This window comes from Zingiber officinale, chromosome 2A (assembly GCF_018446385.1).
Source record: "Zingiber officinale cultivar Zhangliang chromosome 2A, Zo_v1.1, whole genome shotgun sequence".
Lineage (NCBI taxonomy): Eukaryota > Viridiplantae > Streptophyta > Magnoliopsida > Zingiberales > Zingiberaceae > Zingiber > Zingiber officinale.
Genome location: NC_055988.1, coordinates 105,471,054 through 105,608,839, shown reverse-complemented (window position 1 = coordinate 105,608,839; position 137,786 = coordinate 105,471,054). Strand labels below are relative to the sequence as shown.

The following is a 137,786-nucleotide window of genomic DNA, read 5'->3' as shown; positions in this document are numbered from 1 at the left end:
CGTTCGCTCGGTGCTTGGCGTTGCTTGTTTCTTCAAGAATATGCAGCGGAAATACAAAGAAACAATCACACAACGCTAACACGGTTGGTTTACTTGGTATCCACCTCACAAGAGGTGACTAATCCAAGGATCCACACCAAGACACACACCCTCCACTAAATAAAACTCTCCTTTATGGTAACTACCAAGGGCGGAGAAGCCCTACAAGACTCAATACAAGAAGAGAGGGAAAGGATACAAGAAATACAAGCTTACAAGCTTACAATGAGTATAAACCCTAACCCTAGCTTCTCTTCTTGGCTTTGATCCGCCTCTTGACTTGGAAACCTTCCAGATCCTTGATCAGCGATCCAGGCTTTGTGAGTCTTGTGGAGGTGGCGAAATCAGGTGAATCGGAGAAGAGATGCGAGAAGGAAATGAGCGCTGCGACCTTTATCGGCGCCGGTCGGATCCGTCGATTGGATTGCTCGATCGATCGGGAGGCTTGGATCGATCACGGATCGATCCAGAGCGCCTCTGCTGGAAAAATGCGGATCGATCCACGGATCGATCCAGCGCTTAGCGTGGCGACGGTCCCAATCGATCCAGCGATCGATTGGGACCTCTGAATCGATCCATGGATCGGAGGTTCTGTTCATAGGGACTCACCGGATCGATCGGCGGATCGATCGAACCTCTGGATCGGACCGATCAGATTCGGACCGATCGATCGATCGAACTGTTGGATCGAACATCGCTACAGGATCGGCGGATCAATCCACGGATCAATCCAACCTGCTAGATCAATCCACGGATCAATCCAACACTGCTAGATCAATCCACGGATCAATCGAACCTTGGTTTTATCCAAACCAAGTCTAAAGCCCCTAAACCAACATCTAGTCAACCATGTTGTTGGTACATAAGACCTAGCATCCGGTCACCCCGACCGGCTAGGACTCTCTCACCAAGTGTCGGTCAATCCCTTTGACCCACTTGGACTTTTCTCTTCTTGCCAAGTATCCGGTCCTCGACCTACTTGGACTTTTCTTTCTCGTGACAAGTATCCGGTTAATCCCTTTGACCTACTTGGACTCTCACCAAATGTCTGGTCAACCTTGACCCATTTGGATTTCTCTTACCTAGCTTCACTCACGGGACTTTCCCAATTACCTAGCTCACTCACTAGGTCTTTCACGCTTCACTCACGGGACTTTCCAATTGCTAGCTTCTCCTGGGTCTTTCACCGGCTTCACTCACGGGACTTTCCCATTGCCTAGCTTCACTCACTAGGTCTTTCACCGCTTCACTCACTAGGTTTTCCTCCTGCCAGCTTCACTCACTAGGACTTCCCAATTGCCTAGCTTCACTCACTAGGTCTTTCACGGCTGCACTCACCGGATTTTCCTCCCGCCTAGCTTCACTCACTAGGACTTCCAGTCAAGTATCCGGTCATCCTTGACCTGCTTGACTCTTCTTCAATCAACCTTGCATTGTCAAACATCGAAACCCAAACCAAGACTCAAGCTTGGTCAACCGGTCGACCTTGACTGGGGATGTTGCAATCTCCCCTTTTGATGTTTGACAATACCAACACTATCACTGATACCACATGTAAGTTAGGCTAATCCCATAGCCTAAACCCTCTCATGCAACTAGGTAATGAATACATAAGTTAAGCCTTCATTCTCCCAAGAGGGCAACCTCCTTCTAGCGTAACTTACTCCCTTTCATTCTCCCCTATTGGCACATCAAACCATGCCTCGATTTTGGGCACTCTTCACAAATGCCCGTTGTTGAAAACTCTCCCCAAGAAGGTTGCTCATCGTTGTTCAACTTCACTCGTTGTGACCAACACGATAATGAAGGTCCCATACCCTTCATTAACCTTAACCCTACATTCTCCCCCATGTAGGCAAATGCCCATCCTCGAGCATTATCCACTGAAGTCACTTGCAATGAGGATATCCACTCCCATTAAAGTTCAAACGCTCACCTTGAGAGTGTTCTTAACGGAAGGTTGACCACCTTCCAGGTTCATGAAAATAATTTTCATGTCTTTAAAGAGTCTCCCCCTAAAGACATAGTGGTAACTTCTATTCAACAATGACTTGGAATCTCTAAACCTTTAGGAAACCCAAATTTAGAAGTTTTGAGGTTCAATACTCAAAATTTGAAACAAACCTCAACCTAAACTTCAATGAAGCCTTCCTTAACCAATCCATCCTTGTTTTCACATGAAAACACCCTTTATGTATACAAATGTATTTTAGGGGTTTGGAATGGTTACCTAGACTCAAAGAGGTTCAAAGATGTGAAATCAAGCCTTCCGCCAAAATCAGCAACTTGGATCGATTGAGTTGGGTTCAATCGATTGAACCTTTGAATCGATCCGATCGATTCGGACTACTGGATCGATCCGGAGCACGCTCGCGGGAGACTTTCTTCGAATCGATCCACGGATCGATTCGGGACTCCATCGATCCATGGATCGTCGAGACTCGATAGTTGCTGAACTTCATTCAACTTCGAAACCCTAGAAAATTCTACAAAATCCAAAAATCATGAAATTTCGTGTAGACATTATTTAGGGCATACTTAATCATGGAAAAATAGCTTTCTATGAAAATACATCATATTTTCAAAGATTGACACAAACTTGAAAACTTGCAAAAACTTTAGTGTTTTTCTTCAAGTTTGTGTCTAACTATTCAATGGTGATTACTATCAAAAGATAGCCTTCACCAAGGTTTTCCAAAAACATTTTTAAAACATTTTCAAAACCAATATCCCATCATGTTCCTTGGGCATAATGCACATGACTTGTACATTAGCTTTCCCAATGATGGGAAAACACATAACTATGTGTTTTGATGAACCTAAAACTCAAAAGAATGCACTAAATCAACATCTTGAGTTTTGTTCATCTTCCTAACATCTCACTTGTATCTAATGTACACTAAAACACGGACAAGTCACCTTATAGTCCTTGTGAGATGTGGGATTTTGATTTTTCCCTAATCTAGGGATCATGCATATCTATCTAGGCATTCTAGAGATATTAGACATCCACCTAGGATGTCACTTGTCAATAATTGTTGTTAAATGTCATTCGTCCTTAATTACAAGGAATTAAACTTAATGCATGATTATGTTATGGCATACATCAAAAGAAAATAATTTTCAAAAGAAAATATCCTATTACTACATGATGTATGAATGTCATGACATGGTATTTTTGGAGTTTTCATAATAAAACAATGAATTCAAAAATAGACATGATGTCATGGCATATGATGGGCAAACAATCATGGCAATGTTTAGCATAAATAAAATATACCTAGATTACCTATCTAAATATCCTTAATCACTTAGCTAAACTCAAAATATACCACTTGTTTTAACTTAAAACGATACCACTTGTTTTAATTTAAAACATTAAACCTAGATTGCCCTAACTACTTCAAAGAAATGCCAAAACCTAAATTGACATTTCTTATTTCTCTTGATTTGTTTATGCCACTTAATAATTAAACATATCCTCAAATGTTGGCATATTTCATTTTTCCACAAGAGTAGCACTAAGAAAATACCAAAGTCCCAACTTGGTATTTCTTATATTTTTCTAATTTGTGCCTTTTTAAGATAAAATCAAAATTTCCACCAATAGACACATGTTACTCTTTCAAGAAGTAATCAATAGGTCCATTTCATTTTCAAAGGTTAACTAAAACCTTGAAAATGCTCCTTGAGTGTCAATTTCCTCAAAGTTGGGTTAACTACCCTTCTAATCGGAGTTGACACTCTCTAACCCATCTATGGGGTAGAGAAGATGCTCCTAGGAACCCAACACCTATTGGTGCTCCTTGGATGCTCTAGGTACTCACTAGGGATAACTTCCCTAGATACCTTCCTAGTGACCTTGTTGGGCTTCTTAGAAGCCTTGGTCACAGTTTCTAGGTCAACTCTAGGGATAACCTCCCTTGTGACCTTGTTTGTGACTTTCTTAGACTTCTTAGAAGTCTTAGTCACTTTGGTTGCAAAGATACTTCTAGGGATATCTTCCCTTGTATCTTTGACTTGACCTCTAGACTTAGGGTTTGTTCCATAGCTATATGGAACCCTATGATAACTAGGCACATCCTTTTTAGCTTTGGGTTTGTATCCCAAACCTCTATAGCCATTGGATGACCTTTGTGCTCCTAGCCCTAGGTATTGCTCATTTTGCCCTTTAAGGATATTCTCCATCCTTTTTAGGGTCTTTTCTAGTTTGTCAAGTCTTGACCTCAAGACTTGATTTTCTATCATTAAATCCTTAGGTTTTGGTCCATGAGCATTTTTGATCTTGGACATGTGTCTATTTTCCTTAGTGTTCCCGCCCAAGTGTCTATCTACCTTCCTAACCTTAGGTTGGGTAGTTTTGGCATGTAGGGCCACATGTTTTTCCTTAAAGCCCTCATGCTTTCTATTCTTATGGTAAATTGCATTAAAATGATAAAAGTTAGAACTATCATGCTTTTCACCATAATGTAAGGGGGTAGGCTCAATAAAAGATACCTTCTTCTTTACCTTGGAGGTTCCCCCTTGACTAGTGCCTCCTTGAGCCTTGACCACCTTCTTCCCCTTGGGGCATTGACTTCGGTAATGCCCCTTTTGATTGCAAGAGAAACATATAATATGCTCCTTGCTCTTCTTTGTGTTGGGGATGATCTCCTTGGGCTTCGCCTTGCCCTTTTGTGCCACTTTGTCCTTCTTCTTGGCCAATTTAGGACACTTGCTCTTGTAGTGTCCATTTTCCCTACACTCAAAACATATTATATGATTTTTATTTTTAATTGAAACATTTATACCTTTGTGTGTAGGGGTGACATCTTTTCCTTTGGATCCGGAGGTAGAAGCTTCCTCTTGATCGGACCTTGATTCCCCTCCATTTGATTTTTCTTGACTTGTGGAGGTAGAAGCTTCTTCCTCCCCTTCTTCTCTTGACCCGGATGTAGAAGCTTCTCCTTCTTCTTGATCCGGTGTCACCAAGAATTGCTCCCCCTCAATCCTAGAGGTGGAGGCTTCATCATCTTGAATATGAAACAAGGAGTATGCTCCCTCCTTGTTCCCTTCGTTGCATTCCCTTGAGGATGAAGCTTCTTGGATTTCTTCTTCTTCGGAGGTTGAGCATCTCTCAACCTCGGAGCCCTCCTCTTGGTCTTGCTCCAAAGAGTCACCCTCTCTGGATACTTCTTGCTCTTGTACAGTGGAGGGGATCTCTTCATGAAGCTTGGCCAATTTGCTCCATAATTCCTTTGCATCTTCAAATTCTCCAATTTTGCAAAGGATGGTGCTTGGCAATAAATTTACCAAAAGCTTGGTCACTTTATCATTTGCCTCGCACCTTTGGACTTGCTCTTGGCTCCACTTGCTCCTCTTGAGAACTTTGCCCTTTGAATTTCTTGGAGCCTCGAAGCCTTCCATTAGAGCAAACCATTGCTCTATCTCCATCATAAGAAAATTTTCAATTCTTGATTTCCAAGAATCAAAACTCGTGGAAGTGTATGGTGGAGCCACCCTTGTGTCAAATCCAAGTCCATCGAATTGCATCTTGAAGTTGAGCTTTTGATATCTTTGACTTTGAATTTGCTTCAACTTCTTCACCCTTTAGCTTTTCTTGTTATGCTTGACCCTTCCGATGATTCCTGAAAGAGCCTGTCTCGATACCACTTGTTAGGACCAAAGTAGCTAGAGGGGTGAATAGCTCGTCGCGTTAAGCTCGGTGCTTGGCGTTGCTTGTTTCTTCAGAATACGCAATGGAAATACAAAGAAACAATCACACAACGCTAACACGGTTGGTTTGCTTGGTATCCACCTCACAAGAGGTGACTAATCCACACCAACACACACACCCTCCACTAAATAAAACTCTCCTTTATGGTAACTACCAGGGCGGAGAAGCCCTACAAGACTCAATACAAGAAGAGAGGGAAAGGATACAAGACAAGCTTACAAGCTTACAATGAGTATAAACCCTAACCCTAGCTTCTCTTCTTGGCTTTGATCGCCTCTTGACTTGGAAAACTTCCAAGATCCTTCAAGACTGGCGATCAGAGCTTTGGTAGTGGTGAGGGGAATGGAGTGAATCGGAGAAGAGATGCGAAGGAAACGTCCGTCTGCGGCCTTTATCGACGCCAACGGTCGGATCCGATCGATTGATTGCTCCCAATCGATCGGAGGCTGGATCGATCCACGGATCGATCCGAGTGCCTCATGCTGCGGAAAAATGCGGATCGATCCACGGATCGATCCAGCGCTATCGCAGCGGCGGCGTCCCAATCGATCCAGCGATCGATTGGGACCTCTCGATCACGGATCGATCCGGAGGGTTCTGCTCATGGGGACTCACCGGATCGATCGGCGGATCGATCCAACTTCTGGATCGATCCACGGATCGATCCAGATCTCTGATCGATCCACGGATCAATCCAAACCGCTGGATCAATCCACGGATCAATCCAAACCTGGATCAATCCACGGATCAATCCAAACCTGGTTTTGTCCAAACCCAAGTCTAAAGCCCCTAAACCAACATCTAGTCAACCATGACTTGTTGGTACATAAGACCTAGCATTCGGTCAACCCTTGACCAGCTAGGACTCTCTCACCAAGTGTCCGGGTCAATCCTTTGACCCACTTGGACTTTTCTCTTCTTGCGAATATCCGTCGGTCCTCGACCTACTTGGACTTTCTTTCTCGTGACAAGTATCGGTCAATCCCTTTGACCTACTTGGACTCTCACCAAATGTCCGGTCAACCTCGACCCATTTGGATTTCTCTTGCCTAGCTTCACTCACCGGACTTTCCCAATTGCCTAGCTTCACTCACTAGGTCTTTCACCGCTTCACTCACGGGACTTTCCCAATTGCCTAGCTTCCTCACTAGGTCTTCACGGCTTCACTCACGGGACTTTCCCAATTGCCTAGCTTCACTCACTAGGTCTTTCACCGCTTCACTCAGGGTTTTCCTCCCGCCTAGCTTCACTCACTGGGTCTTTCACCGTCACTCACCAGGATTTTCCTCCTGCCTAGCTTCACTCACTAGGACTTCCCAGTCAAGTATCCGGTCATCCTTGACCTACTTGACTCTTCTTCAATCAACCTTGCATTGTCAAACATCGAAACCCAAACCAAGACTCAAGCTTGGTCAACCAGGTCAACCTTGACCTAAGGGATGTTGCACCAACACACTGTTCCTGGGCCCTCCTTTCGCCGAGTAGGTGGGCATGCCCGATTGGCCCGTTGTCACTCGCTCGACCAACTTTAGTAATCTGACGATTTCATGCCTTGACTTTGACATTCACGTTAGCTGTTTTTTCCACCTTTGACCAATCAATCAAGGGTTTATAGTCGCCGCTCGACTTTACTCAAATTTAGAGCCACTACTCAGTTATGGTAAATACTATAGCTGCTTACTACCATGAGTTTAGAGTCGTCGCTCAGCTATGAGATGAAATGATTAATCTCCGATGAGCTGCTTTATGACTATACCTTTGCTCAACAACTTCTCAATCCGCACAATCCACTCGGGATGCTCATGGGCAACACTTTACGATTTTTCAACTTCCCGTCGCTTCCTTTGGCGAGTGAGTGCCTTGTAATTGTCGTTAACGTCATCCCGATTTCTTGAAGACGGTGCAAATCTTCAATCATTAATGCCGAGCGCGCCGCCCATGCCCTTTAATTAAACCTCATTAATGCTCCTCATTATAGAGCACCACGTGTCCAATTTTCTTCCGTCGCATGTTTAATGTGATAGGCAAATATCTATTGATGTGACGGGTACCTTTTCGAATTCAACTGCAAGATTGAGGCTTCATTTTCTGAATCCCTCGATCAGACAGCCCAGAGCGGTCGTCCTCAGGAGTTTTTAAGCCCTTAACTCCTTTTTGTTTTCGATACTCCGCGGTGTCTTTGTTCTCACGCTCGTCTCCTGTTGATTTTCATCTCCTCTGCTTCTTGTCGTCGATCCTCTTCCTTAGTAAGATTGTATTCCCTCCGTAGGGGATCAGTGGCCGGCTAGAAGGGGGTTGATAGACGATACCCCCAAATAATCACTTCCTACGTATTTATTAGTTGCGCAAGCGGAAATACAATAATACAAACACAAATACGAAAGCTAAATACTAAAAGAAAGAACGCAAACAAACCGACACGCCAATTTACCTAGTTTGGAGATAAGGCTCCTACTCCACGGTTGTCCATAAGGTGGATGATCCCTATCCGTCGGTGGATTACTTCCCGGAAAACCTCTGGCTAGCTCACGTAGCTCCTTGTGGGTGGAGAAACCTCACCACAACTCTCACAAGAACTCTTTACAAGCTAGGGCACTGGTAGACTACTAATAGAGGTTAACCACCTATATTTCGTCAACTATAACCAAGCTCTCAAGCCTTGGTTATATAGACCGCGGGTTGGAAAACTCCGCCTACCAATCAACTACCAAAACCATCAGTCGACTGCCCTCTGTGGAGATTCGATCATTACATCCCAACGGCTCGATACCAGTCGATTGGTAAAAGTACCAGTCGACTGCTCCACATTGGTCTAGCGAACAGAAGTGATCCGGCGGTAAGAATGGAGGACCCACTTCCTGAAGGGTCCCAGCCTGAGGACGGATGGAGGGCTGACTAAGCGGGTAATGACCGCGTCAAGCAGTTGAGCAGGTCCGAGCGGAGCCAGAGATAACCCAGCCATAGGCTTGGGTTTCCGACGCCAAGGCGGGAGGACTGAATGGCCGAGCGGGTGTCTGCCCGGCTGGAACCGAAGGGCCGAGCGGGTGGTCCGTTCGGCCAGGATAAGGGCGAGGATACAAAGGTTAGCCGAGCGGCCTATTCGTTCGGCTCAGGATATGGGATGTCAGCAAAGGCAAGTCTGATGATTATGCCATACAAAAGATTTCATGATAAAGGATCTTGCCGTCACATCATGGAGATGTTGATACAGTAGCGGTATGACCTTATGGATGTCCTTCTGACAGACTCATACTTGGGCATGGTTGAAAGCAGGTGATTGCTTTGATTGGTGCGCCCAGGCTCCCTCGAGAGGTCTATATAAGGTCTCCATTTCTTCACCGGAGGTAGGAGAGTCTTCATCCTGCAGCCACTTTCTTCATCTATTCCCTCGCCTGACTTGATCGTCGGAGGGTCGTCGCCGGGACACCCCGCTGGCTGACTTCACACCGTGACGCTCACCCAAGAGGATCTAGACATGCTCGTACAGGCTCGAGCGCAAAAGATAGTCGAGCAGCAACAACAAAAGGCACTGGCCGATTGGCAAGCGCAGCAAGCAACCTCAGCGGCAGGAGGCCGAGCGGCACAAGAGGATCGCCCAGAGCAAATTTCTATCTAGGGTCAAAATAGACTGCCGCCCGGCACGCATGGAGAGGCACCACCCGCTCTGATACCGTTCCACTGGGCTCTGTTCCAGACGCCCTCGGAGATCGCACAAGTGAATCAGGAGCGAGGATCCTCTTCAGACGAAGCGCCCGTTCGGGATGAACGGAAAGGCAAGGTGCCCCGAGCCGAAGCGTCTCCCTAGCGGATCAACCACTAGTTTGCTGACGCAATATTACAAGACCCTTTGCCGAGGCACTATGCTTCACTAACGATCGGGGAATACAACGGATCGACTGACCCCGATGATCATCTGGGAAAGTTCGACAATGCCGCCACACTGCATCAATATACAGATGGGGTGAAGTATCGAGTCTTCCTCACCACACTCTCTAGCTCGGCACAACGCTGGTTTAGAAGGCTACCAGACGAATCAATACAAAGCTTCAAGGATTTTCGAACAGCCTTCCTACACCATTTCGTGAGCAATAGGCGCTACCAAAAGACGAGCGTCAGTTTATTTTCCTTGAAGCAAGGACCAAGAGAAGCGCTCCGAGCATACATCCAGCGCTTCAACCAAGTAGCGATGGATATTCCAACTACCACATCGGAGACCATGATGAATGCCTTCACACAAGGGCCAGTGGATGGGGACTTCTTCCCCGCTCATCCGAAAGCCGCCCGGGATTACGATCACATGCTACAACAGCCAACGAATACATAAATGTGGAAGAAGCCTGGCCCAAAAGGAAAGCCACCAGTCGCACCTATTCACCGACCGAACGACGGCCACCGAGCAGGCAGCAATCCGATCCCCACGCCAGATCACACGTACAAGAGGTGGCCGCTCCAGAGAAGAGATGGACCCTATGTTCTGCTCCTTCCAGGACGGATACGCACAACCACGGATTGTCGAAATCTTCCTTCGTGGCTAATCCGTTCCGGGAATGCTGACGCGGTCTCCTCCCATCGACGAAGACAAAGGACCCATGAAGCCGATCGGACCCGGCAGAGGCGACATCAACAGAGCCAGATCGGCACGATCTCCAAGACAGGAGAATCGCGGGCGTCGGAGAATCGGGCCGTCCACTCGGGAAGAGGAAAACAGAGCAATACTTCGAGATCAACGTTATTGTTGGTGGGCCGGAGGAGACTCAACCGAGGCGAAAGGCGGGCGTCCGCGACTCGGATCCACCTTGATCGGTTCTGCCAAGAGCGGGCAAGTGGACCGAAATCACTCGGGCCCGGGGACTTAGAAGGAGTCAAGTGCCCCACGGCCTTGCTCATTAAAGCGGTAATAGCAAATTATACTATTCACGTATTTGTTGACACGAGGGAGTTGATCAACATCATGTTCAAGAAGGCGTTTGACCGTGTAAATTGATCGAGTGCTTCCCATGACAACCCCTCTCTGGGTTTCTTGCAGTAGATTGGTAGGTCAAGGATCCGGTGGCTACCTCGGGGAGAGGGCCAGCTCGGAGGACCATGATAATAAATTTCGTGGTGGTCGACTCTCCCTCGTCCTACAACGTCATTTGGGACGGCGGCGTCGGCGGTCGGCGGTCGCCAACCTTCCACCAGAAGATGAAGTTCCCCGTCGAAGACAAGGTGGGAGAAGTACGGGGAGATCAGTTAGCAGTTCGGCGATGCTACATCGAGATGGTCCGAGCAGAATCCAACTCCGCTCGGAAGGCGCCTCGAATCGAGGTAAATGCCATCACTAAAAAGCCACCCTCTTTAATTTATGAAGAAAAAGAGGAAGTGCAGATTCACCCGACCCGATCGGAGGCCACGACTTTTGTCGCCTCTGATCTGGAGGAGAAGCAGAAGGAGGAGCTGATCCAATGCCTCCGACGAAATCATGATGTATTCGTCTGGTTGACACATGAGTTGTCCGGAATTTCGCCGAGCATAATGCAGCATGAGTTGCATGTCCGACCGGACGCTCGGCCGATAAAGCAGAGAAAAAGAGATTTCAGTGCCGAGCAGAACTCCATCATCCGGGCGGAGGTCGAGAAGCTTCTGGAAGCCGGCCACATACGAGAAGTACAATTTTCGAGTTGGTTGGCTAACGTAGTATTAGTCTCCAAGCCGGGCGGCAAGTGGAGAGTCTGCATTGATTTTCGGGACTTGAACAAAGCATGCCCCCAAGGACTTTTATCTTCTGCCCTGGATAGATCAGCTGGTGGACTCTACGGCCGGCTGCGAATTGATTTGTATGCTCGACGCCTACCAAGGCTATCACCAGGTGCCGCTCGCCCGGGAAGATCAAGAAAAAGTAAGTTTCGTAACGGCCGACGGCACATATTGCTATAATGTGATGCCGTTCGGATTGAAGAATGCCGGGGCCACCTATCAACGCTTGATGAACAAAGTGTTCAGGGAGCAGATCGGGCGGAATCTGGAAGTTTATGTGGACGACATTCTTATCAAATCCGCCCGAGCGGCCGATCTCTTCAAGGACATGGAAGAAACCTTCCGAACGCTACGCAAATATGGAGTCAAGCTAAATCCCCAGAAGTGCCTGTTCAGAGCAAAAGGAGGGCGTTTCTTAGGGTATATAGTGACCGAGCGGGGAATTGAAGCTAATCCCAGCAAGGTGAAAGCTCTACAAGACATGCCGCCTCCAAGAAATACAAGGAAAGTGCAGCGTTTGACCAGTCGGATAACCACATTGTCCCGATTCATCTCCAAGCTGGGAGCCTCCCTTTCTTCAAATTTTGCATGACATTAAATTTTAAGCATCTGCCGAGCATTCGAAGAATTGAAGACATATCTTAATTCTGCCTATACTAGCCAAGCCGATCGGGGTGAGTCACTTTATGTTTATCTGTCTTTGAGCATCTTTGGGCTCGGCACTTATAAGGTCCGTGCGAGGCAGTAGGTGTATTTTCCGAGCCACATTTTAAAGATGTCGAATCTCGCTACCTGGGCTCAGAAGTTGGCCTTTGCTTTGGTTCTAGCCGCTCGGCGCCTGTATTTCTTGGCTCACACCATCATTGTCGGACGAACAGTCCACTAGGAAAATCTTGTTGAATCCGGAGGCGTCGGACGGCTCATCAAGTGGACGAGAACTAAGTGAATTCGACATCCAATACCAGCCGCCTCGGTGATCAAAGCGCAATCCTTGGCTGATTTTGTGACCGAAGTGCAAAGGTCAAAGCCGGAAGCTATGTGGAAAATATATGTGGATGGGTCTTCCACTCGGCTCGGAAGTGGGATTGGAATATTGCTGCTATCACCCCAAGAAGAAAAGATGCACCTATCCGTCCGGCTGGACTACAAAGCCACCAACAATGAAGCAGAGTATGAGGCCCTCATAGCCGGATTGCAGGCAGCACGGCATGTGGGAGCCGGTCGGGTGACTCTCTATTCGGATTCACAGTTGGCCGCTCAGCAACTTTCTGGCACCTTTGAGATCAACAGCGTTCGGCTTAAACTCTACGTTGAGGCCTTTGAAAAACTTAAAGCTACTTTCCGAGAGGTTCTTATTCAGAAGATTCCCCGAACGGAGAACCAGGCAGCCGATGAGTTTTATAACGCCGGTCGCCATTCAGCAACCAATTGAAAAAGTACTGCTGGTGGCGCACGTCGACCGGATGGAAAGCCTTACATTTCCAAGCGATTGGTGGACACCCATCATAGAATTCCTCCGCTCGGGCGCCGCACCATCCAATGCGTATGAAGCCCGGTTGCTAAGAAGGAGGGTCGGTCGGTTCGCACTCATCGGCGATCAGCTTTACAAGAAAGCTTTCTCGCGCCCGTTATTGAAATGCGTGAGCTCAGAGGACTCGGTTTACATCCTCCAGGAAGTGCATCAAGGATCATGCGGGGGACATCCGGGCGGACGCTCGTTAGCCAAGAAAATCCTCCTGGCCGGGTATTTTTGGCCAACTTTGCAAGCAGACGCCGCTCGGACAGTATCTACATGCCTTTCGTACCAGAAATATCACAACGTCTCCCATCGACCGGCCGAAGAAATAAAGGCATCCACCATTTCATGCTCGTTCGATCAATGGGGAATGGATATTATCGGTCCATTTCCGATGGCGATCGGGCAGAGGAAATTTTTGCTAGTGGTCGTCGACTATTTTTCCAAGTGGGTGGAAGCCGAACCGCTGGCAAGGATCACCGAACAGATGGTCAAAAAATTCATCTGGCAACACATCATCTGTATGTTCGGTATCCCTCGCCGATTGGTTTCCGACAATGGGCGGCAATTCACAGGGAAGGTGCTAGAAGATTAGTGCAAAAGCTACGGCATCGAGCAACACTTCACGTCTGTGGCTTACCCCCAAAGCAACGGTCAAGCCGAAGTAGCCAATCGGGAAATTCTCCGTATTCTGCGCGCTCGGCTCGACCACTTGGGAGGAAGTTGGCCGGATGAAGTGCCGGGCGTTTTATGGGCCATCCGAACGACTCCTAAGGAAGGAACGGACGTCACACCTTTTCATCTAGTGTACGGCGGCGGTTATTTCGGTTGAAGTCGGCGTCGAGTCCGTCCGGGTCGATGTTACGATGAAGGCAAGCGGAGGAACATGGGTGGATTTAGTTGATGAGGCGGGCGAGGCATCCGTTCGGTGATGGCGTCGTCAGCGGATGAAGCAAAACTACAACCGGCGCGTCATTCCCAGATCATTCCAGGTCGGCGATCTTGTCTGGAAGAAAGTCAAGCCGGTCGGCGACGTCGGCAAGCTTGAAGCTCCGTGGGCATGCCCCTTCAAAATCATCGAAAAGCTCCGCTCGGGCGCGTATTATTTGGAGGATGAGGACGGTCGGCAGCTAGATAGGCCGTGGAGCGCAAACCATCTCCAGCCTTACCGGGTGGGGTGAAAGGTGTGCCAATGTAAATCATCCTGTGTATTTTTTTCGACTGAATACTTGAAATGAAAAATCAAGAGAACAAATATATGGCATCGTCAACGAAAAAACGAAGGCCCCGAGCCGCTCGGCCGGAGGTAAATTATTCATGCAAAATGCTCAAAAAAGCGAAGGCCCTCGAGCCGATCGGCCAGGAGGTGTATATATTTACTCGTTAGCGAATGACCCGTGCTGTTCGGCCGGGCATAAATATTGTTCTAGCGCGGGATATGATACGAAGGCCAAGGTCGCTCGACCTGGTAAGGAGTTAGCCTTGAAAGGCCGATGAGTCCCGTCGTTAAAGATCGAGAGTCGCGCCGACCGGCTATAAATATCCGCGCCGTCTAGCCCAGACGTTAAACCGTAGAGACGAGCCGGCGTCTATAAACTCTCTGAGCGGAAGACCGTCTAGCCCAGACGTTAAACCATAGAGACGAGCCGACGTCTATAAACTCTCCGAGCGGAAGACCGTCTAGCCCAGACGTTAAACCGTGAGGCAGGCGTCTATAAACTCTCCGGCCGGAAGACCGTCGTTAAATGTTGAGAGACGAGCAGGCGTCTATAAACTCTCCGAGCGGAAGACCGTCTAGCCAGACGTTAAACCGTAGAGGCGAGGCGTCTATAAACTCTCCGGCGGAAGACCGTCTAGCCAGACGTTAAACCGCGAGGCGTCTATAAACTCTCGGCGGAAGACTGTTTAGCCGGATGTTAAAGTAGAGGCACGGCATCTATAAACTCTCCGGCGGAGACCGTCTAGCCCGGATGTTAAGCAGTAGAGGCAGGCGTCTACGAACTCTCGGCGGAAGACCGTCTAGCCGGACGTTAAACCGTAGAGGCAGTCGGCATCATAAACTCTCGGCGGAAGACCGTCTAGCCCGGACGTTAAACCGTAGAGACGAGCAGCGTCTATAAACTCTCCGAGCGGAAGACCGTCTAGCCCAGACGTTAAACCGTAGAGGCAGGCGTCTATAAACTCTCGGCGGAAGGCATCTAGCCCAGACGTTAAACCGTGAGGCAAGGCGTTATAAACTCTCGGCGGAAGACCGTCTAGCCCGGACGTTAAACCGTGAGGCGGCGTCTATAAACTCTCCGCGGAAGACCGTCTAGCCAGACGTTAAACCGTAGAGACGCGTCGAACTCTCTGAGCGGAAGACCGTCTAGCCTGGATGTTAAACCGTAGAGACGAGCCGAATGAATCTCCGAGCGGAAGACCGTCTAGCCCGGACGTTAAACCGTAGAGACGCGCCGACCTCCAGCGGAAGACCGTCTAGCCCAGACGTTAAACCGTAGAGACGAGCCGGCGTATAAACTCTCCGAGCGGAAGACCGTCTAGCCCAGACGTTAAGCCGTAGAGACGCGCCGATAAACTCTCCGGCGGAAGACCGTCTAGCCCGTTAAAGCGAGAGACGAGGCGGCGTCTATAAACTCTCCGCGGAAGACCGTCTAGCCAGACGTTAAACCGTGAGAGACGAACCGACGTCTATAAATCCCGGCGGAAGGCAAGCGAGCTCGTCGTTAAAGATTGAGAGCCGGCCTATAAATATCCGCAAGCGAGCTCCGTCGTTAAAATCGAGAGCCGTCCGCCGACCGGAATAGCGTCGAGCTCCGGCGTTAAAGATCGAGAGCCACGATCGCGGTGAGCTTACTGGACGAAACTAAGGACGCCAAATAACGAGCGTTCGCAAGTACTAGATTGATTAAGTCCGATCGGCCATCAGTTTGCCAATACTTCGCATTCACTGAATGCAAACAGCATAGCCAAGCGCTAAACGATTTCGAGGAAAACAAGTCAACTGATTAACCTGATCGGTCATCTAGTGGGGAGCACGTGGAGCTTAACTGACTCTACGAATAAGCACCAAACAGACAAAAGAAGGGCAATGGAGGGCAAACAAAAATACAAGCAAAGGAACACAACTATGTCGAACGGCGCGTACAAAAATTTTACATCCGCAAAGCGGATGAAATACAGAAAGTACTTGGAAGAACTCGCCTCACTCCGGATCTTCAAAGTTAAAGAAACCGTCCGGGATGTCGTCTATCATGGTCGCGGATCAAGGCGAATGTGCATTTCACGGAGGTGGCCACCCTTCTTCAAGTACGCCATGGTGACCTTGACCGCCTCGGCGAAAGTTGAGAGCGTTGCCACCGAACTTTTAGCGAACCGCTCCGGCGGAGGTATTCTTGGCGCCTTGCTGCTGGCGACTCGGCTCCCCCCTCCTTGTACTTTCGGCGCGCTCGGGTGGCAATTAGTGAATCTTGGAGAACTTTTGGTCCACCTCCGCTTTAGTGCTGAGCGCTCATCCCGTTCGGCGGCTAGTTGGGCTTCAGCTTCTTAGATTGTCGAGCTCTGGACTTCACTTTCATCTTGTCCAGAGCTCAAAAGGTCTTTTGGCAGCTCACGTCTCCGTCACGCTTCTTCACCAAGTCTTCAAGTCGGGCCACCTCTGTAGCCAGTCGGCGGACTTCTTCTGCTCGACCTCGAGGGCTTGTTTCTCCCGCTCGTCCGATGGACCCCGAGACTTGGAGTTTTCCATGAGATCCTCCACTCGGCTAGCCAGATGGCTAGTGGCGATTTGCTCGACCCAATGCTGTAATGGAAACAATAAAATCGGGAACAAACAAAGAAGCAGGCACAAGAAGAAAATGAACCTACAGGTGGCTCGCGTGTGGTTATCGAGTCAGCTTGGGCCTCATGAGGGCCACCCGAATCTGGGCGTCCTCAAAAAGTTTGGCGAGCGGACCCGACAAGGTTATCTCATGAACGAGGCTTGATGGCCGATCGGAAGACAATAAATATTCCTCCGATGGGAATCGAAGGGTAGTCTTGAGGGTCGGGTGGCCGGCCGGCACCTCCTCAGCCGCCGTCGCCTGGCCCGAGGACTCGCCCAACCGTCGTAAGCGACGACGAGTCCGAGGAGGAGAGCCAGAGGGCTGTGCGGTGGGCGAGGCCACGAGGTCCCGATCTGCGACGGCGTGCGATCCGGCGACTCGATCGGCGCCTGTGGTTCGCCCTCTTGGGTCGGCGGAAGGTGGGGTCTCTTCGACGTTCCGCGAACTTCGATGGTGAATCCCACTGGGGACTCCCTACCGGTGAGCGGAGAAGCAGGATCCGCCTCAACCTCCGTTGAGGCGGATTGGGTAACCATTGTGATGCGTCCCCTCTCCTCTTAGGAGGCGGTGGGATTAGACCCGCTCGGCGAGTTCTTTTTGTAGCCGCCTCAATTTCCACGGCTTTCAATTTCGGATGATCAGTAGCCTTGGAGCGCCATGACTTCAGTAGTGTAGTAGAAAAATTAAAATATTAAGACAAAAAAGGGAGTAAAGAGTCCTTACCCATGCGGTAGGGAAGATTGGCCATGGGATAATCTAAAATGTACAACACCTTGAGAAGCAATGGTCGATTTTGTGGGACAACCACGTATGAAGGTAGATTGGATTATACAATTTGCGAAACTCTTTGGGTCAAGACATGATCGCCATTTGGTTGGAATCTTGGCTCGAAGCCGTATATAGAAGAAGAACTCCTTCCAGTGCTTGTTGGAGGTCGGCATATTATCAAAAAATTTGAAGCCTATTCTACTTTGGAAAATAAAAGTGCCCAACTCGGATTGTTTGGGGTAGAAGAAGAAGTGGAATATTTTGGGGTCGAGTGGGATACTAAGCAGCCTAAAGAGGACGACCACCCCACTCAGTAGCCTAAAGGAATTCGGCACAAGTTGGCCGAGCGGGATGCGGAAATAATTACAAACTTCCAAAATAAACGGATGGGTAGGAAATCTAAGGTCGCCCTGGAATTGGTCCAGAAAAAAACAAATGGTACCGATCGGCGGGTTATGGGGCCGGTCGGTCGGGTCGGCTACAACTATTTCATGGTCGTCCGGGATCCCGTACGTCTGAACAAGACGCCGAGCGACCTCCTCGTCAAATTTACTCTCCATGGTCATATACCAGGGACCATGAACATCAACAGCGGGTACGGAAGTGCTCGTCATGACTAAAGTACCAAGAAAAAGAAAGAAGGAAGCCGAAAGAAACTCGGAAACAGAGGACAGATAAAGGTTCGCAAGCAAGGGGACGAAAGGAGTTCCCTGCGAAAGGGAAAGGCCGAACGAAAGGAAGGGGAAGCTTACTGAGGGAAGATGAACGGAGAGGATCACCAGAAAGCCGAAAACCACCCAGAGGCAAGAACTAGGACAGCTGGAACGATGCAGCCGTGGGCACCTTCGACGGAGGACGCGCAATTAAACAGAGAATGCAGCGTAAGGCTTTATGTGAACGAGGCTGGTCACCTCGTCCGTCGGATGCAGTCATGAGAGACGAGGTCATCATCTAACCGTCATTTCAAAACAATCGGCGTCCCATCGTACGATCATCACCGCCACGCGAGAAGAGCCACGTGGCGCTCGTCACCGCGCAATTAATGCGCCCATACCACGCATGCTTCGACTTAATGAAAAGGATTGCGTGATTTTCGAGAAGATTTAGACAAGCAAACATCCACGTTGAACGCCAAGACAGCCGAGCGGCTGAATTTGGCATAAAGGTCGAACGGCTCAAGGGATATTATAAGCAATGGTCGACCGCTCGCTCGGACACATAGTCCAGTCGGTCGGACTCGCCTCCTTCGACTAGACTTGAAGGGAGGCAAGTGATCCGTGATGAAATGGGGACCCACTCACGAAGGGTCCCACTGAGGACGGATGGAGGGCGACTAGCGGGTAATGGCGCGTCAGCGATTAAGCGGTCCGGCGGGCGAGATAACCCAACCATAGGCTTGGGTTTCCGACGCCAAGGATGCCCGGCTGGAACCAAAGGGGCGAGCGGGTGGTCCGTTCGGCCGAGATAAGGGCGAGGATACAGAAGTCGAGCGGCCTATTCGTTCGGCTCGGGATATGGGATGTCGGTAGAAGTCATGATTATGCCGTACACAAGATTTCACGATAAAGGATCTTGCCGTCACATCATGGAGAGGTTGATACAGTAGCGGTATGGCCTTATGGATGCCCTTCTGACAGACCCATACCTGGGCATGGTCGAAAGCAGGTGATTGCTTTGATTGGCGCACCCAGGCTCTCTCGAGAGGTCTATATAAGGTCTCCATTTCTTCACCGGAGGTAGGAGAGTCTTCATCCTGCAGCCACTTTCTTCATCTATTCCCTCGCCTGACTTGATCATCGGAGGGCCGTCGCCGGGACACCCCCCCGGCTCGGTTTTGTTGCAGGTTGGCCGGAGCACTCGAGGATCCAACAGAGAGCGCCACATCCCCAGCGTTCGTTGACCCCTGGTTCGGACAGGATCAAGAAGCATTATATTCGCTCCCAGGTGACTGCTAGTCGACTACACCAGTTGACTGATGAAAACACCAATCGACTGATGAAAACACCAGTCAACTGCTATAGTACTGATATAGTATTGTTACAGTGCTGCTATAGTAACTGCTATAGTAAAACCCTAAATTTAGGATTTTACCTTTAGTACAATCTCTCATACACTCGTACCCTCACGACTTACTTGACCCCTTCATTGCAGCCTTGACCTTTAGCCTTCAAGCCTACTTCCTTTGGCTCTCATCCCTTGGATGCATCCAAGTCCGCGACTCGTCCCCAATATCATCCTTCGTATATGTTGGTTGCTACTCGGAAAACCTAGAGGTTCCACTGTACAAAAATTTTGTACAAAGGTCTGATCCTTTTCCTAGCTACCATGTGTTCTTTTAAATTAAATTTTGGATCGCCTGCGGAACTTAATACGTTTGATCCAAAACTTAATCTATTCGTTCTTTTAGGTTTTGACTTGGATCTCCTGCGGAACTTAACACGTTCGACCCAAGTCACCTTAAGTTATTAATTCCATTAAGTATTAATTTTCATAATCGGTTCCCAGTACTGACGTGGCGAGGCACATGGCCTTCTTGGATATGGGAGCAACCACCACCGACTAGACAAAACCTTTTATAGAAAGCTAATATTTAATTTCCTAAAATAACTTTAGGTTAACCGAAAAGAACAATCAAATCACAAGGAAAAGAAAAACAAAAGAACACTATATCGAAAACAAATTCGAAACTCTAGAATCATATGCCTCTTGTATTTAGTATTATTTCCAAAAATAACTAGTATGATGCGGAAAGAAAAATTACTAGTTATACCTTTAAGAAAAACCTCTTGATCTTCTACCGTATTCCTCTTCTAACCTCGGACGTTGTGTGGGCAACGATCTTCCGAGATGAGAAACCACCAACCACCTTCTTCTCCTCCTAGCTAGGTTCGGCCACAAAAGAAAAAGCTTCACCAAGGAAGAAAATCAAAACACTAACCAAGCTCCAAGAGATGCTCGCTTCCTCTCCTTCTTCTTCTTCTTCTCCAAGTAGTATCCGGCCACCACAAGAGCTCCAAGGAAAGAGAAGGGTTCGGCCACCACAAGAAGAAGAGAGGGAAAGGATGGCCGGCCACACCAAGGAACCAAAAGAGGGAGAGAAAATAATAGAGGTTATCTCTTATGAAGGCACCCTCACCCCTTCTTTTATATTCCTTGGCCTAGGCAAATTAGGAAATTTAATTACAATAAAATTTCCTTAATTCCCTTGACAAGATTTAATTGAGAAAAATAAAATAATATTTCTCCAATTAATCTCTAATGGCCGGCCACATCAAGAGGAAATAAATTAGACAAGTTTTAATCAACAAATTAAAACTTCCTAATTTGTTTCCGGAAATTTTAAAAATAAAATTTCTCTTTAAAAATCTCTTCATGGTTGATAAAAGGAAATTTCTATAATTTTAATTTTATCAACATGTGGATAATTTTAAAGAGAAAATAAAATATCTCACCAATCTACAAATAAGGAAAGAGATTTAATCTCTTTCTTTAATCTTTTGTAGATCTTTTACAAGAGAGATATTTTAATTTTAATTCTCTTTAAAAAATTATTTCTTCCACATAATAAAAATTAAAATTAAAATCCCTTTTTAATTTAATTTGGCCCCCACTAGCTTGGGTTCAGCTAGGGCGGCCACCCAATTTTACCGGCCCTAGCTTGGTTCCCAAGCTAGCTTGGCCACTATCGTGGGTATGCGGTGGGTATAAATCTATATACTAGAGGCTACGATAGGGATGAGAGGAGGAATTGGTTTGGTCTCCGATGAATTTAAGCATCCCGTGTTCGCCGAACACATAACTTAATTTCATCAATAATAATTCATTCCACTAAAGAACTATTATTGAACTCGCACCAATCCCAAATTACATTTTGGGCTCCTTCTTATGAGTGTGTTAGTCTCCTGTGTTTAAGATAACAATGCCACTAATTAAGTAAGTTCTTGACAACTCACTTAATTAATATCTAGCTCAAGAGTAGTACCACTCAACTTTATCGTCATGTCGGACTATGTCCACCGCAGGTTTAACATGACAATCCTTATGAGCTCCTCTTGGGGACATTCTCAACCTAGATCACTAGGACACAGTTTCCTTCTATAATCAACAACACACACTATAAGTGATATCATTTCCCAACTTATCGGGCTTATTGATTCATCGAACTAAATCTCACCCATTGATAAATTAAAGAAATAAATATCAAATATATGTGCTTGTTATTATATTAGGATTAAGAGTACACACTTCCATAATAACTGAGGTATTTGTTTTTTTATAAAGTCAGTATAAAAGAAACGACCTCTAATGGTCCTACTCAATACACTCCAAGTGTACTAGTGTAATTATATAGTTAAGATAAACTAATACCTAATTACACTACGACCTTCCAATGGTTTGTTCCTTTCCATTATGGTCGTGAGCTACTGTTTATAATTTATAAGGTACTGATAACATGATCCTCTGTGTGTGACACCACACACCATGTTATCTACAATATAAATTAATTGAACAACTTCATTTATCATAAATGAAGACATTTGACCAATGTGATTCTTATTTCTAGATAAATATTTATACCAAAAGCTAGGCTTTTAGTATACACTCTAACAGTATATGCCTCCAAGTCGCTTCCCTCGGCCCGTGTCCTTGTTGCTTTGTCCATGGTCCCTTGGATGCTCCATCCTTTATCGGACCTGAAGCCATCAAGCTGAGTCATATGTGTATCCTGGAATCCTGCACACTCACATACACATATCAAATAATAAGGGTGAACTTAACTTAAACTCTTTGCCCAAACACCAAAACACATGGTCGCACATACCAATGGATTGCTCCAACACCCTCTCCCGTCTCGATCTTTGATTTTCATCGCTTCTCTATGGCATGTTCCTCTCCTCCTCCTCCACCCGTCATCGAACTGTGGTACACTTTCATGAAATCCGACTTCAATGGCCACCAAATCACTCATATGCAAATGACTTATAGCATCCCTGATGACTACCAAATAGCCATCCCCATTGTGTATGTGCGCCCACACAAGCTACTGGACGACTTCCTTACCTTTTTCAAAGACCAATTTTGGTCGATTTATGATTCCCAATCCACCCATTCTTTTCTGCAGTTTGTAGATATTTCCATATTCCTTTGTATCAATTAGTGTCGAACTCCTTTAGGCTTTTGTCGCTTATATGACATCCCGCTCGTCCCCCGCATTTTCCATTACTTTTACTATCCCAAGCTCTCTGAGGCAGAAACTTTCTTATACAAGCCCGAGTGAGCTTTGTATTCTTTAATAAAATGTTCTCTTCCAACAAACATTGGAAGGAGCATTACTTTTTTGTTCTCCTTCCTAAACGGTCATCATTCCCAATAGGCTGGCAAATGGAGCTGATGAAGCCTCCCGTATTACACAAATATCATTAGGAGTCGACCTACCTTAAGGTGCCCGCTCATCTGGCTAGTCAGAAGTACCACATACATAAGTTGATGCACGAAGGCGATCTATATATTTTTGGACTGTCCCCCCCCCCCTCTCCTCACGGCTACCCAACTCATTAGGTAAACTTTTTCTCTCTATATCGCCTTAGAATCTAACTGATTTCACTTTCATTTTTACAGCTGAAGTCATGTTGAAGTCCTTACTGAGCAGTAAGAGTAAGCTCTCTAATGCCGAGATCAATGCTCGCGGTGCGACCGAGCTGGAAGACCGCGGACTTTTGCCAATTGACAACTCGGCTGATTAGACTTGTAAGGCGAGCCGAGCGGTAGGGAGCAATGCCGCCGCTACCACTGGGAGCTTCCTCCCATGCGACCCACCATGGTCCCGATGGCCACATTGTCTAAGTCGATGTTGACCAAGTTAGCAGGCTCTAGCGAGCCGCTAGTTCAGCGCCAGAGGAAGAAGAGACTCCGCTTGAAGGGTACCTCCTACTCGAGAGCCTCAACAACGATACCTACAGAAGTGCCTACTTCTCGACCCCCATCCGAGCAGAATGAGAGTTTGTCTTCTTCCATCCCCAAGAGGATGGTTACTTTGCCGATGTCGCCTTCTTCCTATTAGACTCCATTAGTGCTCGAGTTGTCGGCCGACAGGATTCTAGAATAGCCGATTTCCTTCCTCCTACTGTCGGTCGATTTGGCGACCTCAATTTCCATGATCCGCCCCTCAAAGTCCAAATCCAAGGGTCAGGCGACTTCGGAGCCCTCCGATCTGATCGGTCGTAGACACATGTCAGCTTTAATCCACCTGTCCACTGACGCTTGGCCCTCTCCAAGCGATGATATGCCCCGATCGCCCGAGCACATGATTCGCATCCAAGGTCCTCTGGCCCAGACCTAGGCGGATGCCAAGGGCAGGGTGATGACCATCCTGCTCGAGGAGTTGGCTGGCATCTTCACTCAAAAATCCACAATGGTAAGTTACGTTCCTCAAAAAATTCTATTTGCCTTTACTACGTTGTTCCGATTCTTTCTTTTTACAGTTCTGGGTGGAGAGTTTGATTATGCGTCAAAGGTTAACCTTCCTCGAGCATGAAAATAAGCAACTGCGGGCCTCGATCTAATCAACAAGTGCATCCCGAGCTATTGTTGAAGTGCTCACCGATGAGGTTGCTCAGTTGAAGGAGGATTTAGAAAAGTCTTCCCAATAGTTGGTTGGCTCTGAGCTGGTACTGTCGATAGAAAAGAGTAAGAGTCAGGAGCAAGCCCAACAGTTCGAGTGGCTCAACAAGCAAGCCCGAGATTTTGACTTTAAGGTCAAATCAGAGAACACTCGGAAACTTCACGCCATAGAGGACCTGGAGAAGAAAAATCTGGAGGCTCGGGCCTTGGACAAGAAGCTTAAGGAGACTGAGACAACTTTATTCGAAGAACAATCAAGCCGATCAGCAGAGCAACAGAAAATCACCCATCAAGACACCGAGCTGAAGTCTCCGAAGGCCGAGCTAAAGGCATCCAAGGCTCAGCTGGCTAAGTTTCAAGAGGACAAGCCCGCTTGGCTAGAGGATTTCTGAGTTAAATATCTCCGCTCGGAAGGCTTCAACCAAATCTTCTCCGATTGATCCGATCGATCCGATCGACAGGCGTTTGAACGACCTCTGCGCTAATCCAAAAAGAGTAGTGAGGAAGACTTGGCACTTCACTCCATCAGTGTATTGATAGAGTGTGGTCATGTTGTCGAACTTGATTAGATCATCCTCTGGGTCGGTTGTCTCATTGTACTCCTCGATCGTTAATGACATGTAATGTCGTGGTATTGTGTTGTCCAGGATCCCCTGAGAAAACTATCTATTTATCCATTTGGGGGAGTCATCGAACCTAGGTGATTTACCCTTCCATTCATCCCGAATAGGTGCATCGTCCGAGGAGGATTCTTGTGCTTTATATCTCCTCAGTCTTGTTCCTCTAAAGGGGTGTGGAACAATGTTCGGTGAAAGGGGATCAACACATTTGGTGCATCTCCAAATGTACCAGTTGACTTGTTGTTTAGCCTATAATTAGTGGTGTTTTCTGCTCGGCCTTTATGGCCGGCCTACTGGCCTGTTGCTGACGTCGCAGGTTCATTTACTTAGCGATCAGCTATCGCCTACTGCTGCCGCTCCAACATCTTGGCCGCTCGTGCTTGTATCAACATGTCCAATTCTTCTTACATCAATGTCACAGTCGTAAGTCGTCTAGCATCCTCAATCTTCAAGTCTCGGATACAAGTTAAGTTCCCACATACGACGTCAATATGGTCCTATCCAAAAGCGGTGAAAACAGCTAGCTGGGGATGTGGCTCTGTAGTTGAACATGTGAAGACTTTGCTCTGCTCTACAAAAATCAAGAACATCAGTGTCAGGCCGAGGAAGGGATCCCTGGTGTTGACCCTCTAATACTCAAGTCAGTCTCCGACAATAGTGGAGAACAAAGACAATTGTAGCAGTAATAAGAGCGTAATCACTAATAACGCATACCTCCTCCGGCGAATAGACCCCCCTTTATATAGTGACATTGTTGCATACGTGCACTCTTCTTAAGACGCGTGCACATTTTCCCATTTTCTTATGAACAGATAAGCCAGAAATGTATCTCTAACATCATTACTTAACAAGACGTGTAAATCACTGATGTGACAGTGTAAACTTCTATCGTACAATTTGCCAACTAACTATGCCCTGCTATCAACGACACCAACTTCCAGAAGGATACGATGAGCTAAGCAAGGGGTCCCACTGCTAACCGAGCGAGCGAGCCGCTCGGCCAGGATTCCCCGTCTAGTTGCTCGAGGTTGTTCTTCTCCACGGTTGTTCGGCTTAGTAGGTTGTTCCTCATATGGTCATACATGCGGTCCGGTCGGACTAGCCCTTATAGGGTCGTCACAATTGCGAACAACTATCCTTCTCTTTAGTCGCTTGGATATTGGGGCGCTACCTATCACCCGTCCGGACGAGCAATCTGGTTGGACGAACCTCCGGGCAACACACTTTTCCTAGGCCCTCCTTTCGCTGAGTAGGCAAACATGCCCGATTGGCCCGTTGTCACCCGCTCGACTAACTTTAGTGACCTGGCGATTCCATACCTTGACTTTGACATCTACGTCAACTATTTTTTCCACCTTTGACTCACCCTTGGCGAGCTCCTTTTACCACCACATCAATGATTATTGAGAATGAGGGAGATGCAGTAGTCAATTGGTCAGACGATGAAGGAGATCCTCCATCATAAATATTTCAAGGCTCCAACCAAGAATTCCAAGAATACATCTGGAGAAATTACGAGCTACATGATAATCAACTACATCATCAACTTCGAGTCAACTTAGTTGAGTATATCTGGGAACGTTGCAATTGTAATCAGTGAAAAAATAATTTATTAATTGTGATATATGTATTGTAATATTTATGTATTTTTTTAAATTATTAATGTTATTTCATATTAGTAATTTATAAAATTTTAATTATATAAAATGTAAATATGAAGGAGAGATAATGAAATATATATAATGAAAAGTGTAGAACCATGAAGTTGTTGAGAGATTTTTTTATAGTTGAGAGACGTGTGAGAGTTTTTATTTTGACGTGACGTTAATATGACAACGAAGGAGCTCTCTGAGAGCTCCAATCATTATAGATGCCAACACCAAATTTTAATAAAAATAAAGACCATAGTTGGATCCTTTATTGGGGCACGAGTCAACACTGATTTTTTTTTAAAAAAATTGTGTTTGGGCGGTCTCGGTTCATAGTACTCATGTGTGAAAAAAAAACTAAAAGTTTGTATTTACAAACAGATTACTTATTTAAACGTTGAAACAATCTTACAAGGACGGTGAATACCGTAGAGATCGACTGTTGACTTATTAGAGCATCCACACCAATTTTTCTATCCAAAATATATAATTTAGGGTAAAAAAGTGATTTTATTAAATTTGGATATTTATTTTTCAATACACCATATATCAGTTTATTTATTTCTCCTCTATCCTCTATAATATTTAGGAAATGGAATTCATTCCATAAATTTAGAAAAGTACTATTCATAACTGCATAATTTAGGAAATGGATATGATAACTGATACAAATTTTTTTTTAACTATCTTATCTAAAATTTAGAATAAAATATTTTAATAGAGTATTTAACGTAAATGTTCTTATTATGAATATTTTTATATGTATTTGATGGAAAAATTAAGGGATTGTAGACGCCTCAAGATTAATCAGGTAAAATTTAGACTCCTAAATTATACAAAAATATAAGACAGCGTCAAATGAATAATAATAATAATTTATAATTCACATACTTACTATTTTTGCAATAGTATCCCTTATTTTATGAATAACGAACCTGACATTCCATTTTGATTTTTTATTAAAAAAGTCTTATTTCATATACACTTACTCAACTACCTTCCGTTATAATGTTTACTTTTGACAGACACATTTCTCGTCTAAATCTTGAAATTGTTGGAACCCATTATACCAACTACGGTTTAATAGCTCTCATAATATGAAAAAAAATTTAATAAAAATTTTAAAAATTAAAATTCTTTAGAACTAAAAAAAAAAGATTTAAACGACATTTTTTTTAGCTTGAAATCATGTCGTTATGGATTTCACATAACTGATTGTAGATCTTTGAATAAGCATAGATTTAATATATTGTGTGTATCATGATTCAATCTGAATTAAAAAATATGACTTTTTAAATTTTATAGTTTAACATTCACGTCGCAATGACTATGGTTTCAAAGTTGTTGTGAATATTAAACCTTAAATTTTGAGAGGTAATAATTTGTTACTATGATTAAACCATGAAACATATAATATATAAAATTGATGTTCGTTAGAATATCTACAACTAGTAAATCCTTTTCGGAGATTGAATAATTTAAGTCTTAAATTTTTTCACATTATAACAACTATAAAATCATAACTACTTAATATAATAGTTATGAGATAGAGTTATAATAATTACACTACAACTATAACAATTGTGACCATTCTAAATTATAACAATGACACATTTATAGCAACTACAGTGTCGAAGCTGCTACAATCCCGAATCACATTTTAGAAGAGAAATACGTGTGCAAAAAGTATGCATGCGCCAGGAATGAACAATATACAAAATGATACTTTAGTATTTTACAATTGGAATATTTTATTAGAGCATCCATGACCACAATGAGTAGGTCATATTTCTCCCAAATATTTGTGGCCCCCATTTTCACATCATTTTTCAAATATCTTATTATTCAAATATCTCAAATTTCACAATGAAATATTTTCCACTTCCACGCCATTTTGGTGGGTCACACCAGATTTAATTAAATTTTAAAAAAATAAAAAAATAGTGGCAACCCACCACTTTGGTGGGCCTAGAGGAAATTATTGGGCATAAATTTATGCTCGAAAATCTGTACTCGATGATTTTCAATCATTCTTCAAATATCCCCCACAATGGAGGATATTTAAGAGAGGGAGATATTTGAAGAAGAAAAATGATATGCTCAAGGAAAAAATCTCAATGAAATGTTTAAAGATAAACACATAAAATGATGATGACCCGTAAAAAGTGAAATGATGAGCCATGAATTTATTAGTCTATCTTTGAATATTTTATTAAGATTTTTCCTTAAACGTATCATAACTCTTTAAACAAATATACTCTCCAAATATCTTCTATATGTTATTATATAAAAAAAAATCCACTTCTTTGATAATTCAGTAAAAAAAAGAAATCCCGTTGACTTTCAACCATACTTTATTTATCAAATAAAATTGAAATAATTTATACACCACTTAGAAGTGGATTTCTAAGATATTCACTTTAATTCTTACCCAATCTGTTTATATTACTCTGAGTTATATATATATATATATATTTTGACCTAAAGAAAATATTCTTTTACAAATTATTAAAATAAAACCTTATTTATAATTCTTTTATCTTGAATATGTCTTAGAATTACTTCCTACAGAATAGTTTCTAAATGGATAAAAGGACTTCCTATATTAATTTTCTACCAAAATACTTTCTTCACTAAAACATCAATATTTAATATAAAATTAAAATATTTGCTGGAAATGCGTCATGTGAATTGTTGAACAAAATTAAAATAATTTAAAATATAAACTCTATTTCAAATATTTTAAATTGTGATAAAAGTTTAAAATAATTTTTATTTTCTAAAAATAAGTAAATTGTCAATCAGCCTAAAAACTAGTCGAGCTTGATTTATAATAATAATAATAATAATGCTTATTATTAATATTTTTTAAAAAATATAGCCAACACGTAGAACTACTTTATACAAATCCGTTTTAAAATGAAGTAAAACAAGATATTTAAATACAAAATTATAAATAGAACGTTGTTATAATAATTTTATACTAATGTAATACTCTAATTGTTGTTTCTATGCTGATTAAAAAAAATTGAGAAGGATAAAAAAAATGACCCTTTCTAATGTTGTTTATCCATCTTAATTTTCTTTTTTCACTTAAATAATATGTTTTAAAATGTTTTTCTCACCTTTCTCCTAAATATTGTTTATTTGTTTTCTTCCCCTAGTAAACAGTCGAATATTACAGAAATAATAATTAAACAAAAGTGAAACTCTGCCTTTCTTTCCCGGATATCGGACAATAAACAAATTAAGCCGACTTAAATTTTAAGATGTTTAAATTTGTTTTATAAGATAATTGAGTCAAATTAAGTCAAACTTAAAGTAAACTAAGTATTTAAAATGATTATTGAAGTTTGACTTAGATTATTTTTAAAGAGCTTGGTTTGAGTTTAATTCGTTTAGATGTTATCAAATTTTTAATTTAACCTTGATTTGAGTTTAGTTTGTTTAAATGTATCGAGCTCTAAATTCAAACGAGTTTGATTTTTTTAAACTTTTATTCGTTTGATTGGTTATTGAGTTTGATAATTCAAATTTATTTATTTATTTAATTATTTTTATTTAATATTTTTATAAGAGTTTTATTAATGAACATGATTCATGAATGTTATTTACAAAGTTGTTCGCAAATCTTAATGAGTTGAATACATATTTGTTCAAGTTTGTTTGTCTAATTTAACGAGTTATTTAAGTTTATTTATTTAATCAATCATATATGTATTGAATGAATATAAATAAATTTTTACTAAGTCGAATACCAAATTTATTTACTAATATACAATTCATTTACAATCTTAATGAGATACATCTTATTCACTTTTTAACAACTCTCATACACTATTCTTTCCTCTACAAACATTAATAGGATGATTCCTATCTTCCTTTATTTTTTTGATAATTCTTATTATCAGATTAATTTTAGAGAAGGTCAATTTGGTTCCATAAAAATAATCATAGTAAATTGAGAAGTGTAAATAGATCCTGACACAAGGAATCATAAGTTTTTGAAATTACTCAAGTGTAATATTTTTTAGATGAAATTTGAACCCCCATTGATTAAGAACAATGCTAAAATTGTAAAATGAATCAAACATTTATCAACCAATTTAGCATTCGGCTTAATAAGATATTATATAAACTCAATTTGAATAACCCAACAAAAATGGTAAAAGTTTGTCCCTCAATCAAATTATTACCAACATGATAAATAAATATATATATATTTTTAAAATAAACAAATAAACTTATGTATTATTAAACTTAATAACAAATCAAATAAGTTTGAAATGGTAAACATTTTAAATAATCAATCTGAATGAATCGAATATAAACTCTTAGAAAAAAAGAAGTCAAATCAAATTTAAACCATCATTTTAAAATAATTTAATTCATTTTAAGTTGGACTTAGTTCAATTATTTTATTAAATAAATTTAAACACCATCAAACTAGCATAAAACTCGGCTGGTTGATTACTTTAAACTAGGGAAACATATTCAGATTTTGGAATATGATTTTCGTAATTTATATTACAAAATATAACACCACAGAGTAACATTAGATTTTACATATAGTTTTGATAATTTTAAAATATAATTCCCCACAGCGTCGGGCAGCGAGGGAGTGAGAGCAGATTTTGACGGTTTTGAGTAAAATTACCTGCAAAACTAGCTGTCCAGCGTTGACTATCGACTGGGAGCGACTATAATTTACGGATATATAAGAAAAAAAAAACATAAAAATACTAATGGTGCCTGCTGAGGCTCTACTTCGATCGTTCCTCTCTTCCTCTTCCTCCATCCAAATCGACTCTCTCAACGCCGGCGACCGGCCTAATTTCGCCGACGATTGTTTCCTTCTTTAACTTACCTCGATTTTGCCTGATCCCTAATTTGTTGTGCGTTTCTCCCCTTCTTTGGGTAATGGAAATGCCCGGGAGGCGATCGAGCTACTCCCTCCTCGGCCAGAACCCTGATGAGGCTCTGCCTCCCTTGTTCGATACTCCTCCCTCCGACAAGGCCCGCGCCGCTCGCTTTGAGTGGCCGATCAACGCCTCGTCCGTGGCGGCGCCGCCCCCGCTGCAGCGGCAGTCCAGCGGGAGCAGCTACGGGGGGAGCTCCTTCTCGGGAGACTACTACCTTCCCGCTACGATCTCTTCCTCGAACGTCGATTCGGAAGGATTTAATCCCTTGGCGGGAGGAGAGGGGCGGGGGCAGGACGGCGCCGCTGCCGGTCTGTCGTCGTCGTCGGCCAAGAGCTGGGCGCAGCAGGCTGAGGAGACGTACCAGCTCCAGCTAGCTCTGGCGCTTCGGCTCTGCTCCGAGGCGGCCTGCGCGGAGGACCCTAATTTCTTGGACGCCGCAGATCAGATGGTGCTGCCGGAACGTGCTGCTCCTACTTCCTTGTCCCATCGGTTCTGGGTTCGGAGACAGTTTCATCCTCTCTGTTATCTGTTTAATTTTAAATTTTTGCTGCTATTAATCTTATTTTGTTAATGCCAAATTATCATTTTCTCAAAGTTATTTCTTTATCTTTGCTAAAACGAACAACACAGTTTTTCACTTGTGATTGGAACAAGCAGCGTAATTAGATTGGAAATGTTTTGATGTTTAGACAGCCCGTTTATGTTGGGTACTGTTTCTAACATTTCATGGTTACTTACAACATCTCTGCTATGCTAGCACAATGTGTTGCAAAGCAAAAGAAAGCTGCAGGGACAAATCTACATTTGTATTATTTTTATTGGATAAAGCGGTAAAAGGGCCATCCTTTCATGGCACCAATAGTACAAACTTTGTTTTTACTTGAAAAGAAAAATATGAAATAAAAATTCTGATAAACATGTCATATGTTTATGCTCATGAACTTATAATCCGAGGGGAAATTGAAGGGCCCTTATAAGGGGATGCACTATCGTGATGTTAAGATTGAATAGTTGAAGCCGGAGTAAATGTTACAATAAAGGAGGACTTATAAATTGATAGGGAAGCTGTTGCGTTTTCATTTGAATGATGTTCATGAGCATGAGGTTGATTTAATTACACTAGATGAATCATTAATCATATGTTTCCTCCTTTGCAGAACAACGATCCTAAGTTGCTCTTCTAATTTCAGCCTTTTACAGTTTAGAAACTGTAGCCAAGTTATTTTGGTTTCAAAAAGTGTCCTTGAGATGCCATAGATTTTCAAAGTTGAATCCTCCTTTGATTGAGGACCAATTTTCTGACCTACAGTCTTTGAATTAGCTTTGTCTGCCCTCTCTCTACCCTAAATACTTTTCCATGAAATCTCTATGTGCTCAACTAGGTTTGTGCTTGAGTGTCCAACACTTCATCCTTGAAATCTATAAAGATGCAATTGCTTAATCTTCTGCCAATGCAGGTGCAGAGACTAAAATACTGAGAAAAGAGCTGAGATAGTGGGTTATGTGAGGCATTGCTTTCAGTAGTTGTTGGATAAAAGTGTTGCCACCACTTCAACACCTGGAGATGTCTCCTTGGATCCATGCACCAAGTATGGCAGGAGAGGCAACAATGTTGGCATTGGTATATGAGGCTTTAAAGGAGCATGAGGGAAGGCGCTCACTATTAGTTTGCTGAGAGCACAACATTAGAGTTTTCCTTCTCCCTATCGTCTATTATAGGGATTATAAAGGAAAAGAGGTACAAAGGTGAAGATGATGAGTGGTATCCGAATTCCTAAGTAGTGAAGGTATGAATGATTTGATTCCATGATCTGAGAAATGAGATAGAGATTGTAAACAAATAGAAGAAGAGTGAAATAGTTCTCAACACCTCATCCTCTACTCTAGATTATCTTTTTAAATTAATAATGAATCTTATAGTTAAGTCCTTCATAGAATATAAATTACAGTCAAGTTCTTCTTTATTGAAATATAATGCTGCTTGGTAGGCTCATGAGCTTTGGACAATGGTAAAGTTGTTACCTTGTGACTTGGAGGTCATGGGTTAGAGTCGCGGAAACAACCTCTTACAATGTAGGATAAGACTATGTATAATAGATCCCATATGGTCCAACTTTTCTCCAGGATCCCTCATTGGCGGGAGTTTTATGCACCAGATTGTCCTTTTTATTTTTATAGTAGGCTCATGCATTGTCAACACCCATATAGCTTTCAAGTGTATGATTGAATTGGATTATTATTATTTTGTTACACCAATCTAAACCTATCTACTTCATCGCTATCAACATATCGTGTTAGTCCTACTATGAGGCCTTAACTACATGTATCTTTTCCTTCTATTGACACTATATTACTAGAATGTTTCAAATTTTTTAATTCACTCTTTTCATTAATTAGAATTTCGTTTAGTCTCCTATTCTCACACTTTAATTGATTCAACTTGTCTAATTATAAAATTGTCATTTCTTTAATATGCTCATATCATCTAAACTTACATTCTCTCATTTTATCATTGATAGTTATATCTAATTGCACCCTAACAACAATAATTTTTTTTATCTTCTTTAGTAATTATATTCATTTTTAACATTCTCTGCCTCATGCTGCATTTTCTTTGTATTTGTTAATTTCTATCAATTCTACACTCTAGCCTATAAGTATGATGGGTTGTACCATAAATCTATAAATCTTTCCTTATATCTTTAGGGCAACATGACAACTACATGAAACTCTAAAACCCTCTTAACCATTTAACTTATTGACATATCATAGTCCAGAATTTATTCCAGCTATCAAACTTGTCTTGTGTATAGTATCTGGTCTCTTCCTTAACGCTTGATAGAGAACATGTAACGATTGTTCAATGGTCATTTTAACCAACAAAATCTGAAAGTCAAAATCACGGTCCTATAACATTTCCAAGCATTGAATGGGGGATCATACTGCACTATTACATCCCGATCTTGTTTTAGACCATCTTAACCCCCCCTAAGATTCAATCCTATCCACTTACAAAAACTTGATCTGAATGTTATAGCTAGGTTCTATTTCACAGTTTTTTACCCCTCCATTGTGACTGATGTGATCATAGCGAATACAATTCTAATGTTGAAAATTATCCATCCATTGATGGTATGCTGTCTAGCACAATCACTAGTTTGTTGCTTTGTTTCTTTGTTTTCTTTGATGACCAAACTAATCAAAACTAACTAATACAACAACAACAATAACAAAGCCTTTTCCCACTAGGTGGGGTCGGCTGTATGAATCCTTTTACGCCATTGAGCTCTATCTCCTATTACATCATCTATATTTAAATAAATTTTATCTTGTTTTATTGTTACTAACCAAGTCTTTTTTGGTCTTCCTCTTCCTCGTTTGATATGCATGTTTATCATAGTTTCACATCGCCTAATTGGAGCATTTATTGGTCGTCTAAGTACATGTCCGTACCATCTTAAACGTGTCTCTCGGAGTTTTTCCTTAATAGATGCAACTCTGACTTTCTCTCTAATGCTCTCATTTCTTATTTTGTCCATCTTCGTATGTCCACACATCCACCTTAACATCCTCATCTCTGCAACTCTCATCTTCTGCTCATGTGCTCGAGTCATACATTCAACTCCATATAACATAGAAGGTCTAACTGCGGTTTTATAGAACTTACCTTTAAGTTGAAGAGGTACTTTACGGTCACATAAAACACTCGGCGCCGGTGCTTTATAAACATAGGGCTCGGTCAACCTTAGCCGCCCGATCCAGGTCATCGGGATCGAAGTCGACATCCGACCGTTGAATTCAAACCACCGCCTGTCCATCGGAGCTGATACCCTTGCCGTATGATGACGGCGGTGGCGCCACGTGGCAACAGGTTAAAGGGCGACATTTAATGAACGCCATTACGCAGGCATGGGCGCATGCTCGACCTTAATAGCAGGGATTTACACGAATTCCGAGGAGATCCTGAAGACGTCAACATTAATCGCCCTCGGGTTGGCAAGGTAATCAGCGGCAAGCAAAACTTTCCAAGGCCCAGCAGGTAGTCTGCCGAGCGGTTGCCTGGCACCATCACAATGCCCGAACAGAGAAGCACCCACCTCAGTGGCCGAGCGACCGCTACACCGCTAGACTAGTAGTCCAGTCAGTCGGACTTTTAGCCTCCTTCGACTAGACTTGAGGGGGAGGCACGTGATCCGGTGGTGAAGGAGGGGGCCCGACCGTACAGTGGTCAACGACACGTGGAAGTTAAAGTCAAGATGAGCAGACCAATGTTTTGGCCGAGCGGGGAGGTCACCTCGCCGATCGGCCTTAATAGCGCCCAGGCCGACGCGAAGACAACTCGATCACAGGTCGGGTTTCCGATGCTCAGGGGGTTTCGTATAAAAGAGGCGTTGCGCCGACTGGCAAGTCCGCTCGGCCGAGCTACTGAACGACTAAGGCTGCATGCCCGTCCGAGTATGCGATCGAGCGGCTCACCCGCTCTGCCTAGTAATAGACGAGAGAGAAGAGGACAAAATAGACAGCTGGCGACATCCTTCTCGAGACATGCGCCGCCGACAGACAGCATGGTCGGCGACCAGACCGGACAGAAGATCGTACGATGGAAGTTTCCACGTCATGACACGTCCATTTTGAGGTATGCTTTGAGGAGCGTGCACGCCTCGGGAAGCGTGCACGCGCCCCCTCGGGATCCTATATAAGGACCCCCAGACTTCGACGGAGGTATGCGCGATTATTCACTATAGCTACAGTTTCGTTACTCTGCTTCCACTTTATTTCACTGGTGCCTGACTTGAGCGTCGGAGGGTCATCGCCGGGACCCCCTTCCTAGCTCGGCTTTGTTGCAGGTTCGCCGGAGGTCCACGTCATCTTAGAAGTCATCTGAAGACAGCAGCGAGCGCCACGTCCCCAGCGCCCGCCGACTCGACTCTCGGACAGGATCACATCCCAATCTTGTTTTAGACCATCTTAACCCCCCCTAAGATTCAATCCTATCCACTTACAAAAACTTGATCTGAATGTTATAGCTAGGTTCTATTTCATAGTTTTTTACCCCTCTATTGTGACTGATGTGATCATAGCGAATACAATTCTAATGTTGAAAATTATCCATCCATTGATGGTATGCTGTCTAACACAATCACTAGTTTGTTGCTTTGTTTCCATGTTTGCTTTGATGATCAAACAAATCAAAACTAACTAATACAACAACAACAACAACAACAAAGTCTTTTCCCACTAGGTGGGGTCGGCTGTATGAATCATTTTACGCTATTGAGCTCTATCTCCTATTATATCATCTATATTTAAATAAATTTTATCTTGTTTTATTGTTGCTAATCAAGTCTTTTTTGGTCTTCCTCTTCCTCGTTTGATATGCATGTTTATTATAGTTTCACATCGCCTAATTGGAGCATTTATTGGTCGTCTAAGTACATGCCCGTACCATCTTAAACGTGTCTCTCGGAGTTTTTCCTCAATAGATGCAACTCCGACTTTCTCTCTAATGCTCTCATTTCTTATTTTGTCCATCTTCGTATGTCCACACATCCACCTTAACATCTTCATCTCTGCAACTCTCATCTTCTGCTCATGTGCTCGAGTCATACATTCAACTCCATATAACATAGAAGGTCTAACTACGGTTTTATAGAACTTACCTTTAAGTTGAAGAGGTACTTTACGGTCACATAAAACACTTAACGCTCCCCTCCATTTCACCCATCTTGCTTGTATTCTATGTAAGACATCTCTCTCAATCCCTCCATCATTTTGTAAAAATGATCCTAAATATTTAAATCTCTCGGTTCCGGGCAACTCGTCCTCTCCTATCTTAACAATTGTTTCATTACTTCTAATATTACTAAACTTAAATTCCATATATTCTGTCTTTAATCTACTAAGCTTAAAACATTTCCCTTCTAGTGTTTCCCTCCCAGATTCTAGTTTAACATTTACTCCTTCACGTGTCTCATCTACCAAAATAATATCATCTACAAACAACATGCACCACGGTACTGTGTCTTGAATGTACGCAGTGAGTTCGTCCATAATTAGTGTAAAAGGATAGGGACTTGGAGCTGATCCTTGATGTAACCCTATCTTTATTGGAAATGCTTCAGTTGCTCCGCATGAAGTCTTTACTCTGCATCCTCATACATATCCTTAGTTAGTTCAATATATGTTACGCTAACATCTCTCTTTTTTAAAATTCTCCATATAATTTCTCTTGGACTCTATCATAAGATTTTTCTAAGTCAATGAATACCATGTGTAGATCTTGTTTTTGCTCCTGATATTTTTCAATTAATTGTCTAAGAAGATGTATAACTTCTTGAACCCAAATTGATTTTCTGTCACTGTGGTCTCCTTCCTTAATTTTTTTTCTATTATTTTTTCCCAAAGTTTCATAGTATGACTCATTAGTTTAATACCCCTATAGTTTGTACAATTTTGTACGTCTCCCTTGTTCTTATATAAGAGAACTAGAGTACTTATCCTCCATTGATCAGACATTTTTTTCGTTTTCAATACCATGTTAAATAATTTTGTAAGTCATTCAATACCTTGTTTCCCTAAGCACTTCCATACCTCTATCGGAATATCATCTGGTCCAACGGCTTTTCCATTGTGCATCTCATTTAAAGTTTGTTTTATTTCTGAAGTTTGAATTCTATGATAAAAATTAAAATTTCTATGCTCATTTGACCTAATTAAATTATCTAAGTTAAGTTGGTCACCTAAACATTCATTAAAAAGTTGATGAAAATACCTCTTCCACCGCTCTTTTATTTCTCCATCGTTTACTAATACCCTATTACATTCATCTTTAATATATTTTATTTGGCTAAGATCTCTTGTTTTCCTTTCTCTCACTTTAGCTATTCTATAAATGTCTCTTTCCCCTTCTTTTGTATCCAATTTTTGATATAACCGTTCAAAAATTTCATTTTTTGCTTCACTCACTACTTTCTTAGCTTCTTTCTTGGCTATTGTATATTTTTTAAAGTTTTCCTCGTTCTTACAAATATATAATTCCTTATAAGCTATTCGTTTTTCCTTCACTTTCTCTTGTACTTTCTCATTCCACCACCAAAATTCTTTACTTAGTTGTGCATGCCCCTTTGACTCACCGAGTACACTCTTAGCTACTATTTTCAACTTTGATACCATCTTATCTCATGTTATATTAAAGTCATCGTATATTTCACCTAATGCTTGTACTTCTACCTTCTCCTTAAATATATTTTGTTTCCCATCCTTTAACTTCCACCATTTAATTCTAGGAATTGAATATATTTTCTTTCTATTGATACTATATTTGAGGCGTATATCCAACACTACTACCCTATGTTAGGTAGTTAAGCTTTCTCCAGGGATGACTTTGCAATCTTTACAAATCTTTCTATCCTTCTTCCTAACCATAAGAAAGTCAATTTGCGATTTATTATTCCCACTGTTGAATGTGACTAAGTGTTTTTCTCTTTTCTTAAAAAACGTATTAGCTAATATAAGGTCATATGCTATCGCAAAATCTAATATGATTTTCCCTTCCTCATTCCTTGTTCCAAACCCATAACTCCCATGTACTCTCTCATATTCCTCATTTTTCACTCCGACATGCCCATTTAGATCATCTCCTATTAAAATCATTTCATTTAGTAGAATATTTTGTAATATTTTATCTAAGTCCTCCCAAAACCTTGATTTGGTAGCTTCATCTAATTCTACTTGTGGTGCATATACGCTAATTATATTCATAGTTTCTTTTGCCACTATTATCTTAAGGGCTATAATTCTATTCCCTTTTCTAACTACTCCTACAACTTCATCCTTTAACAAACTATCTACAATAATATCCACTCCATTTCTTGCTTTACTCTTTCCAGTGTACCATAACTTAAAACCCAAGTTCTCTATCATCTTTGCCTTCTCGCCTGTCCATTTTGTCTCTTGTACACACAAAATACTAATTTTTCTCCTAATTATCATATCTACCACCTCCATTGATTTACCAGTGAGAGTTCCTATGTTTCATGTTCCAAATCTTAGATTATTAATTTTCTTATCATATTTGTTCTTATCCAACCTATGGTGTGAGAACTCTTGCCTATTTAACACTACATCCAAGTTCTCATGGAGATGCAGCGGTCTTTGTTGAGACGTTACAGTCGGACCCTGTAACGTGAACTCTTGCATATTTATCACTACACCCGAGTTCTGGAGATGTAGCGGTCCTTGTCGAGACGTTACAGTCGGACCCTGCAACGCGTTCCTTCCGGGGAACAACCTAGCATTAGCACAATAGTTTAATGGATTCATTCATTGAATATTTGCCATAGTTTGATGCTGGCTGGCAACCTAACGCAACCCTCCTCCTTTATCCGGGCTTGGGACCGGCCATGACCGGTCGTCATGAGCGGAGTTATTAAAACTAACTAATAAAATGCGAAAATCAACGTAGAAGAGTGAACTAATATATGTAATTGTTCAATTGCAGGAATTCCTCCGAAAGAAAGCTTAACCCAGTAGCTTTCATGCATCAAGCCCTGAAACATAGAGATTGAAAGAGTTGCTATGGAGAAGATAAAGAGCTTGAGGGAGAATAGAGATGGCTAGGAAGGGTTTTTATAGTGACATAAAGGGTTTTTCAAGTTGAAATACAACTAAACTACCTAAGCATATAACATTGTCTTTTCTCTTTCCCTTGAACTTTGAGTGAAAAGATGAGCAATATATTTTCAAAAAAAATCAAATCTTTAATTATGTCTTTGTTTTTTTTTCACATGAAATCTTAGTAAAACGTATGGAAGTTGTCACTCTGACTCATCTAAGATCGTGGTTCTGCATTTGCCAATACATTGCAGATTTGCTTTTATTCCTTTTTATGAAATTGTGTCCTCACATGTTTTAATCTTTAAACCTTTCTTTCTTTTATTTATTGTACTTGGCCATTATGTTTCTAATGGAAGCATTGATTTTGTACATGTTGATATTTGGCAAAAATAAACAACAGTCATTTACTCCAACAGGTAAATGGATGTTTGTCTTACCATGATAAGATTCCAGATGGATTTTACCTAATTCAGGGAATGGATCCATTTGTGTGGACCCTATGTACAGATGTGGAAGAAGAGAACCGAATTCCATCAATTGAGTCATTGAAGACTGTTCACCCCAATGACTCATCCATTGAAGTAGTTCTTATAGATAGACAGCACGATCCAGACCTAAGGCATTTGGAAACAATTGTAACTGGCCTTTCATGTAGTTGTGCTACAGCAAAAGATGTGGTGGAGCAGCTAGCAAAGCTTGTTTGCACTCGAATGGGGTAAATCTTTGGAGACTAAGTCTATTGATTAAGTGTGTGGTTTTATTTCTTTAGTAATTAATTATCCATTTGCATCACAAGGGGTATTGCTTTTAATGGAGAAGATGCTCTTCTACATTGCTGGAAGGAGTGTGGTGAGACTATCAAGGCTAGTTCATGCTCTATTGTACTTCCAATGGGAAAACTATCGTTTGGTCTTTGCAGGCATCGAGCATTGCTTTTTAAGGTGATTTTAGTGTACATGTTTGCTCTAATTTTACTTAATGAGTCATTCTAATTGATGATTTTAATTCTGTTGCCACTCTAAGCTAAATTTTCCAGCCAAGAATGTTTAGAAGTATGCTATCTTAATGAGTGCTATTTGCTTTATTAGCTTTTTCATGCGTTTGTTTGTTTCATGCTCATGTGTCTTGACTAATTAGTAGTATGAGAATTCATCTTAAGTTTTAAAAGGCGTCAAGATTTTTGCAGAGCATTACTGGATAAAATTTAACTCAGTCTTAGGAGAATTATCCCTTATTTCCTTTTATGAAAAGGATTCTCAATCCCGCATCTAAGGATATTCTATGGTTTTATTAAAATTTCACTTTTCTATATGTGAAATTTTGTCTTCTCTGTGTGATATTGTTCCTAGTGCATCATGATTCTTAGGAGTCAGGATGTATCTAATTTAGATTTTTGCTTGTTCTGTTCCCACAGATGTTGGCAGACACAATTAATTTGCCTTGCCGGGTTGCCAAGGGATGCAAATATTGCAAAACAGATGATGCTTCTTCTTGTTTGGTGCGCTTTGGTCTTGAAAGGTAAAGATTGCAATCCAAATTCGTATTCTGATCATGCAATAATGCTTTAGAGTGCCTTGCACGGATATAGGTTAGAGCACTGTGATTTCTTAATGAAAGGGATCATATTGAGAATAAAAAATTTACAATATATCATTTAATACAATCTAATGCAGTTTTGGATAGTGAAGAGTGATTCTTGTTGTCTCCTGTGGTGGTGATTAATATGGCTTATGTTGCGTAAAAATAATATCATGTGTTGAGACGTTATATAGATTTAACACCTTGCTGTAGGCTTGAACTTGTATGGTGATAGACTACAGGCACTATAGAACAAACTAAAATAAACATGTACTGAGCACTATATTTAGTACCAGGACAAAGGACTGGTAAGATCCACTTGTATCTGACTACTGATTTGAGATTTCAAGACCTGATGCTTCTATTACATCATTGAGTTTTGAAGAATTGAAATTCACTTATTAATTCTCACGCTGAATAATCCTCGTAGCTTTATGCTACTATTGTTTCGCTGAACGAGGGACAAAGAGAGGTTAAAATACTGTGTTTCAATGTGTCTTCTATATTTTACTTGAACTTTTCTCTTGAGATTACTAATCAAAAGGCCACATATCTATCAAACTATAATCAATATCTTTTGAATCAAGGCTTGATATTATTGTCCTAGTCCAGTCCATATAATTTGTGAGATCATTTGAAATTAATGGAGTCCCTGGATAACCATTGTGGTGGTTTTGAAGAAGAAAGGAATGTCTAGTAATTAATTTGAAGTGATAAAAAATATAAATGATAATTTTGTTTTAGCCGTAGGTTTACATCAACGGTAGTTTAGGTCTATGTTTATCTTTTTGACATTAGTATTAGATGAAGTAACCAATCATATTCATCATAAACCTCCTTGGTGTTATATTCTTTGTAGACAATATTGTATTAAGTGATGAAAGTGTAACTAGATTTGATTCAAAGTTTGAATTGTGTTAAAAAGAGTTGGAAATTAAAAGTCTTAAGATGAGCAAGAACAAATTAAGTATGATAAATCTTGTTTTAGTAACAAGAAAGAATTGATAGATTGTTAAGATGGATCACATGGTATTCTACAAGAAATTTTACGTTTCTCAGATTTGCTATTCAATAATAGAATATTTATGAGTATATGTTGAATAGGACAAAAATGAACAGTTGGAACAAAGAGATATTTGGAGCTTGTGTAATTCTTGTATGCTGCTCAGGCTTAAATGAAAATTTTGAGTATAACCTGCAATACTTTATGGATCAAAGTAGTGCGTTGAGATCTTAGGAAACAACATGTACAAAAAGTTAATATGATAAATATGAAAAATGCTAAGATAAAAAAAAGGAAAGAGAGGTGACTGGCCCGACCCCACGGAAATTTTCCACCGGCCACATCCAAACAGCCAACGTTCTTAGATTTGTTGTCCCATTGGAAGAAAATTCCTGCAGTGTGCTGCAGTTAAGATTTGAATCTTAGATGTTTGGTCAACGGCTTGGAAGGCATAACTGCTACACCATAGCCCAGGGGCATGAAAAATGCTAAGATGCAGGTTTATAAAAGATACTAATTTTTAAAGAAATTAGGCGTTTTAATAAATGATAAAGGAGAAAAAATAGGTTAAGATAATATAGATGTCTTCAAAGATGGATTGCTAAATTCCACAACTAGAATAGTTGAACTTATTAGAAAGGAAGGAACTTATTAGAGTGAAGGAGTTAGGAGTAAAGAGAGACTAAAATAAAATATTAGTCAATGCAATAAAAAAATAATATAGTCAATTTGAATATTATATTGCCTTGTATGGAGATTAAATAAATGGATAAAAATCATGTAGGACAAACACAACTTGATGATCATTTATGTTAAGGGTTAAGGTTAATTACCTCTAATAATCCCTTATCGCTATATATATATATATATATAAAATTCAATCATAATATACCGTTTTAATTCTTGCAGTATTGGTTATTCACACATGGATCCCCAATACTCAGCTAGCTTAAAGATGTCATGCAAGCGTTGCTTGTTTTGATCTACTTGAACTTACAACCTTTTAAGAGCATAATAAATCCCACTAGCTGATTGAAGTAAGACAAAAGATTGGTCAATTTCTTTGAATTGCTCCTCTATTATAGAACGATAATCTTTGTGTTTTGTCCTCTTGTAGAATAGCATGCCAAAAGTTATATGCATGGTAGCTTAATCGTCATAATACAACTTTGTTAGCTTTTTAGAGATATGTCCTAACTTGCTCACCAATTACTTAACCCAGATAAGCTCACATGTAGCTAAAGTCATAATCCTAGCTTCATCTTTGTACTCTTTGGCTACGTCAACTACTTCATGTTCTTCTAGAAAATTAGATTACTTCCCATGTGGTTGTAGTAACACTGTGGATCTCCTGTTTGTAGGAGAATCTATCTAGTTTGAAGGTGACTTTACTTTTAATATAGGAGATCTTTGCTCAAAGCATTTTTTAGGTACAAAAGAATTCTTAAAGATGTGGCCATAATATGAAGTATCAAGGAATTGACTGATTGTGCTCGCTACAAATGAGGTCTAGTGTTATAACCATGAGGTGATTTAGTTTCCCAACAAGTATTTTGTATCTTCTTGAATCAATTAATGACTCTTCCTGTGCTAACATTAGTTTGACATTTAGATCCCTAGAAGTATCAGCTAACTTAGTCCCTAGTATTCCATTCTTGAAGCATTTTCATTTGGAGATTTAAATCTCTCCACCCTAGGTGAGTCATCTCTATACCAAGAAAGTATAAGTCATGCTAATCGATCTTGGTATGATATTGAAAGCATTTGTTTAGGATTTTATATGAGAGCATCCGGCCATCTCGGTCCATGTGTTCCAACACTTGGGCTTCAATTGAGAAGATCACTAACAAATTGTAATTGGCATAACGGTAGTAGACTATAATCAATTTGTATTGTAAAAATTCAGAGGAGCCATGGGACTGTATGTTGCTAAATGGACTAGTGTACCTTGTTCTGACTGTTATTTCTGATCCCTATTTCTATACTTCATGTTAATGTAATCAGTGTTTGTGTTTATACTTCTCTTTGAGGTAGTTATATCCAACTTTCCACAATCTTCTTTGCTATGGTATCATTGTTTGTAATACTTATACATGAGATAGCACACTGCATTCATGCTGCACAATTGTTTTGGGGACATCTGTATTCTTTAAGTCTGTGGTATTTAGGGCTATTGTTTATTATCATTAGATTAATTGAATACTACATTATTTTACCAGGGAATACTTAGTTGATCTGATTAAGAACCCAGGAAATTTATGTGAACCTGAGAAGAAGAGAAAATCTCTCTATGTTATATTAATATGTTTACATGTAGGTATTTATATACATAAGGAGAGAAAAGAAAAATCAATCTCAATCCCTACCATTAAGGGAATACAATCAAGATCAATCTCAATCCCAATAATTAAGGGAATCCAAATCAATCATAATCCCTACAATCAAGGAAATTTTCGGAAGTATTCAACACACTCTCTTAAGCTGGAGAATATAGATCATATGCACCAAGTTTATTACATATGTAGTCAATTCGGGATCTCTCAGTCTTAGTGAATATATTTGCTAGTTGATCATGTGAATTGACAAAGCTAGTAGATATTTCTTCAGATATGACTTTCTCTCTGACAAAGCGACAATCAACCTCAATATGCTTTGTCCTCTCATGAAAAATTGGGTTCGAGGAGATATGCATGGCGACCTGGTTGTCACATAAGTGATACTTGTGTAACCTCTCCAAACCTTAGTTCCTGAAACAACTGTTTTAGCCATATAAGCTCTTGACTGGCTATGGCCATAGCTCGATATTCTGCCTCCGCAGTGAATCTTGCCACAACATTCTGCTTTTTGCTTTTCCAAGAAACAAGGTTATCTTCGATAAATATACAAAACCCAGAAGTGAATCTTCTATCAGTGGGAGATCCTGCCCAATCTGCATCAAAATATCTTACAACTCGAGTATGTCCTTTGTGTTCATACAAAAGACGCTTTCCTGGTGTACCTCTGATATATCGAATAATGCGAGTTATAACATCCCAATGTTCTTTTCATGGAGAGTTGAGAAACTGACTTACTACACTTACTGTAAATGAGATATCCGGACGAGTAACAGTAATGTACCTTTGTTTTCCTACTAATCATCTGTACCGTTCAGGATCTGGAAGAGGCTCCCTTGATTTGGCAGGAGCTTGACATTAGGATCCATACGGTTGTTGACTGTCTTTAAGTTTAACATTCCCGTTTCTTCCATAATATCCATTACATACTTCCTTTGGGATATGATGATCCCATCTTTAGACTGTGCTACTTCTATCCCTAAGAAATATTTGAGTTTGCCGAGATCCTTTGTCTGGAAATGTTAGAAAGGATGCTGTTTTACTTGTGAAATCCTGAGATGATCACTACCTATGATGACAATATCATCAACATAAACAACTAAGTAGATGCAACCAGTAGATGAGTGGCGATAAAAGACAGAATGGTCAGCCTCGCTCCGAGTCATGACAAACTGTTGAATTACAGTACTACATCTACCGAACCATGCCCTGAGTGACTGCTTGAGGCCGTGTAAAGATTTCCGCATGCGACATACAAGACCAGAAAATCCCCCTGAGCAACAAAACACGGAGGTTGCTCTATGTAGAACTCCTTGAGCAGGTCACCATGTAAGAATACATTTTTGATGTCCAACTGATAAAGAGGCCAATGCCAAATCATAACAATGGACAGGAAAAGGCGCACATAAGACATCTTGGCAACCGGAGAAAAAATGTCCCCATAATTCAAGCCGAAGATATGAGTATAGCCTTTAGCGATAAGGTGAGCCTTAAGCCGGTCAACTCTGCCATCGGGACCAACTTTCATCGTATACACCCATCGACAACCAACAACTGACTTCCCAGGTGGTAGAGGAACGAGGTCCCAAGTCCCACTGCGCTGTAAGGCACACATTTCATCGAGCATAGCCCGTTTCCATCCTAGATGGGTAAAGACATCACTTGCAGTCTTTGGAAGAGAGACATATGACAAGGAAGAAAGACAAGAAAAGTAGGGAGGAGAAAGACGATAATAACTCAAGAAAATATAATGAGGAGAAGGATTCCGAGTGGAACACATACCTTTCCAGAATGCAATGGGAATATCATACTCAGGGGACGGGACCGGAGGAAGAGGCGAAGGACTCGACTCTAAAGATGTGTCTATAGCAATGTCAGTGATGGGCGGCAAAGCAGGGCGAGGACGACGCCGATAAACCTATAAAGGAGGAAATGAGACTGGAGGTGATAGAGACGCCCTCGGAGGATAAAAGACAATCATGGTACAGGCGGAGAAGGAGAGAACTCGGATGGAGATGCGTGAAGCCCAAAAAAGGGAACCGAATCAAAGAACGTGACATCAACAAAGATAAAGCACCGATAGAGAGTAGGAGAATAACATTTATACTGTTTCTGAGATCGGGGGTATCCAAGGAAGACACTTATGAGACCGGGGAGAGAGTTTCTCAATGCCAGGATCAAGAGCATGAGCAAAACCTATAGGACCAAAGACCCTAGGTGGTAAAGGATGAAGAGACTGATGAGGATAAATTACATTATGAGGTATTTTACTCTGGAGAGTTGAGGAAGACATGCGATTGATGAGATAACACGCGGTAAGTATAGCGTCGTCCCAAAACTGATGAGGAACGTGAGAGTGGAGAAGAAGAGTCCGGGTGGTTTCGAGGAGATGACGATTCTTACATTTTGCAACCCCATTCTGTTGAGAGGTATGAGGGCAAGACGTGCGATGCAACACACCGTGAGATGTCAAGAAGGTATGAAACTGAGTAGATAGATACTCGCGTGCATTATCACTTTGTAAAGTTCGAAGAGAAATACCAAATTGAGTTTTGATTTCATGGAAAAAAGATTGAAAAATAGGAAACAATTCTGAACGATCCTTCATCAGATATAACCAAGTACAACGTGAAAATCGTCTATAAAAGTAACAAAATATCGTGATCCCAATGTAGAAGAAATATGACTCGGACTCCAAACATCAGAATGAACCAAAGCAAAAGGTGACGTAGCTCGACTCACATACGAGGAGAAAAAGAACTGCGAACATGCTTTCCTAATTGACATGACTAACAAGACAAGGACTTTAAGTGAGAAAGACTAGGATGTAATTGTTTCAACTTATCCAGCCCTGAATGTCTCAATTGAGCATGAATAAGAAGTGGAGATGTCGCCGCTGAACCAACAAGAGAGGGTTGTTGAAGCCTGTATAGGCCACGAGACTCACATTCGAAGTTAATCATCCTCTCCGTACTCCGGTCTTGTAAGTAAACAAAAGTTTTAGTAAAAGAGATGACACAATCAAAGACCCGAGTAAGTTGGCTTATGGACAAAGACTCTAAGTGAGAAAGACTAGGATGTAATTGTTTCAACTTATCCGGCCCTGAATGTCTCAACTGAGCATGAATAAGAAGTTGGCTTATGGACAATAAATTAAAGGGAGCTCCGGGGACATAAAGAACATTATGGATAGAAAGAGAGAGGGAAGGATGAACAATACCAACACCCTGGGGCTGAATTTGGGAACCATTGGCCATGGTGACAAATGGCAAATAATCGGAAGTAGAGAGAGAAGAAAAAGGGATTTATTACTAGTGATATGATTGGTGGCCCCAGAGTCAAGAACCCAAGGACTTGAAGAGCGAGATATGCCAACAAAGGAATTACCAACGTGTGTGACAACAACAGTGGAATCTAAAGCTTGACGATCCTCATACCATTTCAAAAAGTCATCATAGGAAGACGGTGGGGTCAGATCCGGTGGCAATTGTGTAGCGGAAGCTGAAGCAGTGACAGAACTCTGAACGATTTGAGCAGCGCGAGGAGGTCGACCATGGAGACTCCAACACTTATCAATCGTGTGCCCTAGTCGGTGGCAGTGATCACACTAAGGACGTCCTCTGGCACCCTTACGAGGTGGAGGTCTGTTGTTGTTTCAAGAGACCAAAGATGACGAGTCAACAGGAATGGAGGAGGCAACGTTAAGACTTTGGCAGGGACACGGAGGAGAGTTGCCCAGATATTGTTCATGGTAGCTTTTGTGGGACTGCCCCGGATCTGATCGCGAACATGAGAATAATCTGTGGGTGAACCATATAAAGCCAGAGACATAAATTTTTTTTCCAATTTTTAAGCTCCGCAACAGGAGTGGCCGCAGGTGGAAGTAGTTCATTGAAGTCACAAAGAAAACTAGAAACTGAACCTAGATAGGTTGACATTGAATCCTTAACCTAACGGGCATTGAGGATGGTCATGAGATTTTCACAAACCTGATAGAGTCGTCGAGAGGTGTTTGTAAAGAGTTATTGAGCCTGTGTCCAAACAGAGTTACAGGTTTTGAGGTTTTGTGAGTGCGGAAGACATCCCTAAGAGATGGATGGATGGTGGCTCGGATAATGCAACACAACCAGGCGCCAACCTTTTTCCATAGAAGACGATTGGCGACTTGGACATCCTCTTCGGTGTGAGTGAGATGTGTCTCATAACCCTGTCCAACAAGCCAAAGCTTAATGTGAGAGACCCAAGAAGAGTAGTTCTTACCATCCAACTGCTTAGAAGAGAGTGGTGCAGTGATGTGGTTGGTAAAGATTGAAATATCCGGCTTTGGAGTGCCGGAGAAAGCCATTGATCAGCTCGGTGAAAGAGGGCACACTGCGAAGAAAGGCTCAAGCGATGCAAGAAGATAGGTGAGGACGGTGGAACTGCAGGAAGAATAATCCCTGCCGTCGCCAAACTGTTTATCTCCCGAGCCTCTCTCTGTCGCCGGATTGCAGGAGAGGACGAAGGACGGTGTGCTCACGATGTAGGAAAACGCTGGCGTCAGTTCGCGAAGAGGAGAGGAGGGCGGCAGCGTCGGGTAGTTGTCGAAGAGGGGCTGCGATATGCCTGCGAAGAGGCGTGCGCGATGTTGCGGCGAAAGGATCTCGACGACGCAGAAAAAAAAACAGGGTTTGCCTTTCAACCTCGCGCTGATACCATGTGGAGAAGAGAAAATCTCTCTATGTTATATTAATATGTTTATATGTACATATTTATATACATAAGGAGAGAAAAGAAAAATCAATCTCAATCCCTACGGTAAAGGGAGTATAATCAAGATCAATCTCAATCCCAATAATCAAGGGAATCCAAATCAATCATAATCCCTACAATCAAGAGAATCTTCGGAAGTATTCAATAATCACTAACAAATTGTAATTGGCATAACGGTAGTAGACTATAATCAATTTGTATTGTAAAAAATTAGAGGAGCAATGGGACTGTATGTTGCTAAATGGACTAGTGTACCTTGTTCTGACTGTTATTTCTGATCCCTCTTTCTGTACTTCATGTTAATGTAATCGGTGTTTGTGTTTATACTTCTCTTTGACGTAGTTATATCCAACTTTCCACAATCTTCTTTGCTGTGGTATATTGTTTGTAATACTAATACATGAGATATCACACTGCATTCATGCTGCACAATTGTTTTGGGGACATCTGTATTCTTTAAGCCTGTGGTATTTAGGGCTATTGTTTATTATCATTAGATTAATTGAATACTACATTATTTTACCAGGGAATACTTAGTTGATCTGATTAAGAACCCAGGAAATTTATGTGAACCTGATTCCTTGCTGAATGGACCCTATTCTGTTTCAATTGCTTCACCTTTGCGCCCTCCAAAAGTCAAATCATCTGAGATAAATGTGAACTTCCGAACCTTGGCCAAACAATATTTTCAGGACTGTCAATCACTGAATCTTATCTTCAAAGATGCTTCAGCAGGTAACTCTTACAAATAATACACATTTATACTTCTGATATTGGTTCATTTTGTTTGTATTGGGGTACTAATTTCCTGTCCTGGATCTAATGGCATGATCATCACACAAGCCTTGTTAATAGTATGGGAATCAGATTTCGATACTGCATCTCTTGGAAATTCTTCAACTCAAGAATTTGAGATTTTTATGATGATTGGGAGTTGCAAGTATAATATTAAACCTTCTCCAAGATTATCTTTATTTCTTCACATGATGAGTCTTAATTTCTCTTTTTTTTCATTTTCATTTTCAAGAAAAATTTCTTGCCAAGAATTTCCATTCATGCAAGGTCCATCAGGTCAATAATCATAAATATATTGTTGATGTAATTGCATCACTATGCACCCTCTCAAGTTACACTTTACTCCTTTTATTGCATCATTGGATGCAGCATCCAAGTCACCATTATTTGACACCCAATTTTTATGTTATGTGGTTCACTATTGCTCTATAGTTGCTATACTGCTAGAAACTTGACTAGGACTCAAGCAAGTTCTAGACTAAGTTTATTTACAAGTAACAAAGATGGCCACATTGATCTGCTTAATATACCTCAAATTCAACAGAATTAATTGCTAAATTTGAATGTCAAATTTTGAAAAGTACTATTGCATCAATATCTTAAGCTACAAATGCAATGGTTGGTTTTGTTTTCCCCTACTTTTATTATTTTAATTGTATACTTATTCATATCGTCTAGATTATATGCTTAATATCCAGCTCTGATAAACATCACTTTTGTGCTGCTTGTCTCTGAAGGACAATTTTTTCTTAACCCTTAAATTCTTCTGATGCAATAGCACAATCGACTTCAACTAATTATGCATGTCCAATTATCAAAGGTACTTCTATTGCTGAAGGAGATGCTATTGATCCATCCTCCTCTAAGCCATCTGATGGTGGAACTGAGTCACTTCAGCCTTGTATCCAAAAGGTTACTTGGCCAGATGGTAATATTGTCAATGCAAATAAAATGTTCAATCCTCTGAGGAATGCAAGAAACCCAGATCTTGTTGAACGAGAATTGGGACCAATGAAGCTTACAGCACAAGATGGGTGTGGCAACACTGCTCCATGTGAGCCAAATGCAGATATGAAGGATTTTAAATTGACGGAGGATTCTAAACATATTGGAAACAGACCTAGCAATGATATAAGACTTGCTGAAGATGATTTAAATATTCCATGGCGTGAACTGATCCTGAAGGAGAGAATTGGAGCAGGTAAATATTATGAGATTATATATTTCATAATTCAGATAATATTTGTTTATGGCAGTCCAGATGCATCATTAATCTATATGGGGTTCGTAAATTACTTGGTTTCTTATTTTTCCAGGTTCATTTGGAACAGTTCATCGTGCTGAATGGCATGGTTCAGTATGTTTTATTTCTCATCCCTCTTATTTCTGTAACTGTTGGACATATTAGGTACAAATAACTCTTATATTTTTACCTTGTCTAGTTTCCCAGATCATAGTTTTGTAATTATTTTGACTCTATAAGCACCCAGATTGTAGTCCTATTTGATAATGATACATCAATTTTTTATTTTAACTAGGTATTAGAGTTTATCCTATTACAATGACCTTCCCAATAAGGCTACCTCTTGTCTTTGTTGAAAAGCAAAGGGATTTCTTTCCTCCTAAGGTCTAGTCGACATCGCTTCCCTCCCTCCTCTAAAATACCTTCCTCCCCTTCCAAACTAGGTCAAGATCTAGTCCTTGTCGAATATGTCCATACTGATAGATACGATCCCAGATAGACTTATTCAAATAACCCCTTGAAAATATTATCCTTTAGAATATGATATTAGATTTGATATTAATTTAGGTAAGGTCATTAGATTTATTATTATTTATCTTTTTAAAATATTAGATAGGTTATTAGACTTTTTCTCTTGAAAAGGTATCCTTGCGTGCTTATATAAAGAGACATTATGTAACCTTTAGAGAGAAGCAATGAAGTTATTTAATTAAACAATCAACTACTTTGGTTATTGGAGGTTGATCCACTCGAAGTGATCATCCCATCCCTTTCCTTTCATCCTTTTTTCTATTTCCCTACGAGATAGGACGCGGGTTCCTATCAACTTAGTATTAGAGCAAGGTTAATTTCATATTATGACAAATTGGAGATCCAATGAAGATGAATTCCCTTGTTGGCCAAGAAGAGATTCTACCAGATTTATTTCTAAAGCAGAAAGATATTTTCTTTTACACGACACATCAAATGATTCGAAGGTGGAGATAGTTTCTTTACATCTGGATGGAAAGGCTTTCCAATGGTATCATGGCATGGATCTGCAACATGGAAGGAGTTTGTAGATGGTCTTCTCACTTGGTTCACATCTCAAGAGTATGATAATGCAGATGAGTTATAAAAAATTCAACATATCACAACGGTAGTAGATATCATAGTTGCTTTCTTCGACTCTTTAACCAAACTCATGATTGGTTAGAACGAAAATTATTGAATACTTTTATCGAAGGACTTCATCTTAACATCCAAAAAGAGGTGAAGATTTACTATCCTCACACTATAAAGGCTGCATTGTCCTTTGCACGGTTGCAAGAAGAGAAAATCAATGAGGAAGCGCGGAGAAATAATAAATGGCACCGAAGTCATCAATGTACACAAAAGAGAATATTGATGGATGAACAAGTAGAAGATTCAAAGGAAAAAGATGATATCATTGAAGAAAGTGCCGATGAAATACAAGATGTCACATAGAATCAATTCATGCCTTAAGGTTACAACCTCCACAAACAATAAGGGTAAAAGGATTCACTAAACAACAAGAAGATAGTTGCATAGATAATTTACATGAGGAGCTAAACCTTGCAACACCCATAATTGAAGTCATTGCACTTACACCAATGTCTACTTCCATCATTCAAGTGAACAAAGAAATAATGCCTTGTCATATTAAGCTCATGGCCGAATCCTCCTTATAAAGGATGTTTAGGGTGCCTCTAATCTCAACCAAGGTGCGTACAACCTCAATTTCGATCAGATGCATAACCGTCACATTTTATCTTCTTAAAGGCGCCTTCAACCTCATATAAGGCGTCTCCAGTTCCATGCGAGGCGCCTCCAATCTACTTTGAGGTGCCTCCAAACTTCATCCGTGAGAGTTATTTGCATGGAGGTGCCTTCAACCATCCAAGGCGCCTCCAGTCAGCTCCGAGGCGCTTTGAGCACTATTCATCTGATGCTAACTATTACACTTTGCTTCTGCAAGACACATTAATCCAAATAACAAACGGGAACCTGCAAAATAGAGTTAGCATATTAAAAATAATATAATATTATTAATTAGATCATGTCTTACCAAGAGCAAAATCTACTCTTGGTGTCAACTTAGACATCCAAAATGGATTTAAGTTGGATCAGCGCCTACAACCTCATTGGAGCTCGCTCTCACTGGATCTCTCTCCTCAAGTGCTTACTTCACTTAGCATTTGTAGACTTAATTGGCTCTGATCTCATTGACCCATTTGAACTTCACCAGGTCTTCTTGCCAGATGCCCCATCTGAACTTTAGTCAGTTGTGTTCCGCTGACCTAACTGGACTTCTTGCCAGATATCAACCTATCTGGACTTCGTACTAGTTATCAGGTCTTCCAGACCTAACTGGACTTCAGTCTGGTTTTAGGTCCCATCAAATTTTTTAGTCCTGCACACTTGGTACGTAAATTAGATTATACATAATCTAACTTTTAACTTTTGTCATACATCAAAATCTGAGTTTGATTATTAGTGCAAACTGCATCAACAAACTCAATGCAAGGCTAAGTAAAGAAAAAGAAAGTATTAGCATGATCATAAATTTTAGACGAAGACCCAAAGGAATTTTTCAGACTCAAGAAAAAAGCATAGAAGGTCATTTGTCTTCGTTAAAAGGAGATTTCAATTGGTGCATAATAAGACTGCGTTTGGTTAGGGGTAATGTAATGAAGCTTGTAATGTATATTACTACGTTTGGTGAAAGAATTGTATACTATACATGTAATATATGATTACAAGGATGATTACATTCTTTTGTTTGGTGTCTATTATTTTTTTATAATGAATATAATTCATATTATTATAAAATGACAAAAATATCCTGCGACTTTTGTTGGCGGCTGTCGGCGACCGGTGGCGGGCGGCGGTGGCAGTCGACGACAGTAGCTGACAGCTACAGTGACGTTGGCGGCTGGTTGGTGCAGGAAATGGACTAGGGGTATATTTGATATTTAAATTTTAGTTAAATATTGAGCTTGGAATGTAATTGGATTATATGTTATTGACCTTGTAATCTAGATTATAAAATTTTATTATCTTTTCTAATCCAGATTACATTATATTACATTACAACTTTAAAACTATGCTAAACAAAGAACGCTGATTACCCCTTACCAAACGTTGGCTAAGAAGCTATTTTATGCAAATCATTGAAAGAAAAAGAAGAAAAAGATCAACCTTGAGGACAAGGTTGTTTTGAAGGACGGTGAAATAATATAACAATAAGATCCCCATATAGACTTATTCAAATAACCCCAAAATATTATCCTTTGGAATATGATATTAATTTAGATAAGGTCATTAGATTTATTATTATTTATCTTTTTAAAATATTTGTTAGGTTATTAGACTTTTTCTCTTGAAAAGTATGCTTGGCCTATTTAAAGAGACGTTATGTAACTTTTAGAGAGAAACAATGAAGTTATTCAATTAAATAATCAGCTACTTTGGCTATTGGAGGTTGATCTCCTTAAAGTGATCATCCCATCCCTTTCCTTTCATCCTTTTCTCTATTTCCCTATGAGATAGGACACATGTTCCTATCACAGACACTCTCTCTTCCCCCTCCCTTACAAATTAAGTTCAATCATTAGACTTTTCTAGTAAATCCAAATTTATTTCTCTTTCATGTAAAACTAAATCTTAATCCTATGTGCATCATGATTTGAAATCTTGCATGTGCCGCGCGAAACAGTTGGAACATATTGCTCCAAAATGTTAATGAAACTGAATACTATTTGACCGAGACCGTCTCCTGTGCTATTATATTAATCATGTCGATGAGTATCTTTATATGCTAACACTCGACACCCCTTTACATGCTAAAACTCAGGTCGAGATCAACTGAGATAATGTTGTAAATTTCTTTTTTTAGTTTGTCTCTATACAAGATAATATTAAAATCATATCATTATAGATGGAAATGGAAGTTTGAACTTATGTATATAGATTTATGTTTTCTTCTTCATCTTCTTCCTTCTTCCACCTCCAATTTGCCACCAGTACCATATATTGGAACATTGTTGCAATATTGAAACAATATTGTTCTAGTAAAAAATTGAAACACCAACACGGATTGACATTTTGAACCTTGATCTGCATTCTATGCTTCTTAATAAATTACAAAGATTGTTTTTGTTATCTTCTCATCCATGATGACATCCTTCTCCACCAACCATCTTGACACCAATAGTGCTATAGGAACCAACTCAATGGTTTTAACTGTCTCCTTTGGGTTGAGACAATTGAAGTTCTTGTAGGCTCTTATGGAAAGGATAGCTATCACATGTCTCCACCACAAGAAGAGAAGAATGCGACCTTTTTAGTGTGATGGAGCATGGAATTTATTGTTTGTGCATGATTGCTCAACGGTATAGAACCAAAAATAGCCTCATCCATAATGTTTTTCTCTAAAGAGATATCAAATAATTTTCAGCATATGTACTCACATGATCAACATATCTTCTGCATATATCAGGAACAGGATAATATTTTTAATTTATAACAAGATGATTGTTCAGTAGAGGAGGAATAGTTCATTGCTTTCCAAGGCAAGTGGGATGAACTAACCATATATTATACTATTACTATTTCCGACACTAAGAATTTCAAATGGAAAAATTCCTATCTGGTCTTAGATGATTCCTTGAGTGCAATCTGCTCATAGTTATTAATCAATGCCACTATACCATCCTTGTTAAACTCCTTGGCTTGAGTCCTTCATGCAACCCTAGCACGCCCTACCATCCCTTCACCTAAAACTGTGGCTCATACTACTGGACGAGGTCATGAAGGTGGAGGACAAGGTCATGGACTCATTCAAGGTGCGAGGACCTTCCTTTGCTTCGTTTGGTAGGTTGGGTGTGTGGCTCCTCCTGTCTTTTGTGTGGGACCCCTTCTTCCTCTTTGTGATGCTTATTGGTTATGGAGCTGCAATGGTTTGACGAGACAATGTGCAAGATGTGGATTCTCTACTGGGAAAGTTCGCTAGCTTATCCTTGATGCCACAAAGTGACAGTCAAAAGCTACAGATAACTGTTCATACTCCTGGGTCCATTTGGGCGCAGGATTAGCACATGTTACTTGTGACTTCTACGGTGGTTCCTCATCAAGGTCGCAACCTCGTCAACATTGATGTATCGCTTCTATTCTTTGCCCAAAGGATTTTACATTCATTCATAGTTCCACTCATTGCTTGTTGCTCAGCTCGCTTTCATGACATCATGATCTCATCAATCCTTGCCCACCACTATATGTCGCCTGCCTCATTGAATATCAACATTGCCCTTTAGTTGCTGTTGTCAACCTCTTCCTTTGTAGCTTATCTCAAATTCATTTCTAATTGAGTAATGATGTTAGGCTAGGATATTGGTGATTGAATCATGTTTCTCATATAACAAATTAGATACTTTAAAAAATAAACAAAACTTTTTAGAATTTTGACATTTTCTTATTGATTAATGAGTCAATTGGCCATATTGTATTTCCAAGTGTTCTGAGCTTTATTTCATCTCATCTTCCTTTCTATATTTTGTCACTACTTTGTATTCACGCTAAACTTCTTAGTGTTTAGCTTATCGACCTCACCTAAATTATTATTTACCTATGTCAATGTAAGCCAATAGAAAAGTCTATGAAGTGTTATCAAGAAGCAATGCAATAATTTACCACTATATTAAAGAGGCCCAAAGAATTGCTTGCTTTGAAGAAGCATGAACATCATAATAATGAAACTTTCTTCAAGTTTGATCTGCCATTGATAGAATGTTCACTTTGATCCTTCACCTCTGTTGGAGGCAATTTAGTAATGTGGAATAACAAGAAACAAAGTGTGTAACACACTAATTATCAACATCAGGCTATTTTTTTACCAACTATTTAGGATCGGTTACATGAATATTATCGCTTCATTGATCTCTATGCAATGATATGTTGCTAATGATACAATCACTTAAATTATTTTTATTACAATGATTAATATTTTTGTTTGTCTCTCTCTAGATTTTACATCTTGTATTCTAAGATTCATAATATGATGCGGATCAAGCTCTTATTTGAAGATTCCTAGTTTATAAAAAAAAAATGATAATCCCAGTTAACCTCATTGACTATCTCTTGGAGTGACCGGCCCGGTCCCACGGAAGTTTCCCACCGGCCACCAGGGTAAATCGGAAAACACACGCGGCGGCCAGTCCAGAAGCCCAACATTTTTTGGTTACACCCTCCATTTGGAGGAAAAATTCCTACAAATACGCCGTAGCTGGGGTTCGAACCGCGGATGCTTGAGTGACAATCTGGATATCCTATCGCGACACCATGGCCCCGGGGACAAGATTCCTGGTTTATAAGCAATTACTGTATGTGCACTGAAATAATCAAATGACCATTTATATTACAATCAATCTAGTGTTTCATGAGCATGCTAACCACATTGAAGTAGACTATCACTTTATTGTAGATGTAGTTTTGTCAAAGATGATTAACACAGTACAGTTTCTCTCAAGACTAGATTGCCAGTATTTTTATTATACTGCGTAGTGCTACTCTTATGTTTTATGCAAAAAGTTCAAGACATCATAGATATTTATATATAAGCTTAGGGTGGTGTTAGAAATACTGAGCTTAGTCTCATGTTATTTTCACTATTTATTGATAGGTTTGGGCTCTATATAAATCAGAGTGTTGATCTCATTATTGAAAACCCTAATCTTTGTCTCGAGTCAAATAACCAATTGTGGACCTAGAAGCTGATCTTGGCATATAGTTAGCTACTTACGTTTTTTCTTTTTAATTCAATTTGTATAGACCATGCTACATTTAATACCTCTCTTACGTTTTTTCTTTTTAAACTGTTTTTTTTTAACCTGCAGGAAGTTGCTGTCAAGATTCTTATGGAACAAGATTTCCATCCTGGGCGCTTAAGGGAGTTCCTAAGAGAGGTATTTAAAATGAATAATTCAGCTGTAATTGCGTTGGATAATCTTGTGCTTTTTCTTAGTATCTTTCAAATCGATGTGTATAATTACTGATTCCTAGAAATTGGGTAAAAGGTGCCACTACTAACCAAATTAAACAATAGTTCTGTCATTTTGGTTATTTTTGGTCCATTGTACTGATATATACGTGCTCAACTGAAACATAATTTAGTTGGAAGAAGTCATCAGGTGATGATTTCTTCTATGGTAACACGCTTTGTGTGGAAATGAATTTTTTCACAAGTGCTCTCTTGGTTCTGTAGTTAGAATTGGGGTTGAAGATAGTCAGATCAAAGTATTTTGCACATGCATGTGCTGCAAGTTTATAAACTGTCACAAAATCACAACCTCTCAAATTCAAGTTGGATATAAGTAGCTACACATTAATTTAATCAAATTTCAGTTTCATGTTATCTCTAAGTATCATGTTGCACTCTCATACTTTTTAATTACTGTAATTACACAATATATTATTATTCAATATTCCTTATGGAAAGGTTATAAAATATTAAACAATATAAATATAGGGAGCAACAAAATTGAAAGATAAGTAAGCTAGATAGAGGAACAGTAGCTTTTGAAAACAATTCTTCCTGTGTGAATCACCCAAATATATACCCAAGTATGGCAAAATAAACAGGAATTGACCAAAGGACGCATGCAGATTTAGGAAATTCCCACATCATGCACCATACTTTGAAAATGACTAAAGGGTGCACTGATTTGTGTGACCTTCCCGTTTACTCCCACTAAAGCTGACTTTTTAATCGCTTTCCTCTCTCCTTTGCATGTAACATTCCTCGATTCTCTTTCCTCCAATTAAAATTTTCTTCTCTCTCCTTTGCATGCATTCATGCAACAATCTGTGTTGGTTTTTAAAAACTAGCACCACTACTTAATTACACTAGCATCGTGGTGGTGTTGATTTCTAAAAATTAGCATAGCAGTGGTGGGGAGACTAGGACCTGTTGGAACCCCAAGGTTGTTTTGGTGTGATCAACAAGTTAAGTCCTGCGTGTTTTTAACCTTGTGTCTAAGTGTGCAGGAGCTTAGGAGCACAGGTAGTCGAGCGGAAGATGCAGCTAGCGAGAAGGACGACACGTGGTGCGTCCGAGGGACGAGGTGCTGCGGAAGAGTACACTAGCGGACGAGAAGGAAGCGTGCGGTGGTTCCGAGGGACGAGAAGCCGGAGCGGAAGACTGCTCGAGGAGCAAGAGACACAGCTAGCGAGAAGGTCGGCACGGGGTGCGACCGAGGGATGAAGATTGCGGAAGAGTACGCTGGCGGACGAGAAGGAAGCACGCGGCGATTCCGAGGGACGAGAAGCCAGAGCGGAAGCCTGCTCGAGAAGATCGGAAGTTGGGTTCGGGTGAGCCCTATTCCGGATGGCAGAGATCACCCAAGCGGTCGGAAGACTCGGTCTGAGGCGAACGCAGCCGGAGTAGAAGACCCGGGCTGAAAAAAGTCAACGGGGTTGACTTTACCAGCCGGGGCGCCCGGAACTGTTCAAGGCGCCCGGAACAGTCCGGGGCGCCCGAAACCCTTCTAGGCACCCGGAGTTGATCGGTTGACCAGATCGCGTCAATCGCGATCTGAACGTTGGGGGATAAAACTTTATCCTCCCAGGGCGCCCGGAACACCTTCGGGGCGTCCCGACCAAGGTTATAAGTACAACCTTGGTCCATAAGCTTTTCAATAACTCAGAAATTGTAACTCCAACACTTGTACGCTCAATCTCTAGATTAACTTTTTTCTTTTTGCGCTTTCATTGCTGTAAGAGACTTCTCCGCTTGAAGGAGATATTCTAGTGCATTCCACTTCTTGGATTAACAACCTCCCCGGTTGTAACCAAGTAAATATCTGGTGCCTCTTTCCTTTTTGTTTTAATTTACTGCTTTTCCATTTTATGCAAGTGTTCCGTTGAAAGTTCAAGAAAGGGTTGTGCTTTTGTTTTTTGGCAGGCTATTCAACCCCCTCTTCTAGCGGGCCCAGCGGTTTAACAAGTGGTATCAGAGTCAAGGCGCTTCAAGAGGACTAACCGCCGAACGAAGCAACGATATAATAATCGGACCAAGCATCTACCCGCCGAAGTTCGAAGGGGAATTTGCTAGCTGGAAAAAGCGAATGCAGGTATTCTTTAAAACCGATTTTGATTTAATGTTAATTATGGAGTTCTGTTTTACAGCACCGGAAGGTAAGGAGAAATATCATTGGACGAAGAAGGAGCAGGCCGACTACGTGGCAAACGGCAAAGCTGAGTACCATCTACTAATCGTTCTTCCGCCACAAGAAGTCAACCGGATCGGCAACTACGACTCCGCGAAGGAACTTTGGGAGAAGTTTCTTGAACTGCACGAAGGAACGTCCGAAGCAAAGCTCGCAAAACGGGATTTACTCTGCAACCAGCTCACCAGCCTGCGACTTGGGGAAGATGAGACAGTTGCGCATCTGCACTCAAGGATAAAGGAAATCATCACCGGACTTTCGAATCTCGGAGAGACGGTAAGTAACCGAGATTTGTTAAGGTACGCACTAAATTCCTTTCCTAGAAATTCAAAATGGGCGTCACTAATAGATGCCTTTTATATTTCAAAAGACTTAGAAAAAATAACATTAGAGGAATTCTTTTCTACATTTGAAGTGCACGAATCAAGATGTGCAGGTACGAAGGAGCCCAAGAACAACGTCGCCCTCAAAACATCGAGAGACGAACCTGAGTCGGAGTCTTCTCTCAACGACGAGGAAATGGTAATGATGGTAAGACGGTTTAAAAAACTTTGTAAATCTAGAACCTCTAACCATCCGCAGGGTAAAAAGAAAAGGATGATCCGCTGCTACCACTGCGACGAAGAAGGGCACGTCAAGGACAACTGTCCCAAGCTAAAGAACAAGGACAAGATAAAGGTAAAAAGCCTATCCAAAAGCGCAAGTTCCTAAAGGCGACGTGGGACGATACGTCGTCTGAATCGGAAGTCGAGGCGTTCTCCAGGCTCGCATTAATAGCGAGTCATCAAGACGACGACTGCGAGTCAAGCTCTTCCGAAATGAGCATCGAGAGCATCGATGAAGGGGGAGCCACGTCGGAAGATGACAGCAGTTCAGGGGGAGACACGGATAACGAGATCGACAAGGTAAGTCAGGTACGATCTCTTCCTCCCGATAAACTCTTTAAATTCGTTAAATTATTAACAAAAGATTGCTGCAAATTAGAAAAAGAAAATAAAAATTTAAAAGTAATACTAGCTAAATCTTGCTCTCTAGAAGATTTAGATAAATCAAAATTAGAAAATGCAAATAGATAGTCTAAAAAAATCATGCATGTTCAAATAAAACATATTTTAGAAAATACAACAATTTAAATTGGTATTTTCGATATCATAAGCGACAGATTAGAAATATTTCTAAGAAAAATATCTCTAAGAAATTCCTAGTCAATCCAGTAGGCTGGAACTTATATTGAGTTCCAAAGTCCTGTCTGACTTGAACTTGAACTAATTAGATTTAGAGCTTTCAGCGAGAAAATTAGACATTAAAATTTCTTTATGAGGCTTTGTTTAAGGAAGTGGTTGTTGCTCCAATAACCAAGAAGGCCTAGTGCCTCACCACGACCTGGAAGCCAAAATATTGAAATAAAATGTTTAATTAACTTTCTGACAAAGCATTAAGATTAAAATTTAATAATGCTTTAAAAAGTTTGTTTAAACATTTTTTTAATTTTTTTTCTTAGAATTTTTTTGCTTAAAACTTTTTAATAAAAATTAAAAGTTTTTCTGATAGACTAATTTTTTCTATCTTTTTGCACTTTATTGCAAAATTAGTTAGTTTATTTTTTATGTCTATTTACCCTAGCTTAACTTGGGTTACTCACATCAAAAAGGGGAGATTGTTGAACTCCAAGGTTGTTTTGGTGCGATCAACAAGTTAAGTCCTGTGTGTTTTTAACCTTGTGTCTAAGTGTGTAGGAGCTTAGGAGCACAGGTAGTCGAGCGGAAGACACAGCTAGCGAGAAGGACGACACGCGGTGCGTCTGAGGGACGAGGCGTTGCGGAAGAGTACACTGGCGGACGAGAAGGAAGCGTGCGGTGGTTCCGAGGGACGAGAAGCCGGAGCGGAAGACTGCTCGAGGAGCAAGAGACGCAGCTAACGAGAAGGTCGGCACGGGGTGCGACCGAGGGACGAAGACTGCGGATGAGTACGCTGGCGGACGAGAAGGAAGCATGTGGCGATTCCGAGGGACGAGAAGCCGGAGTGAAGCCTGCTCGAGAAGACTGGAAGTTGGGTTCGGGTGAGCCCTATTCCGGATGGCAGAGATCACCCAAGCGGTCGGAAGACTCGGTCTGAGACGAACGGAGCCGGAGCAGAAGACCCGGGTTGAAAAATGTCAATGGGGTTGACTTTCCCAGCCGGGGCGCCCGGAACAGTCCGGGGCGCCCGGAGTTGACTTTTTGACCAGATCGCGTTAATCGCGATCTGAACATTGGGGGATAAAGTTTTATCTCCCAGGGTGCCCGGAACCCCTTCTGGGCGCCCCGACCAAGACTATAAATACAGCCTTGGTCTAGAAGCTTTTCAACAACTCAGAAATTGTAACTCCAACGCTTGTATGCTCAATCTCTAGATTAGCTTATTTCTTTTTGCGCTTTCATTACTGTAAGAGGCTTCTCCGCCTGAAGGAGATATTCTAGTGCATTCCATTCCTTGGATTAACAACCTCCCCGGTTGTAACCAAGTAAACATCTGGTGCCTCTTTCCTTTTTGTTTTAATTTATTGCTTTTCCATTTTATGCAAGTGTTCTGTTGAAAGTTCGAGAAAGGGTTGTGTTTTTGTTTTTTGGCAGGCTATTCAACCCCCTGTTCTAGCCGGCCTAGCGGTCCAACAAGACCAACTTAGTCCTGGTCTTTAGGAGATCATACCCAAGCGTTTGAGCTGAAAGTTAACATAATACTAGAGCATCTCTAGGAGCCCAAATAAGTAATGGAGGACATGTTTAGACTCCGTGCAATCTCAGAAACCCATAGGACCTAAAATGAGCTTAATATGAGCTCTCTAGGTCGATTAGTGGTTTTGACCGAAACCTGATGGTCCCAAGTTATTTGGATTTTTGTAAATTTGCACCCATCCGTAGGGTTGAGTGAGAGAAAGGTAGATATGATGTCAAACCTTAGTTGTGATCAAGAAAAACTAGGGCTTGGTGTGGGAAGACCAGGACCACTTTGGGCCTGATTTGAGAGCAGATCAGGCCCAACTTGGTACCCAAGACTTGGACCTGGTTTGGTCTCAAATCATGCACACAGTAGGCGAGACCAGGACCAAGTTAGGCTTGATATGCTCTCAGATCAGGTCTAAAGTGGTCCTGGTCTCCCCACACTAGGCCTACAATTTTCCTTGATCATAATCAAGGTTTGATACTATATCTACGGTCTACCTTACTCTTACTAAACCCTACTAGATGGGTGCAAGTTTGTAGAAATCCAAATAGCCTAAGTCCATCAATGAATTTTGGTCAAAATCCACTAATTGACCTAGAGAGTTCATATTGCATCCATTTCAGATCTTGTGGATTTTTGAGGTTGCAAAGAGTCCAAAGGTGTCCTCCATTATTTATTTCGAGTTCCCCAGAGATGCTCTAGTATTATGTTAAGATCACGGTGGGTGTAATCTGAGAGCATACCAGGACCAAGTTAAGCTTGGTCTCCCTAGCATCGTGGTGTTGCATGTAAAGGAGAGAAACAAAAGTTTAATCGAATGAAAGAGAAGAGAGGAAAGTTGCATGCAAAGGAGAGAGGAAATAGACTAAAAAGTCAGCTTTGGCAGGAAGGCTAGAATGAAGGTCATCCAAATCAGTGCGCTTCCCTTGGTCATTCTCAAAGTATGGTGCGTGGTTTGAGAATTTCCCAAATCTACGTGCACCCTTTGCTCAATTCCCGCTAAATAAAATCATGTGAAGCATTTTTTTTTTTAAAGTTCTCTAGTTTAACCTCACAACATTTTTATGGATTTCACATTTCATAATTAAGCGGCACATTTGATAATCCCTTTTGAAAATATTATCATAGTTTTTTTAGTTGGCACCATGTATCTAGCTTACACCAACTACTATTGGGGATGATTAGCCCGACACCATAGAAGTTTCCTACTGGTCACTAAGGTAAATAGGGAAGCGCTCGCAGCGGGCGACTCATCAGCTCAGTATTCTTAGGTGCCCATTAAAGAAATTCATCAGTTAATTTGCCGAAGTTGGGAGTCGATCCTTAGATGTATGTTGCCGCACCATTGCCTCGGGGGCAAAAAAAAAAAAAAAACTTGTCATACGTATCATAGTTATCTCATATCATCGTTATCATATAATTATCATGCAAGATAAATTTAAAGAAACAAGTAGAAAACATCCATCCATTTAAAGCCTAAACCCTAAACCCTAAACCCTAAATCCCCGTCTGCCGACTTAAAGCCTCGAACCCCCAGCCACTTGTCAACCCAGCATTCACCCTGATTAACCCTCCTCCTACATCACCATGGGGCAGGCGTAGGGGGCCGTCGGGGCGGCGGATTCCGCCTTTTGTAACAAGAACTCATATCCTACCAATTTGTCCCAAGAAAACTTTAAGCTCCTTTGATTGATGGATCTACAAGGATACACCAAAGAACACAAATTACTCACTTGAAACACAATATCTACCGTTAGAAGGAAATAATAAGCTAAAACACTGCAATGTATTAGGTTACAACAATGCCAACTCTCAAAGATAATAATATGCATTCATAATGCAACACAAAGAGCAAAACACTAGTAATCCCCAAACTAAAATAAGATGCACAAAATGCCACCCTAATAGACAATAAATAATGGTACTAAGCAAGGATGCCAATCTTTTACCTCTACATAGTAACAGATCATGACTGACTGAGAGGTTGAGAATGCCTGCTGTTGTCTGGATCAAGCAATAGGGTTATTACTCTGAATTTATAATCTAAAAAGGGTTTGAGGGAGTAGAACTCACCAACAACTTAATGATGATTTCTGTTGGCAAAGCATACAAACCCCAAAAAGAAAAGAAGGGGCAGGGGTGTTGTAATTGTGTCCTCCTACTAATGAAAATCTAAAGAAGAGGTTAATGACTAGAAGAAAAAATCATAGGGGAGAGGAGGTCAAAAACAACAAAAGAGAAAGGGAGCTCAAAGAAAAATCCACAAACTAGAGCAATAGGTGTTGGCGGAAAAAGATTGCACATGAAAGGGTAATCTTGGTGATGCACGACTAAGGTTTTAGGTGGAATCAAGAGGGCTTGGGGTTATATGGCTCGACATTAAGGTGGCGACGTTGTGGAATGAGGAGTCTTGTGGAGAGAGGAGACTCCATCTGCATTTGCACAAAGAGTCATGAGGTTAGTCAGTTGCAATCTGAGCTGTCACGAAAGAAATTCTAAAAAGGGTTCGCAATCGCAGTTCTAGGTGTTGTGTTTTCACAAGAATGGAGGGGAGGGCGCTATTGCGATTTAAGTGAGGAGTGCGTTTATGGAGGACATGGTCATGATGCTTGGTACCACGATTTCATGAGAAGAGAAGGGTGTGTGCTCATATGGGGCCATGCCGGTGGCACAGATGGGAAGTAAAGAAAAGAAAATGAGAAAAAGAAAAATAATATAACAATTGCAACTTCGAATTAGAGGAATTATTAATAGGAGCTTCATTAGTGGAACTAGAACCAAGGTGAGTGTGGGTTAATGGACTCTTGTAGGAAGTAGCATTTGACCGGGCCACATGATTTATGTGAGGGATGGATAGATGGATAGTTATGAAGAGAGTTAGAGACATCATTACGTAGCCATAGCCAGGTTTCACACAGTAGGAACACTTAGGCTTGCCTTGTCCACCAACACGATCATCATGACCTTGTTGATAGACTCCTAGGTCTCCATGGTGAATCCTATAAATGACAACAAAATTGCTAAAGCAGATCAGTCGACCATAGGATCAAGGGATAGTAAGATTAATGTACAAGCTTGCAGTATCCGAATGTACATGTCTAATAGGGGTGGAGTGGAAGCATCTTCCAAGATTTACATCTTCATTGGCTCTAAGGAAGAACAGTGTAAGGAACATGATACTGAGGAGTTTGTTCAAGTGATTTTGCGTGACTTTTACATTTAAAGTGATTTGAAAGATGTTTCTAAGTTTATCTGCAAAATATAGGACTGAATGGCTGGCTAGGGGAGGTGATTAGCTAGTAATTTTATTATTATTAATACTTTGGCTTAATAATTAACTATTCTTGTAATATAATCATGTGTCTTCTATAATATGGTGTTCCGCCAAATAACTTTAAGTTCTGATTTATCACCCAATTGACACAAGAATTAATTCTATGATTCGACTACTCCAACCAGTTTAACTTAGCGAAAACACATAAATAATTTAGAAATTTATAAAATTAGGTTAATCAGTGAGGTTGGTTGGATTTGACACCAGAGTTTTCACTGAGTTTGACTATCTGGATTTTTGTAAGTTTATAGTTTAATGCGGGCTGAATTAGGGAGTGATTCAGTCACATTGACCTAACCAATTCATTTTTTCAAAATATTCAATGCACCCATCGGAAACCTCAGATTGTGATATTACATAGAATGCCAATTTTTGAAATACAAATTGCAAAAAATGAGTAAATTTTCTGCATTTTCTGAAAGATGCTGCTGATTTGAAGGAAGATATTTTCCTTTTACTGTATGCCATGAAAGCTTTGTCATCTTGTTGCCTTTGTCATTAGGTTGCTATAATGAAAAGCCTACGACATCCTAATATTGTTCTGTTTATGGGTGCTGTTACTGAACCACCTAATCTATCCATTGTCACTGAATATTTGTCAAGGTATGCAGTCTTTCTTAAATTTTCTGCTTTTTCCAGAGCATGTCTATTTACAAAAGCATACCCACTATAGTCCATACTCAATATGGTTGATATATGGAAGATTTTGTGTTATTGCAGAGGAAGTTTGTATAGACTTTTACATAAAAATGGCGCAAAGGAAACTATAGAAGAGAGGCGCAGATTAAGCATGGCATTTGATGTGGTATATTTAATTGTTAAAGTGTTTTTCTAGACAAGACAGAAACTTATTATCTTACAAAGACCAAGATCATTTCTACTTCAGTGTCTTCTTATATAGCAATTTTTCATAATCCTTTAGGCTGCATGGTTTTACTAAACTAATTTCTTCTGCAGGCAAAGGGAATGAATTATCTTCACAAACGTAATCCTCCAATTGTGCATCGAGATTTGAAGTCTCCAAATCTTCTTGTTGATAAGAAATATACTGTGAAAGTAAGACTCCTAGTCATGATATGCCTTGTAGCTTGTACTCTTTCTGCACAGTAGTCTCTTACTGCCTTCCAGTTAAAGTCTGACTCTGCCCATTTTGCTGTTCGCACGGTATAGGCTCATTCAAGTTTATATGTGATTGTTAGTCTCCTATAGATATTGATACTCTTAATTAGCAACTTCTAATGAATTTATTTTGTTTGCTAGTCCATAATGTGCCATGTATGATTTGAGTAAGTTGTGTTACTTCTGTGTCTTGCTTCACATTTGTTGCTAAATGAGAATCACTAACAAGGTCAATTTTGACATTGTTATTTATGATACATATGCGCGACAACTTAAGTTATAAATCAAACACACCAACATGGTATCGTATCTTTGCTTATTGTTCAACTTCTTGCAGCTCAAATTTTAGGTTAAAGTTGGACCTAAATGAGGAAGAAAAGTTTGCTCATATGCAAATTGTTTGGATAATTTGGTATAGATTGTGCTGAATAGTAGTACGAGGAAAATAGCGCATCAGATGAAGCATCAGTTTTTTGGCTAGGTCATACTATTGCAACATGTGATGTACTCCTGTTAAGGAAACAGATTACTAAGTTATGCATCTATATTTGATGTGTTAAGCATCCATGGCTGAATGGTTGAACTGCCCAACTCATACTTGGTAAATTCCCAAGTCCAATTCCTGCTGGATGCACGCCAATGGAAATAATTAAAAGTTTATTGGAATTGGCTCTGTATCATGCACGGATTTTTCTCTTGATGAATAAATGTATCAATATTCCATTAACTATTGGAACAAGTGGATAGGCAGGCTTTCCCGTCCAAGGAGCTACAAAAAGCATCACAGTCTGCTGAAATTAATCTGTTGTCGAAATATCGATGAATCAAACAAATGTTTTTTTCTTTAAAAACTGTCAGAGAAGAAAAAATGAACACGTAAAGGGATAATGTTTATTTCAGTACAAACTTTTATAAGGCATCAATAAAAGGATATCTGCACAAATGGATGCATAATCTTTAAATGTCCTATTCATGGTCGATAAAATACTTGAATATGCATAATCTGGCAGTTTAGCATTTACAGAAAGTAGTAGACAACTATAACTTTGCCAGATACAATGCTTTTATCACATGTTTTGATTCTCGTGGAGTACCTATATTACAATTGCATGAGTGCATTCATCTTGCAAAGTTTAGGTTCATTTTACTTTATCATGTGGCAAAGGGTGACTCGCTCATCCCAAGTGCCTCTCACCGCCTGCCCCACAGCAGATGAAGGGAGTAGACTAATCATGGTGATCGAGCGACCTCTCTAGGTGGAAGGAATTTTATTTCCCAAGGGATTGTTCCTCTGGGGATTCGATTCCTGCTCTCATGCTACAATTTATTTTATCATTGGAGCAAAAGGCGATAACACTAAACCCAGGCGGCCCAGTATTGTCGGCCTCCTAGTTAGATACAGGCAGGTAAATCATGTGGGGTATTTTGTCATAGCACAGCGGCCCTTTGCATTGGGGAGGTCAGACACCCACTGAGACATTTTGCACTCGTTGGGAATTGACCCTAAGACCTATTGGAGCAAGACAATATACTTTATCATGCTTCTATGCACTGTTGTCAATGATTTTTGTCACTAACCTTTCCTATCAAAATATTGTGATTAATATCAATCACGACCTCAGTAAATTGTTCTGTTGAACTCCAGGTCTGTGATTTCGGTCTGTCTAGATTGAAGGCAAACACATTTCTCTCATCCAAATCTCTTGCAGGAACAGTAAGTTGCTTGCTTAGTGCAACTCATTTCACTGGATTTATTTTGTGCTCTATATTACTGATAGCTTTTGGTTATATTATTTTCACATTAGCCGGAGTGGATGGCGCCTGAAGTACTTCGGGATGAACCATCAAATGAGAAATCAGATATTTACAGCTTTGGTGTGATTTTATGGGAGCTTATGACGTTGCAACAACCATGGAGTAACTTAAATCCTGCTCAGGTTAGTAGTTTATTCCATCAAGGATAGTGATTGTTACTTTGTAATACTTGTTCTATGCTAACTGAAATCATTTCATTCTTGGCTATGGTTTGCTTAGCTTCTCAGGATTAGTAGATAGGTATGATTATGAACATTTAAGTGATTTCAAGTTTGAGAGTTCTGTTGAAAAACTTCAGTTTGTTACTAACATATACATGTTATTTTTTTTTTTTTGACATTAGTCATTTATTATTTTTAACAAAATGATGGAGGAATTGAAAAAGATGTCTTATATAGAATGCAAACAAGATAGTTAAAATGAAGGAGAACATCGGGTGTTTTATGTGATCGTCAAGTACCTCTAAAACTTAAAGAGAAATTTTTACAAATGGTGATTAGACCTGCTATATTATATGACACTAAATGTTGGGTTATGACTCGAGCACATAAGCAGAAGATGAGAGTTGCAGAGATGAAGATGTTAATGTGGATGTGTGAACATACGAGGATAGACAGAATAAGAAATGAGAGCATCAGAGAGAGTCGGAGTTGCATCTATTGAGGGAAACTAGAGACACGTTTAAGATGGTACGAACATGTACTTAGATAATGAATAAATGCTCCAGTTAGGCGATATAAAATTATGACAAATATGCACATCAAACGAGGAAGACTAAAAAAGACTTAGTTAGCAATAATAAAACAAGATATAATTTATTTAAGTATAGATGATGATATGGTAGGGGATAGAGCCCAATGACATAGAAGGATTCATATAGCCGACCCCACCTAGTGGGATAAGATTTGGTTGTTATTGCGATCATTTTATTAACCCTATGCTTGTGCATTGTTAACTTCCATCTTTAATGATTCTACTTAGATGACCCATAAAACATGGTCGTTAGTTGACTAAGTTGTTCTTATTCATTTGCGTGACTTCCTAATTCCTACTTATCATCAACAGCGTTAGGGTTGGTTAGATTTGTTGCACAACCACATCTTGTTTATTTTAGCTACAAATAAAAGTAACTTCTTTTGACAGTGCTGGGTCCCATTAATTGATATATTTTCCTTTAACTGTATAAAAGAAAATACAAGCTGTGCCCTTGCAGGTGGTTGCTGCAGTTGGCTTCAAGGCAAGAAGGCCTGAGATCCCAAGTACTGTAAATAGACATGTGGCTGCCATAATTGAGTCCTGTTGGGCCAGGTATAGATATCTATTGCCTGATGCAGGCATGGTTATTAAATATTAACATACTTCTTCACTCGTGCTTCCCCACACACTAACTTAAATCACATGTTGAGCTTCAGCGAGCCATGGAAAAGGCCTTCTTTTTCTAGTATCATGGAATCCTTGAAGCCTCTAATCAAGACTCAGTCACCTCAACCATTACATTCTGATATGTCTAGTATCCAATAGCCAGATGATTGCATATTCCTCAGAGAGATGTGTATTGTATCTATTCTACTTGTCAAAAAGGGTCCCCTTCAAATTTTGCCTGTCAGAGGATCAGGTGCTTTTCAATTTCCACAGTAATGTTCTTGTATGCCCATATTTTGTCAAGAAAAAAAAAATCTCCACATTTATCTACAAAAAACATCTGTCTTGAAGTAGCATTTTGTTCAACAGATCATATTGATTTGGTTTGTTTGCAGTGCCAATGAAGCTGCTGCCAGTTTTCATTGCATCACCGCCAACAAGATCGATCTAATCAGCTATAGATATTTTTCAGTAAATTGAAGTTCCATTCGTGTTTATATGTATATTTTGTTTAACCTAGGTGCATTATATTTTTATCCGAGCTTACATTGAAAAAAGCTTATTAGGAAAGAGCACAAGCCTTTTGAGGTTGTGTTGCAATTTCAGAGTGATATCAGCATGGAACTTGTATATTGCCAGTCTTTTACCGTCAGTTATCTAATCAAATGTGTGCATTCTGAAGGTTGGCTTTTTAGGGTGTATAAGTTGTGCTTTCGATTTACTCGGTAGGCGAGAACTAGAGGAAGATGGTCTACTTTTAGGATTAGTCCAGCGAAGTTTGAACACCCTGAGTTTCCACGACTAAGGTGTGGTAAGACATGATGCGCTTGCAACACTTATACATGGCCAACTAACCATTTCAAATAGGAAAATATTTAAGAATTTTTCAATTTTTTACTTTCAAACTTCCCACAATGAAAAATCACAAAAACAATCCAACTAGCAAAGTTAACCAAAAGAAGAATTTATAACAAATGAATCGATACCAAACGATAAACAGTTCTTATTCTAGTAGTGATAAATGAAAATGATACAAAATGATCACATAATAAGATAAATGATTTTAACTACACTGGTAAAGAAATGAATAACGGCAGAAATCGATGAAATATGTTATGAAAAATTCTCAAAGCCTTCACCTAGCAATGATCATAGTTCTTCCACGAGCTGCAACAAAGCCTCTTGCTGGTTTATTTAAATAGACATTCATCGAAGTTGTTAATATCATGGATGGTCAAATCAGGGAGGATGTCGGCGATTGAAGGCGAGGCAAGGAGAATGTTGGTGACTGAAACCGAGTTAGGGGAGATGTCAGGATCTGAAGCAAGGAAGATGTCGGGATTCGGGGCCGAGACAAGAGCGATGTCGGGTTCTGAGTCCAAGACTAGAAGGATATCAGGATTTGGGGCTAAGACTGAGATGATGCCAAGTTCTAAGGCCGATGTCGACCACTAATGCTAAGACAAAAAAAATGCTTAGTAATTATCTTATCTCTAAGTAAATTCTAATCCGAGAGGAGTATACTGAGTAAGTTCGATCAAATTTAAATTTCATCTAGACTGGGACCGATTCATTTTATGTCACGTCTGAGTCATATTGACTTTGAATGACAGCTCAATATAATTTTTTGAGCACATGGGAGATATGGGGACTATAAGATTTTGTCACAGTTGGTTTTTGGATTCTATCTGTTCTTTCTCTGTTCCCTTGCTTTCTTTTTGAGGGTGAAGATGTCGTGGTTGAGCATCCTATTTGAAGGAAAAGTCTCTATGAATATAGCATAATAAGGAATCGAGCTATAAATATTTAGGTAACAACTTAACATCTTTCGTTGCAATGCTATTTCAAGTGTGGTAAAAAGGCGATTTGTTTGTCTCGGTATCCTAGTCAACCCGTTCTTAAGTCAACATGGAGGAGATAAATCATGAGTGACTATTAGCCATTAGTGCAGATGACTAAGATATGAGAGAAGATAAACTCGAATTTATCGAATTTTAATCCTAAAATCTCATATCATAACACTCTATATTTCAACAACCGCACTGTCTCAACTAGACCACTTCAATGCTATTTCAGGAATCTAGAGTAGCTAATCTATTTGCACCATAGACATATTTTCAAAGGCGTGCTTAATTTTTTAAAATGTCAAAAAGGTACACTTACTTTTTAAAATATCCTTGTCAATAAGAGCTTTTTGTAGTCCTCTTAATTTAAACCGAATTCAATTAAATTGAATTAAAACAAAATAAATTTTATTTAATTTTTATCAATTTGGCAAAACGACACGAGCACCTCTATCTAGGGGTATAAAACTATAAATGAATCAAGCTGCTCATCAGCTATTCGAAACTCGATTTGATAAAAACTCGTTTATTGAGGCTTGTTAAGATAAACAAATCAAGTTCAAGCTTCACAATATAAAATTCGTTGGCACGTGAACATGTTCAAAATCTCATGAATTAATTTTTAAATAAAAAATATAATAATTTTGATATTAAATTTATAGATTTTACATTCTATTTATGAAACATATAGATAAATATATTAAATTTATTTTTGGAATAAAATTATAAATTTTAATAATAATATTATAATTTTTTTAAAATATACAATTTAGTTTTTAATGAATATTTAGATTTATAATTTATATTTATTAAGTTCGTTTAGACTCGATAAAAGTTTGAATAAGCTCGTGAGTCATGAATATATTTATTAAATAAAGCTCGAGCTCAACTCAATTATAAATGAGCCAAACTAAAAAATTCAAGAGTTCGGCTCTAATCGGTTCAATTACACCCCTATCTCTATCAATAAGTTTCATACAAAAGATATTGATGACGGTTTAACTTTTTTTAAAAAAAATCCTAAATTTATTTTTATTTTAAAATTTTAATAAAAATATAAAAGAAGATTAATATTTTTTGTAAAAACATTTTTTATTTTTTAATATTTAATTACAAAAATATGAAAAAGTGAAATAAAATTAATAAAAGGAAAAAATAAAAAATTAATTATTTTATCAAGAACTTTAATATAAAATCCATTGAAATTTAAAATTTATATCAAATTATATTATTTACTCCTAATAACCTCTTTAATTTATTTATATAGTTTTTAAATTATTTTGAATTTTTTAAGTACGTAAAAAATTTATTGACGACCATAAATAGCTCAATTTTATTCTAAATTTACTTATTTACTCTCTAAATTTATCTAAATTTTATTTTAAAATTTGAAACCTTAATAAAACAATAAAAATTTACAAAAGAAGGTTAATAAAAGCAATTTTTATATCATTTTAATAGCTAATTATAAATGCAAAAAATGAAATAAAACTAATTATTTTTAAAAAAAATACTTTGATGCTGCTTTGGTCAAAGCCTTAGTACCTTAGTGCTGCTTTAGCTAAAGCTAGTGCTGCTTTAGTCAAAACATTACATTTTGGTGTTATATTGGTCAAAACATTATTATTTTCAATAAAAAAATTAGTAAAATAGCGACGAAGTTAAATTTCGAAGTAAATCATCTTAATTTGTGACGACATATTAATTTGTCGCATGTATCATCATCGCAATTTGATACTCTTTTCTCAAAACATCACAACCTTGATGTTGTTTTAGGATTTCAAAAATATTTAAGTTATTAATAGACCTAAATAACTCAAATTTAATCCAAACCAAATCTAACAATAAGTCACAATTAGTCCAAACTTTAATATATTTCTTTTACTCTCCTAGTCTCACTATGCTAAAAACTCTTGATTCATAACCTTAAATTGTTTAAAAAAATTCGAAGTTCTTTATTTTTGACACATTTTTATATCTAGACTTAGACATACATAATTTGCTTTAGAATAGCATCAAAAGTTTCTTTTTGCTCTCCTAATCCTTTTTGGGTAAAGTTTTAAAATTTTATAAGCATCTAAGCAGTTTTGAATCAACAAAAATCAATTTCAATCCAAACTTTAACTATTCACTCTCTTGAGTTTCACCATTCTAAAAAAAAACTCTTGATTTATGGTGCCTATCAGTTTAGAGAAATTATTTAAAAAATATATATATTTTTAAAACTTTTGACATAATTTCATATCTAGATTTAAACATCTATAATTTACGTTAGAACAACACTAATAATTTCCTTGCAATTTTTTGATCTTGTTCATACTAAAATTTCAAAATTTTAGAAGTATCTAAGCTATCAATGAATTTCAATAAAAACTCATTAATATAATTCAAATGTAAAGAAGGATAAATTTTTAAAATAATTTCTCTAAATCGATAGAGTTAATGAGTTAAGAGTTTTGGGAGTATGATGAGATTCAAGGGAATAGAAGGAATCTATTAGACCAAGTTTGAAGAAAATTTGATTTATTTATGTTGATCAGTGGATTTAAGTTTTAGTTAAAACTCACTGGTCCACTTAAATACTTTTGAAGTCATGATATTTTAATATTAGCAAGATCAAAAAAAGTACAAGGAAGCTATTGGTATTGTCTTAGAGTAAATCAGAGATGTCTAGATATAGATATAAAAATGTGTCAAAAGCAAAGAAAGTTAAATTTTTTAAAATATTTTTTATAAATTTTGATAGAGGTAATTATAGTAAAAAGATGATTATCCTTATCCTAGGCATCCCTCATAGCTCGTCCTCAGGTTATGTGAAGGAAGATAAATTATGGGGTCAACTTATAGTCGATCGCTAAGTGACTAGAGAGTGGGAGATCTAACCAACTGGCACCATGAGGATTTTGATAGGGGTCATGAATTAAGAATTTTTGAACATGATGAGACTCATGAGAGTGAAAGTAACTCTATTAAATTTGGTTTTGATTGAATTTGATTTGTTTAGGTTCATAATGAGTTTTGATAACTTAAATGTTTTTGAAATCCTAAAACAACACTATGATGATGATCTTTTGACTAGGATTATAAATAAATTAAACGTTCACGAATAAGTTTGATGTTTAGCATGGTAAAAACTTATTTATGATTGCTCAATACACATAAAATCAATTAAATAAATAAATTTGAACACACATGGTCAGATCATTAATGTCTAGGAACAACGTTCGTGAACAATATTCATTAATATAACTTTTATCAACATACTAAATATACACAAAAAGTTTCAAAATAAATAAATAAATTAGTATTATCAAGCTCAATAACCAACAAAATTAATTTAAAATATAAAACTTTCAAACAATCATATAAATTTGAATTAAGTGTTCGATAACATCTAAGTGAACTGAACTCAAGTCAAATTTGAACCAAATTTATTAAAAAAATCAAGTCAAATTTAAACAATCATTTTAATAACTAGTTTCATTTAAGGTTTGGTTTGACTTAATTCGATTATTTTATCAAATAAGCTTATATCATAAAACTTAGCACTATTTGATTGGGTTATAACCCAAAACAATATTAAGGCAGTCTTGCTCTGACCAAAGCTGCACTAAGTTGGAGATACTTTAACTAAAGTAATTTTTTAATTTTTAGTTTTGTTTCACATTTTCACTCTTATAATTAGTTATTAAAAAGGATTAAAACATAAATAAATATTTGTTATTATTATTTTGCTTTTATTAACCTTCTTTTGTAATTTTATATTTTTTTTATTAAGGTTCTAAAATTGAAAATACAAATATGGATAAACTTAGAAGATTACTATTAATATGAATAAAATTTAGCTCTTTAGCGTCATTAATTACTTTTGGTAAAAAAAACTATAGACTTAGAAGACTCAAAAGTTTTAAAAAATTATATAAATAAATTAAGCATATTATTCGGAGTAAACAATGTTAATATGACATAAATTTTAAAATTTTAAAGTAGTCAATGACTTTTATATTAAAGTCCCTGAAAAAATAACTAAGTTTTTATTTTATTAATTTTATTTCATTTTTTTTACTTGTAATTAGATATTAAAAATAAAAAAATAGTTTTTAAAGATTTTATAATTTTTGTTTGTTAACCTTCTTTTTAATTTTTTTAAAAGTATTTATGAAAATTTTACAAAATTTTTAAAAATATAAAAATTTAGGAAAATTCTATTGTGTATTTTAAAAAGGAAAATTTAATAATGCATTTTTTTTTGAAAAAAATGAGCTCTTTGGAGTCCGTCTTTTTTTTTTATAAAAGTTTTTTTAATAAATTAATTAAGTTTTTATTTTTTTCCATGCGCTTTAATTTGATTCGGATTAAATAACAAAATTTAATTTTTTTAATTTTAATTTAAAATTCAAATAGACTGGAAAGATAATATGAGAATTACTTCACTGTTTGATAAAATCAAAGTATAGTATAGTAGAAAATTATACCAGATCTCTTGGTCCATATTTTTTTACCAGAAGATGGATAATTCGGAATTAAATTCTGTTCATGATGATGATTTAATCGTAATTGATTATGATCTCTCTTTGGATTCATCGTCCCCTCAGGTTATACTTTGAGTTGGGACGGGTGGTCGGAGGCCACCTGAAGGTCGTCGGTGGACAAGTGACCAGGTTGCTGGTCATTAAGTGGGGGTGATCTTCGGACGGCCTTCAACCACTCGTCTCGACCCAAACTAGCTATAACATGAGGGACGGTAAATCTAATGAGGGATCGTAATCAATTGTGATCGGATCGTCATTACGATTCGATCGTAATTCTATGTGGTCCATCTCTTGGTCCAAAAAATATGAACCAGGGTCCTTTGAAAAATTTAAATTTTTTTTTGAATGTATAACTTGAAAAATGTTAAATTCATATCAATCTTAAGAGTTGCAAACTGAACCGGTGCAGGTATATCTTGAAAGGTGATAGAAATTAGTTTCTTAGTTTTTTTTTAATTCAAGTATTTGATTTTACAATTCGATTAATTCTGAAAGTGTAGAATAAATTGAGATCCATGTGAAATTCAAACCCACCGCTTATCATAGCCTGGGGGCATCTGTTTTTATCTTTGGTACAATGATGATGTGTTCTTCACCCATACAACTTCCTTGAGGCAGAAACTTTGTCCCTTTGAGTTTGCTCCGTCTCATCTTGATGCAGGACATTAGCTTGTCAAAGAATTGTTTGTTGTGACATAGGCTCTCTCTCTTTCACTAGAGTAGAGATTAGGGTTTCCCGAGCCCATCTTTAAAATATTTGATTCATATATAAAATTATTAAATTTGAGCCGAATTCAAAGAGGTTTGATAAATTTTTCAAATCAAATTCGAATTCGTAGTATTTAATTAGCTGCTCGTGAGCTAAACTTGAATCAAATATTATTTTTATATAATTTTAATTTAAATATATTTAAATTAAAATCTGAATAATTCTAATTAAAATTAAATTTAAGTTATTTTAAACTATAATTTTAATTTTGAACTTTCGATTCGTTTGCACTAGTAGTATAGATTTTTTTTTTTATAATCTAAGTATCTAATTTTTGGAATCTGAGGTGATCGATTTGGTCCATAAAAATTTTCTATCGACCACTACGGTAAATGAGAAAGTACTCACGGATGCCCATCTAAATGATTAGTTTTTTTTAGGTTTTAGGTTTGCCATTTCACTACTAAAATACTAATGGTATGGCATAGTTAGGATTTAAACCTTAGATGCCTAATTAACCTTTCTAGGGTTATAAGGTCTTTAAAGGTTTAATTAAGCCACAAAATTAAAGAAACTATAAATATCTTGATGAACTAATATCATTTCTTGAGCTGGGTTATAAGTACTCAAAATTGGGTTATCAAACAAATAAATAAATAAATAAATAAATAAATAAATATATATATATATATATATATAAAAGCATGATTCAATTCTTCACATATGTAAATATTGTTAGGAGATTATTATTGCAATTATTCTTAGATCATACCGATTTAACTAAGTTTCAGTAGATTCGAGCTTAAGTTTTGATGTTTGAACAATATGTTAGAAGATGTCAAGTATGTCAAGGTTGATCGGATACTTAACAATATATGAGAGAGAAGTCAAGTAGGTTATGAAGGATCAGATACTTGACTGGGAAGTCCTAACGAGAAGTTAGGCAAAGAAAAGTACTACTGCGGTTAAGCAAAGGAAAACTCTAACTGAGGTTAGATAGGGTGAAAGTCTATCGAGCGACTAGCCTTAATTGCGGTTAGACAAAGGAAAGTTTAAGTAGGTCAAGGAAGATCGCACGTTGGCAAAGAAAGTCCTAACTACGGTTAGACAAGGAAACCCCTAATTAAGGTTAGGCAGGGTGGAAATCTACCAAATGACTAGCCATAACTGAGGTTAGGCAAGAGGAAAATTCAAGTGGGTCAATGAGGACCGCACTTGGTAATTGAAAGTTTAACAGGAGGTTGTCAAAGAGAAAGTCCAAGTGGACACTTAGTTGGGAAGATCCAACAGGTCATGGTTGATCGGATGTTGGACAAGGAGAACCCTAGACTCGGATCAAATGAGTTAGGGTTAGACAATTGATAAGGAATTGATTGGGACATGCTCCAATCTATTAGGATGGATTCCTAATCGATTAGGAGCTTCGCGGAGCCAAAATCACGAGAGTACAAAAAGGTGTTGAATTGATTGAGTCAATCGATTGGGTCAATTGATTAGGCAGTTCCAATCGATTGAAGCAATCGATTAAGAGTTGTTTTTTTGTTGTGAGAGAGGGAATCAATTGAAGCAATCAATTAATACTTCTTAATCGGTTGAGCTAATCGATTAAGGCCTTTCGCGAGAGAATAGAGTTTCGGAATCGATTAGGTAATTGATTAAGGATTTCTGAATCGATTAGGATAACTCACCAATTGATTCGGATTTTGAAAAGGAGTCGTTCTGCAGGTTAAATGGGTAAATCCTATGTGATAATCAATTAGGAGTGAGCCTAATTGATTGGGAGGTATCGAAGAACTCATTAAAAGGCTTTTTGTGGAATTTTTCGAAGCCATCTCTTTCGCACACTCTCTACTAATTCTTGATCCCTTGGAAGATAAATGTTGCTATACTTTCCAACGATCAAGAGGCATCTACAAGCTACAAGAGATCAAACAAGGTGTTTATTATATTGTGTATTCATTTCTTTGTTGTATTTTCTTGTTGTGAGCTTGTACGAGCTTTCTCCATCTCTGAATTATTTTTTAGAAGGAGTGTTTTACATAGTGGAGTGTGTGCACTATGTGGATCATTGGATTAGTCATCTCAAGGAGGTGGGTACCACATAAATCCTAGTGTTAGCGATTACTTCGAGTTTTCCGTTGCAACAATTCAACAAGACGAAGTGATTGGAGCTAATCACCCCTTCTAGCTCCCGAAGTGTCCTAACAAGTGATATCAGAGCAAAGTCGTCCTTCTTGGACTAATCGCCAAAAGAGCAATGAGTTAGAGGAAGAAGAAGACATTAAAGTTTGAGGCCCTAATTTCAAAGTCAAGAAATTATCATTCAAGGAGCTCATGTTCAATAATGGAGTGTTAAGAAGGATTCTGATACGATATCCGAGTACCTCCACCATATGGATTCGGAAGCTTCAATATTTGGAAATCAAGGGTTGAAAATTATTTCATGATAGAAATAAAGCAATGGTTTGCTCTAATAGAGGGATTTTCAAACTCCAATTGATGAAAATAGAAAGTTCCTCAAGAAAAAGAAATGGATCGAGGAGTAAATCAAGAGATGTGAAGCCAACGAGAATGTAACCAAATTATTGGTTAATTTATTACCAAGCATCATTTTGTGCAAAATTGGAGAATATCAAGATGCCAAGAGTTATGGAGAAAATTGGCCAAGCTCCATGAAAATCCCTTCACTTTGCCTAATCAAGATAAATTCAAAGAGGGAAACCTATTGGATTAAGAGGTTGAGAGGTGCTTAACATTCATGGAAGAAATTGAAGAGATATCCATCTTAAGGATTGAGAGGGAGCATCAATCATTGACACTAGAGCAAGAAGAAGCTTCTACTTCCGTGTCAAAAGAAGAACCATGTGCCACCCATACTAGCAAAGGTATATCAGTTTCAAATTGTAAACATAAAAATCATATTATTTACTTTGAGTGTAGGGAGAACAGACACTACAAGAGAAATTATCTAAAACTAGTCAAGAAGAAGGGCCAAGTGGCACCCAAGGGTAAGGAAAAGCTAAAAGAGGCCTTACCCATGATGCACAAAGGCAATGAGCACATTGTGTATTTCATGTGCAACCAAAAGAGACATTACCGAAATCAATGTCCAAAGGGAAGGCTTAACAAGAGAGGAAGCTCAAATCAAGGGGGAGCTTCAAAGGGTAAAATAAGCTACACGAAGGGACTTTTCTAAAATTATTACATTTTTAGTGCTCTCAAAATTATTATTAAAAACATTGATAAATTTTTTCAAAAAATATCTAAAAATCAGAGTTTTATAAATGTTACCCTTAGATTTTTTTTTGGTACCTTATTTTTTATGTGATCAAAGGGGGAGAAGGGAGAATTAAGTGTAGGGGGAGGTAACTTAATTTTTTTTTTTTTTTACTTTTTGCACTTTATTGTAAAATTTATTGTTCTAAATTCATAGTTGTTTACCCTAACTTAACTTGGGTTGCTCACATCAAAAATGGGGAGATTGTTGGTACCCTAAGGTTGTTTTGATGTGATCAAACAAGTTAAGTTATGTCCTGTTATGTTTAACCCTGTGTCTATGTGTGCAGGAGCTTAAGAGCATAGAAAGTCAAGCAAAAGATACAGCTAGCGAGAAGGAGGGCACGGGAGAGAACCGACGAGCTAGGTGTGTCTGAGGGACGAGGTGCTGCGGAAGAGTACGCAGGCGGACGAGAAAGAGGCGCGCGACATTTTCGAGGGACGAGAAGCTGGAGAGGAAAGTTGCTCGAGAAGGCCGGAAGTTGGGTTCGGGTGAGCCCTATTCCGAAGTGGAAGACCCGGACCGAGACGAGCAGAACCAGAGCAGAGGGCCCGAACCGAAAAAGTCGACCAAGTTGGCTTTGTGGGTCTGGGCGTCCGGAACCTTATTTTATCCACTTCGATGTGGATGTTGACCGTTACTTCGAGAATATATTTCTATCCCACTCTAGGCACCTAAAACCCTTCCAGACACCCCGACCAAGACTATAAATACAGCCTTGGTCCAGAAGCTAAATGACAACAAGCAATTCTTGATACAACACTTGTGAGCTTTTCTGTTTTGTTTAGCTTCTTTTTTTTGAGTTTTCATTGCTGTAAAGAGGCTTCTCCGCCTGAAGGAGAAATTAATGCGCATCATTTCCTTGGATTAACAACCTCCCCGGTTGTAACTAAGTAAAACTCTCTGAGTCTGTCTTTTAGCTTCTTTTATTTATCATTTATGCAAGTGTTCTTTTAAGTTTGAGAAAGGTTTGATTTTTATTTGTGCAGGGTTATTCAACCCCCCCTCTAGTCGGTGAACCGGTCCCAACAGAAAGATCTCTATCTTCTTGAGAGGAGGCGGTAGCTTGAAAGAAAATACTTCTCTCTTCACCCACCTCACTTCTCTCTCACTTCTACACTCTTGGCCTCTTTCTAAGGATGACCACATCTCTTTATATAGTTCATCAACTTTCTATGGAAGATGAAGAGACATGTGTCTCTTCACCTCTCCAAGGAATACGAAGAGACATGTGTGGCTAACAAATTAAATCTAGCCATTTTCTTTCTTCCATCTGGCCCATTAGATATTAGAACATTTCTAAAACCCAATAATGTGGGCCCATCATAATCATGATAATATTTGATTATATCAAACTTTAGTTGTTAATTCACTATTTGATCACATCAAATTTTATTCGTCAAATTTAACTATTTGAATTTGACTTTCTCAAAGGGAAATAGGGAAATCAATGCTTATGTGACCCTCAATGGTTTAGGAATGCAGCTGGCCGTCAGTTCACAACTCTTTGTGATTCATAATTATACTCATCCTTTATACGGGTAAACCCTTAATAGCCCCATCGCATGTGCAACTAGAAAACTCATTTCCTAAAGTGCATCTTACAACTCTGATCACACTGACTCTTATATTTTGCGTTACTACACCCAATCTCACCATCTGATAACCCTAATGGAGTCAATAAATGAGTAAAAGTATAGCCCTAGCATATAGAGTCTTAGTGTTGTCTCGGGTCATAAAAACTACTAGTGTATAATCACAATTAAAGACTTATTCATTCGATAAATGATAACCACTTAGAAAATCTGTATAAGGGTTGCTTGATGAACTCATCGTACAAGCATCTATCTGTATATTTGAACATCTCTATATCCTTACCAATGAAACATGACAAACTACATCACAGATGCTAGTATAGAACTCGAGCGACCGTTTATCCTTATTTACTAGGTAGTCCAATTGACTAGGAATATATGTAGAATATTTAGTGAATATTAATATATTTTATGATGGTCATCATATGTACCACCTAGAAATTAAATTATTACTATGATATTTATTACACATAGGGTAAGTATGAACATGAATGACCTAGTCTTAAAGAAAGTAAAAAGGCTATTTTGAAACAACATGAAATGGCAAACAAAATGAAAAGAGTTGTTTTAGTGTCAAACGATGCTTAGTCATGGATCAATAACTACATCAAATTATATTTTCACACCTGTGTCTAATTAATTAGAGAATGATAAATTTAATTACATAGAATAGAGTTTAATTTCTCTAATTATTTGAGAATCGACTTATAAATTCATCTCATACTTATAAATTCATCTCATAATTTATTTCTCTTTACCTAATTTATTCAGAGATGGACTGTGAGTACGCCCGATGAACACAATTACCTTTGTTCCAATAACCACATCATACTATGAATATTAAAATTGCCGAACACACCAGCAACGGACAGGATTGATATTGGTAGATCGCTCACGATGAGGGAGCAGAAGGGGGTGGCGGCGGCGGCGTCGAAGTAGACCAAGGAGTCATGTCCATGGGGTAGCTGCCGAGGACGCGGAGGAAGGAGGTGAACTCCTGGATCTCGGCCAGGGCGTTCTGGGCGCGGGTCTCCGCCATCGACGCCTGGAAATCGACGTGGAACATGTACTCGAAGTGCTTGGCGGTGCCGACGTTGGCGTCGTCGACGAGGCGGATGGGGCGGTGACGGTGGGGGCGGCTCTCGATCTTGGTGAGGCTGATGTCGCGGAAGGCGAAGGCTGAGAGGACCTTGAAGAGGACGGAGGTGCCCTCGCGGTCGTGGGCGAAGACGATGCTGGTCTTGAAGGGGCGATCGGTGCGGGGGATGATTGGCTCCCGCGCCAGCATCACGAACCGCGTCACGTTGCCGCTGTCGTCCTGGATCCCGTCCGCCAGCACCTGCAGCCCGTACAGCTCCGCCGCCCGCGCCGAAGCGATGGCCGCCGTGTCGCGCAGGCCGTTGTTGGCGATGTACTCGGCGGCGCCGGCCGTGTCGTCGAAGGACTCGCGCGTGACGTTGAGGCCGAGACGGGTGAGGGTGAGCTCGCACTGGGCCAGCGCCTGCGGGTGGCTCATCACCCGGGTCAGGTACTCCTTCCGCACCCCCGGAAGCGCCAGCAGGCAGTGGTGCACCGGCAGCTGCACCTCGCCCACGATGTGGAGACGATGCCGGAGAAGGAGATCGTAGTTGCGGTGGATGCTGCCCCCCAGCGAGTTCTCAACCGGCAGCACCGCCCGGTCCGCGATCCACAGCTCCACCGCCTGGAAAGCCACCTCGAACTGGTCGCAGGGGATCGGCTCGCAGTTAGGGTACGCCTTCCCGGCCGCAGCCTCGCTGTACGCCCCCGGGACGCCCTGGTACGCGACGCGGAGCCGCGACCCGTGCATCGGGGCCGGGGACAGGTCCCCGATGCTCAGCGGCCGCGGGAGGTTGGGGATCGGGGCCAGATCCGCCCCGCCTGCAGCTGCGGAACTCACCAGCGACTTCACGCCTGCCATCGTGCCGTTGACGGGGGGCTCAGGGACGGAGCGTTTAGCGGAGTCGCCGTGCTCAGGCTCGGCGGCGGAGAGATCTCCCGAATCATTAGTGGACTTCTCGGAGGAGGATCCTGGCAAGGCTCCGGCAGCGGCGGCCTGGCTCGATAAGATGGAGAAGGAGGCTTGCCAATCGGCACGCCTGGCGCCGGGGAAGGAGGCGGACGCAGCGGCGCGATGGATGAATCCCGCTGCGGGGGTAAGGCGTCGAGGAAGCAAAAGGAGTGCAGATCTGCGGTTTGGCGTGGCGCTAGGGTTGGTGGACAGCAAGGCAACCGCCATGGTCGACATGGAGCACAACGACTGGACGGAAATTGTGCCCTAAATTGGACTCCAATTCAATGCGAAGAAGAAGAAGAAGAAGAAGAAGAAGAGATTAGAGTTGAGATAATAGAGGAAGCCTATCCTGCGACGAAGCTGTGGGAAATGGGATTTAATGGTTGGTGGGGGCGATCGAGAGGGAGGAGCGGTTTGGTAAGGCCATTCTCCAACCTACCACACTGGGCTTTCCTTCTTCCTCATTTTAATTTTTAACCACCGCCTAATGTTAAATAATATGCGGGGAAAAACAACAGAAATCAAAAGCTGTCGGGTAAAAAAAAAAAAAAAAAAAAAAAATCAAAACAGTGTCGCAAATAAAGCGAAATACCCTATTAGCATTTTTTTTACATATAGTTTAACTATAGAGTAATTTTTACCATATGTAAAGGGGCTTACTTCTACGACATAGTGTCATTGTTATTACCCATTACAGAAGCTATATATTAGTTTATTGATTAAATTATATTCATTTAAAAAAATAATAAGCGTTATAGAATCTATATGTTTATTTTACTTATTAAAATATTATTTTAATTAAGTTATAATTTTAAAAAATAAAATAAAATGATATAAAGTCATAATTAGAAAATTAGTATATGGCTTGTGCAACATATAGAAACTAATTGTTATCTTTTCTATAAAATGTAGAAGCTAGCAATTGGTTTCTGCAAACTTAATTCTACATTTGAAAAAACTAATTATTAGCTTCTATATATAGTTGAATAATCAGATAACATAAGTAATGGACGTCATTTTAATTTTTGCCCAAAGCTATTCTTAATTATCAAAATTGTTTAATTTTTTTTTAAAAAATAACATAATACACTTTTATATAAAATTTATTTTTATTAATTTATTTAAAATTATTTAAATTCAATTCAAAATACTTTGACATATTTAAAATGATCATAATATTATTGTAATAACATTGTAACATTTAATTAATAATTACTATAATATTGTAATAATCATCAATTGAATGCTATAAATATTATTATTATTTTTTGATAATTTAACTATATAGCTATTTGAATGACTAATTTTGAAGATGATTATTTTGATGTTATAAATTTTTTTTATACCAATCATTAAAATAAATTAGAAAATACTTATTCCATCCAAATAATCTATATTTTTAAACTCATTTTTTTACTTAAGAAAAATCTCCCTGAGAGATTTGAATTTTAAATCCAGATTATCCATTAGGTCATTACACTCTTCCCAGGGTCGACTGCTATAATTATAGCATCCCATTAAGCTATTTGATTAATTTTAATCATATTGATAAAGTATCATTTTGATTTTTTTAAGAATACTTTTTGACGATTGTAATAATGAGAAACATCTATTTGATTTTTGCAATAAATAAATAAATAAATAAATAGGGCATGTTCCTAAATGCAAACTAGTAATTCTAATATTTCCACAAGTTGACCCTTTAAAATAGAAACTAACATGTCACTTGTGATGTTGATTTTCATGCCATAAACCTTGTCGTGCGCATTCAGCACACCGTGACATTGGCCGTTAGTTAGTGTCGTTCCTTTGTTTGCATTTCGACTTTGGGCTATGCTTCCCAGAACGATCATATGCTCTGGAGGAGCTCATAATGTCTATTCATGGCATGTTTGATTGGTGCATACACAAAACACACCCACTAAGAGTAAAAAATAATTTTAATTTTTAAATATTATCCAAATTTTTATTTTTTTTAGTAGGGTAAAATTCTAATATTTTTATAATTCTTTATATCATATATTAAATTGATAAGAACAAATATTACATTTAACCTTAACCAAAAGATCGCTCATAAATTGAGTAAGGTACACCAGACTCATGCAATAGTACAGTATTAGGGTGACACTCAAGAATTTAACAGACTCCTACTTATAAAAAATTAATTTAATATATTTTAGTCAAAATGTCAAGAAAAGTATGTTATCTAATATCGTCGACCCAAGGTATTTATACAAGTTTTTCTGTTCGTAGTGTTATCAATTCTAAGATGTGAGACTAAAGAGAACTCTAAATTTATAATTTATTAATAAAAAAATTGTTAATAATACGTCGCAGCTGAGTCTCGAACTCTAGATACTTGATTGATTAGTGAGAAAAATTCTCAATAATACGCCGTAACTGAGTCACGAATTTTATATCTCTAATTGATTAATGAGAAAATTTTTTAATAATACACCGCAACTGAGTTTTAAATTCTAGACCCCTGATTAATGTGTTTATTGAAATTATCAATAAACCTTGAATTTTTTTCCAGTGTGAAAAGAATAAAAAAAGATATTAACATAATTTCATTTTAGGTTTCATCAAAATTAGTTAGTAAAGAGGACAGATTCTTAATAAAATAGTATATATATATAGAGAGAGAAAGAGAGAGAGTTTTTAGCCCACAAATTTATTCAGTGCACACACATGGGCGACCCTCACAAGTCCTGGTGCTCGGGAGCACTCCTGAGCACCTCAATTCACTTTTAAGAATTGGGGTGCCTGGGAGTACTCTCGGACGTTCAGACCTGTGAGGGTCGCCCGGGAGTACTTCCGGATGCCCGAACCCGTGAGGGTCTCCCGGGAGCACTCTCGGGCACCCGGACCTATGAGGGTTGCCTAGGACTATGAACGAAACGGATGTGCATGCTATATATATATATATATAAGGACAAAATAGAATTTAGATATCTCTATAATAGCATGATATTATCCACTTTAGACCTAAGCCCTCATGGTTTTATTTTTAGGCTCTACCCTTATAAATTTATGATTTTTTCTATGTATTTTCAATGTGAAACTTTGTTTGCAACTTTACAACCCAACAATCCTCCCCTCAAACAAAGGACCACAAGCTTTCCACCCGACCTACTAGGACTTTCTGCCTGTTTGTTTGGTTTTTTTGATTTAGACACGGGAGCTTCAATTTCTTTTATTTAAGGTCAATATTCTACTCACATGACTTAATTAGATGATAGCTCTTGTGTATAGTCGGCAGTTAGATCTTCTAGTAGTCCGAACTCTAATATCAATTATTATGACCAAAAGAAATTTAGATATCTCCATAATGACATGATATTGTCTACTTGGGCCCAAGTCCTCATACTTTTATTTTTGGCCTCTATTCGAAAGGTCTTATACCAATAGAAATATATTTTCCTTATAAATCTATGATCTTTCCCATATATTTTTAATGTGGGACTTTGTTTGTAACCTTGCAATCCAACAATGCACACACACAGAATTGATATGTTACCCGACGTCTCCTATGTGACCGTGAATGAAATCTGACGTGGGTTATCTAACGCGGTCAAAACTCATTTTTTTTAATCTCTCTCTCATCTGTATGCAATAACTTTTCTCTTAAATTAAAATAAGCAACTTTTCTCTCTTTCCTCTTAAATTAAAATACAATTCTTGTATCTCTCATACGATTGCATGCAACAATCACTGTGGTGCTGATTTTAAAGGTGGTGTAGCTACTACAACATTATAGTAGCTATTATACAGTAGTTGCTATACGATTTCTCTCTCTTATGATTGTATATAACAATCACTGTGGTATTAATTTTTAAATATGGTGTAGCTACTACAATATTGTAGCAATTACTGTGTAGTAGCTACTACAACTTGCAACATTTATTGTGTAGCTACTGCGTTGTAGCATCTACTACAACATTGTAGCAGCTACTCCAATGTTGTAGCAGTTACTGTACCGTTGTGCAGTTATTGCACCGTTGTAGTAGCTACTACTACATAGTAGTTTCTATAATGTTAAAATAAAATTATATTCTATGTTCTCTCTCATATTATTACGTGCAATAATCACTACAGTACTGATGCTACAATGTTGTTGCAGCTACCACACATAGTAGCTGCTACAACATTATAGTATAAGTACTGCATTAATTGTTGCATGTAATAATAAAAGAGGGAAGACAAAATTTTATTTTAATTTAAGAGGAAACAGAGAAAAATTATTTCATGCATATGATAGAGAAATTAAAAAAATTGAGTTTTGATTATGTCAGATCCCCTACATCTGACGTCACTCATGATCGAGCGGGAAGCGTCGGGCAACATATTATTTCTCTCTCTCTCTAATAAATAGTGACCGAATTAAAGATGAAATTTAAATTTTGTCGCTAAAATAAGGATCAAATTAATTTTGGTTGATAATTTCATGTTAATTAGTGATTGAAAATTAATTTGGTCGCTAATTTAGCAATCGAGCATTAATTCTGTCACTATTTTAGCGACATAATATTTTTGCGTAACTAAAATTGTGATAGAAAAATAATTCTAACGTTAATTTTAGCGACAGAATTAATTTTTGGTCTTTGATTTTAGCTACTTTCCCAATTCACTTTTCTCTCCTCATGTGATCTATGCGATCTCTCCAGCCCTCATGGAGCAGTGACGTCGCGAGTCCGCCCTCGCCTCCTCTCTACCTTACGTAGTGTCTCCTTCCCTCACCCTCTTCCCTCTCTCCCTACGTGATATCTCTCTCTCTCTCTCTTCCCTCTCCCGGCCTACACAATCTCTCCAGTCCTCATGAAGCAGCGACATCGCGAGTCCGCCATCGCTGCAACGTTGCGAGTCTATTGCGACCACCTCTCCCCTATGCGATCTGTCGCTCCCCTCTTCCCTCTTCCCTCTCCCCTACACGATCTCTCCAGCCCTCGTGATCCGTTGTACGAAGCAGCGGTTGTCAGAGGAGGTCCCTAAGCTATAGAGACTTATCGTCAAGAAGGTTTGACATTTTCAATTTCCTCGATTCCATTTTGTCCTTTTGGGAATATTAGAAATGTGAATGGAAAACAAAAGGTGGAAGAAGAATACTTCATTGTGAATGAGTTTTTAATCTCATATTAGAAGTTTAATGACATTAGTGTTGGTTTATATTGTTTAACATACATGTATAATGTGAACAAATACATGGGGAGAGACACTCTCTCTCATGCATAGGTGTGCAGGAGGATGCAAATATAGGGCCCAAATTGCACCAAACAAAGTTGACTCATATGCGAGCATAACTTGAGTATGTTGAATGTCAGACCGGTCGAGGAAAAATTTACCCAAGTAGAATAACCAACATTTTGCCACATGGATTCTTGTTGCTTGCTACTCAAGAAAGTAATAGAAGCATTAACTATTTTTAATGGAGATTTAGTAACCTTTTGGATAGTAAAAAGGAGAATTTTCCTCCACCTTCGCTCCCCAAATCTTCTCTTTGCCGTACATTTCTGCTCGATGATTTGCCCGTGATAGCAATCGAATATTTTCTTAGTTCGTCACGAATAATCAGTATTTGGTTGTGTACGTGGTTCTGTCGTTGTATCCTTGGAAACAGATGTCCATTATAATCTCAAAGCACACCTGAAGAAGGACTAGTTTGTTTTAAGAAAATTGCTTGAAAGTAGGTCTCGACAACTTCTTTTCTACACTGGACTTAGGAGTCTACACTTAAAACTCAAACTTGGTAATCTGCACTCGAGCATATAAGGCATCCCAATTTTTTAGCTAACTCAATAGTCCTAAGAAGCTCTTCCTTCCCTGCTTGGTATTATGAGATTATCAGTTCATATGAACTCAACAGATAAGTCTGAATTTAATTTTTAGAAATTCAAATCTTTTCCCTCTATCTTTGGCTACCAAATTATCGAACAGGGAATTCATTGAATTTTGGTAAATGTCAAGTATGCTTTTACCCTATTTTTTAGCTGCACAGACTTGCTAAGAATCAATTTTTACCCTCATTTTTTAAATAATATAAGAAGATGGATGGAATAAGCTTGGGGCCAAAATTGATATCCTAACTGTAAGTACTCTAGGGTAGTTTTTGTTAGAATTTGAGGGATGTCCTAAGGCAATCGCCTTACTTTTTATTTATTTATTTAATAAGTATAGATTCACTATTTGAGTGTATATTATATGTTTGATTGTCTTAAACTCATTTACTGAATGCCCATAATATAATTTATATCATGAGAGAATTTGTGATTGGATCGTAACTAGTGATTATCTCTACATGTGTAATTATGAATATATTAAAATTTCCCTAGTCGTCGAATTGATGTATTCAGATACCATCAATTCTATAAGACTAGCACGGGTTATACTCTTTGGTTCGGCCAAGCAGCTATTTTCTCACTAGCTGGAGACATTGGAATGTCGAGAGTTAAACGTGGATGCTAGTTATGGTAACTAGTTCATTGGAGTTACTTGCTGTAAGACTTCATATGATTCTCTACATATATATAGATATGATTGTGAAGTTCTTACTGCAGCACGACTGCAAGTTTCCTTCAACTTGAGGTATACAAGTCATCTTGGTCATGGAGACTTATACTTTGACATCTTAAGTAAGCATCTCATTGAGGTGTGGACCTGACATAATTGGATATAAGTTGAAGTGCCTGAAGGTGTTTGGATAGCCCACAGAGTATTCACCGCTTCTTGCAAGGAGACGTATATCCTATGATCACTCGTTATGATTATTACTCAAAGTCTTTGGCCAAAGCATCACATGTTAAGAGTGCGAGACTCTTGTACACATGTACAAGTAATTTGAATCCATAGAACGAGGAAGTGTTACTTGGGCTAGGTGTGACGTAGTCAGCCTAGTGAGAACAAGACACATAGATCATGTCCTGAACCAAGTGGGTATAAGACGAGTGAAAGGAATCAGGCACGACTCACTGTAGCTTGTGAAGGGTTTAGAATTAATTCTATGATCAACTATGATTTTTCGGCTAATTGGGGATCATGATGTATTACTAGGTACCACTCATGATCGTTCTATAATTAAGTAGTTAATTATAGACGACCAAGATAAACCGGAAACCTATTAGGTCATACACACTAACGAGTCTCTAAAAGACATAAAGCAAGTTAAAAAAATAAGATTCTTAGATCAAGAGATAAATGTTTGGTTGGACCATACATAAGATAAATATGGAAATATTGTCGCAATGGAAGCACGGATGAGCCACATCTCTTATGGAAGAGTTGGACCATATTTGGTTTAATATTGAATTAGTCATGAACCAACTTGGTTTAGTTGTGAACCAAACTAAGGGGTTAATGAGTTAATTTTTTATTAAGGGATAATGGGTTGGATTTGAGCTTTCTAATCTAGCTCATTAATGAGGGCTATATATTGATATGGTTGAGAAAAAAATTATACACATGAGATCATTAATTGGCTTGTAAGGTTTTGAAAAATTTTAACCAAATTTCTCTTCTCCTCTCCCTCTCCCCTCTCTCTTTGCCGCTGCCAACAAGGGGAAGCCTTTCCCCTTGTTGTCGTGACCACCACAAGGGAGAAAGCTCTCCCTTGTGTGCTTCTCTTCCTTTTCCTCTTGATTCCTCTTCTTCGCTCGTGGCTAGTAACTTCTGAAGGAGAGGCTTGTACTCGAGGAGTTGTCTTGAGGAGCTCGGCGTGGATACGAATAGAGACGAGGTTCGACAACGTCACTACGGTTGATGCCCTTCTCGTTACAGGTCATCCGTAAGGTACACCTAGCGTAAATTTACTTTCAGTAACAATTTAATTATGCGATCATGTTTGGCATATTGTATCCCTGTATGCGTGTGGTGCGTGTGATGTAATAATTTAGGAATTATTATTGTTTTATTTTCCGCCGCGCATGTTTACGAAATGTGTTTTAGAACACACCACATTAAACATATCCTAACAGTTTTAATGTGATTAATTAAGTTAAGTTAGATCTTGTGTATGTTTGATGCCTTGTGTCTAAGTGTGCACGAACTTAGGAATACAAGAAGTCAAGCGAAAGATGCAGCGAGTGAGAAGTATGACACAGGAAGGGATTCAACGGGCACGTGCATCCAAGGGAGAAAGAGCTGTGGAAGAGTACATTGGTGGAGCGAGAAGGACTCATGGTGCATCCAAGAGACGAGAAGCCGGGAGGAAGTTTACTTGAGGAGAAGGTTGAAGTTGGGTTCGAATGAGCTCAACTCTGGATGGCTAGAGCATCACCCAAATTAGCAGAGTTAGAAAATGGTTAACTCGAAAGTTGATCATTAAGACTTGAAGATCCAAGGTGCCTCAGTTGACTTGAGGTGCCTCGGATACCCAGTAGATCAGCTACCATGGAAGAGACCTAAGGCGCCTTAGTTGATTAGAGGCGCTTCAAATGAATAATAGTCGAGGCACCTAGGATGGTAAGAAGACGTTGTGGGGAGGATAAGAGCGAGAATCCACATCAGCACACTTAAGGTGCCTCCAGTTTGCTAGATCAAAAAGACGTTGGTTGCGATAAGGATAAAACTTGTCCAGCTAGAGGTGCCTCCAAGTGTTCGAGGCCCCTCCGATGTCCCACGTCAGCAAACTGTCATTTCAACTAGTGGCCTATAAATAGCCCCCTAAAACCAGTTGTACAATACACACTTGTTCTTATCTTCTATAATTTATTTCAAGCTTTCAACTGCTGTAAGGAACTACTCCGCCTTTGATCTTTATCGAAGAAGGAGATCTTTAGTGCACTTTTCATTGCTTTGGATTAGTAACCTCCCCGGTTGCAAACCAAGTAAATCTCTCGAGTCCCTAGTTTCTTTTTATGTTAATTGTTTTTGTTAATTAATCAATGTGTCCTTACTAGCAAAATAGTAAGAGAAGTTCTAACTCGATTTACAGGTTATTTATCCCCTCTATTCGATCTACCTGATCCAACAAGTGATATTAGAGTCCAACCATCTTAGAAGGACTAACCACCAACTAAAATAATAAGAAGATGACTTGATCAAGCATCTACCCACCCAAGCTCGAGGGGGAGTTCACGCTTTGGAAGCGCTGGATGGAGATATTCTTCAAAACTAACTTTGATATTTTTTCTAACAATTAAATACGATTTTGAAGCACTGAGGGATGAGAATAGAGAAGAAAAAAAAGAGCACCAATAGAACAAGAAGCAGTAGACTGACTTTGTAGCAAATGGGACAACAAGATTCCATCTGCTAAGTGTTCTACCACCTCAAGATATCAACCAGATTGACACCTATGACTCCACCAAAAAACTCTAGGAGAAGTTCCTAGAGTTCCATGAAGGAACCTTAGAGGCCAAGCTAGCAAGATGAGACCTACTTCGAAATCAACTAACGAACTTCCAAATGGAAAAGGGAGAAAAGGTAGTTCAACTGCATGCAAGGATTAAGGAGCTTATCACCAAACTCAATAACCTTGAAAAAATGATAACAAATTGAGATTCACTAAGGTATGCTCTAAATGCATTTCTGAGAACACCGAAATGAACGTCAATAGTAGACTCTTATTACATCTCTAAGGACCTTGAAGTAAGTAGTTTAGAAAATTTAATTTCGACTCTCAAACTTCACGAATCTTGATGTGCAAGTTTTAAAGATATAGAAAAGTCAAATAATAACATCGCCCTAAAAGCCAAAAAGATCGAACCATATTCAGAATCATCCCTTGATGAAAATAAAGAGGTTTATATGGTAAGGAAATTTTAAAAGTTTTTTTAATTCTAACAATTTTGATAAGACACAGACCAAAAACCTTCTATGAGGAAGAAGGAAAGTGAGGTGCTAAAACTATAGTGAAGAAGAGCATATTAAGGAAAACTATCCTAAATTGAAGAAAAAAATGACAAAGGGTGAAGAAGGTCTAATAAAAAAGAACCTCAAAGTAACATGGAGTGAATCATTATCAGAAGAGTCCGAGATAGAATAGTACGTTGGGCTAGCACTAATCGTAAGTCACCAAGAAGAAGACGACGAAATAACCTTAGAAGAGAGCATCAATGAAGGAGGAACATCTACCTACGAGTTTAACATGATAAATGAGGTATGTAACCTTCCGTCTGATCAACTTTATGAAGTTATTAAAATGTTAACTAGATTCTTAAATAAATCAAGAAGCAAGTTTCTTGAAATAAGAAAATTAAAATTAATTGTATAAATTAAATTTAAAAATGCATGTTTATAACTAGAAAAGGTTGAAAATAAAAATAAAAAATTTAAAGATCAAATAGAATTGGTAAAAAATAATTCTACATGTACAAATTCAAATTCTTTATGAATTTCAAATTTTAAAAATTATAGAATAAATTGATATTTAAAAAATTATAAGAGCCAAATAAAAAAATTATAAAACAATGATATTCCATGAAATACTTGACAAATCTAATAGATATAAATTTATTTTAGATTTTTAAATCTGTTCTAACCTATTAGATTTTCTATTTGCTAGAAATTTAGTATTTATTTAGAAATAATTTTTTGCAAACATTCTATCTGATTTTAATTCATTTTAAATTTTGTGATACACAAAAAATATTATCTTTTAGTAGAAATAGTTTCAATTTTTTTGTTACCATTATCTAATTTTTTATGAATTTTTTACCCAAAAATAAAATTTTAAAATTAAAAATTTTTAGAAATTAATTTTTCAAAACTTTGATTTTTCTATGAATAACCATTATATTTTGATTGTTCAAAAAAATTAGCAAGTTATTAAAATTTTTTTTATTATCATATTGTTTATGTTTTACATTGACAAAAAGTTTTAATTTTTTTTTGAAGAATAAAAATAATTTTCAACTTTTTTGACAAATATGGTTTTTAAATCCTAGAAATTAGTATATTTGAAAAATAATTTTTTTAAAAAATATATACATACTTGTATGATGTATGCATAACCCTTAGATAAATTTTCTGATTTTTTTCTATATCCTTTCCATTTTATTCACCTATTCTTTTAATGCAATCAAACGGAGAGAAATTATTGGGGTTAAGTTAAGGGGGAGATTGATTGCATAATTTTTCTTGTACTTAATTACAAAATTTAGTGTTTTTAAATTATTTTAAATTATTTACATGTTTGTTTACCCTAACTTTAACTCAGATTGATTCAGATCAAAAGGGAGAAATTGTAAGTATCCATAGTAGTTTTGATATAATCAACTAAGTTAAGTTAGGTCTGTGTAAGCTTGGTGTCTTGTGTCTAAGTATGCAATAATTTAAGAACATAAGAAGTCGAGCGGAAAACGCAACGAGCGAGAAGGATGGTACGGGAAGGGAGTCGACATGCTCAGTGTATCCAAGGGACGAAGAGCAGCGGAAGAGTACATCGGTGGAGTGAGAAGGACGCGTGTGGTGCATCTGAGGGACGAGGAGCCGGGAGGAAGCCTACTTGAGGAGAAGGCCAGAGTTGGATTCGGGTGAGCTCAACTCTGGACGATCAGAGCATCACCCAAGTGAGAGAAGTCAGAAAATGATCAACTCAAAAGTTAACCATGAAGACTTGAAGACCTAAGGTGACTAAGTTGACTTGAGGCACCTCGGATGCTTAGCAGATCAGCTGTCATGGAAGAGACTTGAAGTGTCTCAGTTGATTAGAGGCGTCTCGGATGAACAGTAGCCGAGGCGCCTTCGATCAACAGAAGGCGCCTACCATGGCAAGAAGACGTTGCGACACGGATAAAAGCGGGAATCAATGTCAGCACACCCGAGGTGCCTCTGATTAACCAAGGTGCCTTCCGTCTTATAGATCAAAAAGACGTTGGATGCGATAAGGATAAAACTTGTCTAGCTGGTGGTGCCTCCAATTGTTCGAGGAGCCTCTCATATGTCACGTTAATAAACAGTCACTTCAACCAGTGACTTATAAATAACACCCTAAAACCAGTTGTAAAATATATACCTAATCTTAATCTTCTGTAATTTTTTCTAGCTTTCAACTGCTGTAAGGGTTACTCCACCTCCAACCTTTGTCAAAGAAGGAGATCTTTAGTGCACTTTTTATTGTTTTAGATTAGGAACCTCCCTAGTTGCAAACAACGTAAATCTCTCGAGTCTCTATTTTCTTTTTATATTAATTATTTTGTTCATTAATCAATGTGTCATTGATAGCAAAATAGCATGAGAAGTTCTAACTCGATTTACAAATTATTCACCCCTCTAACAAGTCCACCCGATCCAATACTAACATGAGAATCCTCTTTTTCTCATTGAGAACTCTCGAAAGACTTAGGCAGCATTTGATTTGTAAATTTTTCTATTTTCATTTTCTATGAAAATAAAAAAAAAATTTATTTGATTGGTAATTTCCACATTTGTTTTCTAGAAAAAGAGATTCATTTTATGGAAAAATAGAAAATATCTAACAGTTATTTTTTTATAAAATAAAAATAGAAACGAAACACTTTCTTATTTTTTCCTTTTCTAAAGGGAAAAAGGACAATCATATATACCTCAAGAATATGTTCAGCATCAATTCTCCCCTATGTGATCTCTCCCTTCCCTCTTCCCTCTTCCCTCTTCCCTCTTCGCTATGCAATCTCTCCAGCCCTCACAAAGCAGCGACATCGCGAGTCCACCCTCGCAGCAACGTCATGAGTTCGCCCTTGTAGCGACATCACGAGTTTGTTGCGGCCTTGCAGTGAGGCTGCGAAGCCGGGTGTGACCTAGCCGCGAGGAAGAATTGATCAATTTTATTTCTTAGCTAGTTTTTGTGCTTCAATTTGTCTGTATTGTGCAGCTTGATCTCTCTAATTTTGAAATGTCTTGTTAGTTGAATCCAAAGTTACCCATTGTATTATTATTGAATGCATAGTTTCTCTTTTTAATTTCAGATTATTGCTTAGTTGAGTTAAAAACAAGTAAATTCAACCTATTATAACTTCCAAGATTGATCTTGACATTATTGCTCTCTTGTACAAGTTGTTTCTTCAAGTACTTATCCTTTAACTTGACTCGTTAAATATGGTATTTAGTCAAGAGCACTTATAAAAACTCATATTGTCTCAAAGTAGGATTCCATACTACCTTTATTTAGGGCATGGAATTGACTTCAAGTGAGATGCATATCACCTATAGTGGTGACACTGGTTAGGTCAGTGTTTTGATAATGTCGTAATTTGGTTAGTCCTTTTTTTTGGCATTATTTGCTACAATTTGTTTTTTTTTAACCTTTTATACAACTAATGCAAATTAGTTTTTTTTAATCACACCTTATTTCCTGCTTGTTTCTATATTTTAGTTCCCTCGTTTCCTTGTCTTCATCATTGTGATTTAAGATTCATTGTATTGGAATGTTTTGTTTTTGTTTGCAGTTTCATACAATGCTACACGGAATACTGAGTCTGGTAATGATCCAAATAATACCACTGTAAGTACTTGGTTTAAATTTTCTTGTGGCTCTTCTACATGAGGTAAATTTTCCTGAGATGTTTTTGTCGTGTTGTATTGTATTGTATTAGTAATGTTATTAATTAAATTGTATTTTATTAGTAAAGTTATTTCTTCCTACTGTTGGATGTTGAGGAAACAAAGGACATCGTTTCCCCTTCATTTCTCTCATTGCTGCAAATGTCTCTTTGCTGCAAATGCCAAGGAGACAAAGAGACGTCCTTTCCCCTTCGTCTTCCTCAATCTTCTTATAAATGGTGCGTCCAAGCTATGAGAAGGGTGGGCAAGAGCATAAGGAAAGTGAGAGGTGACGGTGATCCGTGTGCGTCGAGCAAAGGAGAACATCTGAGAGACAAGGGATTTGGCTCGTGAACCTTGAAGCACTTTCCGATTACCTGTGATCGTGCTTCCGACAGCAATGACGTCCGGCGACTTCTTCGATTTCATCGGGAGATCAATGTAAGTGGTTACAGTTTTTTCCTATGTTTGATCCATGCTGTCAAAGAAACAACAATGGTATCAGAGCCATTTTTTTTTTAAAAAAAAACATGGAGAAATCGCGATGTTATGATTTCAGCGATCACTGCTAGAATCGCATCCCGAATCGTGATTTCCACCCGGCTACATGGGAATCGTACAGTCCTCGGCAGTATAGAGTCGCTGCAGAGGAGAATCGACGATTGCATTTAAATACCGGTGAAAGTCGGCCGCAAGATACCTCGCGTTTGTTACGAAAAAGCTCGCGTTTATCGTGAGAAGAAGATGAACAATGAATCTTAATCGATTCATCAATCGATTGAATTAGTTTTAATCGATTGATGAATCGATTCATTTGAATCTCAATCAATTCAAAGAAACAAAAACACGCGATCAACAGTATGTTGAATCGATTGAATGATATCTTAATCGATTAAAAATGCGATGAACAATATTTTTTGAATCGATTGAATGATATCTTAATTGACTAAAAATGCGATGAATAATGTTTTGATGAAGCACAGTGATTAAAAAAACTTGTTCGGTGCTTTGTTTTTTTCAACATGCATGAACTGGTTTAAAATTTAATTAAATATATTTATTAATTAATTAAATACATAAGGAAATATATTATTAATTAATAAATACATATTTAATTAATTTAGGGTTCAATTAGTTGAAAATTGAATAATACCAACTTGTCCAATCAAAGTCAGGTCTGGCTTAAATTATTACTTGATTTAAGCAGACCAGATTGATTCAATAATACCTGGATCTTGTTCAAATTATTTGTTGGTTTAAACCAGTTCGGTTTATTATTAAATTAATTGGAGTCATTTTGATTACACAAGTTGGACTGATCAAATATGACCAGATTAGTTCTGTTGAGTCAGATTTGATCAAAAAGATTAGATTTATTCTAATGGGTCAGACTTAATCCAATGGATGAATCAAACAGACCTAAGTTTGATCAATGAGTCTGAAATTGACTCAAATGGGCTTAAACAAAAACATAACATAGGTTAGAAATCTCTGTCAAATTAGATTAGTTCTAATGATGACAATAGACTAAGCAAAAGATCTGGATTCCTGATCGACCGATACAATGTGTCAGTCACATGAGATTCCCCAAATAAAGAAAATTTATTTTTCTTAATTGCTTGTGTATTCTGTATATATTTGTTTTATATGTGGGAATTGAATTTGACCGATTTTTGTTACTGGTCTATCGATTTTGTACTGACATCATGATTTTCAATTCCAGAACAATATACATGATGAATGGTCGCTATGAATGACAACATGAGCTATGGGAGGAGATCAAGAAGCTAGAATATGACCTGGATCACGGAGTAGGTAGGCTTATTGGTCGGCTCGATTGGTTGTTCTGGAATCTAGAGCAAGAAGGTTATTCTAGTCCAGGATAAAGAAAGAAGATGGACTCTGATTTATTCATTGTAGGAACATCTTAGGCAGATTACATTCCAACTTTGGGATGATTCTGAAGGACACATCTCATATTCAGATATGTGCAGACATTTACTTCATTTGGAATGAGGTCTTGAAGAATCAGAAGAGGATCCAGATCCTAAAGAAATGGACCTCGAAGAATCTGAGGATCTGGAAATGGATCCTCAAGATTTTGAGGAGGATCCCAATCCCGCAGAATCTGAGGATGATCCAAGAATGAACCTCGAAGAATTTGAAGAGGATCCAGAAATGGATCCTGAAGATTTTGAGGATCCAGAGATGGATCCTGAGGAGGATATAGAGATGGATCCTAAAGAATCAGAGGAGGATCCTCAAGAGTGTGTAGAAGATCCATAAATAGATATCATGGATACATCTGAGGTTGATCCACCCATCATAGAGTCCAGGATAAACGGGATACAATTGCCCATTGCTCTAGCATTTATCGTAGTGGGAGTAATGCTAGCTTATCTATGTAATTAGTGTTCTATTTACTGTCGTTATGTACGAACAATGTTAGCTTATTTAGGTTTTTAGTCATATAATAATTTCTGTCGTCATGTACGAATAGAGTTATGATAAATAAATAGTTATATTATGTGTTAACTAACTTGCTCATGATTAGTTAATGTGAATATGATTAGTTCATATATCCATATGATTAGTTCATATGAAAAATGATTAGTTCATTTTAATAATGACTCGTTCATTAGATGAGATGTGTGTAATATAATTGATCGATGTTGATTAGATTAGAACATACAAATGATGAGTGGAAATAAAGTTATCACTTGATTTTGTAAACTAATTCTAATTTACACTGAGTCAATAATTAATTGCATATATATGAATTACATTGAAATAATAAATAATGTGTTTATTTATGTAGATCATGACAACTAAAATATCATAGCTGAACTCAATAAGGGAGAAAAATTATATGGGGATAACTACAAAATCTGGCACTTCAAGATACAATACATTCTTGAGGAACAAAAAGTTCTAGAGGCTATAAATCAATTCATGGAGAAACTGACTGATGGTTTTATAGCACAGCAAAGACGTGACCTTGATGCCTATAAGGCATGGAAAAGGAAGGACTCCATTGCTAAGGGAATATTGATTAGTTCAATGGTGGATGACCTGATTTTTTAGTATGAGCCATTACCATCGACTCATGCTTTCTGGGTAGCCCTTAGAGAAAAGTACAGTGGAGTAAGTCTCAGTAAGCTCCGTCAGCTAACAATTAAGTTTGATAGTTATAAAAAACGCTCGAATGTTACCATGGCCCAACATCTCAGGGAGATGGGTAACATGATTCGAGAGCTTAAGACTGCTGGTCATGCGTATATCGATGAACAACAGGTTCAGGCAGTTATCCGTTCCCTTCCTGATTCTTGGGAAACGATGAAACAAAATTTGACTTATAGTGAAAGTATCAAGACTTTCATTGATGTCTCACGCCATGTTGAACTTGAGGCGGAGAGAATTGAATCCGCAAGGATTTTTGATCAAGCTTTTGTAGCTGAAGGTTCTGGTTCCAAGAATAAGAAAAGATGGTTAAGAAAGGAAAGGAAGCTAGTGTCGTTGTTGTTAAAAACCAAATCAAGAAGAAAGAAAAGAAATATGGGTAAAAACCTAAGAGTAAGTTGACTTGCTTCAACTATGGCAAGAAGGGTCATTTTGCTCGAGATTGTACTGAGCCTAAAAAGGTAGATCCATTTTTATCTTCTTTCCACGAGCATTATGTTGCAAGTATAGTGTTGTTAGCTTATTCATATTCTTTGTGAATTATAGATTTAGGAGCAATGAACCATGTAGCACTTGATCGAGCTACATATGTGGAGTACCGTCAGGTACTAGCTGACAACAAATGGATATATGTAGGAAACAATGCAAGAATTGAAGTCAAAGGAATTGACACTTGCAAGCTCAACCTACGTGGTGGGCGTACCTTGTTTCTACATGATGTCCTATATGCTCCTGAGATTCGACGGAATCTAGTTTCCGTCATTTGTCTTCTTGATTTAGGTTATTGTGTAATTTTTATAGTCGTTGTGTGGAATTTCGAATTAACTCTTTGTTAATTGGGCATGGTTATGTAACAAATAGTTTTATGGTTCTTAATGTAGAACCAAATAATAATGATGGTTGTTTTCAAACATTTCTCTTACTAGTAATGCCGATGTTAATGATGAAATTTGGCATGCTAGATTATGACATATAGAACAAGAATGAATGAATAGATTAACTAAGGAGGGCCTTTTAGACACTCATGCTAAGATTAACTTGTCTATATGTGAGCATTGTCTTGCTGGAAAGACAACTAGGAAATCATTTGATAAGGATATTAGAGATGAATCACCATTACAATTAATTCATTCGGATATTTGTGGTCCAATGAATATGAAGACTAGAAATGGGAGTTCTTATTTCATTACATTTATTGATGACTTCACACATTTTGGTCATGTGTATTTGATTTCTCACAAATCTGAAGCATTAGATTGCTTCATTCATTACATGAACGAAGTTAAGAATCAATTGGAGCGTAAGCTTAAAACCCTGCGCACTGACCGTGGAGGTGAATATTTGTCTGATCAGTTCAAGACAATGTATAATGAGAAAGAGATTATTAGACAACTAATTATCCCTGGAACTCCACAGCAAAATGGGATTGCTGAAAGAAGAAATAGGACTCTTCTTGAAATGGTTAGGTCTATGATGACGCAAGTTAATTTGCCAATCTCCTATTGGGGAGATGCATTATTAGTTGCGGCTTATATACTTAACAAAGTGCCTTCAAAGTCAGTTCGATCTACCTTACATGAACGTTGGACAGGTAGAAAGTCAGATTTGAGTAATCTGAAACCTTGGGGGTCAGCTGCCTACATTCATGATAAGACTCATGAACATGAAAAATTATGACCTAGAGGTAAGAAGTGTATCTTTATAAGGTATTCTGAGACTTCTAAGGGTTATATTTTTATTGGTGAGCGACAAGATGGAACCATTTCTGAAATAAAGTCAAGAGATGCTACTTTTCTTGAAACGAGTTCCCAACACGAGGTGAAGTTGATAAGACAATTCCTCTATATGAGATAGAGGAGAAGTATACTGTTCCTTTATCAACAAATCAGGAGATGTCTGAATCTAGTCACCTTAGTGGGAGTAATTTGTCATTGAATGAGTCAGTTTCTCAATAATCTAACCTACAAAGAAGTAGTCGTCAGATTATTCCTCAGAGAATGTTTGATATTGAGAATGAGGCATTGATGATTCTCCCAATTGATGATGAGGAACCTCGAACAGTTGAGGAAGCTTTGAGAAGCTCAGTTAGAAAAGAATGGAAAATTACAATGGATGAAGAAATGGAGTCAATGAGAAAGAATCAAGTTTGGGATTTAGTCGATCTTCCTCCGGGTCGAAGGGCTATTGGGAATAAGTGGATTCTCAAAGTCAAGAGGAAAGCAGATGGATCGATTAATCGATACAAAACTCGATTTGTTGCAAAAGGATATACCCAAATGGAGAGTATTGACTTTGAAGAGACACTCTCCCCAGTTGTGAAGTTTGTGTCAATACGTGTCATCCTAGCTATAGTAGCACAATATGACATGGAATTACATCAGATGGATGTAAAAATAGCTTTCCTTAATGATAATCTTGATGAAGAAATCTATATGGTACAACCAGAAGGTATGTTGCTGAAGGCCAAGAGAAAAGAGTTTATAGACTTAGGAAGTCTATATATGAGCTAAAGCAAGCGTCAAGACAATGGAACATGAGATTTAATGAAGTCATTTTATTTTATGGTTTCGAAATTATCAATGAGCATCATTGTGTTTACCTTAGAAAGAAAAAAAGGAAAGTTTGTCATTTTATTATTATATGCTAATAGCTAGAAGTGACATAACGTGTATGATAGAAGTCAAATCTTGACTTTCATCGTAATTTGGCATAATAGATATGAGAGAAGCAGAGTACATCTTAGGAGTAAAGATCATTAGAGATCGATCAAAAAGGTTTTTGGGTTTGTCTCAAGAAAGTTATATCACTAAGATGATACAAGACTTCAATGTGTCAAATTGCAACATTGAACAGATGTCTATAGCGAGAGGTACTGTTTTGAGCAAAAGTAAGTATCCCAAGACTCTTGAGGAAATAGCTGTAATGAAGAAAAAATCATATGCTAGTGCTATTGGTGGTTTAATGTACACTATGTTTTATACTCGTCTTGATATAAACTATGTTGTTGGCTTAGTTAGTCGTTTCCAGTCAAACCCAGGATTGAGACACTGGAAAGCTGTAAAGAGGATATTCAGATATCTCAAAGGAACAACGGATTATTGCCTCTGTTTCCAAGGATCAGATATGAGCCTAAGTGGCTACACAGATGTAGATTGGGCAGGGGACCTTGATGACAGAAAATTCACATCTGGCTATGTCTTCTTGCTGAATGGTGTCGACATCTCATGGAACAGCAAGAAGCAGACTTGTGTATCCTTGTCGACAATGGAAGCTGAGTATGTGGCTTGTGCAGTGGCTGTGTGATAACCATGATTTTACTGTATTATTTTGATTCATATATGCATGGTTTGATGTTGATTTCATAGATTTAAATCATGGTTACATCACATTTTATGCATTGTATCGATTTTGGACTTAATTACAAATTATTTTATTTTTATGTTATTTGATGCTAATATTTGATTCTTATTTTGTAGGCATCAAAGGATCTTAGATTTGGATATATTTAAACTGAATTTGTGCTCGAATCGGAGTTTAAACGAGAAGATCAAGTTGTGGAGCATTATGCACCGTTCATCGAAGATTGGATAGATCTGAACCATCCAATGAAGATATGGTCGATCCAACCTAAGGGAGAGTAGATCCAGACCCTTGATCAATATCAGCACCTTCGAATCAGATTTTAAGTGACTTTCCACCGTTGATCAAGCTCCAAATCAATTTCAGCCGTCCGTTCAGATCTGGATCAGATTCAAAATAGAAGCTACAGTACCCTTTGGCTTCGTCGATCTCCTCACGCAACTTTGCGTCGTGCGTCTTCTCCAGCGAGATTTCGACCCCTTTCCTTTCTCTGATCATCCTATCAAGCTTCGACATAAGTGCAGAGCTTCACTGCAACTTCATCCTGATCATCTGGAGCCATCGACGGGCGTTCCCTCCGACGGAATTTCACTCTCGGCAGTCCCCTGCTTCCCTCAGATTTGGCGGCATTCCTCCAGTCTGTGAGTCCATCTTCCATCAGCAACATCTGGCGGCGTTCCTCCGGTGTTGTTGAGCTTTCCTCCGACCACAATCCGCAGTCCACAGCTTCCATTCAGATTCCGAGATTTAGATTCCAGATTTCTAGATTTTGGGCCTGTTTTTGGTTTTAGGGTTATTCTAGCTCGCCGGAGGTGTTCCGTCGGTGTTTCTGAGCATTCTTAGACCCGAGGCACAGCTGAGCATCTTCACTGAGGTCCGGAGTTGGGTGTTCTCGTCTCCGGCCTCTTGTGTGACGGCAAAAGTGTGAAGATTGTTGGATTGATTGTGAGAATGGATTGGTATACCATTTTATTTCATTTTGCTACTGTTTTATAGCTTAGAACAGATTTCTTTTAATGTTTATTATGTTTTAGCAAGTAATCTAGCATTTCATTCCCTTGTTTAAGTTTAATTCATGTTTAATTGATGCTTGATTAATTGTTTAGTTGGGTAGTTTTAAGTTAGGGTTTGAATTGGTGTTGTAGATCATATTTAATTACATCTCGTTATTTCATATTTAGTTTAAGTGTGTTGATGGTTTAATTATGACGTAGGGTGACAATGCGTTATGGTTTGATCATTGGCACCTAGTTAGGTTTCATTTATGCATTAGATTAATTTCTTATTGTTGTGCTTTTCATTTGTTAGATTTACATTCAAAGCTTAAAACCCCCATTTTCATATTAAAACCCCCAAAAACGAGAATAACGTACAATCCTAGGTTATCATCCGACCGCTAGTTCCTCGAGAGATCAATCCTTGGCTCGTTATTACAACATGATTGTGTAGTTAAGGGGTTCAGTGAAATATACATTGTTAATTTGTTTTACGAGTGTGACAGACTTGTTATCACTGTGCAAGAGGCTGTCTGGCTAAGAAGATTCCTAAAACATCTGAAAATTGTTGAGGATAGTGGGAGTTCTGTTACAGTGTACTGTGACAGTCAAGCTTCAATAGCTTTTTCCAAGGATCTCAAATATCACAGTAAATGCAAGCATATAGAAATTAAGTATAATTTTGTAAGGGATATTGTTGACAAGAAAAAAGTAATTCTTGAGTACATCTCTATACAAAATATGCTTGCTGATCCTTTTACTAAGCCATTGACTAAAGAGTCATTTCATGGATGTGTGAAGTCTTTGGGACTTCGAAGCATGTAACTTATTGTAAAGACATTTTGATAAATGAAAAATGTCATGATCTATTCAGTGTATATGTCTTTGTTACATTCGAATAAAAGTCTCGATAAGCATGTTGGCAGATTGAGATTGATCCACTCACATGGACAATCATCTCTATTTGTTAAGTACGAATAGAGGTAAGACCGTTACTTATGGGATAACTTATGTAGCTAAGAATAGAGACATACCCGTAAGTTAAGGTCACCTTGATAATTGTGTCAAGATGCGATCATTTATGTGATGATTGGAGTAAATGCACCCACCATTTACTGAATCTGCTTAAAGTCATATTGGAATTCATATGTTGAATTCAGGATTAGACATTAGGTATGTCTAGATCGAAATCTATACGATGTTAAACTTTGAGAAAAACATGCGCTCTTTTTAGTAAAGAGAATAACATCGTAACATGTGATTCATACCACATGTGCTATGGTGCAAGAAGGGTAGTAGGAGAATGGATCCCTGCTTCTCTGCTATGTGAGACCCTTGAGATTATAAGTTAATCTCAATCTTACCCTAAATGACTATTTAGTTGTCTACTTGCAGTTCTGATTAGTGTCTACTACTTTAGCATGTTTCCTATTGACTATGGATGATTCGGTCTATAGAGCATAACTAGGAAAGCGACTGATTAGAATGAATAAATTCTAGCTAAAAAGGAAGATTAAGATTGATTTACATCTGTGACATTTATTCACTGGTACCAATTACATTTTTAGTTTAGTACATAAAATGTAATTGTGAATAATTTGTTTAATTGAAGATGTTGAACATGCTTTTGACATATAGTCAATATGAGGGATTAGAGATGCTCATAATAATGTCAATAATTTAATCTGGAGTAAAGGCAAGTCATTGATGTCTTTGATTCATTCTAAAGAGCAGCTATGTAAAGTACAACAATCTTCTTAGCAATAAATGCTCAGTATGCTTACTGTCGCACGAACCATTTTCCCTAGTGTATGGAATGAATGTTTTTATTTGGTCTTTGTGACTAATTAATTTTGCTCTAGTCTTCGTGACCTGATCGTCAAATAGTCTATATGACTTAATCGATCTTTGTGACCAATTAATATTTGGCTTTGACATTATGACATGATCACCTCGTAGTCTATGTGACTGACATCGTCTATGTGACCATAAAACCTTATGGATTGATTTGGATGAGTGAGAGATGTTGGATGTTGAGGAGACGAAGGAGCACAGTTTCCCCTTCATTTCTCTCATTGCTGCAAACGCCAAGGAGACGAAGGGGTGCCCTTTCCCTTTCGTCTTCCTCAATCTTCTTATAAATGGTGCGTCCAAGCAATGAGAAGGGTGGGCAAGAGCATAAGGAAAGTGAGAGGTGACGATGATCAGTGTGCGTCGAGCAAAGGAGAACATCTGTGAGGCAAGGGATTTGGCTCGTAAACCTTGAAGCATTTTCCGGTTACCTATGATTGTGCTTCCGACAGCAGCGATGTATGACGATTTTTTCGATTTCTTCGATAGATCAATGTGAGTGGTTATAACTTTTTCCTATATTTGATCCATGTTGTCAAAGAAACAACACCTACTTATGTAATTTATGTATTTTTGTAATGCATGATGAACGTATAATAATTTTCATATTATATGTGAGTATCACAGCTTGATTGATCATGTGCTGTACATTCATAGTTTCAGGGGTAGGGAAATAGAAGAAAGAGGAAAAGATAAGGGAATTTAATGATATGCAATTATAAATTGAGAAAATCCATGAAGAATTATTGGAACTTAGAAATTGGACAAGAAGTAAGATTTTGATTAATGTCGTTAAACTTCAGTGTATAGTGATTCCAATAATATTTTCATCAATATGTGTACACTTGGATGTTGTTAATAAATTAAATTTTGATTAGTATTGATATTGTAATTATACATATTTGGATGTCGTTAATAATATTATTTTGATTAGTATTGATATTGATGATTTGTATTGATATTCTTTTGATTGACAATGAATGTAAAATGAATTTTGAATGTTGTTTTATTTAAGGTTTTTGAATTAAATTATTTGATGTAACCTAGTAAATTTAGCGATGGAAATTAATTTCCGTCGTTAATTTTAGGGGTGTTTTGCCAAATTTTGAATTAAATTTAGGGATGAAATTTAATTTCCATAGCTAAATGACATTAACAACTAAAAAATTAACGATCAAAATTTGTAGGCGTTAATCAATCTCTAAGAGTAATTAGTGATCGATTAGCTGCCGAAATTTCTATTGTATGTCTTGTAGTGTCACCTGACACCTTCCTCAATTGATTGAGTGTGCGACTAGTTTTGTATCAGATAGAGAATTGACACGTCAATTTTCTCATGCATATTTGAAGGCTGTGATGATCGATATTAGGATAACTTAATTCTATGCAGGATGAGGTATTGAAAATGGTGTGAATTAAGGTAATGTTTGATTCAGGGGTTTAGGAATGAGGGTATGAATTCATTTCAAAATCTTATGTTTAGTTAATGGTTGGGTATTGATGAAACCAACCTCCTCCCTTGAGTTTTGATGGGAATGAGAATAAGAATTAAGTTTTAGATGAAAATACCCTTAATATATTTGTTCAATTTTTCTTTCATATCACTTTCTCTCTCATTGTTCTCTCTCATCATACTTTCTCTCACCTCATTCTACTATCATATTTTTTCTCTCATCATACTTTCTCTATCATCACATTTTCTCTCTCCTCATCCTTTCTCATCATGCTTTCCCTCCCATCACACTTTCTTTCCTTATTTTTTTTTTCTTATCACACTTTTTCTCTCATCATATTTTCTCTTTCCTCAATCTCAGACTCTCTCCTCATTTTCTCTCATCATATTTTCTCTCTTCTCATCTTCTCTCACATGATCTCTTCCATCACACGGTCCCCTCGAACAGTCTAGTGGCTAGCGCATGAGGTGTTGTCACCATAAAATCTGGGGTTCGAATCTCAGCAAAGTCAAGATAAATGTCTCCCTTATGTGCTAGTCATTATTCCAAAGGCTAGTAGTTACTCGTAATTTACCTCCTCTGTGTTGGCCCTAGGACGGGTTGACGGGGGCAATGGGGGCGAGCATATTCACCTTTTGCCACCATAATCTCTCTCATCACACTCTCTTTCCTAATTTTCTCTCATCACACTTTTCCTCTCATCATTCTTTCCCATTATATTTTCTCTCCCATTATACTTTCTCTCTTATCATATTTTTCTCTCATATTCAACTTTCTCTAACATTTAATTTTTTTTCTCTTATTTTTCTCTAAGGGTAAAAAAGAAAATTTTAGTTTATTCCAATAAAACATATTCAACTAACCAAACGTTATTTTTAATAATGATATCCATATCCATATCTATTCTCATTCCGATTTCTAGAAAAGAATCAAATGTCACATAAGTTTTTACCAGAGACATGGAATATTATATGAGATATTGTAAAGGCCTAGTTAATTAGTTCAATAGAACTATTATTAAATTGGGCTTAACAAATTTAGTCAATTGTTAGGTCTACTAAGTTAATAGGACAAATCTCTCATACACTATAGCAAAATATGATTACGTTTATTCCATATATCACTTACAATTTATTCCTAGATTATATAAAGGGAGATAAATTAAATTATAGAACCAACTTATAGTCAACCGTCAAGTTAGTTAAGGGATGGGAGGAGTTTTTTTTCCTCCCGAGAGTATGCGTCCATTAAAAATTAATCTTTTGTCATATTATAATAAGTATGTCACCTTCTAACTAAATAAGTATCCCGTTGAGACATACATGAACAATGCTATGACAGTGGAGTTGCTAGAAAACATACATGTTTATGCCCTTCTCATCGAAGCTCTCTAGTACAATTGTAGTTATGAGCCTTCTACCTCTAAAAAAACTCAAAAATATTCCAATAAATTTTGGGATATTGAGATTAATTAAATTGACATAAATAGCATAAAACTCAAAAATATGCTAAGTTAGGGCTTTGACACATTTGAGGGAGATAGAGTTTTCTTTGCACGATAACTATCATGCTTGTGTGCCCTAATCACATGTCATGACATCATATTTTACAATCATGTTATTATGAAAAATGCTATATATCATGCATACATCATTAAATTATGATAGTTTTTCTTTTGAAATATACTATTTGAGGCATGTCATAATCATTATTATATATTATTTTAATGGTATTAATTGGCATCGTAGATAGGTGATCAAAGTCAAAATGTCTAGTTAGAGATGCATGATTCCTTAATTTAGGAAAAATAATTTTTTACATCTCATAAAGATAATAGAGTTAACTTGTATGTGTATTAAGACACATTAGATACAAGTTAGATGTTAGGAAGATGAACAGAACTCAAGATATTAATTTACTGCATCTATTTAAGTTTTAATTTCATCAAAATATATTAATTTTGTGTAGTCCAATCACGAGGAATCACCATTGATTAGTTAGAAATAAACTTAGAGTGAAATATTAAAATTTTCAATGGTTTTTAATTTTATATCATTTTTTGAAAATGAGATATATTTTCAAATAAAATTATTTCTTACTAATAGTAGTTGATATAAGTAATGTCAATGTGAAATTTTATGATTTTTTAAAAATTATAAAAGTATTTATGAATTTCTAAATTTTAATTTGAAATTGAATCTGACATTTTAGTTTTAGGGCTCAATTGATTATTGCACACCAATCGATTAGGTCAATTGATTAGTGGTGAATTTCTGTGAGAACAGAAGTTCACAGTTGATATGTGCGGTAATCGATCGATAGTTCACACCAATCGATTAACATTGGCTAAAATCAATTGGCAGTAATTATGTTTGGCTGAAATATCTAATTACAGTCGTTTAAGTCGTAGCTAGGTCATTTAACTATCTATAACCCTCTGAAGTGCTTAGTTAAGCATTTAAGGATAATTTTTTTTGATGAAAATGAGAAAGAAATTGTTAAAGGGGACTAATGTGGGATTTCCTAAAGGTTTAGAAACTCTAAATCATTGTTGGTGCAATGATAGAAGTTAAAGCATACTTTGAGGGGGAGGTAATCCTTAAAGGCATGATTTGGATATAAAAGGATATTTATAGATGGATGTATGGTCAACGTTGAGCATTGAAAATAATAAAAGGTTGGGAACTTTCACTATGATTGAGATAAATGAGTCTTGGGAAAAGATTTTTAATGTGTGACAAAGGGGAAGAATGTGGAATTTAAGTTAGGAAACCTTCATTCATACTTTATCATGTGATGAAAATGAAAGTTGAACTAATATGGGTTAGCATAACTTAATCATATTATCAAATATCAAAAAAGGAAAGATTGTTGGTGCAATTATCCTCATGTCAAGGTTGACCAATTTGACTAAGCTCGGGTTGGTCCGAGTTTGATTTTTAATGTTTGACAATGTATGAAACAAAAGTCAAGTAGATTAAGGGAGGACCGAATATTTGACTGAGAAAGTCCTAATTGAAGGTTAGATAACTAAAAAACCTAACTAGAGGTTGGAAAATGGAAATCCTTAACTGAAGGTTATGCAATGGAAAGCCCTAACTGAAGGTTAGGCAATGAAAAATCCTAACTAGAGGTTAAACAATGGAAAGTCCTAGCGGGACTAGGCAATGGGAGTCCTTGTTGGGAACTAGACAATAGAAAATCTAGTTGGGAACTAGGCAATGGAAGTCCAAACGAGGCTAGACAATGGAAGTCCTGGTAGTAAACTAGGTAGTGGAAGACTTAGTTGGGAACTATGCAATAAAAGTCCTAGCAATGTTATGCAAGAGAGAAGTTTAAGTGTGTTAAAAGTTGATCAGACACTTGGTGATAGAAAAGTCCAAGTGGGTCAAAGGTTGATCGGACATTTGGTGATTGAAAGTTTAAGTGGGTCATGTAGGACCATACACTTGGCATGAAATGGAAAGTGAAGAAGCCATGGATGGTTAAAGTTAACAAGATGCTAGGCAACGAGAAGTCCCAATAGGTCGCGAATAACTAGATTTTAGGTAATGGAAATCCTAGTAGGTTGAGGTCAACCATATACAAGACAAGACGTGATTTCAGCCTCCAAAAGGTAGAAATTAGGGTCAGTAATCGACTACCAGGAAGTAGAATCGATTGACAACCCCTAAACCCAACATTCTAGGTTCAATGCTTGAATCAGTTAGTATTGATTAAGCAGTGCCAATCGATTGGCAGGAGACACGATTAAAACAAAAGTTGTTTAAATCAATGAGGTTGATTACCTAATTAATTGAGAGGCTTTTCGGGAAGAGCACAGAAGGTCATGGAATTGATTAGGTCAATTGATTGAGGCTAAGCCAATCGATTGGGAGCTTTTTCGTGAAAAAAGTAGAAGGTGCTAGAATCGATTAGGACAATCAACTCAGTAGTGATCAATCAATTAGGCTAATTGATTAGGGTATATTTTCACGAAGAATAGAAAGCTTCTGAATCGATTAAGTCAATCATTAGAAATTATCAATGTCACGCCCCAGAGGATACCTTGCCAGACAAAAATCCGGCAACATATCCCCTGTACGGGTGACCATCTAAAGCATTACTACATACAAAATATACACAGCCACATACGGCTGGAATATATACACAATAGAAACAACATAACCACGCAATTTAATATACTCAGCCTACTCGGCTAGACAACAATGAAATAAACACACAACCACGTAATATAATAACATCCCACACGGCTAGAACATACGTAAAATAAACGCAGCGAAAAACACAAAATAATACGAACGTAAGACCAACAATGACACTAACAAAAATACCTGCAACCACCAGACTAAACTCCGAAATCTACATCGACTTATTGGAAAGCAAAATACACAGAATCAGCATACCACCCAAACAATAAAAAAACCAAACAGAGAACTATCCTCGAGTGTGACATGGGACTGGTAGCCAGCATCTCTCTAAGCATCCATGAATCATCTACTGCTACCTGGTGAAAGAAAAAACCAATTTGCGAGGTGGTGAGTATTGGAACTCAGCGGGTAAGAAAAAAAATAGTGCATGAACATATAAACAAATAGGGAGTGCCATCAGTATACAGTCTCATAAGGGAAATAGCAGATACTAAAATAAATCATAATCAATATATGCTCATACCTGAAACCATATCCTAGGCTAGTAAAAGAAGGTCAGAAGTAGTACTAATCTGGTACAGTACTGCTCATAACTACAGAGCAAATGTGTAAGGTATATAAACATTTCCAACAAATAAACCAAGGTCTAATCACCTACAACGAGAGCATATCTCAACATAAGACAGCCTATCAGCATAAGTGAACAACAGCAAGAAGCAACGACAGCATAAACATACCACAACAGCATAAGTAAGCAATAACGGCATATGTAAACAGCAGCAGCCAAAGCAAGTATAATAACAACATATGCACGGATGGTCACCCCGCCCACCTCTCTGCACCACGACCCCTATATGGTCGAGAAGCCGGATCGATGACAACTGTACCACCCAAAGGCCGCCACTCCTCTCGAGTGACTGGATGGACAGGTGCTAAGTAGCTATCTAGCTACCAAGCGAAGGGGATCCCTGCTGCTCACAACTCCAGCTACCACTACCCATGAGTGGCCGAGTGCGGCACGACAGGACAAGCAACATCTCCTCCAGCTACCACTACCCATGAGTGGCCGAGTGTGCGGCGCGGCCCGACGGCTCACTCCCCCACAAGGAAGAAATGGTCGCCTGCATGCATGCAATGACATGATGCGTACAATGCAGCGGTCATCATATAAACATAAGCTATAAATCAGGTATAAGGTATGCTACATGAAGCCAGTATGCTAAATACGGTACATAAGTAAACAACAAACAAAACATACAAGGTTGGTATATAGTATCTGCTAAATATCATTGATAGCAATAAGAGATTGTATGGATATAGAAACGAATAACTCAAGGGTTTGAGTGGAAGTATCAAGCGCAAGAAAATAAGAGTGGAGTCAAGGTAAAACAGTCCTTATACAAAAATAGCTCATGCACTAAGTTCAAAGAACTAAAGAGACAAAGTAAGAAGTACCCGCCTTAAATGTAGAATATGCTGCCAATCTTCCAGTCAAAGGTCTATCTCGAGCCGACATCTACAATTAAAGGATACGAAAAAAAACCTAAAAGTTTAGTAATCAATAATCAAACCCTATTGATTAATTAATCAAATTATTAACCTCCAAATTAATCCAACTTATTAATTAATTAATCATCCAATTAATCCAATGATTATTAAAACTAATTTATCCATAACTATCTCATATGATTAATTGTTCCATTACTACAATTAATCAATAACTATCCACTCCGTTGATTAATCATATAATAACTAATTAATGAATCAATGTTTAAGGACCTCCATTAATCAGTACGATAGTAATAAATTAACTAAATTTGTTACATCTCTAAACCATTTCAAATTCATTAGTTAGGTAATTAATCAATTGATTAAATATCAATTAATCAAAGTGACTAACTCGTTAATTACTCATTAGCTAAATAGCTACAACTTCTATTTAATTCAATTCAATCAATTTAGTAATCAATAACACAACACATAACCTTAATTGATTAATCACCAAGGTTCTAAAATTCGCTAGGCGCTAGTCGGGCGACAGACCAGCGCCTAGCGCCTAGGCCGCCTAGGCGGGGACTAGGCGCCGCTAGGCGGATTCCTCGGTATCCCTTGTTTCATATGGACTATGGACAATGTTATATGCAAATCTAAATGTTGTCTTAAATAATTTCATAGCAATGAAGATCTAATTATGTATGCTGGAATAAATGCATACTTTCCAATACCAAAAAATGAAAAACTATAAAAGAAAACTAATAGTTTTGTACAAAGGAAATATACTAGGCTCAATAAATATGAGTAAAAGAAACAGTTAAACAATAGAACATGCAGTAAGTTATCATAATCATATAGTAAACAGTAGAACATTGGAAAATAGTAGCAATAGTTCAATTCAAGATTACAATGCATTGTGAACTAGTAACCACTAAGCAAAATATAATTGTTAAATAACATAATTCATGTCTTAACAAAATGAGTTCAAAATTACACAACTAATAATATCTCATAGACTCATATTTATTCTGCTTCTTCTTCTTCATAATTTTCAATAACTTGTTCTTCATCGAACACAAACTCAATATCATTATTGTGATCCTCGTCTTCTTCTTCGGATTCAAAATCATCTTCATGGAGTTCTCTCACTCTAGAGCTTCTTCGGGGTTGTAGATTTTCATCTGCTTCACTTGCTTCTGTTGGGACCGAAAAGTAGCTAGAGGAGGGGGGGGGGGTTGAATAGCTTCGCGTGTGCTCGTCTTGCTTCGTTGCTTGTTTCTTCAAAGTGATGCGCAGCGGAATACAAAGAAACAAACTACAACAATGCTAACAATAGGATTTTACTTGGTATCCACCTCACAAGAGGTGACTAGTCCAAGGATCCACGCACACACACACACCTCCACTAATAAACACTCTTTTTCGGAAACTACCGAAGGCGGAGAAGCCCTACAAGACTCTCAATACAAGTAGAAGAAAGGGTAGTAAAGAATAAGCAAAAGCTTACAAGAGATGCAGTAAAGACCCTAGCTTCTTCTTCTTCTCGTTGCAACTCGCCTCTTGACTTGGATGAACCTCCAAGAACCTTCAAGAACTGGCGGTGAGGAGCTTCGAGAGTGCTGGGGAGGAGCTGTGATGAATCTGGAATGAATCGGTGAAGTTCTTTCCGCAGCCATCGCACGCCTGCAGCTCAAATACGATGCAACGGTCGGATCCCGATCGATTCGAAAACTCCCAATCGATCGGGGAGGCTTTGGATCGATCCACGGATCGATCCAGAGCGCCTCTGTGCTCTGGGAAAACGCCTGGATCGATCCACGGATCGATCCAGCGCTTATCGCGCGAACCAGCAGCGTCCCAATCGATCAGCTGATCGATTGGGACCTCTGGATCGATCCATTAATCGATCCAGAGGTTCTTTGTTAGCTGGGAAAGGCCTGGATCGATCCACTGATCGATCCAGCTCTTGGTTTTTGCCCAAACCAAGTCCCAAGCCTCTCAAACCAACATTCGGTCAACCTTGACCTGTTGGTACATCATGCCTAGCATTTGGTCACTCCCTTGACCTGCTAGGACTCCCTCACCAAGTGTCCGGTCAATCCCTTTGACCCACTTGGACTTTTCTCCTCTTGCCAAGTATCCTGTCAAATCCTTTGACCAACTTGGACTTTCCTTCATCATGCCAAGTATCCGGTCACTCCCTTGACCTACTTGGACTTTCACCAGATGTCTGGTCAATCTTGACCCATCTGTATTTCCCCATGCCTGGCTTCACTCACCAGGACTTCCAATCTGCCTAGCTTCACTCACTAGGGCTTCTTATCTGCCTGGCTTCACTCACCAGGTCTTTCACCTAGCTTCACTCACTAGGACTTCCTTTCTGCCTAACATCTCAGTTAGGACTTCCCAGTCAAGTATCCGGTCAACCTTGACCTACTTGCCTCTTTTTCATCCAACCTGATCAGACCCTGATCAGAGGGGAATTGCACCAGACAATCTCCCCAAATGCACAACTGCATTGTCAAACATCGAAACTTAAACCAAGACTCAAACTTGGTCAACCAGGTAAGCCTTGACCTGAGGGATATTGCACCAACAATCTCCCTCTTTTTGATGTTTGACAATAACACATTTAAGTTAGGCTAATCCCATAGCCTCAACCTCCTTCATGCCACTAGGTAATGAAGACATAAGTTAAACCCTTCATTCTCCTCCTAAGAGGGCAAACTCCCTCTAGGTAATGAAGTCCTAACTTAAACCCTTCATTCTCCCCCTATTGGCACACATCAACCCATGCCTCATTTTTGGACACACATTAACAAATTCACTTGTTTAAAACTCTCTCCCTGAAGAGTTGCTCATCGTTGTTCACAACTTCACTCGTTGTGATCAACACGATAATGAAGATCCCATATCCTTCATTATCCTTAACCCTACATTCTCCCCTAATGTAGGCAAATGCCCATCCTTGAGCATTATCCACTTGAAGCCACTTGAACAATGAGGATATCCACTCCCCATTAAAGTTCAAACGCTCAACCTTGAGCATGTTCTTAACGGAAGGTTAACCACCTTCCAAGGTTCATGAAAAATAATTTTCATGTCTTTAAAGAGTCCCTCCCCCTAAAGACATGGTGATAACTTCTGTCATTGCACCAACAATGACTTGGAATCCCTAATACTTTAGGAAACCCAATTTTAGAAGTTTTGAGGTTCAAATATTTAAAATTTGAAACAAACCTCAACCTAAACTTCAACTTAGCCTTCCTTAACCAATCCATCCTTGTTTTCCACACGAAAACACCCTCTTTATGTATACAAATGTATTTTCAGGGGTTTGGAATGGTTACCTAGACTAAAATAGGTTCAAAATGCTGAAAATAAGCTTTCCCAGCCAAAATCAGCATCTTCAATCGATTAGAGTTGGGTTCCAATCGATTGAACCCTGCTGAATCGATCCACTGATCGATTCAGTATTCTTGGATCGATCGGCTGATCGATCCAGCGAGCTTCTGCTCGCTAGAATTGCCTTCTGAATCGATCCACTGATCGATTCAGACACTCCAATCGATCCATGGATCGATCCGAGCTCTGATAGTTGCTGAATTTCAAATTTAGCCAATTTCAGAAATCCCTAGAAAATTCTACAAAAATCTAAAAATCATGAAATTTCGTGTAGACATTATTTAGGGCATACTTTATCATGGAAAAATAGTTTTCTATGAAAATACATCATATTTTCAAAGATTGACACAAACTTGAGAACTTGCAAAAACTTTAGTGTTTTCTTCAAGTTTGTGTCTAACTATTCAATGGTGATTGCTATCAAAAGATAGCCTTCACCAAAGTTTTCCAAAATCATTTTAAAAACATTTTCAAAACCAATATCCCACCATGTTCCTTGGGCTTAATGCACATGACTTGTACATTAGCTTTCCCAATGATGGGAAACACACATAACTATGTGTTTTGATGAATTTAAAACTCAAAAGAATGCACTAAATCAACATATTGAGTTTTGTTCATCATCCTAACATTCACTTGTATCTAATGTGCACAAAACACTTACAAGTCATCTTATAGGTCTTTGTGAGATGTAAATTTTGGTTTTGCCCTAATCTAGGGATCATGCATATCTTTCTAGGCATTTTGAGTGGTAAACATCCAACAAGGATGTTACTTGTTGATTCCACTTGTTTATAAATGCCATTTGTTTATACCACTTGTTGGTAAAAACACTTGTCCTTAATTTTAAGGAAATAAACATAATGCATGATAATGTTATGGCATACATCAAAAAGAAATAGCTTTCAAAAGAAAGATTCCGATAACTACATGATGTATGTATGACATGACATGGTATTTTTGTATTTTTCATAATAAAACATGAATGCAAAAATAGACATGATGTCATGGCATATGATGGGCAAACAATCATGGCAAGGTTTAGCATAAAAAGTAGCTAGATTTCCTTTTTAAGTATCCTTAACCACTTAGCTAAACTCAAAATATGCAACTTGTTTTATCTTAAAACATTAAACCTAGATTGCCCTAAATGCTTCAAAGAGATGCCAAAACCTAAATTGACATTTCTATTTCTCTTGATTTGTTTATGCCAATTAAAAATTTAGCATACCCTCAAATGTTGGCATATTCCATTTTTCCTCAAGAGTAATCACAAAAATCAAGGCCCTGATTGCCTTAAATTTCTAAGAGAATACCAAAATCCCAACTTGGTATTTCTCTAGGTTTTCCCAATATATGCTATTTTAAGATAAGATTAATTTTCAACCATTTAGGCACATTTTACTCTTTCAAGGAGTAAATAATAAATCCATTTCATTTTCAAAGGTTAACAAAAACCTTGAAAATGCTCCTTGAGTGTCAATTTCTTCAAAGTTGGGTTAACTACCCTTCTTCTCAGAGTTGACACTCTCTAACCCATCTATGGGATAGAGAAAATGCTCCTAGGAACCCAAAACCTATTGGTGCTCCTTGGATGCTCTAGGTATTCACTAGGGATAACTTCCCTAGATACCTTCCTAGTGACCTTGTTTGGCTTCTTAGAAGTCTTGGTCACTTTTTCTAGGTCAACTCTAGGGATTGCTTCCCTTGTAACCTTCTTTGTGACTTTCTTAGACTTCTTAGAAGTCTTAGTTACATTTGTTGCAAAAATACTCTTAGGGATAACTTCCCTTGTATTTTTGGCTTAACCACTAGACCTAGGGTTGGTTCCATAACTATATGGAACCCTATGGTAAGAGATTACATCCTTCTTAGCCTTTGATTTGTATCCCAAACCCCTATGACCATTAGATGACCTTTGTGCTCCTAGACCTAGGCTATGCTCATTTTGCCCTTTTAGGATATTTTCCATCCTTTTTAGGGTCTTTTCCATTTTATCAAGCCTTGACCTCAAGACTTGATTTTCTATCACTAAGTCCTTAGTTTTTGGTTTTCCATTAAATTTATGAGCATTTTTATTTCTAGGCTTGTAGCTAAGGTCCTTAGTGTGATTGCCTAGATTTTTATCTACCTTCCTAATCCTAGGTGTGGTAGTTTTAGCATGGTAAGCTACATTATTTTCCTTAATTTTACCATGCTCTCTATTCTTATGGTAAATAGCATTAAAATGATATAAGTTAGAACTAGCATGCTTTTTACCATAATGTAAAGGGGTAGGCTCAATAAAAGTTACCTTCTTCTTTACCTTGGAGGCTCCCCCTTGACTAGTGCCTCCTTGAGCCTTGACCATCTTCTTTCCCTTGGGGCATTGACTTCGGTAATGCCCTTTTTGTTGACACAAGAAGCACACAATGTGCTCCTTGCTCTTCTTTGTCCCGGGGGTGGTCTCCTTGGGCTTCTCCTTGCCCTTTTGTGTCACTTGACCCTTCTTCTTGGCCAAGTTGGGGCACTTGCTCTTGTAGTGCCCACTTTCCCTACACTCAAAACATATTATATGATTTTTATTTTTAATTGAAACATTTATACCTTCTTGTGTAGGGATGACACTTGCTCCTCCATTTGATATTTCTTGAATTTTGGAGGTGGCACCATTTTCTTCTTCTTCACTTAACCCGGATGTGGAGGCCTCTTCTTGCTCCGGGTTCATTGATCTACACTCCCCCTCAATCCTAGAGGTGGAGGCTTCATCATCTTGTACATGGAACAAGGAGTATGCTCCCTCCTTGTTCTCTTCATTGCACTCCCTTGAAGATGAAGCTTCTTCTTGGACTTCTTCTTCGGAGGTTGAGCATCTCTCAACCTCGGAGTCCTCCTCTTGGTCTTGCTCTAAAGAGTCACCCTCTCTGGATTCTTCTTGCTCTTGTACAGTGGAGGGGATCTCTTCATGAAGCTTGGCCAATTTACTCCATAATTCCTTTGCATCTTCAAATTCTCCAATTTTGCAAAGGATGGTGCTTGGCAATAAATTGACCAAAAGCTTGGTCACTTTGTCATTTGCCTCGCACCTTTGGACTTGCTCTTGGCTCCACTTGCTCCTCTTGAGAACTTTGCCCTTTGAATTTGTTGGAGTCTTGAAGCCTTCCATAAGAGCAAACCATTGCTCTATCTCCATCATAAGAAAATTTTTGATTCTTGATTTCCAAGAATCGAAGCTCGTGGAAGTGTATGGTGGAGCCACCCTCGTGTCGAATCCGAGCCCATCTCGGAATTCCATTGTAGAAGTTGAGCTTTTGAATTTCTTTGACTTTGACAATTTTGCTTCAACTTCTTCACCCTCTAGCTCTTCTTGTTATGCTTGACCCTTCCGGCGATGATTCCGGTGAAGAGCGGCCTCGCTCTGATACCACTCGTTGGGACCGAAAAGTAGCTAGAGGGGGGGGTGAATAGCTTCACGTGTGCTCGTCTTGCTTCGTTGCTTGTTTCTTCAAAGTGATGCGCAGCGGAATACAAAGAAACAAACTACAATAATGCTAACAATAGGATTTTACTTGGTATCCACCTCACAAGAGGTGACTAGTCCAAGGATCCACGCACACACACACACCTCCACTAATAAACACTCCTTTTCGGTAACTACCGAAGGCGGAGAAGCCCTACAAGACTCTCAATACAAGTAGAAGAAAGGGTAGTAAAGAACAAGCAAAAGCTTACAAGAGATGCAGTAAAGACCCTAGCTTCTTCTTCTTCTCGTTGCAACTCGCCTCTTGACTTGGATGAACCTCCAAGAACCTTCAAGAACTGGCGGTGAGGAGCTTAGAGAGTGCTGGGGAGGAGCTGTGATAAATCTGGAATGAATCGGTGAAGTTCTTTCCACAGCCATCGCACGCCTGCAGCTCAAATACGACGCAACGGTCGGATCCCGATCGATTCGAAAACTCCCAATCGATCGGGGAGGCTTTGGATCGATCCACGGATCGATCCAGAGCGCCTCTGTGCTCTAGGAAAACGCCTGGATCGATCCACGGATCGATCCAGCGCTTATCGCGCGAACCAGCAGCGTCCCAATCGATCGACTGATCGATTGGGACCTCTGGATCGATCCATTGATCGATCCAGAGGCTCTCTGTTTGCTGGGAAAGACCTGGATCGATCCACTGATCGATCCAGCTCTTGGTTTTTGCCCAAAACCAAGTCCCAAGCCTCTCAAACCAACATTCGGTCAACCTTGACCTGTTGGTACATCATGCCTAGCATCTGGTCACTCCCTTGACCTGCTAGGACTCCCTCACCAAGTGTCCGGTCAATCCCTTTGACCCACTTGGACTTTTCTCCTCTTGCCAAGTATCCTGTCAAATCCTTTAACCTACTTGGACTTTCCTTCATCATGCCAAGTATCCGGTCACTCCCTTGACCTACTTGGACTTTCACCAGATGTCTGGTCAATCTTGACCCATCTGTATTTCCCCATGCCTGGCTTCACTCACCAGGACTTCCAATCTGCCTAGCTTCACTCACTAGGGCTTCTTATCTGCCTGGCTTCACTCACCAGGTCTTTCACCTAGCTTCACTCACTAGGACTTCCTTTCTGCCTAACATCCCAGTTAGGACTTCCCAGTCAAGTATCCGGTCAACCTTGACCTACTTGCCTCTTTTTCATCCAACCTGATCAGACCCTGATCAGAGGGGAATTGCACCAGACAATTTCCCCAAATGCACAACTGCATTGTCAAACATCGAAACTTAAACCAAGACTCAAACTTGGTCAACCAGGTCAGCCTTGACCTGAAGGATATTGCACCAACAGCTTCATCAACCATTTGCCAAGTGAGCCCGGAACCTAGTTCAACTTCATCATCTTCCCCACCATCCACAATCCAACCTTGTGCATTTGAAGCATCTTTTGCAAGAAAGACATCAACATTTCTTTCTTTTTCTCTTTTTTGTTTGTTCAACAATCTAGCATTAAATTGGAAACATACTAGATTGTTCAACTTGTTGGCATCCAACCTATTTCTTTTCTTTGTGTGAATATAAAAAAACAGAGAAAGTAAATACAATAGTTAGTACCTGAATATAGAGTATAGACGTTAAAAATTATAACTAATTTAATTAAAGAGTAGACTAAAAGTTTAAAACTTACTTCTTCAAATGTACTCCAATTTCTTTCACACCCAGATGAACTTGTAGTTTATGAAAGTATCCTCAATGCCACCCTTAGCAAGTTAGGTGTGTGAGCACCGTATGTACTCCACCATGCACATGGATCAAATGTATCATCATTTTTTCACATGCTTTTGCTGCCAATGTTTTTCCAAATAACCCAGTCTTATTTCTATATTTTGGAAAATTATTGTTAATAATTGTATCTTGTAGATCTAACTCATTGGCATGCAAAGTTTCCATGCATTTAAAAATCCCCATCGCGACCTCCTCATAAAGAGCAATCGAACTATCTTTGTAGTAAAAATAAGGATTCAACAAAAATGTAGTGGTATGCAATGATGTATCAAGTCTATCCTTCATTTTTGACTCAATAATGACTATGATAGGCTGATAATTTGATTCCACGTTATTCAGAGCCACCTTGATATCTTCTTTAGCTTGAAGAAGCTCCCCATATAGAAACCCCATCGATGTCTTTCTATCTCCATCTACCAATCAAAGAACTCTTGCCAAAGGAGCAAATATTTTCAAACAAAGTGTCACACCATTCCAAAAACTCATGCTCATCACTGTAGAGTAAGCCAATTTTCCTTTGTTTATTTTTGACCATTTACATTTCTCCCACATATCACTTGTAAACATGGCCCTTAAACTAGCTTTTTTTTCAATCAAACTTTGCAATGTGAGGAAATTTGATGCAAACCTGGTAACTCCTGGTCGGACTATGTCTCTCTTCTTCGTGAAACTTCTCATCAATGATAAAGTCTTATGGTGAGCATAGATGAAAATGGTAAAAGCCTTGGACTGCTCAATTACCTTTTTATATAGTGGAAGTTTGTCAATACTTTCAAGCATGAGATTAATAGTGTGAGTTGCACATGAACTCCAAAAGATCTCGGGTCATTTTTCTCTCATCAATTTAGTTGCAGCCATATTGTTGGTGGCATTGTCTGTAACAATCTGAACAGTATTCTGAGCTCCTACTTGTTCAACACACTTGTCAACATACTCAAAAATAAGTTCAGCTGTATGCGCCTCCTCTGAAGACTCCTTAGACTCTAAAAATATAGTACCCTCCTTGCAATTAACACACAAATTTAAGATGCTTCTTCTTTTTCATCACTCCATGCATCTGTCATGATCGAGCATCCATTCTTTGCCCATTCTTCTTCATGTTTCTTCAGCAATTGTTTTGTTCTTTCAACTTCGGCTTTCAATAGTGGCTCCCTATGTTGATATTGAGTTGGAGGCTTGAATCCTGGTTCAAATTGACCCACTACCTCCATTAGTTGCTTGAAGCTATCATTATCAACAGCATTGAATGAGATTCCATTTTCATAAACCCATCTCCCCACATATTGTTGAACTTGTTGAGTTCTCTCTTTGAAAAGAGCCTCATTTATATTTTTTTGGCGAAGCACTTTACTTCCACTGGAGCCTGCATTTTCTGGAGCAATTGCCGATGCATATCTATCCATAGGGTCAAGTGGAAGAGGTTTTTTAACTCCATCCATCCCTTCAATTTCAAGACTTTCTTCTTCATCTACGGAAATAGCCACCTCTACTCTATAACTTTGTTCTTCCATTATTTTATTCTTCTTTCTGTTCCTCCCTTCTAAAATAGTCTGTTTGCACTTATTTTTGTCTTCTTGAGATGCTTTTCGACAACCAGATACATTTCCAGGTATATTTCCAATGTGCTCCTTTATCCTTACACTCCTCCTGACATTGCTTTTCCACATAACTTACATTTAATTTTGTCGAGGTTCTCAGGATCAATCAATATCCCAAACTCTCATCCGATGTCATTTGACTTTCTTCTAAGAATCCCGGATTCGGGTTGAGTGACAGATGCTGTCGAAGATGGATTGCTTGCCATTGATAACAGTCTAATAGATAATTTGAAAAAATTATATATAACAAGACATAATCACATAACATATTAACATGATAATAAAATTTAATTATACCATACAGACATACAATACAAAATATTTCAATAACATTAAGTCATTAACAAGTCGGAGAATATTTTTTTATATATCTTAATCTAATTAATAAAATTTATTCAATATTTGTTTAAATAAATTAAATTTTAAATATATTTTTTATATTTTTAAATCTGTTTTATACTTTTATAAATTAATAATATTTATTGGAATTTTTTAAATTAATTTATTTTTCATATTTTTAAAACTGATTTATATAAATTAATAATATTTATTAGAATTTTTAAAATTTTAATATATTTTTCATATTTTTAAAACTGATTTATATAAATTAATAATATTTATTAGAATTTTTAAAATATTAATATAATTTTAATATTTATAAATCTGATTAATATAAATTAATAATATATAAAATTTATAAATATGATTTATATAAAATATAAATTAATAATATGTATTATATTTTTTTAAATTTTAAATATTTGTTATATTTTTTATTTTTTAAATCTGATAAATGATAATATTTATTATAATTTTTAAATCTGTTAATATATAAATTAATATTTAATATTATTTATTTAAAAAAATTAAGTATATTATTTATATATTTAAATCTGATTATATAAGTTATAAAATTAATAATGGAATTTTATTTTTATATATAATTTTATATATTCAAATTTCTTTTATAAAAATTAAGAAAATTTATTATAAAAAATAAATTTAAAATATAGTTAATTGGGATGATAATTTTATTAGGTTTTACGAACCAACCTATTATTGAATTTGAAATTATCCCCGTTAGGAATTGTTTTAATTTAATAAATCTAAAAAAAAAGAAAAACAAAACAAAAACAAAAAACGTCGTCCCCGTCTCTCTGTCGCGACTCGTACGACGGCGCGGACGCCACCGGCCGCCGCCGGCGCGTCCAGTGAAGTCCGACGTTGCTTCCAGCAGCGCCGGAAGCGTCGCGGGAAGCTTACAGTGCCGCTGGAAGCTTCACGAGATGTTGTCGGACGCTTCAGGCGGCTACGGACGCATCTGGCGTCGCCGAAAACTGCGCGACGATGATTCAACAGGAATAAAAAAAGTTAACAACTTAACGAAACAAGACGTAAAAACTTACCGGAGCCGGGAGCGACGAAGCCTTCGACGCAGTGACGATGAGAGAAGTCAGCCGTAAACAGCAAATTTGGAAGACGAAGCGGCGCACGGCGAAGACGTAAACAGCAAATTTGGAACAAAATATTAAAAGTTTAAAACCTAAATAACTCGGTCGAGGCCCGCCGAGGCCCGCTGAGTTCCGCCGAGTCCCGCCTAGGGCCGCCGAGAGCCGCCTAGGCGGCCTAGCCGCCTAGGGCACCCGCTTGGGAAGTTTCCGGCGCTGCTTGCTGCCGCGCAGCGCCTAGGCGACCGCCTAGCCCGAGTTTTCGAACACTGTTAATCACTTAAATAATTTCAGCTTCTAGTTTAATATTTGTTACCCCATTGTCCCTCTCCTTTCCTCTTCAGCGGCCACACCCAATGGCGGAAGGAGGAGCTGCGTTGAGGCAACCATGGGCGGACGCAGGCGGCGACGGTTCTGGTGGAGCATCGGCCGATGAGACAGGGCTAGCAAGGAAGTTGGTGGAGCCCGAAAGTAGCCCGTCTGAAACTAGGCAGCGACATGATTGCACAGCGGTGTCGCCGCATGGTGTCGTCGTTGCACAGTGACTGTCGAGAGGTCGTCACCGGGAAAGAACAAGACTCGTCGTCTGCGGAGGTGTGTGGTGTTGTCGTTGTCGCATGGCGCCACTGCAGCGTCATCGTTGCATGACACCGCGGCGTTCGATCACGCTGCGGATCAGCAGCGGAGGAGAATGGAGCGACGATGGTCAGCCACCAGTGTTCACGACGAGGAGGTAGGGCTGCCCTTGGTGACCGGAGTTATCAACGACGGTGGTCCTTCGCAAGTTATCGAGTCTCGGCTGCCCATCGTCGAGGAGCGGAAGCAGGCGGCCACGACGGCAATCTAGTCGCGGTGGGGGAAAGAAAAGCAGCTTGTGCCGCTGATTGCTCGTGACAGGATCGTCGCTGGTCATTCCCGGAGATAGAGGAGGTGTTTCTTTAGCGGACAGTGGGGCGAAAGCGGGGAAACGCGGCGTCGGCGAGGGCTCGCGGACAACTGCCGCGGCAAGGTCGCATCGCGTGCACAAGTAGGGAGGCAGCCGAAGGGTTGTAATTAAACTTAGGTTTTGTATCGTTAAAAACTATATTTATATTCAATAACACTTCATTTAAATGAGTATTTCTAAACTGACTTTCCTTTGGCCCAATAATTTATCCCTTTAACATATGTCATATGAGATCCGAAAAATTTTCAAAAAATTTCTAAAAATTCTGTTAAGGTTATTCGTCCAATAACCTCTATTATTTAATTGTCGGATTTTACAATCAATCAATTGGTATGACTCACTAATCGATTGATAAGATGAAAAAGAGCTGCTCTACAAGGTTTAAATAGTCGATCTTAAGATCAATGGATTGGGAGGCATTTTTCAACCCAAGAGAAACCCTACAAAAGGGGGTTTCACGATGTTTTTGAGTCGCCGATTCTTGAGAAGTTTGAAGCGAAGTATTGCTGCATTGTCAACCGATCAAGAGGTATTTCTAAGCAACAAGATAGTAAGCTAAGCAAGATTTTATTATTGTAAAGTCATTTTTGATTTCCTTTGTATTTATTTTCACTCTTATTATTGTATTCTTGTGCTCGAGCTTGCACAAGGTTTCTTCGCCTTCAAAAAATTTTTGAGAAGGAAACATTCATAGTCGAGCTGTGAGTGTGAAGAGTGGATCATTGGATTACTTACCTTAAGGAAGTGAATATCAAGTAAAATCGAAGGCATTAGCGTTTTGGCGTGCTTTGCTTCAAATTTCCGCTGCAACTTAAATTCAAATTAGAAAAGCGAACTATTCACCACCCCCTCCCCCTCCCCCTCTAGCTCATACCATATCCTAACATAACAGAGGTCGATTGCACCAACAAGATTAACTTGATTGCACCACGAGATCACAATACTAGCACTTTACATATCACAAAAAGTGATGCGTTATATATGTATATGCCCTTTGGTTTTAAGTTCCCTTTGATATATGAAAAAGAAAGAAGAATCATGTTAGTCTTATATCAACATGTGAGGTTAACAAAAACTTTATGATGATGACGGATAGTTGGGTGCATGATATATTTGACATAATTGATAGAACATTTGGACAAACTTATATTAAATAATAGACTAATTCATTTTTAGATGTTTCGTGAGATTGGTAAGGTAGTCGTGTCAACACAAACCGATTAAATTGGGCACGATAAAGATTGTATTAGAGACTATCCATGGCATTTTGACTTTGTTGAAGTTTATAATCATGCAAGAGACTATAGGTGTAGAATTTAAAGGCAAGGACCATCAATGACAAAGATGTAGGAGTTGATAGGGCACGTGCCCATGCCCCTTGCATCGAAGATTAGTGTCTCTTTCTACACTTGAATGCGACAAGGAAGAAGAAGATTCACAAACATTTTGTAGTTTTTTTTTCTTTTCTTTTCCTAAAGGAATCGATTTCAAAGAACTCTTTTTGAGAGGAGTATTCTATATATTGTTGCAAGAAGCATCGAGTGGCAATTGGGCAGGGTGGCAATGATCGATATGGTGAAGAGTAGAAGCAATATAGTTGATTGAGATTAAGATGCAACTTTAGGGTAACAACATCATTGTTCGAGTTCAGTGTAAGGTTCTTTTACGATAACATATATAGTCCCAATTCACACTAGAACATGAGACTATCATACGACATATCACACAAAATAAAGAGAAAAAAAAATAGAAGAGAAGAGTTATGTTGGTCAAATACCATAAAATATGAAGTTAATAAAATACATGATGAAGATGCGTAATTGGGTATATGATCTATTTGGCATAATTGATAGAACATTTGAACAAACCTCATGTATTAGATAACAAATATCATGTGTAGCAAATGGAGTTCACCCTAAGTGGCCTTCATGGTCCGCCCCATGAAAAAAAACATCCATGAAGTAAAAGATGATTTTATTCATCCTGAGCTCTTCTCATCGTTGACCCCACAACGAGATGAAGGAGGATAAATCACATAGCGAACCACCTCCTAGGTGGGAGGATATTTAATGCTCAGGGGAATGAATCCTCGTGGGAATTGACCCTTGTCCAATGAAGTAATTCTCTCACCCGAGTACAAACCCGGCTACACCGTGGGGGTAAGATAACAAACATTCTTTTTTTTTTAGTTGACACTGGTATCTAGCATTAGCCGACTAATTCTGGGGGTGACCGGTCAATCCCATGAAAGTTTTTCATCGACTACCAGGATAAATCGAGAAGCATTTGTAATAAGCGGTCTATTAGCCTAGTATTCTTAGGCCAACCTCTCATTAAAAGAAATTTATTCGTTAATTCGTTGAGGTTGAGATTTGATCCTTAAATTTTTTAAAAACTAAGAAAGTGTTATGACGTTGCACCATTGATCAGGGGTAAGATAACAAACATTCATTGGCAATAAAAAGTGAAATTATCACCTCGAGCCCCTCTAAGGTGACCTCCAATTATCCGGAAGGGAGGTAAATCACGGAGAATTTCGCCTAGCAATAACATGTATGAAAAAGGGTTGAGGCAATCAATGGGGCATTCCATATGTTAAAGTGTATACTGAAAGCCTAAGCTTTTGTAAATATTTATTTTGAATAAAGAATCACATTTGATCAAATTGTCTACATTTAGTTGTAGTTGTTCAATTAATTTATATTGTAGATAACATAGTATGTGGTGCCACATACAGAGGATGATGTTATCAGTACCTTATAAATTATAAACAGTAGCTCACGACCAAAATGGAAAGGAACAAACCATTGGAAGGTCGTAATGTAATTAGGAATTAGTTTATCTTGACTATATAATTACACTAGTACACTTAGAGTGTATTGAGTAGGACCATTAGAGGTCGTTTCTTTTATACTGACTTTATAGATAAACAAAGACCTCAGTTATTATGGAAAAATGTGCTCTTAATCCTAATATAATAACAAGCACATATATTTGATATTTATTTCTTTAATTTATCAATGGGTGAGATTTAGTTCGATAAATCAATAAGCCCGATAAGTTGGGAAATGATATCACTTATAGTGTGTGTTGTTGATTATAGAAGGAAACTGTGTCCTAGAGATCTAGGTTGATAATGTCCTCAAGATGAGCTCATAAGGATTGTCATGTTAAACCCTGCAGGTAGACTCAGTCCAACATGATGATAAAGTTGAGTGGTACTATTCTTGGATTAAGATATTAATTAAATGAGTTATCAGTAACTCACTTAATTAGTGGACATTCGACATCTTAAACACAGGGAGACTAACACACTCATAATAAGAAGGAGCCCAAAAATGTAATTTGGGATTGGTGCGGTAGTTCAATAATAGTTCTCTAGTGGAATGAATTATTATTGATAAAATTAAGTTGTGTGTTCGGGGCAAACACGGGATGCTTAATTTTATCGGGAGACCAAAACCAATTCCTCCTCTCGGTCCCTATCGTAGCCTCTTATTTATATAGAGTACTATACCCACCTATACCCACTTTCGTACCCATGATGTAGGGGCCGGCCAAACTAGCTTGTGGATCAAGCTAGGGCCGACCAAGCCTTGGTTCATGGGTGGTCGGCCCTAGCTTGAACCCAAGCTTAGGTGGCCGGCCCCCATTAAATTAAAAAGAATTTTAATTTTAAAATTTTCTTATGTGAAAGATATAATTTATTAGAGAGATTTAAAATTAAAATATCTCTTTTAAAAGGATCTACAAAAGATTAAAGAAAGAGATTAGATCTCTTTCCTTATTTGTAGATTGGAAAGATATTTTATTTTTCTTCTTTATAAATCATTCACATGTAGAAAAATTAAAATTATAGAAATTTCTTTTTATCAACCATGAAGGGATTTTAAAGGAAATTTTTTTAAAAAAAATTTCAGAAGACAAATAAGGAATTTTAATTGTTGATTGAAATTGCCTTGTTTGCTCTTATTGATGTGGCCGACCATGACATGAAGATTTAGGAAATTTTATTTTATTTTTCTTAATTAATTCATGTCAAGGAAAGTTAAGGAAATTTTATTGTAATTAAATTTCCTTATTTACGAAAGCTAAGGATTATAAAAGAGGGGGTTGGGGTGCTTTCAAGAGACACAACCTTATTATTCTTCTCCCTCTTTTCTTCCTTGGTGTGGCTGGCCCCTTCAACCTCTCTCTTCTCCTTGTTGTGGCCGAATATCTTCTTCCTCATGGAGATCAAGTGGTGGCCGGTTTTCTAGCTTGGAGAAGAAAGAGAGAAAGCTTTCATCCCTTGGAGCATTGGTGGTGGTTTCTCTTCTTCCTTGGAGGTACACTTGATTTGGCCGAACCTTGCAAGGAGGAGAAGAAGGTGCTTTGGTGGTTTCTCATATCGGAAGACCGTTGCCCACACAACGTCCGAGGTTAGAAGAGGAATACGGTAGAAGATCTAGAGGTTTTTGCTTGTAAAAGAAAAGGTATACTAGTATTTTATTTCCGCATCATACTAGTTTCATCTTCATGTAAAAATACTAAATACAAGAGGCATACGATTCTAGTATTTCGAATATGTTTTCGATGTAGTGTTCTTTTGTTTTTCTTTTAATTGTGATTTGATTATTCTTTTCGGTTGACCTAAAGTTATTTAAGGAAATTAAATATTAACTTTCCTTAAAAGGCTTTGTCTAGGCGGTGGTGGTTGTTCCCATATCCAAAAAGGCCATGTGCCTCGCCATGCAGTCCTGGAAGCCAATTTTGGAAACTAATATTTAATGAAATTAATAACCTAGGTGATTTGGATCGAACGTGTTAAGTTTCGCAGAAGATCCAAGTCTAAACCTAAAAGAACAAATAGATTAAACTTTGGATCAAACGTGTTAAGTTCCGCAGGCAATCCAAGTTTAATTTAAAAGAACACATGGTAGCTAGGAAAAGGTTCAGACCTTTGTACAAAATTTTTGTATAGTGGAACCATTAGGTTTTTCGAGTAGCAACCAACAATTGGTATCAGAGCTAGGGTTTTGCCTCTATGTATTTGGTATTAGTTTAATTATGCACATGTCATACATAATTTAGGCAGGTTAATAGTAGGATGTGCTAACTTTGTGGATGTAGGATCCAACTATTATGGCTTTTAGTTATTATGTGTGTGATTGGACCCTTGGACATGTCAAGGGCATTTATATGTGTGTGCATGATTGTATTATAAAATACAGCAGGAGCTGTATTTAGTTTTATTAGGATTTTATTTTTGATCTAGTTACATGTACATTCCTTTTATGGAATATAGGATCGATGGATGTAAATTTTTATTTTATGTTCGATCTAGTTTACATGTACATTCCTTCGAGGAATATAGGATCGGAAAATGTAAAATTCTATTTGTGTCGCGGATCGAATCTTGCAAGGCGTGGAACCTTTTGAGGACCAGAGGCGTAGCGGAATAAGGAGCAAGATGGATGCGACAGCAAGACCCGGTGGTGGCGGCCAAATATGGCAGCAGCTTGGGATGACAACACACGGAGGACAACCATAGATAAAAGCCATAATAGTTGAAAATTAGATTTTCTATTTATTGCTTTTATATTGTGCTGTGTGTGCATGTTAGTATACATGTTTAGTAGGCTAGCATAGTTAAAATTCCTCATTTATAAATAACTAAGTGGGAGAGAGATTTTAAATAAATTCCACGGTCTCCATTACTGGTTTGTAAGTGATGCAAACATGCTTGCGCGTTGGCTCTGAGTGCCTTCCTCCATATCGGATGAGCTTGTTTGTGGATCACTAGAACAAACTTCCATTTGGGATGACTATAGGAAGTTAATTAAGAGCGTGTGATCTTCCCCATCGAAAGGGGCACAATCTTATTAATGGACTTAGTGTCAAGTAATGGTATACACTTAGGCACAACTAATAGTATCCTCCCCATCGGAGTCACTGTTATTATTTGTGTGATCAAAGGATACCAACTATTAATTTTATTTGTCAAAAAGTTAGGTTGACAAGATAATAAAATTAATGGGTTAAAACCCTCCTTTTACAAATGTTGAATTTGTATACGTCCACACTATCGTGGCATACAAAATTCACGGTGTTTTGAGGTGTTAGTTAATTTAAAATAGTATTGTTTGAGGAATCAATATTATTCTAAATTTAGAGTTCTAACCAAAAGTTATTTGTGATTCTTAGGATGACTTTCAACCCACTGTCCATCATACTACAACAGAATAGACTTACTGGTCCTAACTACATAGATTGGAAAAGGAACCTGGGCATTGTTCTTACTGCTGAAAGTTATAAGTTTGTACTAACTGAGCCTTGTCCTGATGCACCCACTGGTGAATCTACCCAAGAGGAGATTGAATATCATAAGAAATGGGTAAAGGCAGATGAGATGGCGCGGTGTTACATTTTGGCTTCAATGTCAAATGTATTGCAACATCAGCATCAAGATTTACCAACAGCTTATGATATTATGAACAATCTCAAGGAACTCTTTGATCATCAGGATTGAGCTTCTAGACAAGAAGCCATGAGAAAGATAATGACAGCCACCATGCAAGAGGGTACTCCTGTGAGGGATCATATCCTAAAGATGATGGCTTATCTGAACAAAATACAGATCCTTAGAGGAGAAATTGATGGGGAAACCCAGATCGATATGATTCTCCAAGCACTACCTAGAAGTTTTGAGCAATTTCGCCTGAATTACAATATGAACAAAAGGGTATATTCATTGGCGGAACTACTGACAGAACTTCAGGCAGCAGAAGGATTGTTTCGTCACAATTCTCATATTTACTATGCTGAAAATGGTTCTACTTCTAAACCGAAAGGAAAGAAGAAGAAGAAACAAGTTGGTTCAGCAAAGAAAGTGAATAAATCTCAGAGTAAGGGCCTAAAGCTGGAATGAAGAAGCCGAAGGGCAAGTGCTTTATCTGCAAGCAGTCAGGGTATTGGAAGGCGGACTATCCTCGTAGGAGTCAGAACAACAAAGGGGTTCCAGGAAACCCGACGACTAACTGAAGGAGAGATTACCGTCTACATGGGCAATGCTACTAAGGTGGGGGTTGTTGCAGTGGGAGATGTCTACTTATCTTTTAATAGGAATAGAAATTTGGTTTTAAAAAATTATTTTTATGTACCCAGTTTTAGAAAGAATTTAATTTCAGTTTCTAAACTATTTTTGGATGGATATTCAGTTTCTTTTAGTAATGATGTAGTTATTAAGAGAAATAAAGTGATTATCTATTCTGGTGCATTAGTTGGCAATTTGTATACTTTAAATCCAATTTCTCCCACAAAGCAAAACATGGAAATTTATAACTCATCTTCTAACTCTAATAAGAGAAAAGAACCTTCGGAAATGAACCAAGCATATCTTTGGTATCTAAGACTTGGTCATATTAACTTAAGTAGGATTCAGAGGCTTATAGCCGATGGACTTTTGGGTTCATTAGAGTTGGAAAATTTTCCAACTTGTGAATCTTGCTTGGAAGGTAAAATGACCAAGAGGCCTTTTAAGGCCAAGGCAAGAGGTGTGTGGTCCTATGTCTGTCCAGGCAAGAGGTGGTTTTGAATATTTTATCTCTTTTATAGACGATTATTCAAGATACGAATACATTTACCTAATGCGCCGCAAGTCCGAGTGATTTAATAAGTTCAAAGAGTACAAGGCTGATGTGGAGAAACGACTAGGTAAAAGTATCAAGACACTACGATCTGATGGTGGTGGCGAATACCTCTTAGGAGAGTTTAGGAATTACTTATCAGAGGTCGGGATTCAATCCCAACTGTCTGCACCTGGTACACCCCAACAGAATGGTGTGGCAGAACGAAGGAATATGACTCTTATGGAAATGGTTAGATCGATGATGAGTTATTCAGAATTACCAAATTTGTTTTGGGGATACGCTCTGGAAACGACAGTGTACATTCTGAACTTAGTACCTTCTAAATCAGTTTCTTCTACTTCCACAGAATTGTGGAATGGGCGAAAGCCCAGTCTAAGACATATTCGGATTTGGGGTAGTCCAGCACATGTGTTGAAACCAGATATTGATAAGTTAGAATCTCGTACAGAAGTTCTCGTGTTTGTAGGGTATCCCAGAGGAACGAAAGGTGGTTTATTTTATAGTCCTAAAGACCAGAAGGTCATTGTTAGCACCAATGCCCAGTTTTTAGGAGAAGACTATATAATGGATCACAAGCCCAGTAGCAAAGTTGTTTTAGAAGAACTTAGAGAGGACACGTCTACCTTAGTACCAACATTACAAGATGAAGTACCACAAGAGACTGCAACACGTGTCACACATGATACACAACCACAGACTGTGCCTCGTCATAGTGGGAGGGTTGTTAGGCAGCCTGATAGATTCATGTTTTTGGGAGAGTCTTCGGACTTGATCCCGGGTAAACATGAACCTGATCCCCGAACATATGACGAAGTACTCCAAGATATAGATGCAGCATCTTGGCAAAAGGCAATGAATTCTGAAATAGAGTCTATGTACTCTAATAAGGTCTGGGAGCTCGTAGAACCACCTGATGGTGTAAAAGTCGTTGGATGCAAGTGGATCTACAAAAGGAAAAGAGGGACAGACGGAAATGTAGAAACCTTCAAAGCTAGGCTTGTTGTGAAAGGGTACACTCAGAAAGAGAGAATCGGCTATGAGGAGACCTTTTCACCGGTAGTCATGCTTAAGTCTATCCGGATACTCTTATCCATTGCTGCTCATATGGATTATGAGATTTGGCAAATGGATGTCAAGACAGCATTCCTTAATGGAAGTCTTGAAGAGAACATTCATATGAAGCAACCATAAGGGTTTATTGAAAAAGGCAAAGATCATCTAGTGTGCAAGCTCAATCGGTCCATTTATGGACTAAAGCAAGCTTCAAGGTCTTGGAACATCCGGTTTAATGAAGTAATCCAGTCATATGGATTTATTCAGTGTCCGGATGAGTCTTGTGTATACAAGAAGTGTAACAGAAACGTGGTGGTATTTCTTGTACTATACGTAGATGATATTTTGTTAATTGGCAACAATGTCAAGGTATTATCAGATGTAAGGGTATGGTTGTCCAAAAAATTTGATATGAAGGACTTAGGAGATTGTGCACACATTCTTGGGATCAAAGTTATAAGGGATCGCAAGAAAAGAATGTTGTGTCTGTCCCAAGCTTCATATATAGATACAATTCTTGCTCGTTTTAGCATGCAGGATTCCAAGAAAGGTTTCTTACCTTTTAGGCATGGAGTAGCTCTATCTAAAGAGATGTCTCCGAAGACATCAAAGGAGATAGAGGACATGAAAGCAGCTCCTTATGCTTCGGCTGTAGGAAGCCTAATGTATGCAATGCTATGTACGAGACCTGATATCTATTTTGCCGTGGGCATGGTTAGCAGATATCAGAGTAACCCTAGACAAGGACATTGGACTGCAATGCCATGCAGTCCTGGAAGCCAATTTTGGAAACTAATATTTAATGAAATTAATAACCTAGGTGATTTGGATCGAACGTGTTAAGTTTCGCAGGAGATCCAAGTCTAAACCTAAAAGAACAAATAGATTAAACTTTGGATCAAACGTGTTAAGTTCCGCAGGCGATCCAAGTTTAATTTAAAAGAACACATGGTAGCTAGGAAAAGGTTCAGACCTTTGTACAAAATTTTTGTACTGTGGAACCATTAGGTTTTCCGAGTAGCAACCAACACCATTCACATTAGGAATCGATCTTAGACCTATTGACACTCATATCTGTGGGTAAGATAACAAACATTCATGATTAGATGCTCCATGAAAACAGTAAAGTAGTCGTGTCAACATGGACCAACTAAATGAACATAGTCAAGATTGTGTTAGACATGATCCATGGCATTGATAAGGTGTGATTGGCATATGCTTAGACCATATTTGATCGTGCCTAAGTCTAGGAG

At 38.6% G+C, this 137,786-nt stretch overlaps 2 protein-coding genes across 3 annotated transcripts; one reads left to right on the top strand and one right to left on the bottom strand.

Annotated features, from left to right (window-relative positions):
* Positions 1-31,227: 31,227 nt before the first annotated feature.
* Positions 31,228-71,966, top strand: LOC122041852 (serine/threonine-protein kinase CTR1-like). 2 transcript variants are annotated; one of them, XM_042601699.1, is made up of 16 exons: positions 31,228-31,904; positions 40,441-40,739; positions 40,821-40,965; positions 41,439-41,542; positions 50,217-50,425; positions 51,306-51,686; positions 51,802-51,842; positions 58,622-58,690; positions 67,492-67,592; positions 67,710-67,794; positions 67,947-68,045; positions 69,754-69,822; positions 69,914-70,045; positions 71,137-71,231; positions 71,336-71,538; positions 71,681-71,966. In XM_042601699.1, exons 1-15 carry the CDS (start codon positions 31,407-31,409, stop codon positions 71,442-71,444), a joined length of 2,436 nt encoding a protein of 811 aa, XP_042457633.1. In that variant the 5' UTR covers positions 31,228-31,406; the 3' UTR covers positions 71,445-71,538; positions 71,681-71,966. The 2 variants fall into 2 exon arrangements, with proteins under 2 accessions (XP_042457633.1, XP_042457634.1); XM_042601700.1 differs by having other exon boundaries at positions 71,336-71,557.
* Positions 71,967-83,947: 11,981 nt separating this feature from the next.
* LOC122041851 (arogenate dehydratase/prephenate dehydratase 6, chloroplastic-like) lies at positions 83,948-85,736 on the bottom strand. The gene has a single exon (XM_042601698.1). It carries the CDS (start codon positions 85,506-85,508, stop codon positions 84,135-84,137), a length of 1,374 nt encoding a protein of 457 aa, XP_042457632.1. The 5' UTR covers positions 85,509-85,736; the 3' UTR covers positions 83,948-84,134.
* Between the last annotated feature and the right edge of the window lie 52,050 nt (positions 85,737-137,786).

Coding starts and splice junctions, on each gene's coding strand:
- LOC122041852 (XM_042601699.1), top strand. CDS start 31,407: ATGGAAATGCCCGGGAGGCGATCGAGCTACTCCCTCCTCGGCCAGAAC. Junction 50,426..51,305: donor CTTCAAAGATGCTTCAGCAG/GTAACTCTTACA, acceptor CAATTATCAAAG/GTACTTCTATTGCTGAAGGA. Junction 51,687..51,801: donor GAAGGAGAGAATTGGAGCAG/GTAAATATTATG, acceptor TTATTTTTCCAG/GTTCATTTGGAACAGTTCAT.
- LOC122041851 (XM_042601698.1), bottom strand. CDS start 85,508: ATGTCGACCATGGCGGTTGCCTTGCTGTCCACCAACCCTAGCGCCACG.